Source organism: Moschus berezovskii, chromosome 15 (assembly GCF_049115385.1).
Source record: "Moschus berezovskii isolate FMDL1 chromosome 15, NW_MosBer_1.0, whole genome shotgun sequence".
NCBI classification, from domain to species: Eukaryota; Metazoa; Chordata; class Mammalia; order Artiodactyla; family Moschidae; genus Moschus; species Moschus berezovskii.
The window spans coordinates 22,913,006-23,050,278 of record NC_142474.1 but is presented as its reverse complement, the minus strand read 5'-3'; the positions used below and the strand labels follow the sequence as shown (position 1 = coordinate 23,050,278).

The 137,273-nt window shown below is 46.0% G+C and overlaps 5 protein-coding genes and 1 long non-coding RNA gene across 21 annotated transcripts; 2 read left to right on the top strand and 4 right to left on the bottom strand.

The window, feature by feature from the left end:
• Window positions 1-14,603: 14,603 nt before the first annotated feature.
• Window positions 14,604-68,625, top strand: TPX2 (TPX2 microtubule nucleation factor). Of its 8 annotated transcripts, none has more exons than XM_055435125.2 (18): window positions 14,604-14,714; window positions 18,310-18,423; window positions 27,303-27,419; window positions 32,514-32,633; window positions 42,088-42,214; window positions 46,162-46,290; window positions 47,297-47,410; window positions 49,245-49,366; window positions 50,607-50,758; window positions 52,171-52,342; window positions 54,172-54,310; window positions 54,916-55,132; window positions 61,216-61,311; window positions 62,943-63,119; window positions 63,718-63,864; window positions 65,343-65,454; window positions 66,050-66,237; window positions 68,117-68,625. In XM_055435125.2, the coding sequence occupies exons 3-18, from the start codon at window positions 27,314-27,316 to the stop codon at window positions 68,225-68,227; spliced, it is 2,229 nt and encodes a 742-aa protein (XP_055291100.2). In that variant the 5' UTR covers window positions 14,604-14,714; window positions 18,310-18,423; window positions 27,303-27,313; the 3' UTR covers window positions 68,228-68,625. The 8 variants fall into 8 exon arrangements, with proteins under 8 accessions (XP_055291100.2, XP_055291074.2, XP_088700005.1 ...); XM_055435099.2 differs by having other exon boundaries at window positions 27,242-27,419; XM_088843879.1 differs by having other exon boundaries at window positions 14,680-14,951.
• Window positions 68,626-84,912: 16,287 nt separating this feature from the next.
• MYLK2 (myosin light chain kinase 2) lies at window positions 84,913-100,104 on the top strand. The gene is made up of 13 exons (XM_055435146.2): window positions 84,913-85,067; window positions 85,165-85,264; window positions 85,748-86,249; window positions 87,617-87,918; window positions 89,699-89,804; window positions 90,368-90,461; window positions 92,525-92,634; window positions 92,728-92,869; window positions 96,635-96,705; window positions 96,808-96,936; window positions 97,285-97,437; window positions 97,584-97,716; window positions 99,146-100,104. Exons 2-13 carry the CDS (start codon window positions 85,213-85,215, stop codon window positions 99,224-99,226), a joined length of 1,875 nt encoding a protein of 624 aa, XP_055291121.2. The 5' UTR covers window positions 84,913-85,067; window positions 85,165-85,212; the 3' UTR covers window positions 99,227-100,104.
• On the bottom strand, window positions 92,806-107,644 carry LOC129562141 (uncharacterized). Of its 2 annotated transcripts, XR_008687117.2 has the most exons (4): window positions 107,514-107,644; window positions 106,948-107,079; window positions 93,303-93,382; window positions 92,806-92,993 (listed from the first exon to the last, which is right to left on the bottom strand). It is a non-coding gene; the product is annotated as an uncharacterized LOC129562141 (long non-coding RNA). The 2 variants fall into 2 exon arrangements; XR_016039131.1 differs by lacking the exon at window positions 93,303-93,382.
• Window positions 107,645-109,368: 1,724 nt separating this feature from the next.
• On the bottom strand, window positions 109,369-110,627 carry FOXS1 (forkhead box S1). Its single transcript, XM_055435250.2, has one exon. It carries the CDS (start codon window positions 110,625-110,627, stop codon window positions 109,635-109,637), a length of 993 nt encoding a protein of 330 aa, XP_055291225.1. The 3' UTR covers window positions 109,369-109,634.
• On the bottom strand, window positions 110,614-124,202 carry LOC129562164 (interferon regulatory factor 4). Of its 3 annotated transcripts, XM_088843870.1 has the most exons (9): window positions 123,781-124,202; window positions 116,911-117,100; window positions 116,515-116,615; window positions 115,586-115,682; window positions 115,403-115,468; window positions 114,261-114,632; window positions 113,691-113,809; window positions 113,395-113,448; window positions 110,614-110,743 (listed from the first exon to the last, which is right to left on the bottom strand). In XM_088843870.1, the coding sequence occupies exons 1-9, from the start codon at window positions 124,009-124,011 to the stop codon at window positions 110,714-110,716; spliced, it is 1,260 nt and encodes a 419-aa protein (XP_088699996.1). In that variant the 5' UTR covers window positions 124,012-124,202; the 3' UTR covers window positions 110,614-110,713. The 3 variants fall into 3 exon arrangements, with proteins under 3 accessions (XP_088699996.1, XP_088699997.1, XP_055291182.2); XM_088843871.1 differs by lacking the exon at window positions 113,395-113,448 and having other exon boundaries at window positions 110,714-110,743; XM_055435207.2 differs by lacking the exon at window positions 110,614-110,743 and having other exon boundaries at window positions 110,975-113,448; window positions 123,781-124,193.
• Window positions 124,203-127,096: 2,894 nt separating this feature from the next.
• On the bottom strand, window positions 127,097-136,668 carry DUSP15 (dual specificity phosphatase 15). 6 transcript variants are annotated; one of them, XM_088843873.1, is made up of 7 exons: window positions 136,101-136,323; window positions 135,367-135,400; window positions 134,652-134,710; window positions 133,694-133,776; window positions 130,303-130,377; window positions 129,039-129,210; window positions 127,589-128,011 (listed from the first exon to the last, which is right to left on the bottom strand). In XM_088843873.1, the coding sequence occupies exons 1-7, from the start codon at window positions 136,101-136,103 to the stop codon at window positions 127,739-127,741; spliced, it is 699 nt and encodes a 232-aa protein (XP_088699999.1). In that variant the 5' UTR covers window positions 136,104-136,323; the 3' UTR covers window positions 127,589-127,738. The 6 variants fall into 6 exon arrangements, with proteins under 6 accessions (XP_088700003.1, XP_088700001.1, XP_088700002.1 ...); XM_088843878.1 differs by lacking the exon at window positions 134,652-134,710 and adding an exon at window positions 131,354-131,403 and having other exon boundaries at window positions 136,090-136,244; XM_088843877.1 differs by lacking the exons at window positions 129,039-129,210; window positions 136,101-136,323 and adding an exon at window positions 136,499-136,668 and having other exon boundaries at window positions 127,097-128,011.
• Window positions 136,669-137,273: the final 605 nt, after the last annotated feature.

Genomic DNA, 137,273 nt, shown 5'->3' with positions numbered 1-137,273 from the left:
AGAGTAAAAACCAGCCTCCCTCCTTGAGTTATTGTGGTGATTTTAGAGTTGTTATTTGTGAAGTCCATAGTCTGTGCCGTGTAAATACATTCAGCAAATATTTATTGTTTGGGTTGCTGAAAATAGGAACAAGACAAGACATGACCCATGCTTTCATAGAAACTTAAACCCTTGAGATGGAGAGAGACTGTAAATAACTGAGAAAACGAACAAGGTAATTTCAAATAGTGACTGTGGCTCTGAAGAAAACAAATCAGGGTATTGTCGTAAAGAGAGTGAAGGAAGAGGTAGTCCGTTAAAATGGGTGCCCTCTCTGCCCAGTGAGGGAAACAGACATTTTTTTTTAAACTTTTTTTAATTGTTTGTGTAGGGTGCCAGAGATGGCCTCTTTGAAGAAATGACAATAGAACCCAAGACCAGAAGTGTAAGAATATGCCAACCCATTGAAAGAGAGTAGAGAACATCAACCTTAGCAGAGGAAATGGCTTGTACAGCGTGTCCCGAGGCAGGAAGCTTCTGGCATGTCCCAGAAACTGAAGAAGCACTGGGACAGGCAGGGCACATGTGGTGAGAGGAGGTTGAGAAGTCGACCGTGGGAATGAGCTGGAATTGATTCTAAACACTGAAAATTTTATTTTGTGGTTCAGTTCAGTCGCTCAGTCGTGTCCGACTCTTTGCGACCCCATGAATCACAGCACTCAGGCCTCCCTGTCCATCGCCAACTCCCGGAGTTCACTCAAACTCGAGTCGGTGATGCCATCGAGCCATCTCATTCTCTGTCGTCCCCTTCTCCTCCCGCTCCCAACCATTCCCAGCATCAGAGTCTTTTCCAGTGAGTCAACTCTTTATTTTGTGGTAATCTAGTTGATTAAAGATAGAATATTAAAAATATACCAAACAGCGTAGAAAGTCCTCTTCCCACTCCTGCTTTCTAATCCTTGGTTCCCCTCACAGAGATCATCACAATTAATTAATTAATTTTTCTGCTGACTGTGTGACATGTGCGATCTTAGTTCCCCAGCCAGGGGTTGAACCCATGCTCCGTGCAGTGGGAGCACGGAGTCTTAACCACTGGACCATCAGGCAAGTCTCAGAGATCATCACTCTTAAGCCTTTCTTCTGTAGTCTTTCAGAGATGGTCACTGTATTCACAAGCAAATGTATATGTAAAAATGTTTTACACAACTGGTAACTTGCTATAAATCCTTCTACATCTTGCTTTTTTTGCTGAGCTCTATGTTTTCAGTCTACCCTGATTTTTTGTTTTATTTTTAAAATATTTAAGTATAATTGATTTACCATGTTGTGTTAAATTCAGATGTACAGTAAAAAAAAAGTCAGTTATACATATATCCATTCTTTTTTGGATTCTTTTCCCATATAACTCTCCCTTAATTTTTTAAATTAACACACAACTTCATAAAAATATGGGCTTCCCTGGTGACTCAGATGGTAAAGAATCATTCTGCAATGCAGGAGATCCAGGTTCGATCACTGGCTAGGGAAGATTCCCTGGGGAAGGGAATGGCTACCAACTCCAATATTCTTGCCTGGAGAAGTCCATGGACAGTGGGCTACAGTCCATGGGGTCGTGAAGAGTCAGACACAACTGAGTGACTAACACTTTATAAAGATATGCCATAATTTACTTGCCCAATCCCCTATTTAGGGACAATTAGGTAGTTTCCAGTCTTATCTTATTATAAATAAAGTTATAACTTGTTCATTGGTTATTTTGCATATGTGGGAGTTTATCTGTTGAGTAAATTCCTGGAAGTGGAATTGCCGGTAACTGAGTATATGAATTTGTTTTTGTTTTGTTTTAATGGATATTGGCAACATGCTCTACTTAGCAGCTGCACCAGTTTGTCCCCACCATTAAAGCATGAGACTGATTATTGCCGCACATCCTGAGCTACACAGTGTGTTATCAAACGTTTTTATCTTCGCCAATCTGATAGGTAAAAACTGAGAGGCACTTTTGTTTTTCATTTCTTTTAAGAGTGAAGTTGAGCCATTTTTCATATTTATCTGAGTCTTTTGGGGGTGAGGTTTTGTTCTGACGAATTCTCTGTTCATTTTGTTCGCCCTTTCTGTTGAACTTTTTTCTCATTGATTTGTAGAATGTTTATCCTTTTTTTTCTCCCCTACATATAAGTTATCAATAGTTTCCCAACGTATTATTTACTACCATGGGAAAATATTTACTTTCTATATAATTAAATGTATGACTCTTTTCCTTTGTGGTTTCCAGGTTCTCTGTCATTCTTATGAAGACTTTTTCCAGTTTGATACTATAAAAATAATTCTCTATTTTCTTCTACTTGGTTTCATATTTTACATCTCAATCTTTGTTCCATCATAAATTCCCTTCAGTGTAAGATGTGAGGCAGGAATCCATAAATTTTTCCAAATAACTACCCAGTTACCCCAGTATCATTATCTTTTCCCAACTCACCTGAAATATCTCATTATCATAGTCTATAATCCCAAGTGTATTTGTGTCAATTTCTGAACCTTTTATTATGTTCCATGGAAAGGTTTTAAACTGACACAGGACATGATCTGATTTCCTTTATTAAAACCTGTGGTGTCACAATCATTTCAACGCGGAAACTTTTATTCTGAAGGTTTACTGTGGGCTTTGGGAGCCCAGCAGAGCGCAGAGTAGCTGAGGGGCATTTTAGGTGGAAGGCGCTGCCTGAGCAGAGGTGTGGAGTGTTAACAAGAGGGTCCAGATGTGTCTTAGAAATAAACCGAGATGGCTGAGAGGAAGTGGTGGCAAAGGAAACAATGCAAATGTGTTTCCGAGGGTGCTGGACACTAAATAGGCACTGGAGGAGCCAGCCATCCTTTTTGAACAGAAAGGACATGAAGAGATTTATATTTGGGGAAGATAAAGCATTTGGGGAAGGGAACTTCGCAAGATTTATTAAGATCCTTAAAAATGGTTCTGGAGGGACTTTGCTGGTGGTCCAGTAGTTAAGACTCCACACTTCCATTGTAGGGGGCGAGGGTTCAATACCTGGTCAGGGAACAAGGAACTAAGATCCCACATGCTGCATGACATGATCAAAAAAAAAAAAAAGACTCTGGAGAGATCATTGAAAAATAATCTTTGATTGGAATTGAATTTAAGAAAAAACATGAAGTGCAACCAAAGTTTATCCACGGAAATGTTTATACAAGATTATTTAAAACACAGGATAGAAAAAACTGAGAAGTTCAGTAAAAAGAGTGATGCTTTAAATAGATTAAGTTCACACCATACTTCATGATGTGGAAAAATATTCAAACCATAGAAGTTTGAAAAAAGGTTACAAAGCTATTCTGAGAATTATTCTAATTTATTTTAAAATGTACATTACATGCAACATATAGTGGAAAAGATTATAGCAGGATGCAAAAAGGTGGTTATTGCTACATAGTCAGATTATGGGTGACTTGATTTTCTTTTTTATACTTTTTGTATTTATTATCTAAACGAATATATTTTGTAAAATTAGAAATATTTGGAAATATTGTTTATAAAAACGTTTGCTGAGATTTAGATGATGAGATGCTTATGGTATAATGTTAAATGAAGATAAAGATACACAAAATTAGATTTGTGACATCTCAACTCTAAATACCATGCATAAGAAGAAAGGCTGGTAAGTCAATATGATAAAGACAAAAGAAAAATGGAGAAAGCCCTTGGCAGACGCTCAAGTGGCCAGTAAACCACAGAGACTGAGGTGGATGCTCAACCCCACTAGTTATCGGGGAAAATGCAGATGAAAACCTCAGTGAGGCACCATCTCACACCCATCAGACTGGCAAATCTGAAACTCCATCAGATTGGCAAAAGAGAAACCTGTCTTTTTTTGGTCAACGATTGTTCAGCAGTTAGTTCTTATTTTTGGTGTTTTCATGACAGTCAGTGAGCTCAAGTCCTTCTGCTCTGCCATCTTGTTTCCTCCCTCCAGATTATTTTAATGAACTTTGGTAAATATCTTGCCTTTGACTGACGTCTAGAGCTCCTTTCAATCGACTCTCAGAAAGCACACCATCAGTCCAGTGCAGGAACTGGAGGGAATGGTGCTGCCTGCTTGCCAGCATCTCTCTCACCTCAGCAGAGGAAAATTGGATAAAATCAAGTATGGTTCAAGAATATGGAACAGGGACTTCCCTGGTGGTCCAGTGGTAAAGAACCTGCCTGCCAATGCAGGGGACATCGGTTCGATCCCTGGCCTGGGAAGATTCCACATGCCATGGGGTAGCTATGCCCCGTGTGCCACAACTAATGAAGCCAGTGCACCTAGAACCTGTATTCTGCAATGAGAAGCCACCACAATGAGAAGCCCACGCACCTCTGCTAGAGATTAGCCCCTGCTCGCTGCAGCTAGAGAAAGTCTGCATAGCAACAAAGACCCAGCACAGTCAAAAATAAATAAGTAATCTAGAAAAAAAAAGAATACAGAATAACTTTGGGAAAAAAATTGAATGTTACAGAGTAGAATTGAAGATGCCCACAACCTATGGCCCAGCAATTCTATTTTTTTATATATGTTCTAAAATAACTCTTAACACATGTGTGACATGCAGGTATAAGGATGTTTCTAGCAGTACTACTTCTTATAGCAAAAATATGGAAACTATCCAGTTGTTCATTATAGCAGACAATTAACCAAATAGTAGTATGTTTATGGGCTTCCCAGGTGGCGCTAGTGGTAAAGAACCTGCCTGCCAGTGCAGGAGACATAAGAGATGCATAGCATATATAATTTTTGTAATTTAGAAAGTTTTTAAAAATAGAAAAAATCTCCAATATTAAAGTACCTTGACCTAGGCCAGGGTCCATTGCAAATGCACAGGATGGAATTTCAAGTGATTTCCCTTTTCCAACTTCAAGAAGAATACAAAAGTGAAAGTGAAGTGAAAGTCGCTCAGTTTTGTCCAACTCTGCGACCTCATGGACTGTCCAGGCCAGAATACTGGAGTGGGTAGCCTTTCCCTTCTTCAGGCGATCTTCTCAACCCAGGGATGGAACCCAGGTCTCCCACATCGCAGACAGATTCTTTACCAGCTGAGCCACAAGGGAAGTGAAGAATACAAAGGCACCACTCATTTTCCTCTGTCTATGAATTTGCCTATTCTGGAAATTTCATATGGATGGAATTATACAGTATTTTTCCTTTTGAGTCTGGCTTCTTTTATTTAGTATAATGTTTCTGGTTCATCTATTTTGTTGTATATATCAATATTTTATTCCTTTTATTAAAGAATATTATTCCACTGTATGGATTTACCATATTTTACTTATCCATTCATCGGTTGATGGATGCTTGGTTGTTTCCTATAGTTCACTGCTTTTAATTACTGTGTGCTAGTTGAATTTCTGTGTACCAAGGTGTCATCCCTTGTGGCTCAGACAGTAAATCCCCCTGCAATGCGGGAGATCCAGGTTTGATCTCTGGGTAGGGAAGATCCTCTGGAGAAGGGAATGGCTACCCACTCCCGTATTCTTGACTGGAAAATTCCATGGACAGAGGAGCCTGGTGGGCTACAGTCCATGGGATCGTACTCGACTGAGTGACTAACACACAAAGTGTCATCATGGATCACAGCCTTGTCATGGTGAAGGGGCTTGTGTAACTCGAAGTTATAATCCATGGTGTGCAGGGCCACCCAAGATGGGCTGACTCAATAGACATGAATTTGAGCAAACTCCAGGAGATAGTGGAGGAGAGAGGAGCCTGGGACTATAGTCCTTAGGGTTGAAGAGAGTCAGACACAACTTAGCAACTGAACAATAACAAGGAGGGGTCTGTAATTCTTCCTCCAGAATGGATTCACATCAGCCAGGAAGAGACCAGGACACCCACAGAGCTCCCCGTGTTTGGCTGGATGGGAACTGTAGAAGACAGATCCTTTTGATGACTGTCACCAGTGGCTTACACTTGCAAACTTCTCCAGGGGGTGTCACTGGGTGAGCACAACCACTTCGCCTAGAGGTCTCCGAGGGTTATGCCGCAACCTAGAACCAACGACTAGCTGTTGTCTATTCTCCATGAAGTAGGCAGTCTCCACTGAGCTGAAAGGCAGGTCCGGATTTCTGGCCTGGTGACCACTGGTTGGATGGTGGAGGCAGTGACAGACGTGGAATGAAGAAGATTTGGAAGGGGTAGGAGTAAAACATTGAATCTTTCCTTCTCACTTTTTTAATAGAGCTTGGCTTCCTCCACTTCTCCTTTGCAGACATCTTTCCTCTTCCATTATAAGAAATAATAAACTCAAAGCACACAAATATGAATAGTACATGGATATATTCTTTTTAAAAAGTTAAAGATAAATCTCCAATTATTGTTTCTATCCATGCATCCTGTTTAGTTCCTTCCTTCTGAAGTTCCCACTCTCTGAGTCTCAATTTCCTCAATATATAAAATGGAAATACAACATTACTTACATCACAGGGTTATTGTTAGGATGAAATGAGTTATGCACAAAGTACTTCAAAGAGTGCCTGGTATGTGGTAAGTACCAGGTAAGTGCTAGCTGTTATTACTTCTTCACACCTGTGGGAAAAGTGTTGCACTGTTTTGCATATTAAAAAAAATAATGATCAATTATACTTCAATAAAAAAAAATACTTAAGGTCCAGGAAAAAAAAAAACATAATGGTTTCATAATGAAAAATACAAACCCACAGTCAGCCTTTTGTGTTTTAACTCAATAATGTGCTTCAAAGATATCTCCCTATCAGTCCAGATCTATCAAATTCTTTTTGAACTGATGCTTAGTGTTCCATCCTATAGACAGTTTACTGAAATAGCTCCCCTACTAATGGACAGTTAGGTGATTTCCAATTTTTCACAACTACAATGCAACAGCCTACTAATTGATATCCCTATCTCCACTCTCGTTCCCCATCCCCTTGTTTTCAGCATAGCAGGCAGAGTTATCCCATTAGAAGTAGAGAGTAAATCAATGCTCAAAACCCTCCCGGGACTTCCACCTTATTCAGAGTAAAAATGAATTTCCTTACTAAGGCCCACTTGATCTGCATCCTGCCTGGGAATATCTCTGGCCTCATTTCCTGAAACTCCCCTCCTTTCTGTTTGATCCAGCCACCCTTTGTATGTGTTAGTCGCTTAATTGTGTCCGACTTTTTTCGACCCATGGACTGTAGCCTGCCAGGTTCCTCTGTCCATGGAATTCTCCAGGCAAGAATACTGGAGTGAATTGCCATTTCCTTCCCCACCAACCACCCTGACTTCATGCCTCTCTGCTCCTGCCTTTGCACTGGCTGTTCCTTCTGCCTAGAACACTCTTCCTTAAGATATCTGCATAATTTACTCCTCCTTCTTCAGGTCTTCATCCAAATGTCCCTGAACTACCCTGTTTATATTTACCCTTTTACATGGATAAGGCCAAAAGAGTCATGACTGAAACTGTGGATAGAATCAACCAGATGTATCTGTGTTTCTTTCAGGTCTAAAATTCTACTTTGGTGATTTCAGACCTTGATGTCTCCTATTCATAAATAATGGGAACTTGAGACGCATCATACCATATTAATGGATGCAGAAGGACTCTCTGGGGCCAGGCTTACCTCTTGTTAATTTGGGAGGACTTGGGAAGTTTTTGCACACAGCCTCCTGGCATTGGTTCATTCATTCACAGAGCACTTTCTGCCTACTAGGCCCTGAACACAGCACAGCTTTGATACCCCTTCTCTTCTAATATAAAACAAGCACATTTATCTTCCCTGCCCATGGCCCTGCATGTACCTGGAGGTCAGTGAACAGCCAAAGCCTAGGCAGGCCCTGTCCTCCCTTTGTCTCTGTCCAGCCCTCTGTTTCGCCTCCTCTTTTCATCCACTCTTAGGGGCCTGGTGAGCAGACAGCTTTGCATTTATCACCTATTATGAGATGAGAGTTGGACTGTGAAGAAAGCTGATCGCCAAAGAATTATTGATGCTTTTGAACTGTGGTGCTGGAGAAGACTCTTGAGAGTCCCTTGGACTGCAAGGAGATCCAACCAGTCCATTCTAAAGGAGATCAATCCTGGGTGTTCATTGGAAGGACTGATGCTAAAGCTGAAACTGCAATACTTTGGCCACCTCATGCGACGAGTTGACTCACTGGAAAAGACTCTGATGCTAGGAAGAATTGGGGGTGGGAGGAGACGGGGACGACAGAGAATGAGATGGCTGGACGGCATCACCGACTCGATGGACATGAGTTTGAATGAACTCCGGGAGTTGGTGATGGACAGGGAGGCCTGGCGTGCTGTGATTCATGGGGTCGCAAAGTTGGACACGACTGAGTGACTGAACTGAACTGAACTGATGAGATATCATTTACTTATTTATTTACCTTATTTAGTGTCTGTCTTCTCCACAAGTATGTTGGCTCCCTAAAGAGAGATTTTTGTCTGTCTTTTCACTACTGCATCCCCTCATTTACCACAGCGACTGACACATAGTAGGCGCTCAGTAAATGTTGCAGTAGCTGGGTCTTCATGTGAAAGTTGATAAGCGTCTGTTGGAACTAAATCTAGAAATAGAAGTTCTAGGTTGCAGGGCACACATGTTTGACATTTTAAATAGATGTTGCCAAGTTGCCCTTTAAATTGGAGCCAATTATACAGAGTGAAGTAAGCCAGAAAGAAGAACATCAATACTGTATATTAACGCATATATATGGAATTTAGAAAAATGGTAACCTGAACCCTGTATAAGAGACTGCAAAAGAGACATAGGCATTTAGAACAGTCTTTGGGACTCTGTGGGAGAGGGTGAAGGTGGAATGATTGGGGAGAATGGAATTGTAGCATGTATATTATCATAAGTGACCAGTCCAGGTTCGACGCATAAATTTTCCTCTGTTCATTTCTTTGCATTTGTGCTTTTTTAATAAAATTCTTTTTTAGAAATTAAAAAAAAAAAAATTAAAAAAAAAAATAGATGTTGCCAAGTTGCCCTTTAAAACAGCTGAACCAATCCATTTCCCATTTTCTGAGTTACCTTGTAAATTATTGATACCATCACACTTTTAATTTTGGTCAATCTGATGGGTGAAAGACAACACTTCTTTGTTTCATTAAACTTAAAATTAAATTTCAGCATAACTGCTGAGACCAAGCATCTTTTCACATCTCTAATGGCCAGTTTTGTTACTTCTACTAACCGCCTTCCTTCCCACGCCCACCCCGACTGAGCTTTTGTCCTTTTATCACTGATTCTTAGGAGGGGATTTTTTGGTTGTTGTTTGCATTTTGTTAGATGTGCTGGAAATATTTGATTTTGTTGTTTTTCTTTTTAAAAAATAATTTTATTATTTATTTATTTATGGCTGTGTTGGGTCTTCATTGCTACTCTCTAGTTGTGGTGGCTTCTCTTGTTGCAGAACAGGGGCTTTAGAGCTCACGAGCTTAGTGGGGTTTAGTTTCCTTGAGGCATGTGAGATCTTAGTTCCTGAACCAGGGCTTGAACCGGTGTCCCCGTACACTGGCAGGTGGATTCTTAACGACTGGACCAGAAGGGAAGTCCCTGTTAGTTTTTCTTTTGTCCAACAGAATTTTAAAGTTTTGATTTGGTCAGTCTTTTCCTTTATGTCTTAGTTTTTTTCTTTTATCTTACTTTAAAATTTCCTATATGATGTCACTTTTTTTAGCTGTAAAAATTTTAATTATTTTATATCTTTAGGGTTTTAATTCATCTGAAGTTTGTTTTTGTAAATAGTATTAGATAAAAATCTAACATAATATTTTCCCCAAATGAAAAGCAAATGTCCCAAATCCATTATTTGTTCCATCTGATTTGAAATTCTACTCAGCATTTACTAAATTCTGATATCCATGGGTCTGTGTCTGCACTCTTAAATTCTTCTACTGATCTTTTGTTGTGGTTAAAAAATTTTCTATGCCAGTATTCTACTTTAAAAAATTGTGGAAACTTTCAAATGCATATATGTTTGACTATGTATATGCGTGGGCTTCCCAGGTGGTGCTAGTGGTAAAGAACTCTCCCACCAATGCAGGAGACATAAGAGATGCAATTTTGATGCCTGGGTCAGGAAAATCCCCTGGAGGAGGGCATGGCAACCCACTCTAGTGTTCTTAACTTGGAAATTCCCATGGACAGAGGGGCCTGGTGGGCCATAGTTCATTGGGTCGTAAAGAATCAGGCACAAAGTGACTTAGCACGCATGCACACATGTATATATGTATCATGAACCTGTCAGTCGGGTTTTTAAAAAATGTTTTATTTATTTATTTGGCTGCACTAGGTCTTACTTGGGGCAAAGGGGATCTAGTTGTGGCATCTGGGATCTAGTTCCCTTACCAGGGATTGAACCAGGTCCCTGCATTGGGAGCATGGAGTCTTCAGCCACTGAACCACTAGGGAATACCTCCTGTTACTCAATTTTAACAAATAACAATTTGTGGCTAACCTAGTTTCAGCTATACTCCCATCTTCTCTTCTTGGCATACTCCAGATTATTTTGAAGCAAATTCTAGGGTTATTTCAACCTCACCATTTCTATATGTATCTCTAGAAATAAGGAATATTGAAAAACAAAAGCAAACCAAAAAAACTCTACTCTTGCTGTATTTTGCTTTGTTTTTTCTGTTTATTTTTTGACAAAACGAGATCTTTTGTCTTTTTGTTGTCCAGTTCTCCCAACTGGATTTTGCTGATTGTATCCCCATGGAATCAATTAATGATACTTTAAAAATTGTAATTTTGCAATATGTTAATATTTATGAGATCTGGTATGGCAATTCCCCCTATTATTTTTCAAAATTCAGATGCCAGTTCTTCTATTTTTTTCTTCCATGTGAATTTTAAAGTCAATTTGGCAAATTCCATGACAAATATGTATTGGATTTTCATTAGATTTGCATTTAACTTTCCATACGGAGAATTTACAGTATTCTCACCATTTATTAATAAGGTATATGAAAGCATGAATCACCCAGTCGTATCTGACTCTTTGTGAACCCATGGATTGTGGCCCACCAGGCTCCTTTGTCATGGAATTCTCCAGTCAAGAATACTGGAGTAGGCAGACATTCCCTTTTCCAGGGGATCTTTCCGACTCAGGGATCGAACCCAGGTCTCCTGTATTGCAGGCAGATTCTTTACAGCCTGAGTCACCAGGGACACCCAAACCTTATTTAATTATTTTTATAGTTATTCAACAAAGTTTCAGTTTTAAAATTTCCTGTAAAAGTTTTAGGCTTATTTGTTAAAACTTTTTTAGCTTTTTTTTATTATGAACACTGATCTTTTAAAAAAATTTTATGTATTTTTACAAAGCATAATTTACATATAGTAAAATACACAAATCTTAAAGGCACAACTTACCAAATTTTACCTATTATACATCAGTGTAATTATCAGATCCAGATATAGAACATCTATATCACTCCAGAAAGTTCCTCAGATTTGTGTCCTTTTAAACAAAAAGTTAGTTTATCCCCATTCCAAATGGCTGCTGCTGCTAAGTCACTTCAGTTGTGTCCGATTCTGTGAGACCCCATAGACGGAAGCCCACCAGGCTCTGCTGTCCCAGGGATTCTCCAGGCAAGAACACTGGAGTGGGTTGCCATTCCTTCTCCAATGCATTCCAAACTGAAGATTATACAAAATCCAATATATTAAAAAAAATATTTTAAAAAAATAAATTTCTCAGGTTGAGAAGAGGACCCCCACTCCCACCCGCCCCCTTCCCTACTTCTGCGGAACCCTGAGGGGTGTTGGAGGCCAAGTTTGACAATCCATTCTTCTCCACAACCCCCCCCCGCAACTGTGTGTACAGTGTTTATATTCACATGCATATTTTGAGGGTGCATGGAATTCTAGACCCAAGCTGTCCAATATGATATTTAAATGAAAATTAGTTAAATTTAAATAAAATTAAATGTTCCCTTCTGCAATTGCCTTTTCCATGTTTTGAATGTTCAATAGCCATGTGGAGTCACTGTGTTGGACCACACAGGGTAGAAAAGTTCCATTACCACAGAAAGTTCTATGGGGCGGCACTGATCCGGAGAGTTCATTAGCTTCTCAAAAGCATCCATGACCAGAAAATGTTGAGACACTAGGTCAAGTCATTGAAAATTTCCTTTAAGGAGCCAGAAATTTCTCTGGAGAGCCCAAAGCTCATCGTTGTGACAGAGGCTACGGTCTGCCATGAGTAATCTTTTTGCTCCAAAAATCCAACCCTAAAAGCCATTAAAATATATCCAGATTTTATGCTTTAGTGACCATCTCCTCCCTTTTTTCTTAGAGAGGGACAACTGAATTCTAATATTTGCCATGAGAAAGCTGCTCTTGGCGCCCCAGAGCCTCTATGCTCAGTGTGAGGCACAGTGTGAAGTGGGAAGGCATTGCAGTGACATTGTCTTTTGGTGTGTGGTCCGTTCTAGGTGGGCGAGGCGCTCCTGGAAAATGCACCGGGCTCTTGTTGCAGATGGAGAATATCCAGGCGGGCACAGACGACTTTAAGAAGTAACATGCTCCACCCTGCTTATTTAACTTATATGCAGAGTACATCATGAGGAACGTTGGGCTGGAAGAAGCCCAAGCTGGAATCAAGAATGCCGGGAGAAATATCAATAACCTCAGATATGCAGATTATACCACTCTCATGGCTGAAAGTGAAGAGGAACTCAAAAGCCTCTTGATGAAAGTGAAAGAGGAGAGTGAAAAAGTTGGCTTGAAGCTCAACATTCAGAAAACGAAGATCATGTCATCTGGTCCCATCACTTCATGGGAAATAGAAGGGGAAACAGTGGAAACAGTGTCAGACTTTATTTTTTTGGGCTCCAAAATCACTGCGGATGCTGACTGCAGCCATGAAATTAAAAGACGCTTACTCTTGGAAGGAAAGTTATGACCAACCTAGATAGCATATTAAAAAGCAGAGACATTACTTTGCCAACCAAGGTCCGTCTAGTCAAGAATATGGTTTTTCCAGTGGTCATGTATGGATGTGAGAGTTGGACTGTGAAGAAAGCTGATCGCCGAAGAATTGATGCTTTTGAACTGTGGTGCTGGAGAAGACTCTTGAGAGTCCCTTGGACTGCAAGGAGATCCAACCAGTCCATTCTAGAGGAGATCAGTCCTTGGGTGTTCATTGGAAGGACTGACGCTAAAGCGGAAACTGCTAAAGCGGAAACTGCTAAAGCGGAAACTGCTAAAGCGGAAACTGCAATACTTTGGCCACCTCATGTGACGAGTTGACTCACTGGAAAAGACTCTGATGCTGGCAAGGATTGGGGGCAGGAGGAGAAGGGGACGACGGAGAATGAGATAGCTGGATGGCGTCACCGACTCGGTGGACTTGAGTTTGAGTGAACTCCGGGAGTTGGTGATGGACAGGGAGGCCTGGCGTGCTGTGATTCATGGGGTCGCAGAGTAGGACAAGACTGAGCGACTGAACTGAACTGAACATGTTCCAACAGAGTGGACCATCCCTCCGCACCTGGGGTTCCTAGACCACTCGGGTAACGTGGCGCCAGAATTTGCAGCAGGCATCTCATCCTCACAGAATGCTGGGGGGAATAACAGGGGTCCTGGGAGAATCCAGAGCCAAGACCATCCGGCTCAAACCCTTCTTGTCCGCACAAATAGGTCCCGAGACCTGATATTTTGTCATTGTCACTTGGTTTAGAGCAGGGGTCTCAAAACTCAGTGGGCATCAGTATCAGCTGAGGGGCTAACAGAAAACACAGATTGCTGTGCCCACTCTCAGAGTTTCTGATTCAATAAGTCTCACGTGGGACCTAAAATTTACATCTCTAACAAGTTTCCAATTATACTGATCATCTGGTCCTTTGAGGACTACTGGTTTGGAGTAATGCTTCTCAATCCCGGCTGCATATGAGAATTGCCTGAGCACTTGAAAGTGCCAGTGCACAAGCCCCACAGACTAATTAAAACAAAATCCCGAGGAGGGTGTGTGTGGAGTGAACGTTGATCTTTTTGTTCTTGTTGCTGCTATTACCTCCTAAGTGATTATTGATGATAAACAGGACTAGATGTTCTTAATGCAAATCCCACCTTCTCCACTCAAAAAAATGTGATTTTAAACAAGTTTACTCAACTTGTCTAAGCCTTTGTTTTCTCTTAACATCCGGGCGTGGACTTGGATGAAGAGTCTGAGAGACTCCACAGTTGGCAAAGAAGCTAAGGGGCAGTCTATGTTGCATTGCAGGGTGAGTGCTAGGTCTCTTCAGTCGTGTCCCACTCTTTTGGACCTATTGACGTTAGCCCGCCAGGCTCCTCTGTCCATGGGATTCTCCAGCAAGAATACTGGAGTGGGTTGCCAAGCCCTACTCCAGAGGACCTTCCCAACCCAGAGATCGAACCCGTGTCTCAGGTCTCCCGCGCCGGCAGGCGAATTTTTAACCACCTATCCCAAATAGTTTGTAGCGGAGCATTCTGGGCTTTGTAGTAACTTCCTTCGTCGAGTTGTTGCAACTGGTTCTCGCAGTTACACTACATTTCCCAGAAGCCTTCGGGGCCGGTTGTTTTCTTGTCCCTCACCCTGACTTCCGGCGTCGCCTGGATTTCAGGGGCCAATCGGAAGGCTGGGACTGCCGGTTCCCGGCACGCTGATTGGTGCGTTTGTGCAGAGTCTGCGTTCAAATTTTTCAACGGTACTGAATGAGTCCCGCGGCGGATTTTCGCGGCGGTCGCTTGACAGCGCTCGGCTGAGGTGAGCAGTGAGGAGGGAAGAGGAGCAATTGGGGCGCCCGGCGGCCTTCACCCTAATTTCAAGTGACTGGAGGTTTCCGCGTGTGGAGGACGCAGCTCCTGGAACGTGTAGTGCGGGGGTGCCGCCCTGACCCGCGGAGGTGCCGCCCTGACCCGCGGAGCAGGAGCGGAGCTTCCGGCCTCCCTTCCCTTCGCGACAGGATTTCCCCGTGAAGTTCGGCGGGACCGGGTCTAGCAGGTTGTGTTTGCAGGTAGAGGCGGAGGCCAACGTGGGAAATAGAAGAAGAAATTAGGCCGAGGCTGTGGGCTAAGGGTAATGACAGTTATCCAGCACACAGGCAATAAGCGTTTACTGGACTCAACACTGTGTGTTTTCTCATTTAATTTTCTCCTCAAACCAGTGAAGTCGGTGCTAGTCTTAGCCCTCTTATAGGAGGGAAATGAAGCCTGTAAGCTAGATAAATTTCTAGAAATGGGTGATACAGTAGCCCACCCTCAAGACGTGTGGGGTTTGGTGGAGGAAAACAGGTGTGGCCACGAAACAACTGCATCTCATAACTACTTTGTAAAAGAGAAAGGTAAAGGAAGTGAGGACATAATTGAAGGCGTGAATTGACTTTGTGTTGGGGGATTTAAAATTCATTCGGTTTTATGAGCCCTCCCCCTTTGTGTGCATCACTGGGTATTATTGCGTTTCTAATTTCCTGCCCTAAGACACTTAACAGATTGGATTGGAAAGAAAAAGTGAACCAGATTATAATATTGTAGGATTGTTTTTCTCCCTGTTTTCTTCATTGCTGCTGCTGCTGCTAAGTCGCTTCAGTCGTGTCCGACTCTGTGCGATCCCATAGACGGCAGCCCAGCAAGCTCCTCTGTCCACGGGATTCTCCAGGCAAGAATACTGGAGTGGGTTGCAATTTCCTTCTCCGGTTTTCTTCATTGGTGGTTTCTTTTTCTCAAAATTTTCTAGTACTTAGGTACCAAGACCTTCCAATCAGTCCAGCTTAGGACAAGATAGCATCTGAGTGCTCTACAGATTTTGCTTTTTTTGTGTTGCGGCCTCAGTGCATCACACCCCCTGTCAGTTCAGTTTAGTTGCTCAGTCGTGTCCGACTCTCCGCGACCCCATGAATCACAGCACGGCAGGCCTCCCTGTCCATCACCAACTCCCGGAGTTCACTCAAACTCATGTCCACAGAGTCGGTGATGCCATCCAGCCATCTCATTCTCCTCCTCCTGCCCCCAACCTTTCCTAGCTTCAGAGTCTTTTCCAGTGAGTCAACTCGTCACATGAGGTGGCCAAAGTATTGCAGTTTCAGCTTTAGCACCCCCTGTCAAGCCACCCCTAAATCAAAACTTGAGTCCCTTTGGTTGGTTGTTTTGGTTTTGTACTCTGGGTGTGTCAATTCAGTATTAGGGTGTCACTCTTGGGATCAAAATTTTTGTGACTCCCAGCTCACTTAGCTAACGGATCTTTGAAGTTATACTCTGTGCTCAGATTGGTGTAAGATACTGTGTGTGTACAGTCAAAGGGTTTCTGGTATGCTTGAGGACAAAACTATCACATTGACAAGTGACAATTAGAACAAGACAAGATAGCATCTGCATATTCTAGTTTTTGTGTTGTAAGCATCTGGCAGTTTAGAGGTAAGGGAGATTGTTGAGGCTTAAAACAGACAAAGGTAGCTTTGTGAAGCAGAGGGGACACAAACTGCTCATAATAAAGAGAGTTTAGTTAGGAACCGGGGCGGTCTTGGTGCATGGAAAGCACCCATTTAGTATCTGTTGAACTGGAAAGGCAAGAAGGTGTTACCTTAAATTGACTACAAAATTTCAGGTATGAAAAACTGAGTATATTGAATTAGGTTGATAAATTTGTTTAAACCTTCAAGTCATTTAAATAAAATAGTTATTTTGGCCAGCCTTATGCTTAAGTATGTGCATTCTGACCTTAATAAAGTTACCTTATCCTGTAGCTGCAATTTGGCTCAGAGGTTAAAGCGTCTGCCTCCAATGCGGGAGACCCGGGTTCGATCCCTGGGTCGGGAAGATCCCCTGGAGAAGGAAACGGTAACTCACTCCAGTATTCTTGCCTGGAGAATCCCATGGACGGAGAAGCCTGGTAGGCTACAGTCCACGAGGTCACAAAGAGTCGGACACGACTGAGCGACGGAACGGAACGGAAGTGACAGGACTGATGCTAAAGCTGAAACTCCAATACTTTGGCCACCTCATGCGAAGAGTTGACTCACTGGAAAAGACTCTGATGCTGGGAGGGATTGGGGGCAGGAGGAGAAGGGGAGGACAGAGAATGAGATGGCTGGATGGCATCACCGACTCAATGGATGTGAGTTTGAGTGAACTCCGGGAGTTGGTGATGGACAGGGAGGCCTGGCGTGCTGTGATTCATGGGGTCGCAAAGTGTCGGACATGACTGAGCGACTGAACTGACTGACTGACTGAGGTGACAGGATTAGTGGAAGGGTCCTTTATTTCTTATATAGGCACCAGGAGAGGGTCAGAGTTCTCCCATATTTCCTATGTGTATTTTTTCTTTAGCTTTTCCCTAATTCTTTTGGAATTGTTGGGGAGGAAAAGAGGAGGAGAGTTTTGTGGGTTTTTTTTAGAAAGTTTTGAGTTGTTTTTTTGGTGTTCAGTTTGTGGCTGAATTGTGTCTTCATTGCGGCACATGTGCTCTTTGTTTTGCTGTGCTCAGACTTTCTCTAGTTGTGGTGTGCGGGTGTCTTCTCTTGCAGACCTCAAGGCATGCAGGCTTCAGTAGCTGTGACTTGTAGGCTTAGTTGCTCCATGGCATGTGGCATCCTAGGTCCTGGACCAGGGATTAAACCCATGTCCCCTGCATTGATAGGCAGATTTCCAACCTCTGGACCACCAGGGAAGTCCCCAGGAGGAAAGATTTAAATGTCCTTTGGCAAACTAATTTTCTTTGCCGTGGGTAAAGATAAGAAGCAGAATTTACTCCAGGGACATTGAACAACCCAATCAATTCTGTGAATAGATCTGTGTTTGAGACAGTTCATCTGCCAAGGAACTTTGTGAAAAAAGTATAGGTAACTGGAAGGGGTTCTGTTTTTGTTTGTTTGCATAAAGAAACTTGAATGGGGGAAATTAAAGATTAATGAGAAAGGTATAAAATTGTATGTAGGAGCAAACTTTAGAAATTTTTTTTATAAAATGCTGTTTCTACTTTTTTAAATTAAAAAAGGCAGTAAAATTTTTTTTCATATACAATGTGCCTGTTCTTTGTCCTGATATTTGAATAGGACACACACTAATGACCCCTTGATGTTAGTGTTCCTCAGTTGCAGGCTATGGAGAGGTTGCTTTGAAGTGGAAGTATGTAACAGCAAAAACACAGGGACATAGCACATATACCCTAAAAAACTTTAAGAACACTTTTACACTAATAAGTTTGGCGTTCAGGGGGCATCATTGCTATTTAGACCTTAGCTGTCAGAAGTACTCTGGTTTTAAGCATGGTTATCCTTGGTGTTTTATACCACCTTCTGTTCTCAGCTAACCTTTTTTGCTACAAAGAACTTGAACTTGTTTTTTCATCTTTCTGCTTCTTTCAGATTCTGGAAAAGAAGTATTTTCTGGACTTCAGAATTTCAGAAGAGAGGTGAAAGAGTATATTGCAACTTTGAATAATATCTGTAGTCAGGGGTACTGACCGGATTAAATCACAGGTAAGGCTGTGTTCACAGTATTACATTGAAAAATAAGGGGAACACTAATAGCTTAAAAATTATTTAAATAATTTTTGTTCATATTTATAACATAACATTTTGGAAGAAAATTTATTTAATATGGGAAAGAAAATAATGTCACCCACTATCCTGCTTCTCAGATAAGTTATGGCTAGCATTTTGGTAGATTTCTTTCTAATTTGAGGGTGGATAGGTAACGTATATTTGGTTTTAAGAAATCATGCACTCATAACTATCATTTTTTTCCACTTTATAATTAGGCTACAAAAATTTTGTCGTTTCATTAAAATTTTTGATAACATAATTTTAATGGCTAATATATTATTCCATTATATAGTTCTGCTGTAGTATTTTACGCAGTGGAATCACTGGTCAAAAAGAATGCACATTTTTAAGACTTTCATACGAAACAAAATTGCCTCATAGGAAAATTGTGCTGATTTACCTATCCACTGACAGTGAACATCACACAGGCACAATTTTATATTTCTAAAATATTTAATATTTAGATTCGCAAGGTACAAAAATCAAAGTGATATAAAAAAATTAGCATTCAGAATCTTCCAACCCTGTCACTGTCTGTCTCACCCCTTGCCACCTCATTGGTGATCATTTTTTGGGGTGTCTGCTTTCCAAACCGGACACCTTTTGAGGGTGTCATTCTCTATAAGACTGAGGGAGATTTGACTAGGATTGTAACCTCCTATAGCCCCACTGTCAGCCCTTACAAAGTCTCTTAGCTTCTTACTTTTAGAACATCGGAACACTTTGGTAAAGGTAAGAGTTGTTATTTGGTCTAGAGGTAAATGGCATCTTTGATTTCTATCCACGTTCTATTAGTCATGTAAGAGTGAATTATGGTTTATAGAGTTCTGTGGATGAATAAAAAAAGTGGAACTGAATTTGTAATCATTCAAAAATGAAATATGAAAGTTTGGAAGGAAAATGATAGAAAAGTGTGTTTGCTTGAGATTTTTGGACAGTGATGAATTAGAACAAATGTCCTTGTGTCCTGTGCTGACTTCTAAGTGCTTGGACAGTGAGAGATTGTCATTGGATTTTAAATTGACCCAATTTTGGAAGCTTCATAGATCTGTTTCTGTAAACAGATCTGATTTCAACATAGAAGTTAGCAAACAAATGTGGAAACACAAAGTCCATTAACTTCCTTCAGACTTGGTTTGTGACTTTGATTAACAATTAAAATTGCAGTCTGGATTATGTTGCCATTTGCTGTCTCTTGCTAATCCTATGTATAGGAAAAAAAGAATGTAGGTATTTTCTCCCTGGGTAAGATGAAAATAACTCAACTCTAACTTGTGGTAGTGTAACAAGATATCTTATCCCTTGTGGAAATAGGAGAGGGTGTCCCTGGGGAAATGGCACTGCCTGGGATGGGACCATTTTAACTTAACTCCGCTTCTAATGAGATCTTGACTTACTCTATTTATTCTATTGTATTACCATTTATTTAACTCATGATTTTCCTCCAATAGAACGAGGCAAGACAGTTCACAAGTGAACTGTGAAGTATTTGAGATCATCTATCACACCAAAGTCTTTGTTTTGCTCAGGAGCTGCTGGTCTGCTATTTCAGCCTTGCTTAGAATGCACCCTTTTCCAGCTTTCCTCCACCCTGCTCTGAACCTGCACCTATTGATTTATAGAGCTTGTCATGGCTGGTTATTTTTGGTTGGAGAGTGAAGAGAGACAGGGAGCCATGGAGGTTAATTTCAGTTGAATGTGGAAATATGTTACATTGCTTCTTTTACAATCTTTCTCAATTGCATGCTTCCCTGTATGTGTTTTCCTTTTCCATTTATTTCTTCTGCTAGAAAAAGTCAGTGTATCACTTCCACCAGCAAACCTTCTCTGACCCTCCTTCATCTACTACCCTTTTCTGCACTTCCACAGTTCTGTTTGTTTATCCCTCCTTACTGCAAACATCACCCTGTATCACAATTAACTGTGAGTTCCTTATGGGGAAGGATTATATGTATCTTTTCAGACTTTGTTTTTTGGAAAGAAGAATAAGCTATGTGATATGATGGATGGCACTCAATAGTTGGTTTTAAAAGGAACCTAACTAGCTCATAAGTTAGGAGAAGCCTTTCCTTCAGGTCTGTCATAGGATTATCTGTCAGGAAGAGCTATCTCTTCACACAGAATATTTAGTTTTGCAGGAGTCTGAAGCTGTGGTAGATTCAGGTAATTTTGAAATGTGAAGCTGATTCTCTTGCAGCAGCTTGATTTGTGTTGGGGAATGTCGTTGACGCATGTGCCTTTTTTTTTTTTTTTCAGTGAAACCTGTTGACAGAAATTCAATCTTGATTAAGGGGTGCAGGAAGGCATCCAATTCCACCCTGCTTGGGGCTCTCATTTAAACAGTTGGCTTTGGCCTGTTTCATTTCCCACAAGGCTTTTAGTTTTTGAAGGTTTCACATCCTAATATTATTTGTGGCAGAGGCGCTGTAATGAAGCTAGCAGTTGCCAGTAGTTACTTTTGGTTTTGTTCATTTACTTGTGTAGTCACTCTTTATTGAGGAGAGTCAGACTTCTCAATGGATACATATTTATTTGTTCCTTTTTTTTGGTAGTGGGCTAGAGGGGTGTACTAGACTTTTGATGGCTCAAAAGATTTTTTGAAAAAGAGATCATTTTAAAAATTAGTATTTTAGTTTAAAATTTTTAACTTACATAAAAATTAGGTATATTTAGGTTTGAGCCCCCTTTGCCTTTTAACCCCCACTGATCAAATGCAGTTCTAGACTTCAGAGCACATCCCTCCTTCTGATGCTTGAGTAGTCCCTTTTACTCTGAACTATCCACTGAGAAATTCAGACAAACTTCCATCTTGTTTATAGCAAAACTTTATATGCAAGAATGCAAACTTAGAAAAAGAGAAATTAAAGGGTGATGTTTTAATTTATGAGAAGATTCAGCTCCAAGCTTTCTTGGTATACTTAGAATAGGGTTTTTAATTTACCAGGGTGTTCTTTTTGCAAAACTTGTTAAAAATGCTTAATTTTTCTGTGAAGAAGTTTATTTTTGTATTTGTCTAACAGGCTTCTCATTTTTGAAGGAATATTGATTGGAAAACCCTGTATATTATAGTGACCTCAGATTTTGTAATCCTATAGACTGAGTCTTCTAACTCAGTACTGCTACCTGCCGGTTTGGGATCCTGGAGTAGCTTGGATCCTGGAGGAACTGAGTGAAGTCACTCAGTCGTGTCTGACTTTTTGTGATCCCGTGGACTGTAGCCTGCCAGGCTCCTCTGTCCATGGGATTTTCCAGGCAAGAATACTGAAGTGGGTTGCCATTTCCTTCTCCAGGTGGTCTTCCCGACCCAGAGATCGAACCTGGGTCTTCCGCATTGCAGGTGGGCTCTTTACTGTCTGAGCCACCGAGGAGTAGCTGAGTCAGTTCCTTATTTGTAAAACAGTGATGGTGATACCTACTCTCTGTTGTGTTCAGTTCAGTTCAGTTCTGTTCAGTCGCTCAGTCGTGTCCGACTCTTTGCGACCCCATGAGTCACAGCACGCCAGGCCTCGCTGTCCATCACCAACTCCTGGAGTTCACTCAAACTCATGTCCATCGAGTCAGTGATGCCATCCAGCCATCTCATTCTCTGTCGTCCCCTTCTCCTCCCACCCCCAATCCCTCCCAGCATCAGACTCTTTTTCCAGTGAGTCAACTCGTCGCATGAAGGGGCCAAAGTACTGGAGTTTCAGCTTTAGCATCAGTCTGTTTTGTTAATACAGTTTAAATGAGATAATTTATATGAAGTGCCTAGTAAAGTGCTTGTACTGCTGACTGTAGTACACAGTCAGTATTTGGAAGTTATTATCTAAATAGTATTGTCTCTCGCTCCTTGACATTTGATATTGATCTACATAAATATCTATTTTTAAGCAAATAGGAGAGGCAGTGGATAGTGTGGTGTATAAGGCCACTCCCTTTAGGACTTGTCTGAGTTCAAATCCTGGCTCTGCTACTTATGTGTATGACCATGAACAGATAGTAAATCTCTCTGTGCCTCAGTTTCCTCATCTGTGATATTAATAATAGTACCCACTTTATACAATTACTGTGAGAATTTAATGGAGTTATTACATGAAAACACTACACAATGTCTGCTTGTCATAATTACTCCATAATTAATAGTTATTACTATTTTTAACTTTGCTTTCAAAGTTTTTATTAGGTCAATACACAGGATTTATACAGAAACATTAACAAAATATTTATCATTTGGATATGTGAAGTTAGTAGCCAGTTTATAGACCATGTAAATGGGAAGCATTATTTCCAAAAATAAAAAAGTTTAACAGTTATTGCTGGATTATAAGAATATTTAATACAAATCCCAGAAAACCTAATGACTTCTGGACTGTCACCATAGATTTCGGGGGATAATAATACTGCTTAACTAGCTCTTTAAACTGAAAAGGTATGCATTGAATAATAGAATACAAAAGTTAATATAGTGAAAAGTTCCCCTGACCCAGACCTCCCAGCTTTCTTCCCAGTCCAAAATGCTGTTAACACTTTTATGTCTTCTGCAGTAGTCTGTGTAAGTATAAAGGTATTCATGAGTATACATTGCCTCTTTCCTCTTTAACCTGAATGAGAGCACACACTTATGCATTTTGCTTTTCTTATTTAATGGCTCTTGGAGCTCATTCTGTAGAAATCACATGTGTAGCATTATTTAATATAAAAGTTACTTAATATCTCAACATGTGGTTGTACCATAATTTATTCAACTAATCTATTGGTTAAATTTGCATATTCAGTTTTTTTGCTTTTTGAACAATGCTTTGTGAATATTCTTATATATGCATAGATACATGTTTATAAGATAAATTTCTACTTTTGGCAAGATCTATCAAAGAAAAATGTGAATTACTTTCCAAAGAGCCTAGCAGTGTAGCTCCATAATTTAAAAAGAAAAAAGGCTGTGAGGGGTTAAATTTGAATTCTTTCCAGGTGGTTTTCAGCAGCATGCTTTGGTGGAATCATGATTTTCAAGTGGGATTGCTGCATATTACAATTCTGCCTCTTCCCTCCCCCAGCTTTACTTGTCTTTGTAACATTCCTGCCTGGGAAGTCTTCCCAGTGACCTGGGTTAGGCATTAAGATCATGGGAATCCAAGATTTTCCCATGTCTTCTAGGATGTTTGTTCAAAGAATAGGAAAACTTCCTTCTTACAGCAGAGGAATTTTAGCCACTGTCAGTTAGTGGAGAATCTTCCAGTAGGATCCTTTGAATAGAAATATGGTCAAGGAGAGGAAAGGTATCAGTAGGTCAGAAGGCAGTGATAATATCATAGCACTCAAAATACCTTCTTACTTGTTTATGGGAAGTAGGTAAGCAGAAAGGTGGAGTGACTTCCCCATTGTTGTATACATCAAGTAATGCCAGGGAGAGGCCTAGAATTCTGTATTTCCATGTTGGGATTGCTTAGTAAGGACCTATATGAAAAGAATTTTATTGTCTGGAGGTAGGTGATTGCTGATATTTGATCATCACTGATCAGTAGCTCAGTGATATGTTACTCTTGGCCATTTACTCCTGTGTATATGATGACTGCTATAGCTCTAGCCATTACATCTGCATTCAAGGCAAGAAGCAAGGTGAAGGAAAAGGGGAGGAGCAAGGGCTGTAGTATATCTATATTAGGAAAGGATGAGTTTTCTTATGAATCCCTCAGCAGATTCCTACTTTGTTCTTATTGGCCAAACTGTCCCATGGCTACTACTCCAAGCTTGGAAACTTGGTGATCAAGGAGGTGATTTCTGTCTTAGAGCACTCTTTACCCTTTTGATGGTGTTCAATGAAAAATATTTAATCATAGCTTGACTTAAGCCATGTTAACCTCTAATTTTCTTTATGCTTCTGGTTCATACTATATGATTTAAATATTTATACTGTCTTATCTCTTAAGTCTGATTAATAGTCTTAAAATAAGTCTAGGCGTCCCTGGTTGCTCAAATGGTAAAGAATCTACCTGCAATGCAGGAGACCTGGGTTTGATTCCTGGGTTGGGAAGATTCCCTGGAGGAGGGCGTGGCAACCCACTCCAGTATTCTTGCCTGGAGAATCTCATGGACAGAGGAGCCTGACAGGCTACAATCCATGGGGTCGGAAAGAGTCTGACACGACTGAGTGACTAAGCACAGCACATCTTTTAAGTCTGATAGGCCTCCTGTCTAGGTTTTGAATTCCTTTGTGTCTGAGACTAAATCGTCTACTTTTTTATGAGACAGTGTCTCATCCTTGAATATTAGTGAGAAAGGAGCTCCAGTATTATCAAGCCCAGATTTATGGCCCCTAGCAAGTATGAGTGAACTGCTAACACATAGCTTACTGAGTTAAATTGAATAATGAAAGTAGAAATGGGGAAATATGAAAACTTAAGAATTGAGGATAATAAAGAATCTTCTATTCAGGGTAAAAGACTGCAAAGACTATCTCTACTTGGAAAGAAATACAATACTGTTTCCTATGCAAATATAGACCATAACTACTTTAACATGCTTCTCCAATTCATAGGGTGAGGGCAGATGACATAGAAAACATATTATACTAAAGTTAGGAGCCTCAGTTCTAGATCTGATTCTTCCTTTGTATAACTTTATGATATTGGGCAAGTCTTTTTCAATTTCCCTTACTTTCAGCTTCCTCTTCTAGGATGGGAATAATTGATGCTTTAGAGGATTGTTGAGGGTATTAAAATTGTATGTGTTTAGTATTGATATTTCATGGTGCTTGGCATGTGTAAGCACCTTTGGTACCTTGTTTTTACCATGATCATTAGTAGTAGTGTTGTATGATCCTAGAGGACCTCATTTTGCTTTATTTAATCTTTATCTATAAACTGAAAAATATAGGTGTTATTTAAAACTCCTCCCAACTCCAAAATGTCATATTTCTACACTAAGTACTTCAATTGGAGCATTGTTATAAAGGTACCTGTGGAGGTATAGCTTCAGTGAGTTCAAAGGGGAGACCATGGGAGGATGAGGTTCTCTGGTGCGTAGATTGATTTCACTATGTAAACCAAATAGAACAAATTCCTTTTGAATTACCGGAATCCACTGAGAGAAATTATCCAAGTCCACTGGCCAAACCACCGAGCAACAATGAGGTTGGGTGGACCTAATCTCATAATTTATCTCAGAGCATAGGTATAGTGGTATAATATAGAAAAAATGAGTACAGAGGGCTATTAGTACCTGGAAGAGAACTGGCACACCTCTCTGTAATGCAAGGGGATATTACTCTCCTGAGGAACGTTTTCACATTATGTGTCAATAGCCAGTGATTCTGTCTTTTAAGAATTTGTCTTCAGGGAAGAATTAGTATGTATACAGAAACTGAGCTTCATGGATATTCTTCTAGTAGTATCTTTAAAGTGAAAGTATTGGGACAGTCCTAATATAGGGGATAAGTAAATCATGGCACAGTCATTAGTTGCTGATATATCTATATTGACATGGAAGATGCTTGTGATATTTGAAGCAGTTTCAAAATGTTAATGATCCCATTTGAAAAAAAAAGTAAAAGTTAAGTGTGTGTATGTGTTGTGTGTGTAGAGAGAGAGTGAGAAATTGTGTGGGTGTGTGAAGTAGTATGGCATTGTGGATTTTTATGAAAGCTGTTTTTGTGATCTCATTTAACAAATGAGCATGTATTTATAAAGGCTTAAAGAAAGTCCTTAAATTAGCATATGTGTATGTAAGTCATTAACTGATGTCTACTTCTTTTCCTTGATACAGAATACTTTAAGTCCATGTCATTCCATAAGGAAGACAAATGATTCATTGGGTTTCATAGGGAAATTATTTGCCAAGTGAGTATAGCCTTTAGGCTATTACTTTCAGCTATTTTTTAACCACATTGGGTTGGAGTGTAGGGCTGACACTCCTACACAGGTTTAAACCTACACGGGTTTCTATAGGACAGAGGACACAGGACACATGACATTTCTTCTGTACAAAGTATGCAGAAGTAAGGATGGGCCCACATCTTTTTTTTTTTTTAACCTAATCTGCATGTCGTCCCTTTTATGTATTTTTAAAGGTATTTCTTTTTATGCTCAGGAGTAGTATTTTTTACAAAGGTATTTTTAAAGAAGAAACCTGTACTTGGCAAAACACTATTGAGATTTTTTTTACTATGTATGAGATACTGTTCTAAGCACCTTAATGGATGAGGTATACACAAGTGAGTAGAATTCATCCTTGTCTACAGGAACTTAGCGTTTACTAGGAGAGAGATCTGCATAGTTAACTAATATAAAATTGGATGGTATAAAAGCACAATGGCTTTGGAGGGGCAACAGTAATGAATGGTAGGTGAAAATTGGAAAAGATTTTAGAGATGATTGAATTGGACTTTGAATGATGAGTAAGATTTTGGTTGGTAGCTATGATGTGTTTCAGAAATTGGGTTATTTAGGGCAAAGAGAAAGTGCATTGGATGTGAATGAAACTGGAAATGAAAATACGGTAGATTGAGGAAAATAAGATAATGAATGTAAAAGACTTAGCACAGTACATGACAAATTGTGGGTATTCATTAAATTTGGCCTCTTTCTAATTCCAGTGTATTTACCTCAAGGAGTGTCAAGTTACTGAAAAAGTAAACTTCACTTTTAGTGTGATTTAAAAAGTAAGGCATATTGCCCAGGTTATTTTCAGAATTGCATATGTGATTGTAAAAGCAAAATAGGGAACCAGTACCTTAGATAAATGTGCAACCAGGTTTCTGAACCATTTATCTCCTTAGGAAGTGACCTGTTGAGAAAAGTGACACAAACGTTGGAAATAACCTACTGTTTTGCACCAAGGGTGGGACACAATGTCACAAGTCACAACCTCTTATGCCTATGATGCTCCAACTGACTTCATCAATTTTTCATCTTTGACTGATGAGGAGGATACACAACACATAGATTCCTGGTTTGGTAAGTGTCTGCTTTTCAGGTTGTTTTAAGGGTTAGTGACTTGCTTTGTGCTGAGCGCCTTTCAGAAGAATGGATTGTAGATAACTAAAATTCTTTTATGCACTCAGAGACTTGGTCATCATGATATGATAGAAATAGTTGAAATGTCCACTATTTTGGAAATGGGCTATCAGTAGAAAGCAAAGTTTTGCAGTTAAAATGATGAATATTTAAGCTTTATGAACATATGGTAAAATCCGGTTGAAAAAAGTTGAGTGAAATTCAACTACATGTCTGTAGTGAGGGCAGTCACATAAAAACTTGCTTTATTGTCACTGAGCATAGAGTATAATATTACAGCTGGAATGTTGACAATGATACACTCCACCAGTCTTACCCAGATTTCGCCAGTTTCTCTTGTACTTATTTTCATGTGTCTTAAGTTCTGTGTGATTTTATCACCTGCGTAGGTTCATTGATTTACTACCACAGTCAAGATATCAAACCATTCTAACATCATGAGGATCCTTGTATTCCCCTTTTAGAACTATACTCACCTCCCTCTTGCTACCTCTCCCCAGCTCATTTTTTTAAAATTTATTTTTTATTGAAGGATAATTGTTTTACAAAATTTTCCTGTTTTCTGTCAAATCTCAACATGAATCAGCCATAGGTATACATATGGCCCCTCCCTTTTGAAACTCCCTCCCATCTCCCTCCCCATCCCACCCCTCTAGTTTGATGCAGATCCCCTGTTTGAGTTTCCTGAGCCATACAACAAATTCCCATTGGCTATTGGCTATCTATTTTACATATGGTAATATAAGTTTCCATGTTACTTTTTCCATACATCTCACCCTCTCCTCCCCTCTCCCCATGTCCATAAGTCTATTCTCTGTGTTTGTTTCTCCATTGTTGCCCTGTAAATAAATTCATTACTATTTTTCTAGATTCCGTATATATGCTTTAGAATACAGTATTTATCTTTCTGACTCATTTCACTCTGTATAATAGATTCTAAGTTCATCCACCTCTTTAGAATTGACCCAAATGTGTTCCTTTTTATGGCTGAGTATTATTCCTTTGTGTATATGTTCCACAACTTCTTTATCCATTCATCTGTTGATGGACATCTACGTTAATCCCATGTTCTAGCTATTGTAAATAGTGCTGCACTGAACAAAGGGATACATGTGTCTCTTTCAATTTTGGTTTCCTCAGGGTATATCCCTAGGAGTGGGATTGCTGGTTCATATGGTAGTTTTATTTTTGTCTTTTAAGGAATCTCCATACTGTCTTCATAGTGGCTGTATCAATTTACATTCCCACCAGCAGTGCAATAGTGTTCCCTTTTCTCCACACCCTCTCCAGCATTTATTGTTTGTAGACTTTTTGATGAGGGCCATTCTGACTGGTGTGAGGTGATATCTCATTGTAGTTTTGATTTGCATTTCTCAAATAATGAGTGAAGATGGACATCTTTTCATGTGTTTGTTAGCTATCTGTATATCTTCTTTGGAGAAATGTCTGTTTAGGTCTTTTCCCCACTTTTTGATTGGGTTGTTTGCTTTTCTGTTATTGAATTACATGAACTGCATGATATTTTGGAAATTAATCCTTTGTCAGTTGTTTCATTTGCTGTTATTTTCTTCCATTCTGAGGTTGTCTTTTCACCTTGCTTATAGTTTCCTTTCCTGTGCAAAAGCTTTTAAGTTTAATCAGGTTCCTCTTGTTTACTTTTGTTTTTATTTCCATTACCCTAGTAGGTGGGTCATAGAGGATCTTGCTTTGTTTTATGTCGTCAAGTGTTTTACCTATGTTTTCCTCTCAGAGTTTTATAGTTTCTGGTCTTACATTTAGGACTTTAACCCATTTTGAGTTTATCTTTGTGTATGGTGTTAGGAAGTGTTCTAATTTTACTCTTTTACATGTACCTGTCTAGTTTTCCCAGCACCATTTATTGAAGAGGCTGTCTTTGCTCCATTGTATATTTTTGCCTCCTTTGTCAAAAATAAGGTACCCATAGATGCATGGGTTTATTTCTAGGCTTTCTATCTTGTTCCTCTAGTCTTTATTTCTTTTTGTACCATACTCTCTTGATGACTATAGCTTTGTAGTATAATCTGAAGTAAGGGAGGTTGATTTCTCCAGCTGCTTTGGTTATTAAAATTCAGGCTTCCAGGATTTATGGAACTAGCCCAAAGTCACAGTGAAAATGAAAGTGTTAGTCGCTACATCTTGTCCGACTCTTTGGGACCCCATGAATTGTAGCCCCTCGGATCCTCTGTCCATGGAATTCTCTAAGCAAGAATACTGGAGTGGGTTACTGTTTTTAAATGGAGGAATTATGCTACTCAGAACCCAGTCTCCAAATAGAGATAGGATTCTCTGATATTGGGTCAGGTGATATGACACAAACTTTGACATCATCAGTAAATAAGGATGTGGGTTTTTTTTTATTTTTTTATTGAAGGATAATTGCTTTACAGAATTTTGTTTTTTTCTGTCAAACTTCAATGTGAATCACCCATAGGTATACATATATCTTCTCCCTTTTGAACCTCCCTCCCATCTCCTTCCCCATCCTACCCCTCTAGGTTGATGCAGAGCCCCTGTTTGAGTTTCCTGAGCCATACAGCAAATTCCCTTTGACAATCTGTTTTACATATGGTAATGTAAGTTTCCCTGTTACTCTTTCCATACATCTCACCCTCTCCTCCCCTCTCCCCATGTCCATAAGTCTGTTCTCTGTTTTTATATTACTTTGGGATAGTATTTGAGACCATTGATATGTCACGCTAGTTATTGCTGGGTCTTCTTCATTTTTTTCTTTCTCATTAAGAGAAATCAGTGTGTGATGGGGTTACAAATGAGTCCACTGAAGCTGTACTTAACACTTATAGTGCAGTGTCCAAATGTAATAGCATATGCCATTCTCTTGGAAAAGGACTCTAATGAAATCCAGTGGGTCAGTTGGGTGTGTATAGGAGGAAGGGTGGATGAGAAAGCCAGCTGCCATACAGAAGGTCTTCTCCATGCCCTTGGTCCACTGAAACCCTGAGAAAATAGCTGGGCTGTCTCTCTTTTTCCAAGTTTTTTTCTTGAAAACAGGAAAGGAAATATTAGTATAACAATACTTTTAAATATACTTTGGAAGAAAAAATGGATCCCACTGTTTTTTCAAAATCATCTTAGTTCTAATGTTCAGTTCAGTTCAGTTGCTCAGTTGTGTCCAACTCTTTGTGACCCCATGGACTGCAGCACGCCAGGCCTCCCTGTCCATCGCCAACTCCCGGAGTTTACTCAAACTCATGTCCATTGAGTCAAGTGATACCGTCCAGCCATCACATCCTCTGTCGTCCCTTTCTCCCGCCTTCAGTCTTTCCCAGCATCAGGGTCTTTTCGAGTGAGTCAGTTCTTTGCATCAGGTGGCCAAAGTATTGGAGTTTCAGCTTCAGCATCAGTCCTTCCAGTGACTATTCAGGACTGATTTCCTTTTGGATGGACTGGTTGGATCTCCTTGCAGTCCACGGGACTCTCAAGAGTCTTCTCCAACACCACAGTTCAAAAGCATCAGTTCTTTGGCACTCAGCTTTCTTTATAGTCCGACTCTAGAGAATGAGATGGCTGGATGGCATCACCGACTCAATGGACATGAGTTTGAGTGAACTCCGGGAGTTGGTGATGGACAGGGAGGCCTGGCGTGCTGTGATTCATGGGGTCACAAAGAGTCGGACACGACTGAACGACTGAACTGAACTGAACTGAAAATCTATACATGAATACTGGAAAAACCATAGCTTTGACTAGATGGACCTCTCTTGACCAAGTAATGTCTCTGCTTTTTAATATGCTGTCTAGGTTGGTCATAGCTTTTCTTCCAAGGAGCAAGCATCTTTTAATTTCATGGCTGCAGTCACTATCTGCAGTGATTTTGGAGCCCAGGAAAATAAAGTCTGTCACTGTTTCCACTGTTTGCCCACCTATTTTCCATGAAGTGATGGGACCAGATGCCATGATCTTAGTTTTCTGAATGTTGAGTTTTAAGCCAACTTTTTCACTCTCCTCTTTCACTTTCATCAAGAGGCTCTTCACTTTCACAGAAGGTTCTTCACTTTCTGTGAACACTCTTCACAGAAAGTTCACTTTCTGCCATAAGGGAGGTGTTATCTGCATATCTGGGGTTGTTGATATTTCTCCTGGCAATCTTGATTCCAGCTTGTGCTTCTTCCAGCCCAGCATTTCTCATTATGTACTCTGCATATAAGTTAAATAAGCAGGGTGACAATATACAGCCTTGATGTACTCCTTTCCCTATTTGGAACCAGTCTGTTCCATGTCCAATTCTAACTGTTGCTTCCTGACCTGCATACAGATTTCTCAGGAGGCAGGTCAGGTGGTCTGGTATTCCTATCTCTTTCAGAATTTTCCAGGATTTGTTGTGGTCCACATAAGTTCTAATGTATTCCTTTATAATTTTCTTCCAGATAGTCACATCTTTTTACACAGTTGCAGTCAGAGTATACATTCACAGTGGAATTCAACACATTCCTAAAACTTCTATCAGTAGGCTGTTGATAGAACACACTTTTCACTGCTTGTACTGGCTTTGGTCATGGCAAAATCTAAGATATAATTCCCTGAGATAACCTAGCTCTATTCCTCTTGCACCCCACACTGTCTTAACTGAGGAAGAACCTCAACTCAATTAGACTACAAGATGTCCCTTGTAAGCCTTACCAATCTCACTGATTACAGTTTTCTTTAAAAGGAACATGATGTATTTAGGTAGTAGATAAGACCAGTTTATGATTATATGGTCCTAAATGTGTATCAAGCAAAGAAAAAGAGCTATTCACAATGCAGAGTCTGCACTTCTCCTTTTCTGTAATACTTTGTTCATTGTTACCAGTGTTTTAGTGATAGTTTTTGCAGTTGCTGTCTCTGTTATATAACCTGTACTTATTTTTTTTAATCACTGAAACTTTGCTGATACTTGCAAATGAGTTCGAAGTGTACCAGTAGGAGGCTTTAGGCCTCATTTTAAGTGTATGACAGTCTTTTGTTTGCTTTCTTGCTGGTTGTTTAGATGATCATGATTTTACCTTTTCGCAGATGAGAAGGCTAATTTGGAGAATAAGTTTCCTGGGAAGGATGGTACAGGAGGGCTTTTTCAGGGCAAAACTCCGCTGAGGAAGGCTAATCTTCATCAAGATGTCACACCTTTGAGGCCAGGTAAGAAAGAACATCTTAGAAAAAAGCTCCTTGGCAGAATGGTGGAGCAGTATATTAGGAACCTGAGGGACCTGGGGAAATTACCTAAATAATGTTTTTAATTGGTGAAATGGGCTAATTCATTTATTCATTTCATGATGAGTTGAAAACTAATGATGTGCTATGTTCTTTTCATTTTTCAAACTTTGAGAAATTAAGCTAACATAGAATTTTATTGCCAGATATATAACTATTTTCTTTTTTGACTAGATTTAATGTAACCTAACCCGAGTCTGACTGGGAAACAAAACAGCAGGAGAGAAGAATGTACTGCTTGATAATTATGTATGCAAGAATTCTTTGAGTCTTGTGTCTGATTTTAAAAGATGATTGACATTTAACTAATAGTTACTAAATATACAAAATACTGTCTGTTTGATTAGAATAAAAAGTATTCTTTTAAGAGGTCATAAATCCTCAAAAATGATTGTTTTGAAAGAGTAGCTGTATTCAGATATAATTCATATGTCATACAATTCACCTGCTTAAAGTGTACATTTCAGTCATGCTCATGGAGTAGTTGTGCAATCACCATAATCAGTTTAGGACATTTGAGAATTAATCTTTTGGGTTAATCTGAAACTCGCCCCAATCACAGCACTAACTAGAGGGCCATATCAGAAAGTTGCTGTATTTTCAGTGAACTTGTTTAGTTTGCAGAGTCTCAGTTGCTAAACACAGGTGATAATCTTACTGAATTTGAATTTGGGGTCTGGACAAGTATCCATCTTTCTTGTGTAAGAGGTTATAACCATGTATACATATTTCACTTGAGGTGCTTAGAAGTGTGGAAGATTTTTCTGTTGCTTTGATGGTTTTTGTGCTCTTGAATTGAAAGAGGATGTGATGGTACCTAGTTTGTCTGGACCACTTTCAGTTTAAAATTATTTGTCATCAGTGAGCCCCAGAGCAGGACACCTCTGCTTGGCCCATCATGTATCAAAAACCATGTGCACTCCTTCCACTTGTGCACACCCCTCGGCCACAGGGTTTTGTTCTTTCTTAGTACACATATTCTCACCTGTCTCATTAGTGCTATTCTACCCTTAATCTAACTGAAAAATTCTTACTCATCATTCAGTTTCCAGCTTAAATATCTTTTTTTTCTCTAATTGATTCCCCTTATTTGTGTTCACAAAGCACTTTTCAGAGCTCTGGTGTTTGGGGGTTTTTTTTGGCCTCACAGCATGTGTGATCTTAGTTCTCCAACCAGGGATCACACCCACGCCCCCTTGCAGTGGGAGCACAGTCTTCACTACTGGACTATCTGGGAAGTCCCGGACCTTTATTTTAATTTCAGCTTTTTATTGTGTTGCTAGTACAAAGAATTATGATTAATTTTTCTATATTGATCTTTTATCCTACAACCTTCTAAACTTACTTCTTAGTGTTAGTACCTTTTTTTGTAGATTTTATCAGATTTCTACATAAGTGATTATGTCATCTGCAAATAAGCCTTTTGTCTTTCTTGCACACTGCAGTGCCTAGAGCCTTTAATATGACGTTGAATAGGAGAGGAGAAGTACACATGCTTGTTTTATTTCTGATTTTAGGGGAAAGCATGCAGGCTTTCACCCTTAAGTATAATGTTAACTGTAGTCCTTTTTTTTTTGGAGGCCTCAATTCTTATTTTGAGTTCAATCCTGATGTAGTTTTTTCATAGATGTCCTTTGACCTTTGTCAGTCTGAGGAATTTCTCCTCTATTCCTATTTTGCTGATAATGTTTATAGTAATATATGCTAAATTTTCTTAGATGCTTTGTCTGCATATATTAGGATGTTTATATGGTTTCTTTTCCTTTTTAGTTTTTAAATTGCTTAGTTATGCTGCTTTTCCAATTTTAAGCCAATCTTTCTTTTCTGGAATGAACCCCAATTGGTCAGGATGGCATTTTTCTTTATATATTTTAGGTTTAGTTTGTTACATTATTTTGTTTAAAATTTTCTTCATCTGTGTACATGGGGAATAAACTGTAGTTTTCCTTTCTTGTGATACATTTGTTTGATTTTGATAGAGTAAATGTTGGCCTTACTATATAAATATCCCCTTTTCATATCTCTGGAAGAATTTGTGTAAAATTAATATTATAGAATTCACCATTGAAGCCATCTGGCTCTGCAGTTTTCTTTGCAGAGAGGTTTTTAACTAAAAATTCAATTTCTTTAGCAGATATAGATTATCTGTTTCTTCTTGAATGAGCTTTGGTAGTTTGTCTTTCAAGTAATTTATCAATGTCATTTAAGTTGTTTAATTTATAGGCAAAAAGTTGTCATAATGTTTCCTTATTATCCTTTTGATACTTATAAATTCTGTAGTGATATCACCTCTCTCATTCCTGATATTAGCAATTTGTGCCATCTCTATTTTTCTAATCAGTGTGGCTAAAGATTTAACAGTGTTTTTAATCTTCTCAAAGAACCAGCTTATCAGAGGTACCAATATAACACCTCTCAAGTATTCTTGCCTGGAGAATCCCAACGGACAGAGGAGCCTGGCAGGAGCCTACAATCCATAGGGTCGCAAAGAGTTGGACACGATATGCAGATGACACCACCCTTATGGCAGGAAGTGAAGAGGAACTAAAAAGCCTCTTGATGAAAGTGAAAGAGGAGAGTGAAAAAGTTGGCTTAAAGCTCAACATTCAGAAAACGAAGATCATGGCATCTGGTCCCATCACTTCATGGGAAATAGATGGGGAAACAGTTTCAGACTTTGTTTTTTTGGGCTCCAAAATTACTGCGAATGCTGCTTGCAGCCATGAAATTAAAAGACGCTTACTCCTTGGAAGGAAAGTTATGACCAACCTAAATAGCATATTAAAAAGCAGAGATATTACTTTGCCAACAAAGGTCCGTCTAGTCAAGGCTATGGTTTTTCCAGTGGTCATGTATGGATGTGAGAGTTGGACTGTGAAGAAAGCTGCGAGCCGAAGAATTGATGCTTTTGAACTGTAGTGTTGGAGAAGACCCTTGAGAGTCCCTTGGACTGCAGGGAGATCCAACCAGTCCATCCTAAAGGAGATCAGTCCTGGGTGTTCATTGGAAGGACTGATGCTGAGGCTGCAACTCCAATACTTTGGCCACCTCATGCGAAGAGTTGACTCACTGGAAAAGACCCTGATGCTGGGAGGAATTGAGGGGAGGAGGAGAAGGGGACGACAGAGGATGAGATGGCTGGATGGCATCACCGACTCTATGGACATGAGTTTGAGTGAACTCCGGGGGTTGGTGATGGACAGGGAAGCCTGGCCTGCTGTGATTCATGGGGTCACAAAGAGTCGGACACGGCTGAGCAACTGAACTGAACTGAAAGTGACTTAGCACATACACATATGCATGGCTATTATAGTCTTGCTGATTTTTCTGTCAACTTGTTCCATCAGAGAGAAGCTGTGAAATTTCAGACTATGATTGTGGATTGTTTATTTCTCCTTAAGTGTCTGGTATGAATACAGATGATACAGTATACCACTTGATTATGGTGTATGATCCCTTTTTGTTGAGAATTTTTGCACCTATGTTCATCAGTGACATTGACTTTTTTTGTAGTATCTTTGGTTTTGATATCAGGGTGATGCTGGCGTCATGAAATGAGTTTGGAAGAGTTCCTTTCTCTACAGGTTTTTGAAATAGCTTGAGAAGGATAGGTGTTAACTCTTCTAAATGTTTGGTAGAATTGACCTGTGAAGTCATCTGTTTCTGGATTTTCGTTTGTTGGGAGTTTTTTTAAATTAATGATTCAAATTCATTACTAGTAATTGGTTTCTTCATCTTTTCTATTACTTCCTGATTCAGTCTTAGAAGATTGTACATTTCTAGGAATTTTTCCGTTTCTTCTAGGTTGTCCATTTTATTGGCATATAGATGTTTGTAATAATCTCCTGTGATCCTTTGTATTTCTGTGGTGTTGCTTGCAACTTCTCCTTTTTTATTTCTGATTTTATTGAGTTGGCCTTTCTCTCTTCTTAATGAGTCTAGCTAAATGTTTATCAATTTTGTTTATCTTTTCAGAGGACCAACCCTTAGTTTCATTGATCTTTTCTGTTTTTCTTTTAGTCAGTATTTAATTTATTTCCATTTACTTACTTCTTTCTGTTCTGACCTTTATGATTTTTTTTTTTCATTCTACTAACTGGGTTTTGTTCTCTCTCTGGTTGATTTAGTTGTACGTTTAGGTTGATTGAGATTTTTCTTGTTTGCTAAGGTAAGCTTGTATTGCTGTAAACTTCCGTCTTAGAACCACTTTTGCTGCATCCCGTAGGTTTTGGACTGTTGTGTTTTTTCATTTGTCTTCAGGTATTTTTTTTTATTTGATTTCTTCAGTGATCCATTGGTTGTTTAGTAGTATATCAGTTAACCTCCATGTGTTTTTGTGTTTTTGCAGTTTTTTCCTTGTGGTTGGCTGCTAGTGTCATAGTGTTGTGGTCAGAAAAGATGCTTAATATGATTTCAGTTTTCTAAAATTTACAGAAGTTTGTATTGTGGCGTAGAATGTGATCTGTCCTGGAGAATGTTCCCTGTGCACTTGAAAATAATATGTGTTTTGCTGCTTTTGGATATCTGGTCTACTGTGTCCTGGGCCAGTGTTTCCTTACTGAGTTTTCTGTCTGGATAATCTGTCCATTGATATAAGTGGGGTGTTAAAGTTCTCTGTTGTGTTACTGTCAGTTTCTCCCTTTATGATTGTTAATATTTGTTTTATATGTTTAGGTGGTCCTATGTTGGGTGCATATATATTTACAATTGCTATATCTTCTTTTTGAATTGATTCCTTGATCATATGTAATATCCTTTGTCTCTTGCAACAGTCTTTGTTTTAAGTCCATTTTGTCTTATATAATTATTGCTACCCCTGCTTTCCTTTGATTTGTATTTGCATAGAATGGCTTTTACCATCCCCTCATTTCTGTCCGTGTGTGTCTTTAGATCTGAAGTCAATCTCTTGTAGGCAGCAAGTATGGGTCTTGTTTTGTATCCATTCAACTACTTGGTGTCTTTTGACTGAAGCATTTAATCCATTTGCATTTAGACTAATTACTGATATATATCTACTTATTGCCATTTTAATTGTTTGGGGGTTGTTTTTATATATCTGTTTTTGTTCCTTTGTTCTCTTCCCTTATGGTTTGATGACTATCTATATTGTTATATTTGTATTCCTTTCTCTTTTTTATGTATCTGTATATCTATTATAGATTTTTTTGGTTTGTGATTACCATGAGGTTTATATATATGTATATATATCTGTATCTCCATGATTATTTTATGTTGCTGATCTCATAATTTCAAATGAATTTCAATAGCCCTGAATTTGTACTCTCCTCTCCTTATGATTACTGTCTTTAACATATGCTTACTGAAAAGTCAGTGGATAGCCTTATGGGCAGGCTTCCCTGGTAGCTCAGCTAGTGAAGAATCCACATGCAATGCAGGAGACCCTGGTATGATTCTTGGGTTGGGAAGATCCCCTGGAGAAGGGATAGGCTACCCACTCCAGTATTCTTGGGTTTCCCTGGTGGCTCAGATGGTAAAGAATCCTCCTGCAATGCAGGAGACCAGGGTTCAATCCCTGGGTTGGGAAGATCCCCTGGAGAAGGGAATGGCTTCCCTCTCTAGTATTCTTGCCTGGAGAATTCCGTGGACAGAGAAGCCTGGCAGGCTACAGTCCATGGGATTGCAAAGAGTTGGACAAACTGAGCGACTCATACCTTTACTCTCATGATTATTATAAATGCATTTTTTTACAGGCAGCATATAGTTAGGTCTTTTTTAAATTGTAATCATCTGTGTCTTTTAATTGGGTAAGAGCCTCTATTGAAGCTTTGACATAGCATACTATTTTTTTTTTTTCTTCTTTTTCTCCCCTCGAGAAAAAAAGTTCTTTAGGAAATGAGCTAAATAATTGTTCTCTGGAATAAATATTGTGTGAAATGTGTTTTCTTGGCCTGACTTTTCTTCCCTGTCATCTGGTTGAAGTGTTCTTTAATCAAGGCTCAATTCATAAGCTGTACTATCAAATGCTATTTTTTCCATGAACGCTTTACTTGATTGTTTCTTTCTCATTATTCTCAGCATTTTTTTTCTGCTTCTGATTTATGATGTCCATAGTAACATCAGAATCAGTTCAGTTCAGTTCAGTTCAGTCGCTCAGTTGTGTCTGACTCTCTGCGACCCCATGAATCACAGCACGCCAGGCCTCCCTGTCCATCACCAACTCCCGGAGTACACTCAAACTCATGTCCACAGAGTCGGTGATGCCATCCAACCATCTCATTCTCCGTCGTCCCCTTCTCCTCCCGCCCCCAACCTTTCCCAGCATCAGAGTCTTTTCCAGTGAGTCAACTCGTCTCATAAGGTGGCCAAAGTATTGCAGTTTCAGCTTTAGCATCAGTCCCTCCAATGAACACCCAGGATTGATCTCCTTTAGAATGGACTGGTTGGATCTCCTTGTAGTCCAAGGGACTCTCAAGAGTCTTCTCCAACACCACAGTTCAAAAGCATCAATTCTTCGGCGATCAGCTTTCTTCACAGTCCAGCTCTCACATCCATACATGACCATGGGAAAAACCATTGCCTTGACTAGACGGACCTTTGTTGGCAAAGTAATGTCTCTGCTTTTTAATATACTATCAAGGTTGGTCATAACTTTCCTTCCAAGGAGCAAGCGTCTTTTAATTTCATGGCTGCAATCAGCATCTGCAGTGATTTTGGAGCCCAAAAAAATAAAGTCTGACACTGTTTCCACTGTTTCCCCCATCTATTTCCCATGAAGTGATGGGACCAGATGCCATGATCTTTGTTTTCTGAATGTTGAGCTTCAAGCCAACCTTTTCACTCTCCTCTTTCACTTTCATCAAGAGGCTTTTGAGTTCCTCTTCACTTTCTGCCATAAGGGTAGTGTCATCTGCATATCTGAGGTTATTGATATTTCTCCCAGCAATCTTGATTCCAGCTTGTGCTTCTTCCAGCCCAGCGTTCCTCATGATGTACTCTGCATATAAGTTAAATAAGCAAGGTGACAATATACAACCTTGACGTACACCTTTTCCTATTTGGAACCAGTCTGTTGTTCCATGTACAGTTCTGACTATTGCTTCCTGATCTGCATACAGGTTTCTCAAGAGGCAGGTCAGGTGGTCTGGGATTCCCATCTCTTTCAGAATGTTCCACAGTTTATTGTGATCGACACAGTCAAAGGCTTTGGCATAGTCAATGAAGCAGAAATAGATGTTTTTCTGAAACTCTCTTGCTTTCTCCATTATCCAGCGGATGTTGGCAATTTGATCTCTGGTGCCTCTGCCTTTTCTAAAACCTGCTTGAACATCTGGGAGTTCACGGTTTACATACTGCTGAGGCCTGGGTTGGAGAATTTTGAGCATGACCTTACTAGCGTGTGAGATGAGTGCAATTGTGCGGTAGTTTGAGCATTCTTTGGCATTGCCTTTCTTTGGGATTGGAATGAAGACTGACCTCTTCCAGTCCTGTGGCCACTGCTGAGTTTTCCAAATCTGCTGGCATATTGAGTGCAGCACTTTCACAGCATCATCTTTCAAGACTTGAAATAGCTCAACTGGAATTCCATCACCTCCACTAGCTTTGTTCGTAGTGATGCTTTCTAAGGCCCACTTGACTTCACATTCCAAGATGTCTGGCTCTAGGTCAGTGATCACGTTATCGTGACTATCTTGGTCATGAAGACCTTTTCTGTACAGTTCTTTTGTGTATTCCTGCCACCTCTTCTTAATATCTTCTGCTTCTGTTAGGTCCATACCATTTCTGTCCTTTATCGAGCCCATCTTTGCATGAAATGTTCCCTTGGAATCTCTAATTTTCTTGAAGAGGTCTCTTGTTTTTCCTATTCTGTTGTTTTCCTCTATTTCTTTGCATTGACAATATCTCCTTCCTCTTCCCACCCCATGCACAGTCCCTTTTCTTAGATGCTACATTTAAAAATTCTTACTGTTTTAAATTTAATTGGGGGTTGTATTTATAATGTCTGGTCATATGATTACTACAGAAATATTTACATTATTTTGATTATGTAAATATTACTCAATGCCAAGTCAGTTACTGTGATGCAGCCACAGTTCTTCTTGGTTCTTCTTGGTGTGGTTTGTCACAGTCCCTTGACGATCTTGACGATCTTGACATCAGGGTCAGGTAGATTCTTTAAACTTGATCAGTTACTTAAAATTTTGTCACATTTGAGCTTGCTGCATATTGAACATATTGCTGCATATCCTTGGAAGTTAAAGTGCTTTATTTGAAGGTGGCATTATTTTTCTTAGTTTCTTCTTAGTGTCCTGTTTCCTGGGTCTTATGTCCTCTTTCTTGTATTCTTTCATTTGTACTTCATTAGGCAGGGATACCAAAGAAGGCAATGGCAAGCCACTTCAGTTCTCTTGCCTAGAAAATCGCATGGACAGAGGAGCCTGGTGGGCTGAAGTCCATGGGGTCACTACTAGTCAGACACGACTGAGCGACTTCACTTTGATTTTTCACTTTCATGCACTGGAGAAGGAAATGGCAACCCACTCCAGTGTTCTTGCCTGGAGAATCCCAGAGGTGATGAAGCCTGGTTGGCTGCCGTCTATAGGGTCGCACAGAGTCAGACACGACTGAAGCGACTTAGCAGCAGTAGCAGGCAGGGATACATCCCCAGGGAACGTCCTAAGATAAGGTGCAGGAAGTGAACTTGGAGTTCTCATATGTTTGAAAATGTCATTGTTCCACCTTCGTGTACTATTGAAAGTTGGACTTAATATAGAATTGCAGTTTAAAAGATTTTTTTTCTTGATTTCTCTGAAGGCATTGTTCCATTATCTTTTATCTTCCTTTGTTGCTGATGAGGGATTCAGCTTATCCTGTTTTCCTTACTTAGGTGATTTCATTTTGTCACATAAGCTTTCAGAATTTTTATCTTTTTGAAATGTCATAAGAGGGACTTCCTTGTTGGTCTGATGGCTAAGACTCTGGTCTCAGTGCAGGATGCCCAGGTTTGATCCCTGGTCAGGGAACCAGATTCCACATGTTGCAACTAAGAGTTCATATGCCACAACTAAAGATCCCACATGCCACGACGAAGGTCAGCAATTCCACATGCTGCAACTAAGACTCAGTGCAACCAGATAAATAATAAAACAAAGTGTCATGAGGGGTTTGGGACACTTCTTTTCTGAGGTGCCTCAGCCTAGTAATTAGGCAGGGCCCTGGATATTTCATTTCTGCTTCAGCTAAAGTAGCTTTTATAAATTGGTCTTCTGCATAAGATTTCACTGAAACAAAAGGTTCCACTGCTTAGGAGGGATACACACACACACATATTTCAATCTAGAATTCTATATTAAGTCGTATGTATATATAGATATGTATTTCCTTGGGATTTGAGTGCAGACTAGTTTTTGTTCTCTTGCAGTTGATAATACTTACAACAAACAGGCAGAAAAAGAAAATCTGGTGGAAGAGTCCATTCCATCAAATGAATGTCCTTCTATGAAAGTCAAAGGAACCACATCAAGAAATAATCCAGCACAGCCTCAGAGGTAAGAGGTGTTCAAAAGTGGTGGTTATATTAATAATGTTCAGAGAAGGGTTGGTTATTTGTCCCATAGTACATTAGACTTTTCATGTTACCTTATTTAATCTTCATAACATTAATGAATTATAGGTAATATACTTATTTTATATAGATAAGGGCTCAGGGGTGCTAAAGTTGCTTGTCCAGGGCGGATTTATTTCAGAGACAGGATTCAAACTGTTTATAAGAAACAGCCAGAATTTTTCCAAAGTGACTGTACCATTTTACTTTTCCGTAAGCAGGATAGGATGAGAGTATCAGTTGCTCCGTATCTTGGCCAACACTTGGAATTATCAGTCTTATTACTGATATTTCATTGTGTTTATAATTTGCATTTTCTTGATGACTAATGATGTTGATCACATTTTCATGTGGTTTCTGACCATTCAGATGTCTACATATATAATTGCTAAAGACCCTGATGCTGGGAAGGATTGAGGGCAGAAGGAGAAGGGGACGACAGAGGATGGATGGTTGGATGGCATCACCGACTCAATGGACATGGGTTTGGGTGGACTCTGGGAGCTGGTGATGGACAGGGAGGCCTGGCATGCTGCGGCTCATGGGGTCGCAAAGAGTTGGACACGACTGAGCGACTGAACTGATAATTGCTTTTTAAATCTACCTTCTTGGAGTCTCCACTATGCCTGAAGATCTTAGTGGTCAGCCAAAACCAAGTAGAGTTTATACCAGGCTTATGTTTTCATTGTCTGTGTGGTTCTCTTAACTTCTGGAATTTTGCCTCTAAATTTCCAGCTGCTTTGCTTCAGACACCTCAAGCTATTAAGACTTGAGTCGTGTGCTGTCCTATTATATGCACACCGGGTAATGCACTGAATCAAAAAAGACCCAGCAAACTCACCAGTCTTACCTAGTGCACTTGTCTTTTAAGGATGGACACCTCACCAGTTTCTGCTTTCTTCACTGGGCATGTTTGGTCTCCCCTAAATACACATAGTTAGCAGATATAATAACAGGAAATTTGTGCAGAGTTTTGGCTCAGATTTTGAGTGACACCTTTTTTGTAGCTCTTTTTCTTCTAGGACTTTCCTCCTAGCTCCTGTACTGGCCTGAATTATGTCTTCTGTTACCTAAAGCCAGTGAGAGTAGAGTTTTATGCTGCTGGAGGCATGCCTGCAGGCAAAAAACTCGTAACTCTCAACCTTTGTAGTTACTATTCATGGATAAATATTCCTGTTTTCTGCCTGCTTTTGGTCACTTTCCAGTGTGCTCAAATAGTCATATTTTTGTATATTGTGTACATTTTGTAATAATATGCAAGAAGATTTGCATGATAAATGTACTCTACATTACTCCATATTTTTGTTTTTATGAGTCCCTTTAGAGATTAATATGAAAATACTTGCAGATGAAAGATACGAAATTTGGGATTTGCTTCAAAATCTAAGATGGGTAGATGAAAAGAAATTTGACAATGTGATTGGCTATAAGTTGGTAATTTTTTTTATATAAGTTGATAATTTTTAAAGCTGAATGATGAGTACCTATTGGTTCTTTATATTATTCTCCAGTTTTAGTATGTTTTAAATTCTCTGTGATAAAGAATTTTAAATTAGTTACTCTATGCACTCATAAAAATTTGAATATATACTAGTAAATCTTAAGAGAGTGTTGAGAAAAATTAAACAAGATCTGAATAAATGACAGGACATACTACATTCATGTTTTAATTATTTTGGCTATGTTGAGTCTTCTTTGCTGTGCGGGCTTTTCTCTGATTGCAGCAAGTAGAGGCTACTCTAGTTGTGGTGCAGGCTTCTCTTGTTGCAGACCGTCGGCTCTAAGCACGTGGGCTTCAGTGGTTGCAGCACGTGGACTTCAGTGGTTGCAGCACGTGGACTCAATAGTTGTGGTTCCTGGGCTCTAGAGCACAGGCTCAATAGTTGTGGCTCATGAGCCTATTGCCCTGCAGCATATGGAATCTTTCTAAGTCAGGAATCTTTTTGAATCCTTGTCTGCTGCATTGACAGGCAGATTCTTTACCACTGAGACACCAGAGAAGCCCCAGTGTTAATGCTTTGAGAGACTCAATACTATAAATATCAAGTCTCCTTACCTGACCTATAGATTCAGTGCGATCTCTACAGAAGTCCCAGAGGTTTTTATTTTGGACATTGATAAGTTGATGCTAAAAGTTACACAGAAATGCAAAGATCCAAGAGTAGTCAAAATACTTTTAAAGTATTTTGTAGATAGCAAGTCATATTATAAAGCTACAATAATTAATGCTTTGTATTAATTTGGGTATTGCCCAATGATGAGACCAATGGAATCATATAGAAGCTTACTCTCTCATATATGGACACGATATATACAAAAGTGGTACTGCATGCCTATGAGGAGAGGGTGATTTATTTTTCCCCCTTCAGTAAACAATGATTGGACAATGGATAGCCAAATAAAATGAGAGTTGTTACCTATTTCACTCCATATAGAACAGTCTAGGTGAATTATAGATCTAAATGTGAAAACACAGCTCAAGTAAGGAAATACAGGAGACATGACTTTGGAATAGGGAAAGATTTCTTAAATAGAATCCACACAGAAAAGCACTGACATGATTTTTGGGAAGATGTGCTTTTTGAACTTACTATCTAATCAAATGATACCATTTAAAGAGTGAGAAGCCCCACCCCCCACCCCCCAAAAAAGGAGTGAGAAGCCAACCGCTAGATTGGCGGGAGATATTTGTAACACTTAAAACCTACAACGGGCTCATATTCACAGTATATAAAGAATTCCTACTAATCAGAAAATGATTCACAATGTAGTAGAAAACAACCAAGAGACTTCACTTAATGAAAGATGATAATCAAATGGCCAATAAACATGTGAAAAGGTGCTCAGTCTCCCTGGAAAAAGCAAACTAAAACCACAGTGAGGTTCTATGATTAATACATACCAATTTGTATGACTGAAATTAAGTCATCCGACAATACTGTTTAGGAGAATGTAGAGCAATACAGACTCTTATAAATTTGCCAGTGTAAGCATAAATTGGTAAAAGCACTTTGGATAATAACTTTAGTTAATAAACCAATGTCCTGTGACCTAGCAATCTTACAACAACAATCTGTACATCAGGAGACATATACGAGAATCAACAGTTGACTGGATAAATAGTATGTTCCTATAATGAACGTTATAGAGCATTAAAAATTCATGAATTAGAACTCCATGAATAAATGTGATTAAATCTCACAAACATAACGTTGAGACAGAAAGCAAGACAGAAAAAAATGTATAAAGTTTTTGTTTTCTTTTCAAACCAACATACTGTGTTTATGGAATGCATATTTATATGGTAAAAAAGATAAAGCCAAAGTAATCATTACTGTGAAAGTTAAGATAGCACCTGCTGCCAGTGTTTTGTTTCTTAGGCTCGGTGGTGATTTCATGAGTCTTCACTTTGTGATCATTAACTTAACTTGGTTTTTGTGTTCTTTTTGTTATGTGTTACATATTTTAAGAAAAATAGGGGGTCACGACTAAAAGAAAGAGGAGAAAATAAACACTTTAGTAAATTTCCAGGAGACCTTCTTTCTAACTTCAAATCTGACTAGTTAGCTGTGTAGCAGGGTCAAGTCACCTCATCTTTTTTTTACTTTTACTCATACCTTCAAAAGGAAGGAGTTGTACCAGTGCCTTTTTACAAAATTAAATCAACTTTATTGAGGTTTGATTTACAAATACCAATGCACTTAAAGTACCAACATTTTATGGTGAATTTTCAAAAGCTGTCAATAAGACATTAGATTTTTAGAGTGGAAATAATACAATTTTTGTAGTTTGTACAAATAGCCTTTGTAGTTTGACATATTTTCACATTTCTGCAACATATCCAGTAGACGTATTCATTACAGATAAGTTTTGTCAATTCTTCTACCATAGAAGATCTCTCAGACTCTCTGCTCAGAAGAATTTGGAACAGAAAGAAAAGCATCATGTAAAAATGAAAGCCAAGAGATGTGCTACTCCTGTAATCATCAATGAATTTCCACCCTCCAAAAAAATGAAAGTGTAAGTAGCCACAGCTTCTGTCAGTTGGCATAGATTTTACCCCTGTTTGCTCCTATGGTAATAGCAAGCAGAATACATGGTGCTTGTTCTTATATTTGTCAGTTAGGAGTGCATTTTATTGAAGGTGATATGGTAGCCAATTTAATTAGAGAAGTTTAAAGAACAGTGATTTACTTGCTTCATAGAATTCTGAAAGTAGTTTGCTGTTAGCTTTGGTTCGATGACATTTCTGAGTCTTAGTGAGGCTTTTTCCCCCCATACTTGCTGCTCAAGATGGCTGCCCTGTGTTTCTTAACTTCTTCCTTGTGCTTGTTGCCTCATTATCACAAGATAGCTTCTCTATCTCTAGGTATCATATCCATGTTTGAGAGAAGGGTCTGGTGAAGAAAGAGGGTAGCATCCATAATAGGAAAGTCAAATATTTTCCAGTAATGCTTATGTTTATACATTAGCTGACTGAACTGTAAATTAGATCCCCTCTAGTTGCAGTAGAGATTGTTGAAGCAAGTACAATACTTTTACCTTCATATGTTGGCTGCCCCAAACAAAATTAGAATTCTGTTAATAAGAAGTGAAAGTGAAGTCACTCAGTTGTGTCCGACTCTTTACGACCCCATGGACTGTAGCCCACCAGGCTTCTCCGTCCATGGGATTTTCCAGGCAAGAATACTGGAGTGGGTTGCCATTTAAAGCAACATAAATTTTGGAAAGGAAATTGTCTTGCATTTGTTCATTTGATGATGAGCAGTTGGAATCTCTTCCCACCTTCCTGAACCATCACCAGACAACTCTTACCTGACTTCTGTTGGTATTCTGAAAGTTTGCTTGTTGTAGCTATTGGTATATATAAACTGATGATACTATTGGAAGAACCTTGGCTATTGAAGTATGGCTGTTGTCCTAAAGAAGGAGAAAACTTAAGCCATGTGTGGTAGATCTGGGGAGGAGATTGAGATATTTGTATGCAGTAGGGGATTGAGATATTTTTTGTCCTTTTCAACTCAAGTTCTCACAATAAAAAGAAGTTAGAAGAAGAGGAAGAAGGCAATGCTTGTCAAGATATTTCTGAAAAGAATGAATCTTCCCCAGAAAAAAACAAGGGCAGACATACTGCTGTAAGGTATGATACTTTCTGAATTTCAGCTTTAGAGTCAGAGTAAAATTACAAATGTGTACAACTACAGTCTGTTTGAAGCACATGGAGCCTGACAAACTCTAAAGGCTGTCACCATGGTAAGGTACATTGTTTATGTCCTAGTGGGTGCTTGAGTCTTATACACTGAAAAAAAATAAACTATTAAAACAAATGTAAAAGAAATATAAAAGAAAAATGTTAGTACAAGTTCTTGTTCAGTTGCTCAGTCATGTCTGACTCTTTGAGACCCCGGGAACTGCAGCTTGCCAGGCTTCCCTGTCCTTCAGAGTCTCCTGGAGCTTGCCCAAACTCATGTCTGTTGAATCGGTGATGCCGTCCAACCATCTCATCCTCTGTTGTGTCCTCCTCCTGCCGTCAGTCTTTCCCAGTGTCAGGGTCTTTCCTCTGAGTCCTCTCTTCACATCACGTGGCCAGTTACCTAAACTGAACAGTATTTACTTTGTCAAGCTCCACTCTGGACTTTACTCAAGTAAAATACCTGTTTTTATAGTCAGTATTTAAGCAGTGTTTGGATTCTGCTTTATTCACTCACTATGAAACTCTTATTTTCTGTTCTGCTACAAAATCTTCACATTTATCCTTCCTTTTGGTAGATGGTTAACATCTTCTTTATATTAATTATTTCCTGTTAAAAATGTTGTTTCAAATTTTTCACGGTTACAAGAAATCAGTGAACATCTTTATAGAGAGATTCTTTTCTTTGAGTAGTTTCCTCAAGATAAGGAAAGAGAAATTCCTTGGTCTATGAGTATGATCCTTTTTATGGCTATTGATATTTATTGTCAGTTTTATTTCTGAAATGAATTTGTGAATTTTTAGTGCCATAAACTTTGAATATTTTTATTTCCTTGTAGTCTCACCTGTATTGAATTTTTTACTTTAAAAATTGTGTCAAATTTAACTGATATAATGTTGATGGCATTAAATTATCTTAATTTATATTTGTTTGCTAACAGGATTGTATTACTGTTGCTGTAAACATCTTTTTCAAAGTTGTTTCCTTTTTATTTATCTGTAAGTGGTCATAGTGATGTTTCATTACTAAAAATGAACACTTTGTTTTTTTCTTAAGAATAGCTACTTTATTTTTTATTTATTTTTTTATTGGAGGCTAATTACTTTATAGTATTATATTGGTTGGTTTTGCCATACATTGACATGAATCCGCCCCGGGTATACATGTGTTCCCCTAAGAATAGCTACTTTAAATTGAACTTATGCTATGTCAATTATTTCAGAAACTGTCTGGTTTTTAATAGTCACAAGTATTCTGTGAAAACAAGTATTTGTATTACCCATTTACACTGGAGAACACTGGGGTTCATAGAGGTTAAATAGTTTTTTCAAGATCACGTAGGAAGGAAATGAAACAATAGGGTTGTGATTTGAACTCTGGTTGGCTTTATTCCTAAGGCTTTTCTCTTTATCATAGTATATATTTTATGTGTATTAACCTTTTGCTCTGTTTATTGAAAATATTACTTCTGATTTTTTAGTTTTTCTTGTGGCATGAAAGTTAATCATTATACAGTCAAATTTGTGGATATTTTGTAAAATCCTCTGTAGTCTGTTTTAAATTTTTTTCTGAAATTTTTTCAATATTTTGGAATAAATTTTGCATCTTTTTTTCATAGTGTTATCTAAGTTAGTATTGATTTCTTGGATAATACATTTTGGTTTTGATAGTTATTTTATCCCAGGTTAAAAATCTAATCTATATAATGCCTTTAGATTTTTTTTTACCATTGAATCTCTTTCTCCTCTCCTCTCTCATCTCCTTTACTTGTTTGCCCTTTAGGCAGAAGATTCTAAAAAGTACTGAGGAGCAAGAGTTGGAGAAGAGAGTGAAAATGCAGCAGGAAGTGGTAGAGATGCGGAAAAGGAATGAAGAATTCAAAAAGTTTGCTCTTGCAGGAGCAGGTCAGTTTGGTTCTGATTGAGTCTGATTTATGAGGTAGTGGTGATGGCACCCCACTCCAGTACTCTTGCCTGGAAAATTCCATGGACGGAGGAGCCTGGTGGGCTGCAGTCCATGGGGTTGCGAAGAGTCGGATACGACTGAGCGACTTCACTTTCACTTTTCACTTTCATACATTGGAGAAGGAAATGGCAACCCACTCCAGTGTTCTTGCTTGGAGAATCCCAGGGACGGGGGAGCCGCACAGAGTCAGACACAACTGAAGTGACTTAGCAGCAGCAGCAGCAGCTTCTCATAACCTCGGTAGAGTTTTTAAAGTCTCAAAAGCAAAAATGTCTTTCTTGGTCAGTAGTCAGCGTAAAAAGATGTGTTTATTTAGGATGCTGGACATGGGTACCATTCATATTCCAATGATCATTCCCTAGAATGTTTTATGTACATTGGTCCTTTCTTAGAGCATGTTGTCGTTCCTCTCCATCTCTCGCTGTAGAAGTCACACCAATCTTTCTTTTTTTTTTGACACCCATCTTTTGAGGTCTTTTCCATGAGTCCTTACCTCGTTTTCCTAAGTAGAATTAATCTCTCCCTCTTTTTTCCTCCTAATTCTTTTTCTTTGTATTAGAAAAAGAAGGAACTAGGATTAAGACAGAAGATACAGCAGTTGGACAGACCAATTTTTTTTTTTTCCTATTTTATCCTAGGCAGAGGAGAAGAAAGTTGAGTGAAATCTACTTGTAGCTGGGGAGGAAAGCGTGACTGAGGGAGCTGAAAGGATCAGAGTTCTTTTTTGCTTTAGCATAATTATATTGGTGAAGTCAAAGCTGTACAGCTCTGCTTACTGGGTTGAAAAGCATCTTTGGAGTTTGTGGGGTTTCCCTTTTAGAGTTGCTTAGTTAAGTGTGTTTCTAAAGTCATTTCATAGCTTTTCTTGTCAAAAGTATTCCAGTTTCTCTCTGTCTCCAGAGCTATGAACACACCTGGGAGATGAGGTTCTTCTCCCCACTGCTACCTTATTACAATTTGCATCTGACTGAAGGTCCTCAAACTCAATAGTACTAAATGAATAAGGCACATATGTTGGTGTCCTTGAGGACTGTTTCAAGTTGTGTTATATACAGAGAGTAAATAAAGTTAGATCCATGATAATAAAAATATCAAAAGGACTAAATAAAAAGGGACTTACTCTATGTATGTTCTGTATTCTTAGTGTTACCTGTATGTTTTACTGTTCTTTTTACTCAGGGCAACCTGTGAAGAAATCAGTGAGCCAGGTAACCAAATCAGTTGACTTCCACTTCCGCACAGATGAGCGGATCAAACAGCATCCTAAAAACCAGGAGGAGTATAAGGAAGTTAACTTTACATCGGAACTGCGAAAGCATCCTCCATCTCCTGTAAGTTGACTGACTAAATTAATATTCTTGTTAGTCATTCAGTGAAGATTCTGGTGTAGTATTTATGGTCACTGTTTATAGTAATGTAATTGAGAGAAGCATGTGTTTTTGAGTTACGATATATCTAAATCCTCACTTTGCCCCCTGTTAGCTGTGTAATCTTGAGTAAATCACTGTCTCTGGGAAGCATCTTATCAAATTGCTGTGAAAACTGAATTGAGAATGTACATAAAACACATAGAATTACATGTGGCAAATTGTAGGTACAGGCTTGTTACAGCTTGTGCTATTAAACATTTGTTTAAAAAAATCATGTGTCTGCAAAGTTTTGTGCAAAATATAATGGGTTGATGGGGAAAGTCAACTTGGGGCAGACCACTCAAATCCTATGCAGTTTGGTTACCAGAGCACTAACAAAAGCAGTAATAATCCTAAATAAAAAATCTAGCACTAAGAATTTCTACTTGCATTTGCAGTCATCATCATTTTTTTTTTAAGTAGATCGATCTCTTTTTAAAAAGTTAATTAATTCTTGGTTGCACTGGGTCTTTATCATTGTGTCTGGGCTTTATCTAGTTGCCGCAAGCAGGGGTTACCCTTTGTTGTGGTGCTTGAGCTGCTCGTTGCAGTGACTTGTCTTGTTGCAGAGCACAGGCTCTAGGCATATGGGCTTCAGTAGTTGCAGTACATGAGCTCAGTAGCTGGGGCTCTTGGGCCCTAGTGTGCACAGGTTTCAGTAGTTGTGGTTGCTCTGCAACGTGTGAAATCTTCCTGGACCAGGGATCAAACCCAGGTTCCCTGAATTGGCAGGAAGACTCTTATCTACTGTACCACCGGGGAAGTTCACCATCATTACTTGTTTAAGTCAGTCCTTTGCAGACTTAAATCCTGGAGTTTTGCTTATTCCTTTGAGATGTAGGTCCTTGAATTTTACTTCCAGTCAGAAACTAATTTTATAAAAATTAATGACCCAAGGAGTAGGCTTCTTCATTAGTCAGTTTTTGGGTAGGATATGAGAAGAGAATTTGATTCAGGTACCTGCCTTAGCTGATCCAGAAGCCCAGTTAAAATTTTTAAATGACTCGGGGTGGGATACCTATACAGCTTTTCTCCCCTTCTAATTCTAAGAAAACTTGCTCTTGATTGCTTGAAAACATGAACATGCTTGGAAAAATCACATTATGTACAGAATAGACAATTTGTTAAGTGCTGGATGCTTTCTTCCCCTTTTTAAAAGATGGGAGTATACAGATTATAACCTATGCTCAAGGACCAACAACTTAAAGAAGAATATTTATCTTGGCTTTCCATGGATTCTTTTCCTTTTGATCATCTGTGCTGAGTTTGAGGCTTGTGGTAGATCTGAGCTCTTCCATAACATTTCATTTAGGGAATGAATTCTTTCTTTTCAGGCCCGAGTGACTAAGGGATGCACCATTGTTATGCCTTTCAACCTGTCACAAGGAAAGAAAAGAACATTTGATGAGACAACTTCTACATATGTTCCCCTTGCACAGCAGGTCGAAGCATTCCATAAACGAACCCCTACCAGATACCACCTGAGGAACAGGAAGGATGATATTAGTAAGTTTCTTTCTAGTATCATACCTGGCCTCCCTTAGCTTGCATCTTAGGTATAAATTTGTCTTTAGTTGAAATCCTAGTTTTTGAACTAAAGCATGGCATATGTTGTATGCAGACAACAAATGTACCCATAGTTGGACATTTCTCAAACCACCTAGCTATCTGTCCCCTTAAACCCATCAGCCACCTTGATCCTCCTGGTCAGTAATTGGCTGAGGGGAATTAAGGTAACATGAGATGTCATGACACATCAAGGTTATCTTTGCCATGTGTCAAGGTGCACACTTACCTACAGAAAATGAAAGCTTTCTATTCACTTAATGTCATGTGCTTTTTGTTCATTGATTCAATAAATGTTGACTGCTACAAAGCAGACACTCTGTGTGATGTAGGCAGTATAGAAGTGAACAAAACAGACTTGGTGCTACTCAACATCAAGTTTGTAATTCAGTGAGAGAGATAAACAGGTCATCACAGATTATTGTGAGTGCTGTGAATGTGGAGGGAAATGTAAGAATCAAAGGAAGTGCGAGACAGGGAGAGCAGGTCTGTGTGCTGAGAAGTCCAGGCAGGGAAATACAGGAGAGAAAAGAGATAATCAATGGTTAAGACCCTGTGCAGGTAGGAGAGGGATACTTAGCTCGGGTGGGGTGATTGTTCTTTGAAAAGGAGAAGAGAGCAACGAGTGCAAATGTTGGTTAGTTTGTAGATTTGGTGGTAAACAGATGAAATCTAACAGTGTCTATCTTTATGAAAATAACTCCTAAAAGGAGTTTGAGGATTGGAGGTGTGGTATAAACTAGTTGTCTACAGTGTAGGGTAGTATTCTGGATAAACCAAAATCTGGTTGTTTGACTTTGAAGGTTTCTGAATTTTTCCTGCCTTTGCCTAGGCACTGTTTAGTGCTATTTTAGGTAGCCAGATGAGTTCGTTCCTTTAAGGACAGCATTTCCTAATGTTCTAGTAGCCATTTGTCAAATTTTATATCATGAAAATAACCTTTCTTATTCTAATGGAAATGTAAGTATTAAACATGACTTTCCAAATATATGTGACTCTTAGAGTCTGGTATTCTGCTCTTAGAATTTTGGTCCTAGCAAATAGAAAGAAAAATTATTTTCTGCAATTTTTATTTAAAATTTTGGACTACTATAGCTCAATAATAGTTATATGTATACTTGAAGGCTGGCTTATTTCTAAAATAAGTTGATTTGTTTTCCACCTCCAGTTGTTAGGTGGTAAGGTCTAAATTAGAAAATTCATTCTGGGTAATTATGAAACTTGACAAGGTTGCTTCTGGCCGGTCAGGTAAATAGTATTTTTTGTGAATGGTGATGGTGATCTTAATATTGATGCTTTGACATAGCTTTTTTTTTTTTACTTTTTCCGTTTGACTTTCTGTGGGAGATTGTCTTGATGTTTTGATATAGATGCTAATTTTAAGGAGTGCATAATACTGGAAATTATTACTTGGTCTTTAAAAATGCCTTATTTTAAATCTTATTTGTCAATAACATGCAAAACAGTTGGCACTGTCAGTAGAAGGGCAGTGCAGGCCTCTACAGTGATAAGAAATCCATCAGACACAAATGGATTTTAGATTCAGAAGATGACAGCAGAGTTTACCCACAGGCTACCTTTATCATCACCTCTCAATAAAGAGTAATAGGAGAGAAGGGACTGAATGTTTGTCAGACTGATGTGAGCTGAGCTGAGCTGAGTGTGAGGGGCCAGCCACTCTGGCTTAGCATCTCTGGGCTGCCTAGCTGAGTCAGCACCTACAGGTAAACAGGGTCTTAGCTAGGTGAATGTCTGATTTTGGTTTACAGTGCCATTACCCTCCAAATCTATGGTCAGAATATGCAGAGACCCACAGACTCCCGTGCTCCAAACCAAACATCGTACACGGCCTGTGACCTGCAAGAGTGCAGCAGATCTGGAGGCCGAGGAGCTTGAGAAGCAGCAACAGTAAGTTCCACTGGCGGTATTTGAGGAAGAGTTCCAGAAACCTGCCTGCTTCCTTTTCACTTCTGTAAGGGGTTCGGTTACTGTTTTTCTTGCCTTGGGAATTATGATAGGCGCTGCCTTGCCTCTGTGATGAAAGGATTGAAAGTGGGAATAGGGAGCTGTCCTGGAGTGTAAACTGGTAAAAAAAAATAATCAGAGGTTGGGGTGGGAGAATTTACGATTCCAATAAAGAGTGCCCATTGAGGTTTAGGTAAATCTCACCCTTTTATGGCTACCCAAGGGATTGTTACAACTGTTACCAGTAGAGAGAACTGGAATTTAATGTGAGTTAAGTCTGGGGGTTGTCTCCTGTGGCCTTCTTTTTTCAAAAGAAGTACAAGATAAATCCCAATCTTTAGAGTGGTGGGGTTGTTAGACTGTTTTGTTTTTTCTTTGCTCTCGAGGCAGGGATAATGGGTATGGAGAGAGTTGAATTTTTGTTGCACATGATAGATAATCTTAATGATTACTTTTTTTTTTCTGGTTTTGGCCTACTTTGTTGTTTAGTTTTTATTTTATTAAAAAAATTTTTTTTGTGGTTATCACTTAAACTCTTCACCTTACAGATACAAATTCAAAGCACAGGAACTTGATCCCAGAATTCTTGAAGGTGGGCCCATCTTGCCTAAGAAACCGCCTGTGAAGCCACCTACTCAGCCTGTTGGCTTTGATTTAGAAATTGAGAAAAGGATCCAGGAGCGGGAGTCAAAGAAGAAATTAGAAGAGGAACACTATGAATTTCATTCCAGGCCCTGCCCTACTAAGATCTTGGAAGATGTTGTGGTAAGAGTGGGGAAGCCCTGCGAGCTGGTAGAAGTGTCATGTTCACAACCACATATCCACCCAGTCACACATGTTTGGATACTGTGATCAGGACATCATATTCAGAGCTCTGGGTGAAAAAGAGACATGGCAGAGGTGGATTTTGCTCTTAGGAAACGTAAAGTCCAGTATGGGATCATAAAGTAGCCAATGGCAGAGGTGGGATATGAATATAGGTAATGTGGTTCAAAGGTCTATGCTCTTGTATTAAAATAGGAGGTACCTTTTAAAATGAAAGGTTCTTAGGAAAATGTGTAATTATTTTTTAAAAAGCTGTCTACATCCTTCCTAAATATCACCAGTATTACCTGAACTCCATTTTTAGAAACACTGATAGAGGAAATTGATTTGGTAGTTTGTTGTACTTTGGAAATGTTGTGGTGAAGTGGTAAGTAGGGAAGGGTGACTAAAGTTCATCAGGAGTTAGTTAAGTGAGATCATAGAGTAGTGTTGTACTGGGTAATGTGTTGTTGAGAGTTCTGGATAAACGGATCAGCAAAACACTAGGTGAGTAAGTAAGAAGCTACTGAACTGATATGGTATGCTGTAGGGTAGTCATTGCCAAATCAACTGGGTGTCAGAGTCCTCTGGGATTTTGTTACATAAACAGATTCCTGGGCCCCACCCCTGGAGTTTTGATTGTCAGGTGCAGCATAGATTAGAGCTCCCATTAAGACCTTAGTGTCTGACACATAGTAAGCAGTCGTGTTGTGAATAGTAATAACTGTTGCATGCTTACATTGTGCAGCGTTTTACGTAGATTATCTTATAGATTTCTCATAACAACTCTTAAGAAATAGGTTCTATTTTTATCCCTACTTTTTAGATTAGAAAGAGATGCTAAGAGGTGTCTAGTATGCAGAACCAGGATTTGAACCTGTCATCTCCTTAAACAGTTTTTCTCTACCTCACAATGCTGTTATCATTGTTTATTCTGGCAAGTGCATTTTTGAGTTTGTTTTCAGCACTTTCCCTTCTGAAATTCCCAGGGACTTCAACTTTTGGATTCTAGAGAAAACACAGCATAGAAGGAGTCATAGATATATTTATTCCTTCTACTCTCTTCATTTTTTAGAAAAGGGCTTTCTTTGAAGGAAGAACATGGCTTGCCCATAGGAACATTTTTAAAAGTGGATGGCAGAACTGAAGTTAGGTGTCTTAACTTTTAGTGCTGGACTCTTAAAGCAGAAGAACATGCCTCCAGAGCCTGAGTGCAGTTATCTGCCTGCTACTGTTGTCTCCATCTGTGTCCCCTTGATGCTGAAGCTCTCTTTCTTTGTGTCCTTACAGCGTTTCTTGTGCTCTTCCACTTGTTGATAGGTGGCAAGGAAACAACGGGGCTGATGAGAGATGGGCTCGGGTAGCAGTGGGCCTTGAGGCAGGGATGAGAAAAGGGCTCTTGGGGCCGAGGTGGAGTGATGAAAGCCTTGAGCTCCAGGTTGTGAAATGTGAACTTGGTGCCGACATGTAGTGGGGAGTTGGGGCTCCACAGAGGTGGATATGGTATCAGTGAGGCCAGTGAGTAATTTTAGCAGTGATATTTTAGGGACTTGGGGAGACCAGCAGGCTTTAAAAAATTTTTTTTCATAGTCCCTGAGATAACATTGCTTCATGGTAATTTCCTAATTACTCTGGGACAGGCCTGATAACTTGTCCCAGGACACTTGGGGGCATATCTGCCTTAAGGAGACATGCTCACCCCTTACATCCCATCCCGGGCTACTTTTCCTGAATGTGTCTTTTATCCATCCACGTTGCCCACTTACACCAACTTATCAGCTCTTTAGAAATACCCTCCCTCAGCTTCCTTTCAGAGCTTCCCCATTCCTTCAGCTACATATTCTGTTGGGTTTCTTCAGAGCACTTGTGAAAATCAAGAAATGCTTGGTTTATTACTTTTTCATTGTCTTTTCTTTCCTCCACTAGAATGTGAGCTCCCAGATAGCAAGGACCATGTCTATCTGTATTGTTCACTCCTGCTTCCCCAACATCTAAGCATAGCATAGGCACTGGGGTATTGGACAACTGTGTGAGAGACAATACAAGCTGAAATCCATCAGCCTGTGTTAGACACTGGGAATTCGAATGAAATCAGACACAGCTCTCATCCTCAAAGCTTTCACAGTCTGGAAGAGCAGATTGGCATATAGACAAATAAGGACAGTAATACTAATCAACGTATGTTCCCTGAACAATTACTACTTCTTGTAGGTGCTGTAGAGGAATGCAAATGGCAGTATCTCTACCCGCAAGGAGCTTATAACTAAAAACAATTTAAAACAGTAAAACAAGAAGGTTTCTCTGTTTCTAGAAACCCAGTTTCTTTATCTCTATTTCTGAATGAGCCCCCTATTGGCTTTGATTGCAGTGGAGATGGGGTATGGATAAATAGTTTCTGCAAAGTTAATTTTCATAAATCACCTTTCCTTCTCCCCCAAGTAATATGAGGATTGATCCTACTCATATAAATATCTCTTTCCCGGCTTACTTGTTAGAGATTTCTTTTAAAATGCACATCTCTCTGCTGGGAGGTTGCAGACAGAGGGGAAAAGTAGGAAATGAGGAATTATTCTAGAACTAAATGAGTTCTCAGATAGTTATTTCAATTATTTTTATGAAAAGAACAAAAAACCAAGGACACGTTATACAGATTGGAATGAAAGCTGGGCTAGAATAGACCTCTGACTTCTTGTTCAGTGTTCTTTCCATTTCCACCTGTCCTGGCTATGTTCAAGCTCCAGGCTGGTATCCACCTATCCAGGATGTAGAACAAGAGATTTTTGTTGTTTTCTGGTAAGCATTAGATGAAAACCCATGTCATAAACTTTCATCAGTCTCGTTATAAATTCTGTATTAAATTTTGCTTTATTAGTGATTCTGATTTTCTTTGGAAAGCGTGTGACAACTTTTCACAGCAGATCGAAGCTCCCCTTTACAGTAGTCACCTTGAGAGAGTATGTATTCTTTCCAAAGACTGATAGTGTACAAAGCATTTTGGAAAAGCTACTTGTCTTGGATGTTGTGGCAGTTTTTGGATCTCTTCAACAATACCAGGTCTTGATACTTTAAAGATTAATTAGCTTTTAGGAGTTGGTCCAAAGTCATTCAGAACTAAAACTTCAGAGTAGTCCAAAGTAATAGAGCTGGAAACAGTATTGCTTAACTAAAACTAAAGAGTGAGCAACTGCCTTGCATGGCCCTAAACTGGCTTTGAAGGCCACTCCAAGAAAGACATTCCAGACATGCTTGGAGCAGTTGTAGCATTGTTGGGATTAAGAAGTCTCCCAAGGTAAAAATTAGAGTCCAAGAGTCTTTAAGTCCAAGGTATAAATTCTGTTATTCATACTTACAGTATTCATTCAACAAACATTTACTGAATGCCTTATACTTGCCAAGATTTGTGTTAGGTATTAGGGATTGATGGAATAACAGTTCCTACTCTCAAAGCACTCATAGCAGGAGGAGATGAATATCTTCAGTCAACAAGGGCAATGAAGGTTTTTTTTTTTTTATAAATTTATTTATTGTTGCTGTGCACAGGCTTTCTCTAGTTGTTGTGAATGAGGGTTCTTCTCAAGCGGTGCACGGTCTCTGGGGAGCTCCAGTTCATCACTAGTTGTGGCCTATAGGCTTAGTTACCCAGTGGAGTGTGGGATCATCCCAGACCAGGGATCAAACCTGTGTCCCCTGCATTGGCAAGTGGATTCTCAACCACTGGATGACCAGGGAAGTCCTGCAATGAAGTTTTTGTATGTACCATAATAGACTATGTACAAGGAGAGAGGGGTCAGTAGGTTCAGGGAGTGATCTTCCCAGCAGCTGTAGCATTTCAGAGAGAGCATAGGCAAAGGTATTGAGATGAGAACCAGTGTTAAATTTTGGCAGTTGCCAGTAGTTCATTGTGGCTGGAAGGTGATGTCTAAAGAGGGACAGAAGACATGCCTGGAGAGTCAGGCAGGGTACCAAATTATGAAGCACCTTGTCCTTCATGTGAAGGAATATGTTACACTGTTCTAAGTAGACATTAGGAGTCATTAAAGAATTTTAAATCAGGAAGTAACATGATCAGATCTTTTGGCTATATAAGAAGATGGACTCGCAGAATGAGATGAGACGCTGAAAGCTGTTAGTGGGCTAGTGGAATGGTACAGGCAATAGATAGTGTGGCCTATGGCATAACAGTGAAGAGTTAGAGAAGTGGAATAGAGAGCTGATGGGGGAATCATATGGATGTGGGTGTAACAAATGAGTTACTGAGGATGTCTTTAAGATATTTTTTAAATTGATCTGGTCATACCCTTTATGCAGAACAACAGCCCTAGAGATTGCCAGATTCATGATAGAGGTAAACTCTAGCAGAATTAGAAAATACTTACAGAACAGCTTTCTAAAATATGTTAGTTTTGAATTACCTGCTTAGTATGATACATATAATTCAGTCAGAAAGGATTTGAAATGTTGGCAGTGTTTTGGAATCACAAAGCAGGAAAATCTTCGAAGGAGTTGAATGTGTAAGAATTAAGGAATATAGGGATTAAATGCCTCTTTTAATCTGCTCCCAAAGAGATGTGAGAGTTGATAGTTTGGTGTTCTTTTCGAATTTTATTTTCTATGCTTAGATTAATTATATATACATTTTGTTTTATTTTTAGTGTATGTGCAGGTATCTTTTAATTTGATTTATTAAAATTTTTTTGGAGTATAGTTGATTTACAGTGTGTTAGTTTCAGATTCTGTTATATACATACACATATAGTCATTTTTTTCAGATTCTTTTCCCATATAGGTTATTTTAGAATATCGAATAGAGTTCTCTGTGCTATATAGTAGGTCCTTGTTGATTTTTTCTTCTGTATATAGTAGTGTGTTTGTTAATCCCAAGCTCCTAATTTATCCCTGCCCACCCCCCATCCCCCTGCCCCTCTTTCCCCTTTGGTAACCATAAGTTTATTTTTGAGATCTGTGAGTCTGTTTCTGTTTGTGAATAAGTTCATTTATACTATTTAAAAAATTTTGATTCCACATATGACTGATATCATATATTTGTCTTTCTGCATGTACATTTTAAAAACACAAGATATTTTTGGTTTCAGCCACTTGTCCCTCCTCTCTCAATATTATGAATACTGTTGTATGTCAGTAATAAAGATCTATTTTATTCTTTTTGATGACTGTATAATATTCTATTGTGTGGATATGCACCACAGTTTAAGAAAGAATTTAACCAGTTTTTATTCTTTTTAAAAATTTGTATTGAAATATACCTAAAAACTAAACTAGAGATCAAATATTAGGGTATAATATTGGGTGAAAGAGTATGACCATTTAAAGATTTAATAGCTAATTCTTAAAGATTGTACCAGCTTGTGTCCTGTACCTCACCCAACTGTATGTGACTGCCCACTTCTCATCACATGCCAACCAAGATTGGTATTAATCAGTCTTTAAAGTTTATTACTCAGTCTTTTACGTGAAAAATGCCTGATTATAGTTTCTAAAATTCTTGAGATTAAATCTCTTGTGTATCTTTGTTAACTTCTTGCTCTTTGTCCAGTTATTTGGCAAAAGAAAATTAGACTTTGCCCAGTGCTTTTTTCCATTCACCTTTTGAGGGTAACATTTTAAAATATAAGTTCTTATTGTAGAGCTGTATGTGAAATTGGTTTAGGAGAATGGACCATATTCTGTCCCTAGTTAACATTTGGAAATCCTTTTTGATTTTGTTTTTAAGGAATTGGGTTATAAAAGGGAGAGAAGCAATAAAATATTGACAGTTTATTTTGTGGTGTTTTTCAAAAATACCAAAAAAGATTTTGATGGGTTTAATTTTTTTATTAAATATACAACTCAAACTGTTTTTTGCTGATCTTCTGTCATGTTAATCAACCTTTGGAGTACTAATACATACCAATGTTAGGTAGATAAATAACAACTAGCCTTTTTTGATTTCTGATACATGAACTTCTAAGAAAGGTATTAATTTCATCACATAACCTAGTTGAGATTGTTCTGGGATATCTAATTGAGTTGCTTACTCCCTTCAGGGTGTTCCTGAAAAGAAAGAGCTTCCAATCACTGTTCCAAAGTCACCAGCCTTTGCTCTGAAGAACAGAATCAGAATGCCCACCAAAGAAGATGAGGTGATTCCCTAGGATGGGATCTCTACTCCTTCCGCATAATCAATTTAAGCATTGTGTGCATGCTAAGTCACTTCAGTTGTGTCCGACTCTGTGATCCTATGGACTGTAACCCACTAGGCTCCTCTGTTCATGGGTTTCTCCAGGCAAGAATACTGGAGAGGGTTGCCATGCCCTTCTCCAAATCTAAGTTTTATTCTTTCTTAAACATAAAGGAATTCAAAGGCAGTCATTCTTGCCTGGAGTTATCTTAACAATGGGTATGAATGATTGATCATCTATTTTTGCTCTTCCAAGAACAAAGTAGTAAGTATATGAGGCTCTTTGCCAACAAAGGTTCGTCTAGTCAAAGTTGTGGTTTTTCCACTAGTCATTTATGGATGTGAGAGTTGAACCATAAAGAAAGCTGAGTGCTGAAGAATTGATGCTTTAGAATTATGGTGCTGGAGAAGACTCTTAAAAGCCCCTTAGACAGCAAGGAGTTCAAGCTAGTCTGTCCTAAAGGAAATCAACCCTGAATATTCATTGGAAGGACTGATGCTGAAGTGGAATCTCTGATACTCTGGCCATCTGATACAAAGAGCTGATACATTGGACAAGACCCTAATGCTGGGAGATGGAGGGCAGGAGGAGAAGGGGGAAACAGAGGATGATATGGTTGGATGGCATCACCAACTCAATGGACATGAATCTTAGCAAACTCTGGGGCACAGTGAAGGACAGGGAAGCCTGGTGTGCTGCAGTCCATGGGGTCTCAAAGAGTTGGACATGGCTTAGCAACTGAATGACAATGATTAGTCATTTTGGCTTTCAATGGTAACTGGTTGTAACAAGTTATGTTTGTTTCCATTGGATTGAAAAATCAGTCTTTTTTTAAGACTTATACTCTGTTTTGCCTGAGCTATTGTCATCATTCAGTGAAGGATTTTAAAAATTCACACTAAGTAGTTACATCTGCCCTGTCCTATCTCCATTGACCCAAGGGTTAAAGAGGTGACTATGTGGTGATGGTTCATGAAGTTGGAATATATAAACTGTCATTGATCAGGCTAGTTTCTTATTACATCTCCCTTTTTATCTATAAATATCCAGACTTAGGGTAATTTTATAGCATATCTCAAGCATAAACCTTTTTATAGATTCATTTGAAACTAGAATACACAGTAATCTTATGTTACCAGCTTGAACCCAGTCAACTTACTTGGTCCTATTCTGGGTTTGGCATCTGGAAATACTCCCAGTCACATGTTTTAGCGGAGTCTGGAGGCTAGGTCAAAGAAGAGGCCAAGGTATATGCTTGGTTAGTACTTTTCTTCTGTTCTTCATTTTACTCACACTGTTTGAGCTCTTTTAGTCTTTCCAACCTTCCTGTGAAAATTTTTAGATCCTTTAAAAGTAATTGTGTTAGTTTATCAAATGCTTTCACGTTGATCTCACCCCTGTGAGTTAATAAATGACTTAGTAGGTTGGTGAGTTGGTAGGTATCCCTCTTTGATAGAAAAGGAAGCTAAGACACCTGAGAGGTTGAGTGACTTGGCTTAATGACTTCTTTCATATATTGTCTTCTGACTTCACATTCAGAGGAGGCGAGAGAGTGAGAAGTCTTGTCTCTAAACTGCAATTTTTTCCCTTAGGAAGGGGAGGAGCCAGTAGTGATAAGAGCTCAACCTGTGCCATATTTTGGAATGCCTTTTAAGCCCCAGATCCCAGTGGGGAGAACTGTGGAAGTATGCCCTTTTTCTTTTGATTCCCGAGACAAAGAACGTCAGTTACAGAAAGAGAAGAAAATAAAAGAACTGCAGAAAGGAGAGGTAGGTGTTGCATTTCTATAAATAGCATAATATTAATACTAGTCTTTAATCCCTCAAAGGTAATCTTTTGTCTTGCACTTTTTAAAAAGTGTGTTTAGTAGGTTGCATCGGGTCTTAGTTGCGCCTTGCAGGATCTTCATCGCAGCACACGTAGTCTCTAGTTGTGGTTCACGGGCTCCAGAGGATGTGGGCTCTCTGGTTGCCCCATGACCTGTTAGTTCCCCATGTTTACTGCACTGGAAGGCAGTTCTTAACCACTGGACCACCAGGGAAGTTCCTTATGTTGTACTTTTAACTGTACTTTTAATAATCACTAACTTCCTTTGATCCCTCTAAGAACCTTAGGAAGTATAAATAGGGCAAGTAATTTAAATAACCATTCTGGAAGTTAGGTGACTTGCCCATGATCATGCTGGTAGTTATTGGCAAAGTTGGGAGGAAAACCTCGATTTCCTTTTGAGCCTATTAGTTTTCTGTACCGTGCTGGTTTGAAAACTTGCCTTTCGTATTTTTCAGATTCATCCAAATATTCTGGAGCAGCTGTGGCATTCTGAATAGAAAGGCCTTATCTTAAATCTTACATTTTCTTTTCTATTAGGTGCCGAAGTTCAAGGCACATCCTTTGCCTCACTTTGACACCATTAACCTGCCAGAAAAGAAGGTGAAGAATACCACCCAGGTTGAGCCATTCTCCTTGGAGACAGACAGAAGAGGTGCCCTGAAGGCACAGACTTGGAAGCATCAGGTGGGGATGGGGAGAGCAGCTAAAATGTGAATTGCTTGACTGTTGGTTTGTTACAATAGGTAGACCCGCTACACCAGGCTTCATCTGGGAACTAACATACCAGATTGTTTTAGGGACTCTCACTGTAGTCAGGGGTCAGAAAACTTTTTCTATAAAACACCATATATTAAGTATTATAGATTGTATAGGTTACATATGGTCTCTGTCACATGTTGTGTATTTCAACCCTTTAAAAATATAAAGACCATCTTTAGCCTAAGGGCTGTACAAAAAGACATTGCAAGCTGGATTTGGTCTGCAAGCTTAAATTTGTAAGTAATCATCTGGAGAATTGAGAGCTAATAGACTTTTTTTGTGACAGGTGATTCTTAAAGAGCTCATCTATTTCATCTATTAGACTTGTTCATTAAATATTCACTTTTTTCTGTTGGTGCTTTGATAAGAAACTATGTGGTAAGAATAGATTCTCAATAGAGTATGTTTTCTCAACATTCTGTGCTATTTGCTCTTTATAAATGATAGGTGATTTAAAACAGTTAATCAGTTGTTGGCTGGTTTAGTTGGGATCTAATTCTGCCTTGTCTGGAAAAAAATCTCCTGAATCCCTAAATTTGTCAGTATTGATATTATCTCTTATTTTGGAATCTGTCCAGAAGGGGCTCTGGCTTGATCTTTGTAGAAAGTCTCCCCTTTTGAAGCCCAAGAGATATGATTGATGAAGTTACTAAATCTAGGCCCCTTGTTGGCACTGTTCTCTAGGAGAACCTAGGGCTGTTGTTTGAAAATAATCATGACATAGAATGTGGGGGGTATTTTCTATAATAAAAAGATTTTTTAAGTTTTTCAGACGTATATAAAAGAAAGAATAGTATAATGAACTTCCATGAACCTGTCACCCTGTTTTCTAGTGTTCAAAACATGGAAAATCTTACTTCATCTAACTTTCTACCTACTCATCTCTATACTGGATATTTCTGCCTACACAAGATTATTTTGAAGCAAATCTTAGGTGCTACCTCATTTTATCCAAAAATACTTCAGTGTGTAACTTTAAAATATAAAGATTAAAAGAATTTCATAACTCCAATGCTATTATCACACTGAAAAAGACTAACAGTAATTTCTTAATAGTGACAAATAGCATTCCTGTATCCCCTATCTCTCATTTTTAAAACAGTTGAATTGTTCAAATCAGGATCGAGAAAATGTCCATATTTTATAGCTGTTTGATAAATCTCTAAATCCCTTTTCATCTATAGGCTGCTCTGTGTGCATTTTGTATGTTGAATAAATGGGATTATTTGTCCTATTTAGGTTTTACAATCTGGATTTTGATCATTGTGTTCCCATGGTATTGATTAATAATCACCTGCTGTCTTTATAGATGAAACAGTTCAGAAACATTAGAACTTGAGTAATTGAGGTGGTAGTTATGGAAAGTTGGTGGTTGCTTGTCTGACAGATTTTCTTTCTTACAGCTGGACGAAGAACTAAAACAGCAGAAAGAAGCAGCTTGCTTCAAGGCTCGTCCAAACACTGTCATCTCCCAAGAGCCCTTTGTTCCTAAGCGAGAGAAAAAATCTGTTATCGGTAGTTATTTTATGTGTTCTTGAGGGATTGGGGAAGAATTGTGAGACTTCCTAGGACTGAGTTGTGTCAGTACAATGCTGTGCCAACCAGAAGCATTTGCGTGCAGAGATCTGGCGTTTCTTCCTTAGATCTTTGTTGAATGTAGCAGAATAGTGCCTGGGTGGAGGCAGCTGGCATTTCAACAGTTTTACTTCCCAACCCAGAGAGTAGCAAATGAGGGAAGAGCCAGGACTTCTTTCTGGACTTCACCCTAAAGCTAGTCTTAGATAGAAAACATTTGATTCCTTTAAGAACTGAGCTGCATTTCTAGAAAAGTGGGATTCTTCTCCTAAATGTGTCTCTCAGTCACTATGTAGTTTTGAGCAAGCTACTATCTGTATGGGTCTTGCCTAATTAGATGATTTATAGGGGTCCTTACAACCCTGAAAATTTGAGGACTTTTTGTATGTGGTATACTTCACCTTTCTACCCCTTGGGCTTCCTTTGAGCTCCGCCTTTCTGTTGCCATGCATCTCTGTACACTTGCTGGGTCTATAGGGCTAGGATTCCGCAAGTCATGCTTGTGCACCAATATTCTCTCTGTTTCTGTACTCAGAGGGCCTTTCTGGTTCTCTAGTTCAGGAACCTTTTCAGCTGGCGACAGAGAAGAGAGCCAAGGAGCGGCAGGAGCTGGAGAAAAGAATGGCTGAGGTGGAGGCCCTGAAAGCCCAGCAACTAGAGGAAGCCAGGCAGCAGGAGGAAGAGCTTCAGAAGGAAGAGTTGGCCAGACTACGGAAAGAACTGGTAACTGGGCAGCCTAAGTGCTGACTAACCCATGATTGCATCTGTTTTGTTTATCTGTGCCTTGCCTTGTTCCAGAAGGGATCTAAGGTGGTCTCCAAGGACGCATCGAAGATGAGTGAAACCGAGAAGTCACACAAACCAAGGGTGGTGACAAAGTTGACAAGTGAACGAGGCTAAAGATGTGTATATTGTGATCCATGGTTCTCCTAGGTTTATAATTTTGGCCCTTTATGGGAACCAACCTATCAGTTGCAAAACTTATCATGGTCGAGAGATATAAACAAACGAGTTATTTTAAAAAATACATTTATCTTTGATCCTAGATTCAGTCAGAATTTCTTCCTAAAGAGAACTTCACATGCTATGCCAGTGCACAATAACACATTTGTAGGACTTTTAAAAAGAATTGTTTTCGGTTGTGCTGGATCTTCATTGCTATGTGCAGGCTTCTCATTATGGTGGCCTGTCTTGTTGCAGAGCATGGGCTCTAGGCCCATGGGCTTCAGTAGCTGCAGCACTTGGGCTCAGTAGTTGTGCTCCACGGCATGTGGAATCTTCCCAGACCAGGGATTGAACCTGTGTCCCCTGCATTAGCAGGGGGACTTCTATCCACTGTGCCACCAAGGAAGTCCCAGGACTCTTTAACTTATTTTTATTATTGCCTTAAGGCTTAAGGAATAATAAGGAAATCAGTGTGTTCTACAATTAGAATATATAGGTAAGGAAGGGCATGGGAATTGTGTGGCAACTGTATTTTAGTGCATATCAGTCCAGGTGACGTTCCATGCTATCACTAGATAATGATTTAAATTAAATATTAGTTATCCAAAAGGAAAGCTTAATTCACCTTAAGGACCCTTTCACTAAGACGGTAGCAAGCCACATGAACTGCATTAATGAGGAATATTTTAGATGGAACTTCAAATGCTAAGTGTAATAAAAGGACGACTGTGGAAATACATAAGTTATTGAGATTCTGTCTGAAATAGCTAAGCCAGCAGTTGATATAGCTGTTGGTAGAGGTGACAGTGCCAAGGAAGACTCTAGGGACAAACTATTAAAGGGAATAGTTTCTTGACAAACCAAGCTACCATTTGCTGATTAGATGAAAAAATACATATATATAATCCTCAGTCCAGATGCACTCAGAAAGCCAGCCTCAAGTGTTTCGACTTTTCTTCACCACTTGAGTCCTGCCTCTTGTGTTTATCCATATTGTAGAGCTCTTTAGTAATCTGGTTTGATTCAGGATTAAGAACAGATGGGACCATGCCTTCTCCCAGCAACACTTCCTAGTTTTTTGTTTGCTTGTTTGTTTGCTTTAAAGTCCATACTTATGGTGAATATTAAGACTCAGTAAGCTTAAGATTGTACTCTGGCAGATTCTTAAGGTGTAACTCCCCTATGCAATTGAGTACACCCCCATTATACCCCAGTACTGAACAGTCAGACTGGAGATAGGTGCACTCTGAGGAATCCAGCAAGACCAGAATAGAAATCTACTTGGGGGACGTCCCTGGTGGTCCAGTGCCCTCCAGTGCAGGGGGTGAGGGTTCAGTTCCTAGTTGGACAGCTAAGATCCAGCATGCCTCATGGCCAAAAAACCAGAGCATGAAAAACAGAAGCAACATTGTAACAAATTGAATAGACTTTAAAAATGGTCTACATTAAAAAAAAAATCTTTAAAGAATAGTAGAAATGAAATCTACTTGGGCTCCAGAGCTTTTAATGCTTTGCTGCTAGACTGTGTTGCCTTTTCCCCCTTTCTCTTAATTAGTGACTAGGATGTGCAATACTATACAAAAATGTTCTCAGGAAAAATGAAAACACCCAAGTTCTCTAACATCCTTATCAATGGTAATTACATTTTTCTCTGCAGGTGCACAAAGCAAATCCAATACGAAGATACCAGGGTGTGGAAGTCAAGTCCAGTGACCAGCCCCTGACCGTGCCTGTCTCACCCAAGTTCTCTACCCGATTCCACTGCTAAACTTGGCTTTGAGCTGCAGACACCATCTGGGAACCTGAGCTGCTTTTTCCATCAAACCAGGAGCCACCTTTGTCATAGGATCATAGAGAGAATCCATTTCTTCAGGCTTTTTCCTACCCATGCCTTACAGAGCATGCCTGACCATGCCTGACAAGTGTGGACTCCCGATTTCATTGAGAGTTGTTTTCCTATATTATTGTGGCTAATAATGAAACTCAACTCATGTATGTCTCAACCAGACTCCTTGGAACCATCAGTATGATGGTTGACCTTCAGTATGGACCTTAATTCTGACTAGAATTTAAGCCTCTGTATCAGCGCAGTGTAATTTCTATTGCCCTTATCCCATCTCTCTCTTTCTATTTTAATCATAAAATAAACATAGTTAAATACTGAGAGATTTAAGTCATGGATTAAATGGAACCATCAGATTCTTGTCAGATTCTTTGCTCTTCTCTTGCAAAATGAATTTAGAGTTAAGGAGCCCATCACTATGAGTGGGGAAGCCTCATGAACTGCCTGATGAGGAAGAGACTTGACTGACTAGAACCTCACAGTGGCCATCAGCCGGCTTCAGGCAGGTCTGCTGTTCAGGCAGATTCTTCCCTTGTTGGTGCCTGTGATAACGGAATGCTGAGCAGTACATGTGTTAAGTCTTCCAGTGACCTGGACTGGAATAAAAGTTTGTCTTTCCCCTCCCTCCCCCCAGCCCCGATTTTTTGTTATTTGATGTTTCTACGTCTGTTGAGCCCCTTTAGAGGTCACATCTTATTGGGGAAGTGGCTACTTTGAGAGGAGAGTCCAGGAGCTTTTAAAAGCATAGGCTTTGTCCTTAAAGGAAAGTGCTCTTTTCTGTCGTATGTTAGAATCCTTCCATTGTTTGTTAACTCCCTCCTAGGAATGACTCTGGAAACCTGTTATTCCTTCAAAACAGACTGTGCCTTCTTCTCCAAATGTGTTTTTTCTCATCTGGTAAACTCTTCCTTATGAAATCTTTTTTCCTTGACCATCTGGTCTCGTCCAATAAGGATGATAATTTCCTTCTTTTTGCCTCCCAGATGTTTCTTAATGTATATATCTCTAGTAGAACAGGTAAACCACTAAGTTACTTGTACTTGTTTACAAACTAGTAGAGATGTAGATAACTAAAATTATGTTATTCCTTGAAGATAAAAATTAGGGTAATCCTATCCGTGGTCCTTGTATTCTGTTGGCACAGAATTTGCTAGATTCTTGTGAAATAGTTTCTTTTCTTTTAGACTTGATATCATTTATGAACTTACTCTGTACCAGTCTTACTTCTGTGCCACGAGTTAAAGGTTGTATCCACACTCTGCCGAGACCAGTCAGTCCTAGGCAGTATATATGATATTGGGTCTATTTTATATTCCTTTTGTTTATTCATTCGGTGAGCATTATCTACAGTCCATTGCAGATTTAGTGATGGGCAGCAAAGCGATTTGCAGATCCCTTGGTCTCCTGAAGGCCCACAGACTGATACAAAGTACAGTTCTTTTGCTCATTTCCTAGAGATAGGTGGTGTATAGTTCCATAACAACTTGTGTAGTCATTTACGAAAGATTGATTTGGTGCTAGTTATATATATATTGGCATTGTTCTAGTCTCTGGGCATATAAGCAATGAACAGAAATAGAAGACCTTGACTTTATGGAGGTTACCTTTAGAAGGGAGACAGACAATAAACAAGTAACTGTCCTCTTCTGTCAGGTGATAAATGTTTCTCTTACTGACTACTGTGTGGAAAATAGACTGAGATGGGGATTTGGGGGGCGTGTGAGATTGGAAACAGGAAGGAGAGGAGATTCTTGCTGTTGTCCAGGTGAGAACTGGTAGTGGCTTGGGCTAGAGTGGTAGCAGTGGAGGTGATGAGAAATGGTTGGATTCTGAATGGATTTTGAAGCTGTAACTGACAAGACTTGCTGACTGATTGGACACAGAGAGGGAGAGAGGGTAGAGAAGGGCATTCAGGTATCAGCCTCAAACAGAGAGAGTTCTCCAGGTCTTGTGCTGTGAAAAATCCAGTTCTACTCCAGTCTTTGTATCTCTTGTGGATTCTCAGGGGGTGAGGAGGACTTTCATTTGTTTCTTGTCACCTCTCTGGTTTTTCTGCCCCTATTCATATGTTGATCCCCTCTCCGTGTTTGTCCTTTTCGACTTTTCTCCTTCCCGTGTATCAGCAGTTCTCTTAACAGTTCGCTATCATTCATATAGTACCACCTAAAATCATTTTTTCATACATTTTGTCCATTTATTGTTTCAGATAGAAGAATAAATCTGGCCCTCAAGTTGAGAATTGTAGAGTGTTATCAAGAATTGTGGACCTATGGGATTTTTCACCCCGTTTGCTCCAGCCTGGATTACCCTCTCTGGACATACCCACATCAGGGTGGTAATGTGTGACAGTCTCTTAGAGACAACAAGGAGGGATTATATTACTTCAGAGCAAATAGCTTTTCAAATTAAGATGCCCTTGCTTCCCAGAATTTCTGGATGGCTCTCTATCTACAGTCCGTCTAGAATCCTTTCTTTTGGACCACCTCACGTGACCTTCATTTCTCTAGTAAAGCCTCCCATTTTCTCTGGAAATCAAACTGCTTTTATTTTACAGAGAAATTCAGGTTCTATTTTATCCTTCAGGACTTGTCCAAGAGGGAGTTTCTCTTTTAATACTCAAGCTACCCTGGTATTTTCCTAAACAACTGGACCTCTAATAGGAATTTACTGAATTCTGCTGAGAAATCTGGTGGCCATACTTGGGTTGGTAATTTTGTAAAACTCCTAGCACATGTGTACATGCAAATTATTGGAATTCCCACACTTCCTGGGAAGGACTCTTGTTTTCAGTGTTGTTTTGCCTTGGTCATGGTTCCCCATTGCTAGTAGTTTTACGCTAATTAATACAAAATTATTGTTCACTCTTAATTTTGTCATTTTGTTCTTGTGTAATTGCTTTATTGCCATTTTGACTACTGTTCTTTCATTCCTTACCAGTTCTTTTCCACAGAATTTTGTCCTTGGAAAGTGGAGCTTAAGTGGTAGACAGGCTGCAGTGGCATTTTGCTCCAGCATTTAATGGAGATAAGTCTTGTACACAAATAGTTGTCATACAAGATAGGATGCGACTGCGTAACAGGAGACAGAAAAATTGCTGCAGGAATTTAGAAATTCTCGTTTGAGGTGAGATTGCTGTTCTTAAAGATGTCTCTTTTTAAGTAAAAATTATGAAAGTAGTACAGTCATCCCTCAGTATCCACAGGGATTGGTTCCAGGACCTGTGGATACCAAAATCCACAGATGCTCAAGTCTCATATGAAATGAGTGTAACCTGTGTACATCCTCCCATGTACTTGAAGTCATCTCTAGATCACTTACAGTACCTAATACAGTGTGAATGGTATGGAAAAAGTTGTCCCTGTACAGCAAATTCAAGTTTTGTTTTCTGGAACTTCTGGAAATTTTTTTTTTTTTAATTTTTTATCTGTGATTGGTTGAATCTGCAGATATGGAACCTGTAGATACAGAGGGCTGACTACTGCCTTTTGGAAACAAAATAGTACAAACTGTATAAAACATGAAAGTCTACCTTATTGTCCCTGCTCCCATTCCCCAAGAGTTAACCATTATTAACAGTTGTGTATTCTTCCAGAATGTTTTTTATATACACACAGAGTCACAGAGCATTTTTTTAATAAGATGATAGCATTATGCATTTGCCTTTAATTTATTCTTTGAAGGTTATATGTCACATTATTCAAAATTCGAAAGCTGCAAAGATGTTTAGTTGCCCATTCCAGGTACAGTTGGTGCTCCAGGTTTGTTTCCTTGCACAGATGGCTTCAGCATGCATGTATTCCTACCTGCTCTCTCTTATTTTTTCCACACATAGTGTCATAATGTACACTCTGCACCTTGCTCTTTTCATATGTATTTTGCACTGGATGATGTGACTCAGGTGCTACCTTGGGCATTGTGCTAGCTTTCTCTCTGGCGAAAGTATGAATCTTCTTAGGAGAATCTAGTGTGATGTGGAGGCAGACCTGGAGTGGGGTCTAGTTCTGTGTGATGTCCCTGACATGAGGTCAGGTCAGCAGCACCTGGCCTTTTAGCTCTTCTTGGCTTTACTGAAACCTTGAGGGCTCATTGGCCTGAGTATCTGGTTAAATCTGTGTATCCTCTCCGGTAAATCTTGATATGCTTCCTTTTCAGTTCCCTTCTGAATCTTGCCTGCTGGGGAAGTTCCTCATTGCTGAGAGTAGCAGTTAAAAAAGCTGTCAGCCACGTGGCTGGGCTCCTGTTTCTGCACAGGCAGGCTGAGTAACAACTTGGTGGTGTGGATCCAGGTAGAAACTGGCCAGCATTCTGAATCTGCCTTGCAGCCTGCTGGGATGCTGAGTTTAGACAACATATAAAGTTTCCTGGATACAGGACAAACCCAGGCCTATGGAAAGAGCAGGAAGGTTAAAGTGTGTGGTACTTTGAGCAGTGACAAAGGCGTAACCAGGGAGCTGACATGTTTGCTTCAATGCCAAGAATTCCAGGACAATTTGTAATTCAACCGAAGCCTGTGTAGTTGCTACAAAAAAGAAGCCTGGGGACATACCTTTTCCTTGTTTTTGTCTTCCTGCATACCCATTCGATTCTCTAGTGCTGTGGTGAAGAATGCTGACATCAAAAACAATGACTGATGCTGTTTGCTATTCTCTTTCTTGCAAGAGAATAAGAGGCAGGGCTCTGGTCACAACATGACTCTTTCATGCTGAAGGTATCGGCTTCTTGAAAGGGCTTGACAAATGCTAACATACTCCAGGAAAACATGGTTGGAGGGGCTTAGGAAAATCCTAGGTTTTATCAGGAATTATTATGCCAGATTAAGCATAGCCTGAGGGCATCAATTACCTTCTTTCTTTTTCTTAAAATTTCATTAAACAGAAGGGAAATAAAAATTTGGCCTTTCTGATCTGCCAAAACCCAAGTAGTTATGGGACTAGTATCCCAGAACCTCACAGGCAGGTGTGTGAATGGGTTAAGAATTGTTCATCAGCTTGTTTCAGCACCAGTAGTACTCTGGAGAAGGAAATGGCAACCCACTCCAGTATTTTTGCCTGGAGAATTCCATGGAGAGAGAAGCCTGGCAGGCTACAATCTAGGGGTCACACGAGTTGGACACGGCTAAGTGACTAAGCGCGCACACACAGTATTCTCAGGGCTTCTTTCAGGAGCCAAGGTAGGTGTTTTTCAGTGGGTCAAATATTATATAGTCAGTGGTTATAAATTGTTATTTGAAAAGCATTTTGGGGCAGTGTTATCAAGTTTGCTGGTAAGGAGTGATGAAAAGTCTGACCTGACAATGACATACTCCACTCACAGTGTTCCAGCATACTCTCTTACATACTCTTCGAATTTTCTCTATGCAAAAATCTCAGCTGGATTTTGCAGTGTTTTTGTTTTTAAAAAGATTTATTGTTAATTATATACAATTCAGAAAATACCTGGTAACGGCAGGAGAAAAAAATCTGTGGTCCCGTCACCCATGTTGAACATCGGTGTTTCTATGTATAATCTTCTCTTACAAAATTTTTTTCCTACCTTGTAGTGGTTTTCTGTTTATATGTATTTTTTGTATTCTGATTTTTTTTTCAGAGTGATAACTCAAATATTTTTCCTGTATTACTGCATACTCTATAAATACCAATTGTAATAGCAGCGTGCTGTTCCATTGTCTTGAGTTTACTTCTCCCCATTGAAAATGTTTGTAAAATATTTTTCTAGGCTATTTATAAGACAGATTTCTTTGTCCCCCTAATGTATTATATCTGTCTCTAAAATTTAAATGGCTGTTTCAAACCACTTAGTCAGTCTTTGTAATTAAAATGTTCAAAGGAAACGTAAGTCCCTCCCAAAAGCATAGTTAATGACATCATTCTGGCATACACATTTGCAAATTGGAAAGCTCCTTTTGGCTGACATGTCAGTGATACTGGCACTGGTGCCCAGTGAAAGTTTATTGGCCCTTAGCAAAGCCTTTCTCAAGAGAATTCTAGTTACGCTATTTTAAAGTTTTGGAACTCTGTGTCTTAAGACAGATTTACCCAGTAGATTATCTCAAAGCTGTTGAGATTTGTCTTAGGAGCGCCTTTGTCTTTCTTAACTAGCTGGGCTATGATGGTGTCTTTTGGGAAGAGTAGAGGCAGGGAATATAATCTCTCTTCTGGCACAGGCACACTGGGTGACCTTTAAAAAGGCACTCTGCTTTTCTGGACCTCAGTTTCCACATCACTTCAGTTTCCATATCGTCAAAGAGATTGAATTAGAAAGAAAAATAAGGTTCTTCCCAGCTTGAATATTTTCAGATTTTTTTCCCTAGGCAATTTGTTTTAATCACATTAGCCCAGCTTTCACATTTATATTTTTCTATAGTCAGCTGCTCAGTCACACTGCAAGAGGGCTTTTCTAGCGAGCTCCCTGCCCCTAGATTTCCATTTGAACTTCAGTGCAGTATGTTGGAGACCAGTGCACTAACTCGTTGAGGACTTTCCAAGGGTTGTTCTGGAAGCGGAAATCTAGCCCAGATCACTCCAGGGGACTAATCTCTGAATAATGTCCTCTGACACACACACATATTTTCTGATGTTTCTCTTGACCTTGGAACTGGTTAGAGACAGCACAGAATGCTCAATGAATTCTAACAGACTACAGCAAGGAAGTCCCTCCCATCCTTGGCTTTTCCAAGATGTAAGCTGCTTTAATTGTTAGAGGCAGTTGAAGTATATCACCTTGCCTTGCTGCTCTTCTATTTCTCTCTGCTGCAATTTGGTTTTTATAATGTTTGTGATCAAAGGTACCTTGGATGGATTTGAGTTAATTGTCACAGAGTTCTGGAGGAGTACAAAATTGTTTAGTGGAGTGAACCCTAGATTGGGGATTGGGAGAGCAGCTTCTGGTTTTGTGGCCTTGAGCATGTTATTTGCATTTTGTGGGTCTCAATTCTCCCATCTTAGAAGTTTAAAACAGCGTTTCTAGAAAGGACCTTTTCTCTGGCTCCATGAATGAGAATTTGCTCCTAGCTTGAAAATGACCAGAAAGCACTCTGGGCAGTCATGGTGACTGGCACATTGGGCACTTATTCATCCCTATGTTGGCCAGCGTGATTCAGTGTAACCTTGCTTAAGTTGTATATTCAGTATTAATTGTCAGTATGTGCCCCCAGAGGCCCCTACAGTTTACCCAAAGCTAGCAGCCTGACAGGACAGGGCCAGCAGCTACTCAGCCATAAGCAAGAGAGGCAAGGAAGTTAGTCGAGCTTGTAGAATCTCATTCTCACTGGTCTGGAGGTTGATGTCTACACTGTAGCCTCCTTGACTCTTATTTGCACATTAGCCATTTTCTCTCGTAATTTGTGACTACAATTATAGAAAAGTAATATGTGAAGCAGCATAGCAGGTGGGAGTTGGGAGGGGTTGTCAGTATCTTCCCACCTTCACTAAACAGCTTTTTGCTCATCTCCCTAGCTGTGCTGACCACAGGGGCTTAGTGTTTGTGTCTTCCTCACGCACATACCAAAACACTCCTACTCAGCGGCCCCAGGAAAACGGGTAGGAATTGGCAGGCTTGAAAGCTCAGCCACTAGAGTTGGGGACTTTTCTCTAGGGTGCTGGTCCTCAGGCTGGCCTGGAGACCAGCAGATCAGCATCACTGGTACTAGAAATGCAAATTCTCCAGCCCCCTGAATTAGACACTATGGACATGGAGCCCAGCACTGTGTTTTAACAAGCCCTGCGAAGAGCTGTGAGGTACCCCCAAGGGTGGGGACCACTGTGTCAGGAGATGTGGTCCTAGTGGACAACAGGACTGCCAACTCAGTGATCCTCATGAGTTAGGAAATCTGCAGCCATTCTCTCCTGTGACCCTCAGTATCCAGGCCAAACCTAGAGCCCATGTGGACAGCAGGAACATGCCTCCCCTCTGAGCTCCCTGGAGAGTCACATTTGTGCAGCCTGTTCATGTTACCCAGGAGAGCTGCTGAGTTTGAGTGTTTATCTCCTTAGCCAAGGCTCCATTACCGGAATAAAGATGGAAGTAAGAATGCTTTTCCATATGTCCTTCCAACAAGTCATAAGACAGATGAGGAAAACTGAGGCTGCGAGTTTAAGTTACTTTCCCAAAGTCACACTGCTGGTGAGTGGCAGCGTCAGAGTTTGGACCCAGGTCTGTGCCCTCAGGTGCCCTTTGCGCCACACCAGTTACATCCCATGAGAGGATGGATGGACATTTTTAGGAGCTCCTGGAGGACAGGGCCTAGCTCTTTTGGGACCCAAGTGACACTTGATCAAAGAGCCCCATGGGTGAAGAAGAGATTGTTTCTGTCACCCACCATGGCCAGCAACTAAGGACTTTGGAGCAAGCTTGTGGGCTGAAGCCCTCACTGAACTCTTGATGTTGCTTGTGGGAACCTCCTGCTGTGCTTCCCAGAGGCTGGGAGCAGGCAGGGTTCTCTCTCCTCAGTTTCACCCAGCAGGCGTCTCCTCGGACCAAGCCGGATGCTTGCGTTCCTGTCCGGGATGCGGTAGCTGCCGGTCAGTTAAGTCACAGGCCTCAGCAGACCTGAATGATAGCCAGTGTGGTCAAAGTGCCAAGTAAGTGCAGCCAGAAGGTGCTTTGTCCTGGCCCACTCCTCATCCTTTATTTGAAACACCCAGTACCGTCCCAGATGGGACCCTCTTCTCCCAGCAGCCTCTCAGAGCTCGTCACGCACCCTCTGGCTCATGTGGTAACCCAGTTCAGCAGACGGCCTGGAGAGTTATAAATAGCTCAGGGGTAGGCCAGGAAGCCAACCGGCGCACCAGGACAGAACATACATTCCCCGCTTTTGGAGCCATTTCCTGGGATCGTGCGCCAGGAATGACTCCAACTGCAGATAAACTTCAATTCCTCTCCTCTCCAGGGTCTGCACCCTGCCCTTGAGTCTTGCTTCTTTCTGTGTGTGTGTTTGTGCCCCCGCCCCCACAGGCCCTGCCTTTGGAAGGCAGTGCTTCCAAGTCTGCTCCTGGGACATTTCCTGTTCTTGGAACAGCTGCACCAGCCTGGGGTACCCTCCTGCTACATGATCCTATAGGGAGGTATCCAGTGGCCGTGGGCAGTTTTCAGATGACCTTGTTCCTCTGACGTCATTAGATGGCTATTTTTGGCTTTGCTGTTTGTGCTGTAGAGAAGCTGGGCTGGGATGGGCGAGAGGGAAAAAGCATGAAAGAGGGGCTGTTCTTGGTTTCTCATCGTCCCAGGGCCCTACCAGAGTCGGAGCATTTATACTTCAACATTCACAGAGCACCTACTGAATGTCAGGCCCCGCAGCCACCAAGTTGTGACATAAGGACTCTGCACTCGCCCGCAAATGCATTGTTCAGCAGGCGTTTACTTGGTGGTGTGGAACAGTGATGAGTGAGGGCTGTGAGCGGATGGTTTGGGTTTGAATTCCAGTCCCAGTGGAATCCCACATCTGAAACCTCGGGCAAGTCACTCCGCTGTGACTCAGTTTCCTCTTGGAAATAGGACTGATAACAGTATCTACCTCGTAACGTTACCATGAAACACTAACAAAGCTAGTGGAGGAGATGGAATTCCAGTTGAGCTATTTCAAGTCTTGAAAGATGATGCTGTGAAAGTGCTGCACTCAATATGCCAGCAGATTTGGAAAACTCAGCACTGGCCACAGGACTGGAAGAGGTCAGTCTTCATTCCAATCCCAAAGAAAGGCAATGCTAAAGAATGCTCAAACTACCGCACAATTGCACTCATCTCACATGCTAGTACAGTCATGCTCAAAATTCTCCAAGCCAGGCTTCAGCAGTATGTAAACCGTGAAGTCCCAGATGTTCAAGCAGGTTTTAGAAAAGGCAGAGGCACCAGAGATCAAATTGCCAACATCCGCTGGATCATGGAGAAAGCAAGAGAGTTCCAGAAAAACATCTATTTCTGCTTCATAGACTATGCCAAAGCCTTTGACTGTGTCGATCACAATAAACTGTGGAACATTCTAAAAGAGATGGGAATCCCAGACCACCTGACCTGCCTCTTGAGAAACCTATATGCAGGTCAGGAAGCAACAGTTAGAACTGGACATGGAACAACAGACTGGTTCCAAATAGGAAAAGGTGTACGTCAAGGTTGTATATTGTCACCCTGCTTATTTAACTTATATGCAGAATACATCAAGAGGAACTCTGGGCTGGAAGAATCACAAGCTGGAATCAAGATTGCTGGGAGAAATATCAATAACCTCAGATATGCAGATGACACTACCCTTATGGCAGAAAGTGAAGAGGAACTCAAAAGCCTCTTGATGAAAGTGAAAGAGGAGAGTGAAAAGGTTGGCTTGAAGCTCAATATTCAGAAAACAAAGATCATGGCATCTGGTCCCATCACTTCATGGGAAATAGATGGGGGAAACAGTGGAAACAGTGTCAGACTTTATTTTTTGGGGCTCCAAAATCACTGCAGATGCTGATTGCAGCCATGAAATTAAAAGACGCTTGCTCCTTGGAAGGAAAGTTATGACCAACCTTGATAGTATATTAAAAAGCAGAGACATTACTTTGCCAACCAAGGTCCGTCTAGTCAAGGCAATGGTTTTTCCCGTGGTCATGTATGGATGTGAGAGTTGGACTGTGAAGAAAGCTGATCGCCAAAGAATTGATGCTTTTGAACTGTGGTGTTGGAGAAGACTCTTGAGAGTCCCTTGTACTGCAAGGAGATCCAACCAGTCCATTCTAAAGGAGATCAATCCTGGGTGTTCATTGGAAGGACTGATGCTAAAGCTGAAACTGCAATACTTTGGCCACCTCATGCGACGAGTTGACTCACTGGAAAAGACTCTGATGCTGGGAAAGGTTGGGGGCGGGAGGAGAAGGGGACGACTGAGAATGAGATGGCTGGATGGCATCACCGACTCTGTGGACATGAGTTTGAGTGTACTCCGGGAGTTGGTGATGGACAGGGAGGCCTGGTGTGCTGTGATTCATGGGGTTGCGGAGAGTCGGACACGACTGAGTGACTGAACTGAACTGAACGTTACCATGAAGATTAGAGGAGTTCATATCTGCGTCTGGCACAGGGTAAATGCACAATAAATATTAGGGGCTATTATTATTAACAACAGAAGCACTCTTTGTACGGAGTCCTTGGGATATAAGGTTGACTGACATGGCCCTGGTCTGTTCTGAGCTGGCACCTGATCCCTAGAACCCCAGGTACTGGGGCAGTGCATGCAGTCAATACAAGTCAGAAGGGAACACCTGCCGTGTGCACTGCGAGACCCTAGCTTGTGGGAGCGCTCCAGGGAAACAGGTGAAGTTCTTGCCCTGGGAGAGCCTCAAAGCAGTGGTTTTTAACTCTGACAGCACATCGGAATCTTCTAGGCAGGTTTGAAAAATAACACTGAGTCCCACCTCCAAATGTGGTTTGAGCTCAAGAGGGGCTTTAGAAGTCATGAAAGTTCTCCAGACTTTCCCATGCACATCAGGGTTGAGAATACAGCCCAGGCTAGAAGGTTGTGTGTCCTGGGAGTACCCTGCCGACTACCTCAGGACTGCCTCAGAGTTGGCCCTCTGACTCGTGGGTTCTCAAATTTCGGGAGTGCATGAATGCCCCCTGAAATGCTGGTTATAAAGACAGATTCCTGGGGCCCCATTTGAAGGAGGCTTCATTTTAAACAAATTCTGGGGCCTAGGCACTGAGAACAGAGAAGGCAATGGCGAGCCACTCCAGTACTCTTGCCTAGAAAATCCCATGGATGGAGGAGCCTGGTAGGCTGCAGTCGGTGGGGTTGCTATGGGTCGGACACGACTGAGCGACTTCACTTTCACTTTTCACTTTCACACATCGGAGAAGGAAATGGCAACCCACTCCAGTGTTCTTGCCTGGAGAATCCCAGGGACGGGGGAGCCTGGTAGGCTTCCGTCTATGGGGTCACACAGAGTCGGACACGACTGAAGTGACGCAGCAGCAGCAGGCACTGAGAAAGCCTGCCACAGCCATACCTTCATCTGAGAAGTCCCAAAAACTTTACCTCTGAGACCCCACGGTGCTTCATATCTCATGTGTAGCTCTAACCATTTTCTGTCTTGAATTGTAGAAATCTGTATATTGATATCTTGAATTATTTATTGCCTAATGACAAATAGTCATTTCAAAAATGTCTGAAAATCCAAAGCATAAAAATAATCTCTCCTCCCACACCTGCATGTATATATGCGTATATGCATACATATCCCCCCAGACATTTTCTCTACAAATATTTTTAGCAACAAAAAGAACCCACTTCATGAAGAATTTTGCAGTCTTTGTTTTCCCCAAAAATGTATTATGTGGTGATTCAGGGGTTTTTCCTCACTTTCATTTCTGTGTCCCCAAAATGACCAGTTTAGTTCTTGCCACAGAGTAGAGCTTCCCTGGTAGCTCAGACGGTAAAGAATCTGCCTACAATGCAGGAGACCTGGATTCCATTTCTGGGTCAGGAAGATCCCCTGGAGGAGGGCATGACAACCCACTCCAGTATTCTTGCCCTGGAGTATCCTAGGACAAAGGAGCCTGCAGGGCTAAGGTCCATGGGGTCTCAAAGAGTCTGACAGGACTGAGTGACTAACACTCACAGCATAGAGCACTTAGTAATAATCTTGGCAATAAAAGTCTACAGTTCTGGGTTGAACAGGGAGTGTCATTTAAACTTCCAGAGAAATCTACATCTAGCTGGTCACACAGAATGTCCATAGATCTCTGCTTACCCTCCTTGGAGGAAAGGACTGGGTCTGCTGTAAGGACAGCAGCCTTACCAGGACTGTCCCAGGGGCTGAGAGGTACTGCCAAAGCCCCAGGCTTAGGGACCCAAGATGGGAGAGGGCAGAAGAAAACAGCCCTTAGTTGCTCCCATATCAGGACTGGAGGGAAAGTAGTGAGGAGAGTTGGCTGCGCTCTTTGGAGTCAGAAAGGTCGTTGCTCAACTCCCTGGATTTTCCATCACAGCCGAGCAGGCAGAGGGTCAGGCTGGGAAATGTCTCCTCTGAGCCGATCCTTTTAAAGCCTCTTGGCTAAATCTGTTTCCTCCAGGAGCCAGGGAAGCAGTGCCCAAGTGGAGTTAACCCCTCCACGCCCAAGGAATTCTCCCAGGGATGGTTGAGCCTGGGAGCCCAGACTTCTGGAATGCAGAGCCTTCCAGGGCAAGAGGCCTAAGAAGCCGTGAACTCTGGCTGGAGAAACCTTCTCTCTGGCCTTGTTAAATCCAACAGGCATAATTGCATCCTCCTGACCTTAATTCCCCTGGCGGGTTTAATTGGCCCTGGCATTGCCCCACTTCCTGTCCAGCCGCTGTAGAGGCGGGGGCGGGGGGCGGCGTGGCTGCACAGCTGGTGCAGGGTGGGAAAGCCCCTTCTTAAGGGTGGGCAGGGGCTCTGGCAGCCCCCAGGCAGGTGGAGTAGGTTTCCCCATGCCCCACCCCTGTGCCTCCCAGGGAGCAGCTGGCTAAGCTGAGCTCAGCCCCGGCGGGTGGACGGGCGAGCGAGCTGCAGGCAACCCTGTGGATCCAGAAGCAGGCCAGGCTCTCGTCTCAGTAGGAGCGAGTGTGGAGAACCCTGCAGGGACAGATGAGCCTCCACCTGGGGTGTCCATGTGATGGAGACCCCACAGTGCGGCAGGCACTGGGCCAACCACTCTGCATCCACATGCTCGCTAAATGCTCCCAGCCGTCCCTGGGAGAGAAGCAATGGGACAGAGTAGTTATGAGTTGGGCATTGTGTTAGGTGGTTCAAACCCAACTCTGCGACTTTGCCCTGTGACTCAGTTTTCCTGTCAAATCTGTGAAGTGGGGATGAAACAGCTGATGTTTATATAGCACTCAACTACCCATGCACTGTTCTAATGCTTTATGTACGGACTTCCCCTGTGATGAAGGGGCTTGTCCTATAAATGAAAGACAAGAGAAGGCATTTGCCCAAGATTTACAGTCATTAATCTGAGAGCGTCACTGCCCAACCTCCTCAGTCACTGCTCAGCAGGACTGTGGTAAGGATAGAATGAGGACAGGGCCTGGCCCACTTGGTAAGAGTTATTATTTGGGAATCATAACAGCAACAAATGTAGCAATGAAAGCCCCTTATGTTGTCCCAGCCTGGATTTTGGTCTCAAAAGGTGGCTGTGGATGTGAATCTGGGTGATTCGAAGTTATTCAATAGCTGTGTGACTCTAGGGACAAACCTCTTACCCTCTCTCAGCATCAGTTTCCGCATCATTAAGAGAGTCTAGCACTTGGCCCCTAGAGTCCCCTGTGAAGAACCAACAAACTGAGCAAAGCCCCTGGCAGAGCCCTTAGTGGCCCTTCATGGGCACTCACTCAATAAACGATCAGCACTGATAACCACAATAATAACGAGAAGACATCAGCAAGGGCCATCATGATAAAGTAATCCCACGAACATGGTCCAGAGCCTTGGACTCAGTTCCTCATCAGGCACTGATTGGCAGTGCACTTTGTGACAGGGACATGTGTGAGCATCATACAGCCCCTGCCCTCGAGGGGCTCTCGGACAGTGTCACTGGTGGGATCAGCCTGGAACTGAAGGAACCAGAGGAGGGAGTCCAACATTTCGAGCTAAACCAGAACATGATGTGGGGACAACCAAATAGAGGGCCAGGGGTCCATATTATAGACACAGACAAGGTTTCAACCTTCAGAATGTTAGGAGGCCCATAAAACTGGTACCCGGCAAGGAGCCAGGGTGAGACATAGTCTGGGAAACTTTAGGCAAGAAAGAGAACTCTGAGCCATAAAGAAGCACACTTCTGGCCCAGCTCCCTTCCTGGAAGAGTGACTTTTGGCAAGTTACTCTTTGGATTCTGCCATCTTCACCTAGAAGACAGGTTGAGATCCTTCACAGAGTTATTATCAAGGTGATGTTTTAAGACAGTATGGATAAAGCTAATAGGAGGCACTCAAAAAATGGGAGCTCCCATCTTTTCAGGGAGCCTGGGTTCAGATCCCAGCTTGGCCCCCTCCAAGCCCAATGGCTCCGGGTCAGCTGCTTAACTTCTCAGAGCTTCAATTCCACCATCTGTAATGGCACCTACCTCACTGGGTTGTTCCGAAGATCACATGAGGGAACCTACACAGGAGCACTTGGACCAAGGGCCAACGCACGTGGCGAGTACTGTATAGCTGCTAGTATTTTTGCTTCCTAGAAAAGGCAGGCTGTCAGCTAGGAAGGAGAGAAATGGAAGCGGGGAGGCCAGATCAGAAGAGGAGGACAGGCTGAATACAAGGCAGCAAGTTGGGGAAGGGGCTCCAACTCTGGTGTTTGTTAGCCTTGGACTGACAACCCCAACATTTTCTCACCTGAGAAAACATCATTCATTCTGAATAGTAATCTGTTCACATAATTTTAGGTTCAAATAAAAAAGTAGAAGAGTATGCAGTGACATCTTTCTCCCACCTCTGGCTCCCAGTTTCTTAGCCAGTCAAAGAAAACTTCATGCCTGTAAAGGGAAATTGTATATATTAGATATGTTATGTTCACTATTGTAAATTTTACCCCCTTTTGTGCAAATGATAGCACCCTCTACATGCTGTTCTGCACATTGCTTTTTGTCCCTCATTTTGTAGATTGCTTCCTGTCAGTTCATTCACAGCTTCTTCCATCTTTTTTACAGCTACACAATTTCCTATTGTCCAGACGGGCTGTATTCTCAAGCCATTTCCCCCTTCCCTGTCTCAGTGGAGGGCACGAGCTGCTTCCTCTATTTGATCATTGGAGGAGCTGGGCCCTGGAGTGGGGTTGGAGTGACTGGATGGGTCACACAGTCAGGACCTGAACCCAGTCCTGAATCTACTCCAGAACAATTTCCAACACACTCAGCTTGGGGCTAGTTCTCAAGGTGGCCTGCAGAGAAGCTCTGGGCACAACGCCTGGGTGATGGAAGGCCCTTTGGGTCATACCTCTCCGCATCCCATCTCTGCTTGAACACTTTGGGCTGGAGTGGCCCCTGGGTCACCACTGTGGTGGAGGGTCCTTGGAAAAGACTCTCCACCAGCCAGCCCCCTCACCATTTTCCAGTGGGCCATTGGAAAGGGCTGCATCAGCTGAGGGGAGCAAAAACACTGACTATCTCTCACAGCTGCTTGGGACAGCATGCATCTCCCCAGGAGCCCAGGAAAAAGACATTTTCAAAAGAAACGGCTTTCAGGCCCATAGGCAAGTTGAACAAGTGCCCCCGAGATCTTTTCTAACTCAAAGATGCTCCATGCTGGTCTGGAGGCCAGGCACAGGGCTTGTGGATACAGAGCTGGGCGCTGGGGTCAGGGTGACTATGCCTGGGCCTGTGTGGTTCCAACCAGGCTCCAGGGAACCCCAGGAGATGTTGGCAGAGCTGGAGCCTGGCCTGAGCATAGTCTTGCCCTTCAGCCCTGTCTGAGAGCTCCCTCATCTATCTTGTCCCAAGTGAGAGATACCAGGCAAGGTCTGGGAGAAGGCTGCTCCCCCAGGGCCCCAGGTGCCCCCTCCTGCTTTCTCTTCCTGCCTGTTCCAACACCACTCTTCCCCTGGTCGGTCCACGGGAAGAATGCCGTGTCCTCTGAATGGGGGCCAAGAGTGACAGGTGGTGGCAGTCCGAGTTGCATGGCCCCTGGTGTAAGAGATCCTCTCCCCCGTCCCCGCCTCCTCTGCCTGCACCCCTGCCTCCGCCTCTGCCCACCAGGCCCCGGCCCTTACAACTGCCCAGGACAGCTCCCGGGCAGCCGCTGCAAGACAGACGGACATCAGGTCGCCCCTCTCTGCTCCAGGTGCCTCTATCCCCTCCGCCGGCTGGCCCCCGCCTCCTCTCAGCCAGACAGGAGGAGGCATCCAGCAGCCCGACACACCTTTCTCTTCTTTCTGCAGCTGGAAAGACTCGAGTTAGACAAGCAGAAGCACACGCCTCCTTACCTCATGGCGACAGAAAACGGAGCAGTGGAGCTGGAAATCCCGAGCTCATCAACAGGTGCCAAGCAGGGGCCGGAGGTGGAGGGAGGAGCTTGGGAAGGGGTGTTTGAATCCAGAGCTGGGCTGGTGCTCTGGATTTGAAGTGGGAGTTCTGTGCCCAAGGCTTCTTTGTGTGGCACGTGGAGGACCCAAAAATCAGAATTATCTCTGGATAGGGTGGGACTGGGTCAAGGGCCCACAGGAAGCCTTCCCCAGAGAGGGGGAAAATGTGAAGTCCCCGTGGATGAGGCCTGAACACTCAGAGCAAGGGTTGGGGCGTGGGTTCAAGGCCCACCAGGGCCCAGAGCCTTGCACCTAGGGCCCCGAAGCCCAGACAGCTCATATTGGGATCCCATGGAATGGCCCCAGAAGTTCAGCGGGACAAGTGCTTATAAACTGTGGCCTGGGTGGGGACCTCGGCCCAGAACCTGTCCCTGGCCAGCCTGGCTGGGGAAGGGGGGTCTGAGGCTGGATCCTGACTGGTGTTTCACCTTCTTTGCAGATGTGGCACCAAAGGGTGCAGCAAGCGAAGGACCCCCAGCTGCAGAGAAAGACCCTGGGCCCCCAGATCCACAGAAGGATCCTGGGCCCCCAGATCCAGAGAAGGATGCTGGTCCCCCAAACCCAGAGAAAGAACTTGGTCCCCCAGACCCAAAGAAAGAAACTGATCCCCTCAACTCGACGAAAGAGACTGAAGCCCCGGCCCCAGAGAAAGGGGATGGGGCCTCGGCCCAACCCTCAACCAGCAGCCAGGGCCCTGAGGGAGAAGGAGGCCTGCAGGGAGAGCCTGCGGAGGGCTCTGCTGGGCAGCCGGCAGCCCTGCCCCAGGAGACAGCGACAGCCGAGGCCAGCGTCAAGAAGCCCGAGGTTGAGCAGGGGACCCCAGGCAGCCAGGACCCTGGAGAAGCCAAGGTGCATGAGAAGGTAGCAGAGGGCCGAGCAGCGAGCAAGAAGGGCTCGCCCCCCTTTCTGCACAGCCCCAGCTGCCCCGCCGCCATCTCAAGGTGAACGGCCCCTGCCTGGGCACGGGGAGGGGTCTGCGGTTCCTATCTGTCTCGGACACCGTCACCACATTCAGTGCTGGCTTGGGTAGTTCCCATGTTCAGCTCCTTCTGTCCTAGGCATCGGCCTGACCGCCTGGTCTTCCTGCAGAGATCAGAACTATGTGATAGTTCACAGAAGCCTGGAGTGTCAGGCAGCAGAGGACCTCAAAGACCCCTTCTCCAGGCATCTGGAGTCCAGAGTCCCCTTACCCCATGGACTTGGGTCTCACCAAGGGCGGGACTGAGATGTCAGGAGGAAAAGATAACTCATCTTCTTAATACAGTTATTGGTATAATATGGAAATATGACTAATAATCAGGCTGATAGATCATTACTAATACTCTTGAAGTGAAAAGTGAAGTGAAAGTGAAAGTCACTCAGTTGTGTCTGACTCTACAGCCCCATGGAATATACAACCCATGGAATTCTCCAGGCCAGAATACTGGAGTGGGTAGCCTTTCCCTACTCCATGGGATCTTTCCAAGCCAAGGATTGAACCCTGGTCTCCTGCATTGCAGACAGATTCTTTACCAACTGAGCCACAAGGGAAGCCCAAGAATACTGAAGTGGGTAGCCTTTCCCTTCTCCATGGGATCTTCCCAACCCAGGAATCAAACTGGGGTCTCCTGCATTGCAGGCAGATTCTTTACCAACTGAGCTATCAGGGAAGCCCACTATACTCTTAGAGCTATAATACAGCACCAGTCTCAAGGTGCAATCCATTAGCTTTACCTGAATGCCAATGATATAAGTGAGGTTATTAATGATATATTTATTGTAAACCACAATAATAACACTTACCATATCAGTTTGAACTATGTGGTAATATAAATTAGTATCATTAACACGTTATCAATTGTATCACCACAATTTTATGAATCAAGAGCTACATAGCCTCCCTAATTGTCGCCACCTAATGATTAACCAAATCAGCAATCCTATTAACAGTTGTTAATGATGTCTTAGTGCATTGATACTCAAAATAGCAACACAGACATGGGAATTCTCTGGTGATCCAGTGGTTAGGGCTCTGCACTTCCACTGCAGGGGGCATGGGTTGGTCGTTGGCATGGGTTGGAACTTAGATCCTGTGTGTCGCATGGCATAGCTGGGAAGAAACAACCACCACCACCACAGACATTTATGGTATTATTAACATCCCCGGATTTTATATGAAGTGAATTTGGATTCACCATCCCACATGTTTGGGGTGGGGGCAAGGCTGTATCAGCTCTAGATTGCAGACAAAGTTTTGGGAGGCCTGCCGGGGCAGGGGGTGGGGCTGTGGCTGCTAAGGGTGTCACCCTTCTGTGTTCTCACGTTTCAGCCTTGAGAAGCCACTGGCCAAGAAGCCCCTAGATGAAACATTAGAGCTCATCTTTGAAGGGGTGCCTGTGACCCCTGGCTCCACCGAAACTGAGCCAGCCAAGGTAGCAGAAGGAGAGAAGAGCCTCCCGGGAGGCAGCCAGAAGGAAGGAGAAGAGAAGGCTGCAGGCCAGGCTGGCCAGGATGGGGTGCAAGGGGACACCTCAAGGGGGATCGAATTCCAGGCCGCTCCCTCGGAGAGATCGGAGGTGGGGCCGGCCCTCAGTCCCACAGCCAGGGAGGAGGACTGCTTCCAGATTTTGGGTAGGCCGGGGCTTCCCTGGAGCCCAGGGAGGAGGGAAGGGGCTCCCTGTGTCTCCCCCGTCTCCTTGCTTAGAGCACTAAACCCTCCTGAGCCACCTCACCCAGGGTGATTCATCAAAGTGTCATCCAACCCCAGGAAGTCTGAGTTCCTAGTCCCCTTCAAGAGACGGAGAAATGGGGACTCAGAAAAGGGAGCACCCCAAACCCACAGCTAGAACAGGATATGAACCTGATTCTAGAGCTCTCTTGTTTATTTTCTTCCACATTGGCTAAAATGGAGTTAAAAAAAAAAATCAGACATGTTGGAGCACCACCAGTTCTCTGGACGGTGGGGTTTGAAGTTACTCTGTAAAAGGGCTCAATTGCCAGGCTTTAAACTGCATCCTGGACGGGTAGGGAGGGTCATGGGAGCCACAGAGGGTTGTGAACTGAGGAGCACAGGTGTGTGTGTGGCGGGGGGAGGGAGGCGGTGACCAAGGAAGCTGGGCACATGAGATGGGCAGGACCGGAGTGGCCTCAAGTGCTGATGGTTTATTCAGAGAGCAGAAGGGAGCCATTGAGCATGAGCAAGCTTGGCCAGTAGGTGAATAGGGAAAAGGCCCGGGCAAGGGTGCAGCAGGCCTGGGGGGTGGGGTGAGATGGGGTCAGGAGAGCCCAGAGTGTCCTGACAACCCCCCTCCTCCAGGCCGAGGTGCCCTGGGAGACCTGCCAGTCTGCCTGGTGAGCGGCATAGTGCCACCCAGACAGGGTGGGAGGGCCTGGCGGCTGGGCGGCAGCCAGGAGCCCTGCCTCCTCCCCTGAGCAGCGGCACAGACCTCCAGGGCCCACTCGTCCCAGCAGTCACAACCTCGAGGCGGACCTGAACAATCTCCAAGGGCCGTCTGATTTATAACCAGCCGGCTTCCCTTCGGCCTCTTGCTATTTATAAAGAGGTTTCCATTCCCGGTGACTCAGCCTGTCGGCGTCCAGGGCCTGCTGTTCCCCGTATTGTCACTAAGTGGCAGCAGGTCCCTACCAAACAGCTCCATCCCTGGCTCCTCGCCGCCCACCCCTGCCCCTGGGCCAGGGCCAGGGGATACCCATTCCACAGGTGGTGAGAGTTTGTGGTGTTTTTAGAGGGGGTGGTAGGCAGGTCCCATCCTCGACTCCTTCAGACACAGTAGCGCCTATCTGGCCTGGCGCTCCACCATTATAGTTGAAAGTGAAAGTTAGTAGCTCAGTCCTGCCCAACTCTTCAACCCCGTGGACCGCAGCCCATCAGGCTCCTCTGTCCATGGAACTCTCCAGGCCAGAATACTGGAGTGCATTGCCATTCCCTTCTCCAAGGGGTCTTTCTGACCCAGAAATTGAACCCTGGTCTCCTGCATTGCAGACAGATTCTTTGAGCCACCAGGGAGCTCACAGTTGCGAATCCCCCACCCCCACCCCCGCCCCACTCCGCCCTTTTTTAAATGGAAATGCAAAAACTTTGGGATAGAGTCTTCATACCTTATAATGTGGGAGGGTCTGAGGAGTCCAATCAGCCGTCCCCAGTGCTGTGCCCTGAGAAGCTGAGCCCCCCTCTGACAGAGGCAGAGGCCTCCCAAAGGAGGATGAGTGTTGTTGGCAGAGCTGACATTGGAAACTGAGCCCCTAACCTCTATCCTGGAGCCAACTGACCCCCAGGTATCACTTGGTGAACACCCCTGGATGGGGTCCAGGCCAGGCAGAAGGGCATGGTGCCAGGGTGAGTCCTTAGCAGTCCCAGCACTGACCAAAATGGCTCTGCTCTGCTCCACAGATGACTGCCCGCCGCCTCCAGCCCCCTTCCCGCACCGCATTGTGGAGCTGAGGCCCGGGAACATCAACAGTCAATTCAACCTGAACTCCAAGGAGGCACTGGGCGGGTGAGAGCTGGGGCCCCGAGCCCCTGGCCCACGGGTGGGAGAGCGTGAAGTCCGCAGGCCTTACATCTGCCCCATGGGAGCCCCAGACATTCCGATCAGACATGAGCCCCATGGTCACGACTGCTTCCATGTGGTCTCACTTGTCTGTGTGCAGGCTGTCACACGGCTGGTGTGTCAGTCACTCACACAAACACACCATTGGTCGTTAGGTGTTTCCCATAGGAAGCATGTAATACTGTCCTGTCTGTCTCAGTTTGGAGTACCACACTGACCCCTTCAGGGTGATCCTCTGTTTTGTTAGAAGTCCTGAAGTTCCCTCTCCCGGGGCCTGGTGGCCATCTCTTGCCTGCCTGTGAGGTGCCCACAGGGGCTGTCCTTTGATGAGCCTACCCTTCCTAAGCCTGTGGTTTGTGCAGGTCAGCCGTGGTCTCCGCAGTAGACCTCACATTTGGGGAGGGTATTGGAGCTGGCCAGGATTCCCCCATCTCACAGGGAACAGAGCACAGGTCCCCCTCCCACTTGGCCTTTGGAACTCCCTTACTCTCAGCCTCTTCCCTCTCCAGCGGCAAGTTTGGAGCTGTCTGCACCTGCACAGAGAAGGCCACAGGCCTCAAGCTGGCAGCCAAGGTCATCAAGAAACAGACACCCAAAGACAAGGTAGTGTGGTCGGGCTGTGGGGAGGGGGAGGGGATGCTTGGAGCGGGTGCCTCTCACCTCCTACCACCCACACGTCTGCACCAGGGGCCGGGGGTACAAAGCTTGATGCTCCAAAGACATCACACAGATCGACAGATAGACAGGCGGACAGTCCTGCCATAGGGGCCTGATGCCCCTGACCATAAACTTCACCCCTCAGTTGGTGAATTTAGCTTGGGGACTTCCCCTCCAAGCCCTCTGGTTCAAGTCAGTAAGTGCTGATAAGCACAGGCTCTGGGCCAGATGCTATGCTGTGCACTGGAGGTCCCCGAGGGAAGCCAGGTGGTCCCTGCCCCCCGAGAACAGCAAGGGAAACAGGCCTCAACACCAGCCCGGGCCTGGTTCAGAGCAGTGTTCGTTCAAGGAGTGAATGAATGAGGTATAGATTCGTGTGGAGCGAGGGAGTCGGGTGTGTGAGGAGGTGATGGCAACCTAGCAACCCGGCATGGTGAGAGCTGCATAACTCAGGAGAGCTAGGGCGTGAGGGTGGGGAGAGGGATTGTCACAGTGGGGTCTCCTGACTCACCCACAGGTCAGCAAAGAGTCTCCTGAATGAAGCCTTTGAAGAAGGAGGAGCTATTTTCCAGTGGGAAAGGCAGGGGAGAGATTTTCAGACAGAGGGGACTGTAGATAGAAAGGCCTGAGGATCAGAAATGGCAGGTGGGAACCCTTGAGCCGAGGTCAAGGCCAGGGGAGCAGAGACAGCATGGGCAGAGGCCTGGAGCCCAGAGGGAGCAGGAGAAGCAGCTCCGGAGGAGTGCTGGGAAATCGGAAAGATTTTCTACGTGACTCTTTCTCTGTTGCTTCCACTTAATGGGGCTTGGGTACCAGGCCTGTATCATGGACCTGCCTCAGTGGAGATGCTCAAATGTGATGTGTAAATTAATTGGAGTCAGCTATTGATTGATTAATTATTGGGTACTTTTTCTGTGCTGTGCACTGTGCCAGGTGCTAGGGAAATGGCATCAAACAAGGCCTAACATGCTAGAGAGGAGGAACAGACAACTAAAACCAAACCAAAACATAAAAAGTGTGGTGTCTGGAGCCGAGACAGTGTTAAGAAGACAAGTAAAGCCAGGAAGTAATAGGGTGTGTGGAGCCGCTCAGATAGGATCAGGTGACATTAGGCTTCTCTGAGGAAGTGGAAGGTGAGGTATTCCAAGGAATGGAATAATGGAAAATGGAACAGTCCAGGCAGTGATCCAGTGCTCTTGGGGGGACAGGTCTAGGGAGAGACCTGATCTGTAGCATTTGACAATTTCCTTGGTGTAAATATTCCTACCATGGTTGGTTTCAAGCTATGGATGTGACCACCAGCTGGCAGACTTTCTGAAAATGACAAATAATGGCAGCTGAAACTAGGAAGGCAGTGATGGGGGAGCTGAGAAGTGATTGGATTTGTACTCTACTTTGGAGGTGGAGTCAAAGGATTTATTGACAGGTTGGATGAGGGGGTGTAAGGAAGCAAGAATAAGAGAGAACCCCTGGAAAGCTCCTAGCTTTCTGTCCTGCACACTGGGGTTAAAAATGACAGCCTTTTGCTGATGGACATGCTGCGGGCAACTCAACTGTGGGGAAAGGGCAGTATCAAGGGTTTAATTTTGGACATGAGAGATTTGAGCTGCCTATTAGGCATCCAAGGGGGTGGGACTGGCATCTGGAGTTCAAAGGAGCACTTGGGGGTGGAGATATGTATTTGGGAATCAGTCACATCTGGATGAAATTTCCAGTCATGGGACTTGAGAATGCCCTGGGAGAGAGTGTAGAGCAGGGAGGGCTGAGCGGGAAGGATGGGGCCCAGGATTCAGCCAGCAGGAGGAAAAAAACCAGCAAAGCAAAGGAAAGCTGTCCCAGCAGAAATGACTGTGTGGTAAGGACAGGCTGGAGGGTCAGGAGAGAGATGGGAGGCGAGGAGACCAGCGAGGAGGGGGAGGGCAGCAGTCCAGGCTAGGCCCGCCCCGAAGAGGGTGGAGGGCGGGGAGTCATGATGCTCCGATGGTACCCCTGATGCTCCTGGTCCCCAGGAAATGGTGTTGCTGGAGATTGAGGTTATGAACCAGCTGAACCACCGCAACCTGATCCAGCTCTACGCGGCCATCGAGACCCCACATGAGATCGTCCTCTTCATGGAGTAGTGAGTGTCAGCATCAGAGTGGGGGCCTGGGGTGGGGGGGGGCGGTGGGCAGCAGGCCCAGAGGCAAGCCTGTAGAGGGGTCTGTGCACACAGCATCGAGGGCGGCGAGCTCTTCGAGAGGATTGTGGACGAGGACTACCAGCTGACTGAGGTGGACACCATGGTGTTTGTCAGGCAGATCTGCGATGGCATCCTCTTCATGCACAAGATGAGAGTTCTGCATCTGGACCTCAAGGTACTAGGGGTGGGCGGCCTCCCGGAGGGGTCAGGGTGGCATCGGACCACCTGAGGTCACTGCTGCAGCCAACCATCCCTCCATCCCCCATGACTCCGACTCCTCCTCCATCCAGTCCTTCTAGCTGTAAGAGTCAAAACAGGGGACACATTAGAGAGCAGGAATGACTTGGTCCCAGCCCTATCCTAGTCTGGAGTTGTTGTAGTACTTGTTGAAAGGGTCTCTTGCAGTCCTGTGAGCCCCACATATAACACTAACTGATCAGTGTTGTAGGAGCACCTGCCTCTGTGTAGGCCCCTGATAGGCACCGCTAATGTTTGTTCACTTATTCCACAAATACATGTTGAGGGCCCACTAGATGCCAGGCAGTGTTGGTGGTGGAGACCCAGTGGTGAACAAAATAGATAAAAACGCCTGCCCTCATGGAACTTACGTTCTAGAAGGGGAATCAGGAACACGCATCAGTAAGTATAGTGCTGGGCTTCCCTGGTGGCTCAGCGGTGAAGAATCTGCCTGCCAAACAGGAGATTCAGGTTCAGTCCCTGGGTTGGGAAGATCCCCTGGAGAAGGGAATGGCACCCCACTCCAGTATTCTTGCCTGGAGAATCCCATTGTCAGAGGAGCCTGGCATATTACAGGCCACGGGGTCGCCAAAGAGTGTGGGACACGACTTAGCAACTAAAACAAGAACAAAAGTGCAGTGTCAGTGCAGCAGTATACACGGGGCTGCTGCTGCTAAGTCACTTCAGTCGTGTCCAACTCTGTGCGACCCCATAGACAGCAGCCCACCAGGCTCCCCTGTCCCTGGGATTCTCCAGGCAAGAACACTGGAGTGGGTTGCCATTTCCTTCTCCAATGTGTGAAAGTGAAAGTGAAGTCGCTCAGTCGTGTCCGACCCTTAGCAACCCCATGGACTGCAGCCTACCAGGCTCCTCCATCCATGGGATTTTCTAGGCAAGAGTACTGGAGTGGCGTGCCATTGCCTTCTCCGATACACGAGGCAGGCGCTAACAAAAATGTGTGCTGAGAGAACATTTATGTTCTTGCTCGAGACCTTGCACATAGCAGGTGAGGGAGAACAAATACTGGGTTGGCAAAAAAGTGCGTTTGGGTTTTTCCCTAAGATTTTATGAATCCCTCCAAGTCTGATCAGCTGGCAGTGGCCGTGGTGTGGAGTGGGCAGGAGCCCCCTGAGTGCCAGGTAGCCCCATCCTTATGGCAGGCATTAGTGTTTGTGGAATCAGTGGGAAGGCTAGTGGAGAAGGTGCAATCTGAACATTGAGGCGGGTGAACGCCTGTCAGCAAAGTGGACAGTACTTTCATTCATTCATTTGGTAAATACATACTGAGCACCTGCTTCTGTGCCTTTGTGCGCTGTGCAAAGTGCGGGGCATGGTTGTTACCCTCTGGATGGTGAGGACATGACCCTATCCCCTGGAGCCTGTGGGGTCAGTGGTAGAATCAGATGTAATAACTCAATGAATAGATCATTTTATTTTTTTGTTAATTTTTTAAAATTTTTGACTGTCACTCAACCTGCAGGGTCTTGGATCCCCCACCAGGGATCAAACCCATGCCCCCTGCAGCGGAAGCGCCAAGTCTTAACCATAGGACTGCCAGGGAAGTCCCTTAGATCAATTTAAACCACTAAAAGCATTATGAAAAAGTGCGTGAGTGTGACAGGGAGACATACAAGGTGGAACGGAAGAAGCAGGTAAAGGCAGGAGCATTCAAGGTCCAATACAGGAGACGCCACTGGTGCTATTGTGGACTAACCTCTCCTCTGTGCTTACTAGGGGTCAGAGGCACTCACGGTGTGTTTAGAGTGTGTGGCAGCCCTTTGGGTCAGGCGTGCTGTTATCATTCCCACTGACAAGTAGGGAGTGAGGAGGGTAAGGGAATGGGTTTCAAAGGGGCCATTCTGACAGCAGGGAATTTAGGAGGCGGAGAAGGCAATGGCAAGCCACTCCAGTACTCTTGCCTAGAAAATCCCATGGACAGAGGAACCTGGTAGGCTGCAGTCCATGGGGTCGCTACTAGTCGGACACGACTGAGCGACTTCACTTTCACACATTGGAGAAGGAGATGGCAACCCACTCCTGTGTTCTTGCCTGGAGAATCCCAGCAATGGGGGAGCCTGGTGGGCTGCCATCTGTGGGGTCGCACAGAGTCAGACACGACTGAAGCGACTTAGCAGCAGCAGCAGCATAAGCCAGGAGAGATGATGGGGCTGGAACCCATAGCAGTGGGGGAGGAATGGGAAGTGGTCAGATGACGGACACATCCTGAAAATAGAGTCAGCCGGATTTCTGACGGTTTGGATGTGGAATGGAAAGTGTGCAGGTGCCTCCTGAGTCTCTGGGCAGAACTCAAGCCTGCATGAGGGCATTGGAGGCTGCCCTTCTCCGGTAAAAGCCATTTTCCTTGGGGTAGAACAGGGTCCCTGATTAAAATGCAGTGTCCTGGGAAGAAGTTCAACTTAAACCTCTGTGTCCTAAAGGTGATTTTTTTCAGGATAGCAATAAGTTTTTCATCAATAAAGGGTTTCATGGTCGAGTAGGCTAGGTGAACCACAGCCTGAAGCCCCTCCCCAGGGTCCCAGCTGCAGGGCTTTTCAGGAAGTCCCCTGTCCTCATCCTCCAAAAGGAGATCTGGATCTGTCTGGTTTCCCCTGGCAATTGTGTCCTTGGAGGCTTTTTTAATAATATTTTTTCTCTTTTTTGAAATTTGTTTTTGGCTGTGCTGGGTCTTCATTGCTGTGTTTGGACTTTCTCTAGTTGCGGTGATCAGGGGTCACTATCTAGTTACGGTGTGAGGGCTTCTCATTGCAGTGGCTTTTCTTGTAGAACACAGGCTCTAGGTGCATGGGTTTTAGTAGTTGCGGCTCTTGGGCTCCAGAACAGGGGCTCATTAATTGAGACACATGGGCTCAGTTGCTCCGAGGTGCGTGGGATCGTCCAGGACTAGAGGTTAAACCAGTGTCCCTTGCATTGCAAGGACCACTGGACCACCAGGGAAGCCCTCCTTGGGGCCTTTTTCCGTCCTTCCCGTGTTTCAGTGGAGCCCTGTTGGGCTGTTGAAGTCACTAGCATCCTGCTCTGAGCGCAGCAGTGTGAAAGGACCTTCAGAAAGCATCCTGTTTGGGGCCTCAGATCAGATTCCACAAAACCCAGATGAAGAACAGAACCCTGTTCTTCAGAACCCAGCTGGGTCAGGAGATGGAGGCCCTGGGGAAACTGGAGGACTCCCACCCATATCAGCGGTCAGCACCAAGTCCCTCCAAGCCGTGTGTGGCCATATGGCCAGGGCTTCCAGTGTTTCAGGTGGTGCTGAAAATCAGGGTTCTTGTGCAAAATCTGCCTTTTAGCCATCATTATGACTTACAACATTTCTGTCCCACAACCTCAGATGAGTCCTGTGTCCTTGTGTTACCTGAGGAGGAGATGGAGGCCCAGCGCGGGAGGGCTTAGCCCTTCAGTGACCTCACGTGCTCACCCATGCTTGGGGTGCCGGATTCCAGGAGTCTTGGCTGAGCACCTACTGGGCGCTTTGTTAGACGCTGAGGGTGGGAAGCAAGGAGCCCTCTCAGGCCTCCAGATCCCCCTCTGTGTCTGGAACAGGCAGATCTGAGGGTCTCTGATGGGGGGCTATCCACTCTGGCAGCCTGGGCCTCTGGTCCAGGGAGCCTGGGACTTGGATGGACTGGGATGGGGAGGGAGGGTGAGCTGGGTCAGAGGTCAATCCAGGTCACCCCCTTCTCCTCAGCCAGAGAACATCCTGTGTGTCAACACCACGGGCCATTTGGTGAAGATCATTGACTTCGGCCTGGCACGGAGGTACCACCTTGGGTGGGCGGGGTGGGTGGGGCCAGGGGAAGGTGGGAAGGTGTCTGGGAACGGGCTGGGAGTTGTGCTCTGAGCTCTTGGCCTGACCTCCAGGTATAACCCCAACGAGAAGCTGAAGGTGAATTTTGGGACCCCGGAGTTCCTGTCCCCTGAGGTGGTGAATTACGACCAAATCTCCGATAAGACAGACATGTGGAGCCTGGGGGTCATCACCTATATGCTGTGAGTGTTGATGGGGTTGGGGCACATGGGTGGGCAGCTGAGGCCAAGATCACTTCCACCTCCCCACTCCCTCAGTTGGGGTTTGCTGGGCATTGGGGGTGCACTCATCATTCCTCTTCTTCACGGTAACCTTGGGAAGCTGGGGTGATTATGGCCATTTTACAGATGAGAAGAGTGAGGCTCAGAGAGGGGAAGTGACTTGCCCAAGGTCACCCAGCCAGATTCAAACCCAGGTCTGTCCCACTTGAGAGGCTGGAGGTCTTTTCAGCTCACAGTGCTGCTTCTCAAGATCTGTCGCATCCCCGACCCAATCTGACCTCCCTGCCTCCTGCCATCGCCTCCCTCCAGGCTGAGTGGTCTCTCCCCCTTCCTGGGAGACGATGATACAGAGACCCTGAACAATGTTCTATCAAGCAACTGGTACTTTGACGAGGAAACCTTTGAGGCCGTGTCAGACGAGGCCAAAGACTTCGTCTCCAATCTCATCGTCAAGGACCAGCGGTGAGGCTCACCCCCCAGGACATGAACCCCATGTGTGCAAAGTCCAGTGCGTGTGTGTGCCGCTTGGGAACTGGGCTGGGAGGTCGGCGGGAGTGGTGCCTCCCAGGCCTGCCGCCTCCTCTCACCATGCCACCCCCTCTCCACAGGGCCCGGATGAGCGCTGCCCAGTGCCTCGCCCACCCCTGGCTCAACAACCTGGCAGAGAAGGCCAAGCGCTGTAACCGCCGCCTCAAGTCCCAGATCTTGCTTAAGAAATACCTCATGAAGAGGCGCTGGAAGGTACCGCTGGACTGCGGCGGGGAGGAGAGAGGGCTATGGGGTGGGAAGGGTGCTGGCCCCACTAGCCCCGTCTTGGCCGGTTCTGTCTGGAAAACAGAATTGACTTTTCTCTCTTTGTCCTGGGCTGGCTCCTGCCCTGGGCGGTGGCCCTCCACTCACCCCCTCCACCCTGGGGAGGGGCATCCTTTTATGGTTTGGGCTCAGGAAAAGGTCTCTGACCCCATCTCAGGCTTCTTCCCTTCATTTCACAAATATTTCTTGACCATCTACCACCTCGGGGCACTGGGGACACGGCAATGGACAAAGAGAGTAGGATTTCAGTCTTCCTGAACTTACTTTTGTTAGAGGGTGGGGAGTTATTAAAAGGAATTAAGGAAGGGCTCTTTTGGCTCAGACAAAGAATCTGCCCGTAGTGCAGAAGACCCAGGTTCGATCCCTGAGTCGGGAAGATCCCCTGGAGAAGGGAATGGCAACCCACTCCAGTAATCGTGCCTGGAGAATTCCATGGACAGAGGAGCCGGGTGGGCTGCAGTCCTTGGGGTCACAAAGAGTCAGACACGACTGAGCGACTAACAGTTACACTTACTAGAAAAAGATAAGAATGGTCAGGAGTGCTGGGGAGCGGCTGTGCTTCCAAATAAGGTGGCCAGGGAGAACACACTGAGAAGGAGCCTGTGAACAAAAACCTGAAGGAGATGAGGGCTGAGGCAGGCTGGTATGGAGGGGGAGTGTCCCCAGGCAGTGGGAACAGCTGGCGCAAAGGCCCTGAGGCAGAAGAATGGTTGTGGAATGTGAGGAACACGTAGGAGGCCAGTTCCTCTGAGTGGAATAAGCAAGCAGAGTCGGACACGACTGAAGCGACTTAGCAGCAGCAGCAGTAGGAGAGGTGTCCGAGAGGATGGGGAGGCAGGGCGTGGAGGGACTCAGCCACGGTGAGGGGCTTTTTCTTGGAATGAAATAGGAACCAGTGGACTGCTTCCCAGGTGGGTAGCGCTAGTGGGAAAGAACCTGCCTACCAACGCAGGAGACATAAGAGATGCGGGTTCGATCCCTGGATCAGGAAGATCCCCTGGAGGAGGGCATGAAAACCCACTCCAGTATTCTCGCTTGGAGAATTCCATGGACAGAGGAGGCTGGCGGGCTACAGCCATGGAGTAACACAAAGTCGGACACGACTGAGCGACTTAGCATGCACACACACACAGCCATGAGCGGAGCGGTACTCAGGTTTGCTGACGGGTCTGTTGAGTGAGACAGGGCATCCTGGAGGCTGTGGTGTCACGGCGCCTCCTGTGGCCATTTTGGGCACTGCAGCCTCCCTGGCCAGGGGCCCTCCTGGGACGAAGGGGACCTTGGGAGACACACAGCCTGTCCTACAGCTTTCCCCCTGCTGCGCTGCTGACTGGGACCCCTCTCCCTCATCCCTCAGAAAAACTTCATTGCTGTCAGCGCTGCCAACCGCTTCAAGAAGATCAGCAGCTCGGGGGCACTCATGGCTCTGGGGGTCTGAGCCCCGGGGAGCAGCTGAGGCCTGGACGCAGCCGTGCAGTGGCCAGGGCTGAGGCCACACAGCCCAGAAGGCTGGAGCAGACGGGCCAGATCGCCGGGCCAGGCTGGCCAGGACAAGGCTGCGCCAGGCTGGGAGGCTCGGGGCTCCCACGCCCCCGCGCAGTGACTGCTTCCCCGACGTGAGCCGTCTCAGATGTGGCCTGACTCCATCCTGCTAGCGCCTCCCCAGACAGGGCTCTGGCCCCCAGCACAGCCTGGACGCCACGGGCCCTGTTGTTCCTGCCTGGCTCCCCTTCTCAGAACTGCTGCTCTGGTGACCCCTGCTTGGCCTCACCTGGGGCATCCCTGGCCTGGGCTTGCTCCTAGCTAGAGTGGGAGGGCTGGGGGTCCTGGCATGTGGGGCTTCTGCAGTTGTGGGTGGGAGGCCTCGGTGGGCCAGGACGGCAGACGGCCGATTTCTAAGGCGCAGCTGCCCGGGGAGACAGAGCAGGCTTTGTGAAGGAGGGCCTCCGTGTCCCTACCCGCCTGTCTCCCCACTCCCAACAGATAAGGCTTAGCACACACCATCTGGTGCAGGGCCCGGCCCCCGCCCACCTTCGTTGCGACCACCAACACACAGGAACTCTGTGTGAGAGAGAAGACGCCCAGCCCAGGCCTGGGTGGAGGGGGAGGGGAGAGGCCTGGGGGACAGGGGAGACCACCCCTGAGCTTGCCTGAAGGCCAAGCCAGCCTAACCCAGCCACTCCGGCCCCCATTCCAGGGGTCACCCACGGCTTCGGAGGATGGTGTCGGCAGGCCCGAGGAGTGGGAAGGCTGTCGGGCAGCCCCCAACCTGCTCTCAGCTTGTGCCATGTAAATAAATGTACAGGTTGGAAGTGGCCCCTTCCCTCTGTGTGTGTGCCCCTGGGTGAGGTCACAGCTGGCCACCGTTCATGGAGCACTGCCATGGGCCAGTCACTGTAGCAATACTTTGAGTATGGTGTGGTGGTTACTAATGCAGCCTCAGGAGCCAGACTACCCAGTGCTTGATCTGGGCAAGTGGCTGCCCACTTTGTACCTTAGTGTGTTCATCTGTGAGAGGTCACAGTACCAGCCAACATTTATGGGAGACTACTCGGAGAAGGCAATGGCAAGCCACTCCAGTACTCTTGCCTAGAAAATCCCATGGATGGAGCAGCCTCGTAGGCTGAAGTCCGTGGGGTCGCTAAGGGTCAGACACGACTGAGCGACTTCATTTTCACTTTTCACTTTCACACATTGGAGAAGGAAATGGCAACCCACTCCAGAGTTCTTGCCTGGAGAGTCCCGGGGACGGGGGAGCCTGGTGGGCTTCCGTCTATGGGGTCACACAGAGTCGGACACGACTGAAGTGACTTAGCAGCAACTGTGCGGACACGACTGAGCGACTGAACTGAACTGAACTGAACTGTGTGTCTGGGCTTCCCAGGTAGCTAAGCTGGTAAAGAATCCACCTGCAATGCAGGAGACCCCAGTTCGATTCCTGGGTCGGGAAGATCCCCTGGAGAAGGGATAGGCTATCCACTCCAGTATTCTTGGGCTTCCCTGGTGGCTCAGACAGCAAAGAATCGGCGTGTAATACAGGAGACCTGGGTTCGATCCCCGGGTCAGGAAGATTCCCTGGAGGAGAGCATGACAACCCACTCCAATATTCTTGCCTGGAGAATCCCCATGGACAGAGGAGCCTGGTGGGTTACAGTCTGTGGGGTCACAAAGAGTCAGACATGACTAAGCACAGCACAGCACTGTGTCTGGCTCTATTAAGCACTTGTATGCCTGTTAACTCATTTATGAGGTTACGAGGTATATATTATTCATATTATACAGAGGGGGATACTGAGGCTTAGAGAGAAGAAGGAACTTGAAGGCTTTTCAACAAGTCAGAAGCTGGGGCTTGAAATGGACTATTCCACCTCCCACAGCAAGGCTCTGCCCATAAGTCCTCCCTGCTTCTCACCAGAACAATGTGTAGGCAGATAGCAGAGTCTCCAAGTGGAGCCAGGAGTTCGGGCCTGCAGCGATGGGGGTCCCCTGGGAGGCCTAGGGAGAGAGCCATTCTCCAGTCTCACCCACAGGCCTCAGCCCTCCTCTCCCCAGGCCTCTGCTGGAGGGAGCAGCCTGGAGGGCAAGAGAGCTTAATGCTAATAGAGCACAGCCTTTGTGGCTGTGAGCACAATTGAGTCGATTGAGGCCTAAGAGGGGCTTCAGCAGGAATGGCAGCAACAGCAGCTCCCATGCACTGAGCTCCGAGGGGGCATGGCCCAGATCCTGCTGTGTGTTCAAGTGGCTCTGGTCCCAGCAACCCCGCGTGGTGGGCAGCTGTATTACCTTCATTTCTCTTGACGGAGCAGCCAAGCCAAGGGAGATGATGCCACTTGCTCAGAGTCACATGGCTAGCCCAAGGCAGAGCCAGGGTTTGTACCCAGACAGTCTGGGACCAGAGCCCCCACTCTGAACCGCTGCACTATCTGCCTCTGTGAAATCTTGGATGGAGACCTTGACCGCTCAGCCTTCCAGCCCCTGCTTCCATGATCGCTGGCCAGGAGGGCAAGGCCAGGTCCTCACCCCACCCTGCCCTGTTCCAGCAGATGGGTGTGGAGTTCCCCTGCCACAGGTGCCACGTGGGACAGGATAAGGGGGCTCTGGGCTCTGAGCCTGCTGTGGGGGTGCCCAGGGGAGCCTGTTTTAGGCTCTTGGTGGGACATGTGTTATGGGCAGGGACCCTAGGGCCATGGATCCCTTGCCTGCCTGTCTGCCCGCCACCTGCTAGCTGGGCCAGGCCTGTGGTTTCCTCCGCGTTCTCTCAGCCGTGCTGGCCCCCACCCAGGCTGAGCCTCGGCCACACAGCGTGATGATGAGGAATGAGTCACCGCCATAGTGGAGGGGTAAGGAAATGAGGTCCAGCCAGGGCCGGGATCCAGCTGGGGAACCCAAGGCCAAAATGAGCAGGCTGCTCAGCGGGGACAGGAGAAGCTGGGACTAGAACCCAGGACCCCAACTCCCAGCACAGGCCTCATTTCCCCCTCTATGAAACAAAGGACAAAGGTTCAGAGGACATCCTCAGCACCACTGTCCTCTGCCACCCCAAGGGCCATTGTGACAATCGGGAGATGGGGCAGGGGGCTCAGTCACCATATTTCACAGCTGAGGAAACAGGTTCAGAGAGGGAAACTGATCTGCCTGAGGCCACACAGCAAATGAACGTTTCCTGGGAAGGAAGCCCACCCAGAGCCACGGAACAGGGCTGATCATTGCCTCTTCTGTCCGTCCCTTTTCCCTCCAGGGAGCAACCTCACAATCCTTTTCATTCATCAGATGCCTCCTTTGGTCCTGGTCCCTGGAGATAAAGGAAACAATGGGGGTTCAGAGAGATTTTGCTCCCCCAGGGCCGCAGAGCACACCCAGGAGAAGGTTGGGGTGGCAGTCTTTGGTGTGGGACTGAATCTCTGCCTGTCTGAGCCTGGGATCCAGCCCTGTGACTTTTACTAGCGCTCCCCTCCCCAGAAGCCTTGGAGCTGCCCTGATGGAGGGAGTGGAGCCAGAGCCAGGCCCAAAGCTCAGGGCTGGGGCTGGGGTTCTGCAAGTCCCAGGCAGCAGACCCTGCCCCTTGCTTGGCATGCCCTGCCCACCCCAGTGCCTGGGTTGTGGGCTCCCCCTGCACAGTACCCATCATGATGCTGATGCTGTAACCTTCTCTGCAGGGAGCTCTGTTGTCCCATGGGGCCAGGGCCACCAGCTGCTCCTGCACACCATCATAGGCAAACCCCTCCCCCTTCCGTGGGCTCTGAAGGGTTAACACCCTCAACAAGACAGCTCCTCGACTGGTCCCAGCTCTCTGGTCTCAGAGAGCAGAGCAGAAAGCAGTGTTCTCCAAGACTATTTCCTGCCTCTGGGCCTTGGCCAGACCCACAGTGACCACCCCCATGGGTCTGAGGCCACATCTGGTTTGGATTACTCCAGGGCTGGTGACGCTGCCTTTTCCTGTCGGCATCCAGTGGCCTTGAATTCCACCAGCCACCTTGGACCCAGCAGGGCAGCTGTGGGAAAAGATTCAGCCAGTGACAGGGCCGCCCCGAGGGTGTGAAGCGGCCAGGGCTGTCCTGAGGGATGTGCCCACCTGGACCAAGCATCCGTTCATGCAGCTGCCCACACACTTGTTCCTTCCTTCACTCTGGTGGGTGTTCTTTACTGAGCACCAGGCACCACACCAAGTGATTCCCATGTGTGCACTCATTCACCCCACCCTGTGAGTGTGTATTTCAGCAGTTCGGGGCTGAGGAAACCAAGGCACAAGGAGCTGACGGACAAGTGCATGGATTCCCAGTCAGTACATAGTAGGGTGAGGATGCAAAGCAGGCGGCCTGTCTTCAGACACATCCTATCACTTCACTGCTATTTCTTGAGACCCGTTTCCAGGCCTGGCCTTAAGCCAGAGCCTGGAGATGAATTAGTCATGGCCTCGGTCTTTGGGGAGTTCACAGTCTCTGGAACCCCTGGGCTGGGAGGTTGGGGATTGTAGTGACGCTAGAAGGGCATGGAAGAAGGCACTTGCTTCTATTCTCTCCTCTCCAGTGGGAGTGACAGCCAAGCTGAGAGCAAACAAGGAGCAGGCCTTTTCCAGATAGAGTGAGGCGGGTTGTTCCAGGCAGCTCCAAAGACTTGCAACTGAGAACAAGCTAGTCTTGAAGCATCCCAGGGGGCTTCTGCAGATGAGGAAGCAAGAAAAAAGTCTGGAGAAGTTGGCAGGAGCCTCAAATGCCAGGCTGAACCCTAGCCATAGGGAACCATGGAAGGGTTTCACATGAAAAAGGGACATGATCAGACCTGTGATCATGATCGCTGCAGTCCGGGACATCACTGAGTGGCAGAGAGAGACTGGAGGCAGGGAGAGGCCAGAGGGAGGCTGGGGCATGACTGCTTGAGGGGTCTGTAAGGACTGTGGGGACAGGAAGAGGGAGGTGGGGACAGGAAGAGGGAGCTGCAGACCTTAAACACCGCCAGGGAGACCAAATGATGACAGACTGGATGCAGGTCAGGCAGAATGGGGTTCACATGGACCTGTGCACCCTCTCTGAGCCTCAGTTTCCTGTCTGTAAAATGGGATGATAGTACCTGCCTCCCAGGGTCAAAGCAAAAGTGACCTGAGAAGTACAGATCAAACACCTGGCCAGGCTGCTGAGTTTACGTGTGTCCCACAACTCTCTCCACTCCCTACTCTGTTCCAGACAATATTTCAGGTGTAGAGGACAAGCAGCCAATAGACAAAAACTCCTGGCCTCATGGAACTTCCTTCTTGGGAGACAGACACTGGGCTGCAGTAACAAACTTAGAATGAGTTGGTGGGGTGGATGGGGGACAGGGTGGTCAGGGAGTGAGTCCTGTGGGTGTTCCTGGAAGACTGGTCCAGGCAGAAGGACAAGCAAGTGCAAAGCCTGTTTGGAGTGAGGGTGGGAGAGAGTGCAAGAGGAACCAAAGCCAAATCATACAGGCCTTTGAGAACTTGGCCTCTGGCTCTGGCCAGGAGCCCCTGGAGGATTCTCTGAGATTTAATCCATGGCAAATGGATTTATCCGTTTATCCCCTCAGCACACCTTTATTGAGGGCCTGTTACATGCCAGTCAGTGGGCTGGAGAAGTGGTAAAGTGGATAAGGCAGACCCAACCCCTGGCCCCAGAGGCTTACGACACTAAGGCAGAGATGTAAGAAAAAGCGAATACACACAGAGATGCATAGTTCCTCATTACAATAGGTGCCAGGTGGAGGAAACACATGGGATGCAGGGATGGGAAAAAAATCTAGAGACACCCATTCAAATCAAGGGGTGAGGGGAGGCTTCTCCCAGGAAGTGATATTCAGCCTGGGCTCTGGATGCTAAGAAGTCAGCCATGGGGAGTGAGCTTTTCAGGCGGAGGGAACAGCGAGTGCAAAGGCTTAGCGGAGTCAGCTGCCTTAACTCACTCGGGAGAGTCAGTCTCCTCTTGGTCTCCCAGAGAGATCAGGGCACCCTGAGGACTGCGGTCTGGAGGAGGCAGCCTTTCCAGGGGCCAAAGGCAGGGTTCTGGCTGGCTGTGGGACTACATGAGCCTCTGGTCTGTTTTTAGCCCAGAACCACTTCCTCTAGCCCCACCAGCTACCTCCCTGAGTCACCACCCAGTTACCAGCAGGGCAGGAACGGGGGATTAGGCACCTCAGGGTCTGGACCTTCAGGGACAGTTTTGCCAATGAAAGGGGCGGAGAGGACTGGGCTGAGGGTACAAGGCCTTCCAGCGGGGCTCTTCCATGTTCTGGTAGTTGACGTACCATGTAATATTAGTTTCAGGTGTCCAATTTCATTCATGTTGACTGAACTGTACACATATTGTGCAAGATGAGATTTTCCCATATGCCAGTCCTTGAGAATTGAAATCTTGCTCCATTTTACAGATGAAGAAACTAGTACTCGGAAAGGTGAATCTACTTGTTCAAGGTCACACAGCAAGGAAGTGAAGACGCCAGGAATTGAAGCCAAAGTTTCATCTCATAACAATCTCTCCTCTCCCTACACCCCCCACCCACCTCCACAGTAGCTAGAGCCTCCCCTGGGGGGTAAACCAGGTTAAGAAACAAGCCCCCAGGACCCACGTATTTATTTTGCTTAAACACATACATTGCTGTTTCCATGGGCCAGACCCTGTTCAAAGCACTTTGCAAATATTAATTCATGTAATCCTAGCAACAATCCCATGGATGTAGGCACTGTTAGTAAATTCACATTTTTCAGATGAGGGAAACCCAGAGAGGGGAAGCAACTTGCTCAAGATCACACAGCTGGGAAGGGACAACTGGGACCTGAAGCCAGACAGCTGGGGTCCAGAGCCCTTGCTCTTACTGCCTCTGGCAGCCTGGCCTCTTAGGAGTGATGGGAGGGGATGTTTAGGCCAAGGCTTGGATTCCTGGGTTTGAACCCTCCCAGTAGGCGGACATGCCAGGCTAGCCGACATAGCCTCCGCCGACATAGCCTCCCCCGTCCTCCTCATCAATGTGGTGGCCCCAGAGGGCCCACGCTCTAAGGGAGAAGGTCTCCCCACGCTGGCCCAGGCGCTGTCTGGGGTGTGGGAAGGAGCCTGGAACTCTGGGCGGTGGAATGCTGTAAACCAGGGAAGGAAGCGGGTGGGCGGGGAGGCGAGGGGGAGATAAGATGTGGAGGGTGGAGAAGCAGCTGAGGAAGGCCCAGCCCTGTGGGTGGGGGCAGCCTCCCTGGAGGCAGAGAGAGCAGAGACCAAAGGACCAGCAGGTGAAGAACTTCCTGACAGCCCTTCAGAGTTGCCAAACTTGGGTGGGAAGAGGCCAGCTCTGAAGGCACCCCACGTGATACACACTGCTTGATGTGGAGGGGAGTCAGAAATGGGGCGGGAGACACACTTTCAGCCTCTGATAGTCCAAGAATCTGAGTCGCCGTGATTAAAGACTCTGGAATATTCTAAAGTACCACTGGTTCTACCGTTTTAGATTTGATTTAGCCTGACTCTTCAAGGCCACTCAGCACCCTTTTGCACTCTGACCTGCTGAGGAGAAGGAGTGGAGGTTGGGAGCCCCTCCTGGAGACAGACCAGCTTCCAGTGTGGAGAATCAGAAGGAGAGGCTCCTGTCCCCCTAAGAGCTATACAGTTAAGGCAGCAGAGAGGTACTCCTGCCCTGCTGTGTGGCCTTGGGCACGTCACTTACCTTCTCTGGCTTGGTCTGTCCATCTGTGCCAAGGTGCTTTCTCTGGGTCGGCCCAGCTTAGGCATTCCAAGTCTCTGCTGAGCACGGTCCTTCCCGTCAGGTGGGAGTGGCCAGGCAGGAGCCAGAGGGTGTCTGTTGGTCACGGAAAGTATGTGAGGGCAGGAGGCCCAGTGGGTGGGGTCCCTGGGCTGGGCAGCAGGCAGGCAGAGGGCAACGTGAGACCATGGTGTCTGGTCTTCCTGGTCCAGCGCCTCTGGGAGGGGATCCCTTCCAGTCTGTCCCCCAGGTCAGCCCCATCCTGGGATCTGGGTTCAAAGAGTCAGGCTGTGCCTTCCTGACTGCAACCCCCTCATCGGGCAAAAGGAATGAAATCAGGGCCCAGAGAGATGGGCGCCAGTCCAGGCTCACACGGCAAGTCCAAGCAGGCTCTGAGCTCAGGGTCCTGCTTAGGCACTGGGGCTGAGGGGCCCATCTTCACTTCTAGACTCTTTGAGGGGACCTGAGAGGGACATGGAGGGGGCTTGCCCAGCTCTGGGTGTGGCTGACCCCTTTGCCTGTTCCCTTACCGCAAGTCGGGGGCAGGGGGTGCAGTTTCTTCTCCCCAAGCCCCCACCCCAGTTAGATGCTAAACCTCCTCCAGGGGTGGGTGGAGCAGGATGCCGAGGCTTGGGCTCTCCTCCCGTTGGGCCGGCCTCCCCATCCTCCAACTAGCTCCAGGACACAGGCTGGGAAGGGACTGGGGTCACCAGGTCTCCACAGGAATGCACCACAGGGAACAGCACCCGGCAGCGGCCTCTTTCTCTGATCCAGCTGAGATAGGACCCCGGGCCCCTGAATCTGTCCCTGTTTGTCTCTGAGCATCTCTCTGCCTCCTCTCTCTCACACACATACCCTGAGTGGTACTGACCCACACAGGCACACCCTGCGGTATGAGCCTCTCCTCGCCGTGCCCTGCACTCGTGGGGCTCCATCCTGTCCCCTTTCAGCCACACGGCCACCCGAATGGGACAGGACATCCCCCCACTGCTCCATGGGTTCCAGGCTGGGGCCCGGCACGCACGGTGGGGAGGGTCCCATACTGGCCAGGCATTTTTCCACCCCCTTCTGGCCGCACTGAGCCCCCCACCCTGCAGGTCCCCCCTCCACCCCAGCTCTGGAGTCTGTGGGAACCAGACAGCTGGGGCCGTCCAGCCGGGCTCGCTTCCTCCCAGGCCTCAGGGGACTGGCTGAGGGAGGAGGGAGCAGCAGAGACTGAAGCCAGCGTGGCTGCCTGCCTGAGAAGGGGGTTTCTGGAGGGAACTGGGCTGCCTGCCTGATGAAGGGGTCTCTAGCCTCCTGGGTATCATCCTGTGGGACCCAAGAGCCTCCAGCAAAGAATCCTTGGCTCCTGTCTTCTCTCCCTACACCCGTGATCCACACAGGGGACTGAGGTCCCGGAAGAAAGCCATCTGCTTCAGCAAGCCTGGTGTTGGAGGGAACAGTGAGGTTTCAAGTCCCTAAGTCTGTTCCTCTGACGGGGGCCACGGAAATACCCACTTCTCCTGCTTCCACCCAAGGGGGCAACTGAAGAAGGTCAAAGGTCAGGGCTTAGTCTCTTCTGAGCTGTACCCTGGATAGCCATCCCCTCCCACCAAGAGGGAAATGTTTTCTTAAAGAGACACCAGGAGACTTCAGAGAGCTGTTGGCTCAGGGAGGTCTCCCAGTCACGTGGGAAATCCAGACAAGGGAAGTGTGCCTGCCTTTTGAGCCTTGGGCTCCATGTCTGTGTTAGGGGTGAGGGGTGGCTTTTTAGCCCTGGCACACCAGGCTTCAAAAAATGCCCCCCTCCCTCTGAGGGGGTCACCCTGTGTGCCACCCTGCAGCCTCAAACTGCAAGGTAGGATTGGTTGGGGGGTGGGGGTGGGTAGAGCCACACAGACCTGGTTTTGATTTCTTCTCTGCCACTCATTTGCCATTTGGAGCCAGAGCTAGTGAGCCCTGAATTCTTTGAGCCTCAGTTTCCACCACTGTAAAATGGGGATAACATTCTGTACCACACAGATATATACATATGAGAAGACATATATGAGCCCAGGACAGGATAAATACCACAGATGGTCACAGGCATTGTGGCTGCTCATCATGAGGGAGCCGAGTCACAGACTTTGGGGCTGGAGGATCAGCCCCTCAGTGCTGCCCAGCCCCAACCCTGCTGGGCATCTCTCCCGATTGCATCCCTCCTCTCTCTCTCTCTCTCCCACTCCCTGCTCACCTTTCCTCTGCCTTCCTGGGAACCCCCCTGAGAAAGTCCCCAGCAGTAGAAAGCCTCATGTGGGACATTTCTATCCGGGGTCCCCTGTCCCTGCCATTCAACCCCACAACCACAGCCACTCCACATGGAACCAGGCGTCCTGGTATTCAGCTGCCAACCATCCAGCAAACTGACCCTCATCATCACACTGGCTTTATTGGCCCTGAGAGCCACAGAGTAAATCCCCAGGGGCCCTGCTTCCCCTCACCCCCAAGTCTGTCCAGAGGCCCTAGGGCTGGCTGAGTGTTCACCGCTGCAATCTTGGCTTCCTGTCCCAGCTGTCATGGGCTTGCCAGGCCTGCGTCCTTTGAGAGCTCCCCAGATCCCAGAGTCAGGCTCAACCTGGAGGGCGTAGTTGGCAGGGGCTATGCAGGGACGGCCTGAGGCCGGCAGGCCTTCACTCAAAGAAGAACATTCCTGGCGTCCGGTATAGGCAGGGGGTCAGCCCCAATGGGTAGCTGGAGCTTCCCTGGACAGGGAAGCTGCCTGCAACCCAGGGTTCCTTGGGGTCAGCTGGCAGGGGCAGCGGGGCCCGGAGGGAGGCTGGAGGGGTGGGTGGTGCAGGGGAGGGGGCTGCTGAGGCCAAGAGGTGCTCGAGTCCCGGGTCAGTCCCCATGCAGAAATTCAGCGCCTGCAGCCGGCACTGGTAGCTGCTCCCGATGGTGGCCTCGGGGGTCAAGACGGGTGCAGGGGCCTTGCTAAACCCCTCAGCCTCAGAGAAGCTCGTGGGAAAGCCAAATGCAGGGCACGAGGAAGACGAAGTGGCCACAGGGAGCTCCCCTGGGACTGCAGCCTTGGGCGTGGGCATTTCCTTGGCCTCTGAGGGTGTCTGAGGCCTGGCATCGGTGGTGGCCGGGCACATGCTGGCTGGCAAGGCCCCCACCAGACCCCCATAGCTTAGGCCCTTGGGTTCCAGTGGCTCCGGCGGGAACGGGCACTGTCTGCTAGCTGCGACGTCGGGGGCTCCTGGATCCTGGCTGGTGGCTCGGAGGGGTCCACGGCGCACTTTGGTGGGGCCCTTGGCACCCTCGGCTCCTGCCCGTCGGGTGAAGCGCCGGCGGCGGCGCAGAAAGCTGCCATGCTCGAACATGTCATGGCAGTCAGGGTCCAGCGTCCAGTAGCTGCCCTTGCCTGGCTTGCGGTCATCGCGGGGCACCTTGACAAAGCACTCGTTGAGTGACAGGTTGTGGCGGATACTGTTCTGCCACCCCGGCCGGTTGTGGCGGTAGAAGGCGAAGCGGCCCATGATGTAGCGGTAGATGCCGCTGAGTGTGGCCCGCTGCCCTGGAGAGTTCTGGATGGCCATGGCGATCAGGGCGATGTAGCTGTAAGGAGGCTTGGTTGGCTCGGCCGCAGGGGCCAGGGGCCCGGGTGGGGGCGGCTGCTGCATGCTGGCCGGACTGGCCGGGCTGCCGGAACCGCAGAGGCCAGGCACGATGTCCAGGGCTGGTGTCCGGCACAGCCTGCCCAGGCTGGTTAAAAGGCCCACTGGCCCAGCCTCCCAGCCTGGAAAGGCAAAAAGGGGTGGGCCCGCCAGGCTGCCCTCCCTTCCTCCCTCGCTCCCCTCCCCCCAGGCCCAAGAGGGGCGGGCAGGAGAGGCCAGGATTGGGAAGCCGTGAGCAGCTGCCCAGGGTGAAGAGACACGGGAGGGAAGGGACTGAGACCCTCAGCCCACGTGTGCTGGTGGTGGTGGTTGAGGACCGACGGGATGTGAAACTGGGCAAGGTAGACACAGAAACAAAAAGAGATCAAGGCAGAGGTATAGAGAGAGAATGGAGAAAGGCGGGACGGGGACAGAGAGAGGTGGGGACATTATAAGAGGGAGACAGGAACACGCAGGGGAGAGAGGCAGAGACAAGAGGCAGCAATTAGACAGGAAGAGACACAGAGGCAGCCCCATACAGGCGTGCATGTGCAGAGGACACGAAAAGAATCACTGGACAAGAGAAAGAGAGAAATCCACAAAGATAGGAAGAGGGACACACACGCACACTCTCAGGAGACAGCAGAGGTAGAATCTGTGAGCTCAAGCGCAAGGAGCTTTGTGAGAAGAGCCGCAGGGGCCTCTTGAATCCCCACCTCTGGTTTCCTCTTTCTCCTCTCTTCCTCCTCCCAGGCCTGTGATTCTCCTTCTCCTCCCAGAAGTGCAGAGCACTCGGGGTCACACTGTTCCCTGCCCTTCTAGCACTGGGGTCTGCAAGAGGTGGGGCACCTAGGGTGGTTAGGAGAGCCAGCCCAAACCCGGCTTGCTGGGCGCTGGCGCCCTCTAGTGACTAGTATGGGGAGGACAGACCTCAGGCCAGAGACATTCCCCCTTCCAGGAGGCTCTCAACCAATTCTCTGGCTGAGCCTCAGTTTCCCATCTTTAAAATGGAGCTGATGACTCTGCAGTTGTCCAGGCTGTGGTAAAGCTTACACAGAATCCAGTACCCTTTTAGAGCCTGGCACCAAGTAAGGGTTTGGGCATGACAAGGACCGTCACCTTGAGCTGAGTTTCTCTGATAGCTGCAGCCTTAGGCTGGGGGTACAGCGAAGCCCAGGACAGTCAAGGCTTCTGAAGGATGAAGCAACCTCTACCGTGCTCTCCCAACCCCAAGCAACCAAGCCAGCCGGCACCTCCTGTGCACCATTGACATGCCAGGCCGGCTCCCCTCCCCTGTCGACAGTTACTTCTCAGACCAACTCCACTCCAGAGGCCCTGAGAGGTTCTTTTGAGTAGATGAGGAATCTGAGGCTCAGAGAAGTTAAGTGACCTGCCTGAGGTGGCACAGCTGGTGAGAGACCAAAGCTGTGATTTCAACTCAGAAGTCTGGAACTCCTTAATACTACTCCTTCTGTGAGGGGCAGGGGTAGAGGACAGTTACCGGGCCACCACTGGAAAACAGGTGTGTGACCCCCAAGAGAATAGGGACCATGGTTTGCTCTATCCCCAGTGTCCAGCATTTGCCTGAAACAGAGTAGGTGCTCAATAGACATTTGTTGAATGAATTTTAAAAATAGTGATTTGACTGACTTCTGTCCTTTGTGGAGTCATTCATACAGTTTCTCCTCTGTAAAAGTGGCTTATTTATGTATCACTGAAAGATTTATTACATTGCCATCTGTAAGAGAACTCCTATAAATAAAGTCAGGAATCAGAAAAGGTAAAAGGCCTGATATCTGGGGTAGAAAACAGTGACTTTACTGACAAGGCAAGGTCACTGCCTTCATGGTAGAGGGGGTTCCCTCCCCATTCTCAAGGACTCCCTACAACTCACATTTTGCAAAAATTCGTGGGGCTTGGGGATGGGCTAGACTCCTGGCTCCCACTTAGGTTCCTATCCTAGGCCTGCCTCAGTTTCTCCAAAGTCAGTATCTACAGCTGGTGGTTCAGTGGTTAGCATTCAAAGCCCCAGGTTCAGGTCAAGTCCTCTGTTTTGGGAGCCCCGACCCTCACTACTTCTTACCCCCTCCAAAGAAGAGAGACTTGTGGCAGGTGGAAGGAGGGTCTGGAAACTCAGAACCCCTCAGAAGTGGGACAGTTCTGTTACTGGTTGGGCTTCAGTCTAAACCATACCGAGGGTCTAATTATTAGTAAACTCAGCCACCAGCCCCCCTTTTTTATTGGCCAGGCTGTTGGGCTTGCAGGATCATAGTTTCCCAACAAGGGATCCCTCCAACCTGGGCCCCCAGCAGTGGAAGTGCAGAGTCCTAACCACTGGAGCACCAGGGAACTCCCAGTAAACTCAGCTTTAAGCAAACTTTATAACAGATCAACTGCAGTTTGAGTCTGCTTTAGGTAAACCAGTGTAGGCATGTCCGACTCTTAACAAAAAGATGAAACCTTGTTTCTGTCCTAATTGTTATTTCTGGAGCCTCAAGGTTGAGTTTGATTTCCAAGCCTGATGCCTCAGGTCCAGCTGTCTATCTCTACACCTGGTTACCAGGCTCCAGCTTGGTGGCTGATTGGCTGAAGGCTGTGACTGGCTTCCACTGTCCCAACCTACCTTAAATCCCCTGGCTCAGTTGCGGCAGGACTAGGGTGGGATCTATACCCTGTGGGGAGTTGCTTTAGTGGGTATGGCAGGAGGAAGAAGCTGCTTAGGGCTGACTCAGCTGTGTCAGCAGGTGATTGATGCTGTTGGGGATGCTAGGCTGGGAACCTCCCACCCGGGCACCTGGCCGTGGATCTTTGAGTACAGGAGGAGCTCCCTGGCGAAGACTGGCTCCACCTGTGGGGGGCGGGGGGTGGGTAGTGAGGTGGAGGAATGAGTCAACCCTCTCTTTACCCACCCAGTTTGTTGGGGGGTGGGGAGTGACAACCCATCTCCACGTGCATTTTCACACAGGAGGTCTTCCAGATCAGAGGTCATATGCAGGTCAGGGGCAGAGCTGGGACTGGAGGGAGCAGTGAGAGGCTATTTAGAGGGGCTGGGTGGGGGGTGGTTCTCTGCTGGAGTGGAAAGTGACTCACATGGGCCATAATGAGCCGCTCCTCGGGCTGGTCCGGGGGCCCCGGGTACTCCTCGCCAAAGCACAGCCGGATCTGGTATTCGGGCTCTGGGCGACCATCCTGTAGGTGGGCTCGCAGTTCTACGGGCACCGAGATGGTGGGGTCTGGGGTGGGGGGATCCCATCTGATGCCCACCTTGTGCTCATATCCCCTGACCATGTCCTGTAAATCCACATCCCCCGTGTGCCCAGGCCCACTTCCACATCCCTATGCCGGTCTCATGTCTCACTGCTAATTCTCAGGCCTTGTGCTTCATTATCATGCCCACTGCCACTCACCTATGCCTATCTTGTTGCCCAGTGCCCCAATGCCCACCTTATGCTTAATGCCCTAAGACAACACGTGCCCAAGTCCTAGACTTCAGTCCCACACCCAGCGCCCCAAGCCTGCCACATGCCTACACCTCCACGTCCTACAGGCCCATGTCCGTATTTGTTCCCACTCTCGGTGTTTCTGTGTCATGTCCTTTGTTTCCAGGCCCATCCCAGGCCCAGAATTCTCAAACCCATGGCGCGGCTGTCGCGCTCTTACCCGCGAGGAAGCGGCGCGTGTCGAGCAGCTGGCAGGTGCGCTCGCGCTCCAGTTTGTTGGGCCGCGCGCGGTGCGGGGCAAGCGGGCCGCGCCAGTACACTCGGCCCTGGCATAGGCGCTTGGCGAAGACGCCCTCGGGCGCCACCCACAGCAGCACGCCGCGCTCCAGGTGGGGCAGCAGGCGCCGCAGCACGTGGGCGCCGGCCGGCGGCTCGGGGAAACGAACCTGCGCGACCCTCGGCGGCGGCCCCAGCAGTCGCTCGGCGGCCGTGGCGGCCGCGCGCGGGCTCAGGCTGCAGCCCTCGGCCGCCAGCGCGGTGGCTTCGCGCACCAGCTCCGCGCGGTAGAAGAGCCGCACGTGCAGCCAGCCATCTGCGGGAAAGGGAGCCGGCGTGCCCGGCGTTGGCGGCGCCGCTCCCCCTCCATCCACACAACCGGGCAGGGGACCCAGCGGTCCTCCCGGCCCCCACCTCAGGAATTTTTGACACTCTCCCGTTAAGTGATAATAATTCTAGCAGTGGTGGTGGTGGTGGTAGTATACAATTGCAGCTTCCAGTATAACTACTTTCAACGGATACATACTTCTAACTACCAGGATGGAACTGGTAGTTGAGCTTCAAAATCAAGAGTTTGGAGCCATCGGTACAATGGGGGCATGACACTGCTGCCCTCCTAGCCCCAGTTTCTGGAGTTCTAGGAGCTTCTTCCCAGCAAGGATTTTAGTGCTGGAAGAAATAATAATAATACCAACAACAACAAAACAGCAGCCTCCAGTTAGCAGTATGCTCAGTGGTTAGGACTGTGGGCTCTGTAGCCAGGCCCTTGGATTCTAATCTCTCACTGCCACTTAGGAACTGTGGCCTCTTAGTAACCTTCCCAAGGTTACTGTGTGGCCTTGGGCAGGGTTCTGCATCTGGCTTCTGCATCTGTAAAATGGGAGGAATGGCATTATCTATCTCACAGGGCTGTGGGGAGACTTAGAAGGATCCCTGGCATAAGCTAAGCCCTCAACAAGTGTTCACTCCTGTTATCTGGAGACTGCATGGGTGCTTTGGGTAGGAGACAGAGGCTATTTGGCCTCAATCCTGGGCCCTCCCCAGTTCTGCACAGTGGTCAGAGGAGAGGGCCTTCTAGTTCCTTACCAGGGTTGCTGAAATCCTCAGAGGGCAAAAGGTTCCAGGGATGAGCGGGATTCTGTGCCTGGTAGCCTAGGGAAGGAGAGGAAGCAATAAGGCATCTTCTCACCCTGGGTGCCTTTACCCCTATGAAGGTCACAGAAGAGGCCAGGGAGGGGGCAGGGTTGGGTGAGGAGACCCAGTCCTTACTGTGGTCAGCCAAAGGGCTTGGGAGCAGGAAGTCCTGCTGGGCTAGCCTGGAGGGCTGCTCCTTGTCTTTATCCTCTGTAACTAATCCGGATACATCCTGAGCATTGGGAGGAAGGGTGGTGAGGGTAGGAGATGAGACCTGTGGGCCCCAGGAGTTCCCAAAGAGTCTGCACAGGGGCAGATGGAGGTCTGGGCAGAATGGAGGGCAGCTGGGGTTAACAGGGGCTTTGAGGTTTCAGAGCTCAAGACTCTTTTTCCCCACGGAGGTAAAGAGAGTGTTGACGGGGTTTTTGGAGATGATGGGGTCAGAGATGAAATTCATTGTGGCAGGGAGAGAAGTGCTAGGAGTGAATGAGGAGATGGAGTGACAGAGATGGGGGGACAGAGAGATGGATGGAAGGGGGCACCGGGGACAGTGGAATGAAACAGGCTAACAGGGTGATGGGGACGGAGCAATGGACCGTGGGTGAAGGAGGAGACGTGTCGGGGTGGAATGTGAGTGATGCAGACAGTGATGGAGACAGAGATGATGGGAGATGATAGAGAGCTAGAGCTGATGAAGGGGAAGGGAATGCAGTGATGGAACTGGATTTGTGGCATGCGTGGGGCCACACTGATAGCCCCAGTGATAACAGCGGGCAGGGGCGAAGGGGGAGAAAATAGGATTGATGTGCATGAGGGATGGAGGTGAAGGTGATGGAGACAATGGGACAGAGATGGTGGAGTTAAGGAGAATAGAATGAAGGAGCTGAATGTGATGGCAGAGATGGGAGTAGAGGTGGGAAGCAGAGCTGATAGAGGGATGGGGACAGTGGTGGCCAAGACCGGATGGAGAGGATGAGGTGACGCCCTGGAGACTGTAGAAGGGGTGGTATGGGTGCAAGGGGACTGGGCTGGCAAAGCTGCAGGGGCCAGAAGGACACGCTGACCTGCTCGTCTGTCCTGCAGGCTGGCTCTGTCACTCCTCCAGGGGGCTTCTGCTGGCTCTGAAGAATGCCCTCCTCTTTACCGGGAGCACAAGCCCTGGGAACTGGATGGAGCAAGAAACAGTCTGTGGTTTCCTGGGCCCCAAGGTGAACCCCTTCAACCTTGTCTGAGATGATCCCAGCTCACTGCATGATCTCAGGCAAGGTCCACCTTTCTCTGGGCCTCAGTTTCCTCTTTTTGGAATGGGGAGATAAACTGTAAGCATCCTTCTATGTTTACCAGCCCATGATTTTAAGCTCAGTAATTTCATTCTTTCCCATTTTACAGATGGGCAAAGTGGAGTCCTTATTGCCTAGAGAGCCATTCTAAGCTTCTACCTCCAGGGGACAGTATGGTACCTGGGTCGTGGGCACCATCAGACAGGAGCCTGTAGACCTTGTAGGGGTTGGAGCTGTCCAGCTGGCTGCGCTCACGTACTTCAGAGAAGTCGGCACTCTTGTTGAGGGCACAGCGGAGCCGTGTCTTCCAGGTAGAGGGATCCTCCTTGTCAATGCCCTCTAAGTACTTGCCCTTGTATATGGCCCAGGCCTGGGGATAAGCAGGGGAATTGGGGAGGAATGACCTGGGAGACAGGGCTGGTGCCATGCAAAGGGATGAGGACTGCCTTGGCTCCCACCCTTCTCTCTTTCTCTGCCCCTAGGCTCCTCTGTTCCTCCCTCCCTCCATCCAACACTTATGTCTTGAGCTCCTGCTCCTTGAGCAAGCTCAAGTTATAGACTGTGAAGGGGGAGCAAGACAGACATCCCTGTTCTCAAGGAATGCAAGTCTAATGGGAGAAGTCAGCTGCAAACAGCTGAAAAGAAATAATTATATTCCAAATTATGGATTGTGAGAAATAAAAAAATAAATAATACAATGGGACAGAAAATGATGGCAGTGACCTGCTACCTGGGGAGTCATAAATTGAATCTGCTTCTACTATACCATACAAAGTAGACTCCAGATGACTAAAAAAAGCAAAAGTAAGGTGAAACCATAAACCTAATAGGAAATAATGTAGGAAGAAATCTTCTAGGCGGCAGATAATGTTTCTTAAACAAAAATTTGAGGGCATGAACCATAAAGCAAAAAATTTGCAAAGTCTGAAATCAGCAAGGGGCTAAGACCTAGAACATATGGGAACTCCTGCAAATCAAGAAGAAATAGAGAACAACCCTGAAAGAAAAAAAAAAATCTTATCAAAGGACAACAATGGGTGGTTTACAGAAGAGGAAACCAGAAGCCCACGAGCATAGGAGAAGATGTTGTGACTCATGAGCGCCAGAGAAGTGCAGAAGAAAGTATGAGACATCACCTGTAAGCTTACAAAATTTAGCCAGTTGGCTAAGCCAGGAGTTGGCTGGGATGTGGACACTGTCAGTGGAAAGGGGGCAGAGTTTCTGGAGGGCACTCAGGCATGCCTAGTCCAGTTAAGCATAAGCATAGCCTGTGACCAGGAATTCCAGTTCCCAAGGAATTCTCACAGAAGCTCACGAGGGGACCAGATTCACTGCAGAGCTATTTGTGGTCCAGAAAGCAAATTTGGGTCCATCCCTGGGAAAGTAGATGGGTGTGTGTGTGTGTGTAACAGATACCCACTACAGAGTCCGCACAGCATCTAGAAACAGATGGACAGAGAACAAGAATAGATCTTCAGAGCTGACCCTGAGGGAAATAAAAGTAAGATACAGAATGAACCTACAACACAAGATGATGTACATGAGAACACACACAAAACAGCAACGCCCACTTTGCAAGAACACATATAAACCACAGGCACTCATTAAACGCATTAGAATGACTGTATGGTTGTTGCTTGCTGTTCAGTGGCTCAGTCGTGTCTGACTCTTGCGACCCCGTGCACTGTAGCCCGCCAGGCTCCTCTGTCTATGAGGCTCCTCAGGCAAGAATACTGGAGTGGGTTGCCATTTCCTTCTCCAGAGGATCTTCCTGACTCAGGGACTGAACCTCTGTCTCCTACTTGGCACTTGGGAAGCCCGACTGTTATGGTAGAGGGACTAAATAAATTAAAAATATGAGGGACTGCTTTAGAGAGGGTTATCAGAAAAGGCCTCTTGGAGGAAGTGGCATTTGGGCTGAAGCCTGGTTGAAAAGAAGGAAGGAGTCTGACAAAGAACTGGGGGAAGGCTGTTTTAGGTAGAAAGAACAGCAAGGGCAAAGGTCATGGGGGTGAGATAGATTTCAAGGAAGGCCAGTGTGGAGCAGAGTAGTCAAAGGGGAAGACAAGAGATGTCTTGCTTGAATTGATCACATTCAGGAATCAGTGGTGGATGGGGGTGGGGGTGATTTAACTGATAAATCGCACTCAGTCATTGCCCTTGGAGATCCCAGGCTTAGTGGGACACCAGACAAAAGCCACATTTCCCATGTTGGTGTCTCTTGCCAGTGGTGAGAGGCTTGATTTTTAAGGCTTGATTTTGCTGTCTGTAAACTGTGCTAATAATACCTAACCTCAAGTGGCTGTGGCAGGTGTAAGATGAGTGGTCTGTGTAAGATGCTTAGCATAGCACCTGGCACACAGTCCACGCTTGTTTACTGCAGAACTTGTTCATTATATTCATGACGCCCTAACTCAAAGGGAACCTGGGCTCAAGGATCAGGGTGCTTTCACCAAGCTGAGAGAGGGATCTTTGGGAACACTGCTGTGCCCCCGAAGCACAGAGAGTGGTACTTGGCACACAAGAGATGCTCAGTAAATATTTCTGGGATGGACTGAATTTGGCCTTACAGGATGAGTAGGAAATTGCCAGGTGAAGTGATATTCCTGGCGGGGTAGCAGCTTGAGCAAAAGCGTGGCATGAAGCAGGCATGGGACAGTGAGCAGCCTGGGACGAGCTGATATGTGCCTGTGAGGGTGTGGATATAGTTGATTCTCACTACTCATAGTAGTTGTATTTCATAAAATTTACAGAAACACTGAGTAAGGGAACACTGAACTATCGCTCCTAAAGGAAATACAAGGCTAGGTCCTTGTCAGCCTCTGCTACATCAACTGGTCAATACATCCTGTTTATCAACTAGTCAATACATAACCTTGTTTTATGTGTGTTTCTGTTGAAGGACACCTTATTGAATATAAACTGCTGATTCATTAACAGGGAACTTATGGCCAATAACACTATAAATCACATCTGAAAGGAACTTACCTTATACAGGTATTTTCTGCAAAAGTCACATCACAGCCTTCCTGTGCTTAGGAGCCCTAACAAAGCTTCAGCACTGTGTGGGCTTGGGGGCCATTTTAAACAGTGAAATCACCAACAGAAAGCACAAAAAGTATCAAAAATGTGGCACTAAAGATTGTTTGTGAAAGGACACCTGTGAAAGGATAGTTCAGTTCAGTTCAGTTGCTCAGTCGTCTCCGACTCTTTGCGACCCCATGAATCGCAGCACACCAGGCCTCCCTGTCCATCACCAACTCCCGGAGTTCACTCAAACTTATGTCCATCAAGTCGGTGATGCCATCCAGTCATCCAGAGACATCATTCTCTGTCGTCCCCTTCTCCTCCCGCCCCCAATCAAGAGCTGAAACTAGAGTTGTCACCTTGTTCAGCCTCTGCTGGAAATGTGCATATTGGTGACCCAGGTTTTTTTTTTTTTTTCCATTCTGTGAATGACTGCAAAAGTGCCTTGAATATCAGTTGGGGGATTATACATAATTTCAGCAAGTAAGAGAATCTGTCAATCTGTGAAGAATGAGGATCTACTGCATGTGTTGGAAAGGGAAAGAGGAAGTAAGGAAGAAGACAGACTGAAGCTGGATTATGAAGGCCAAGTTTTATCCTGTGGGCTTTGAGGTACCGGGAGGGCGTGGAGCCAGGGGATCACATGTGTGTGTCACAAGTGGGTTTAAGGATGGGTCAAAGCACCCCCAAAGAGGGACAGGGAGGGCCAGCCCCCGGAAACTCCCACTTCTGAACAGCACATAGTCTTAAGGGACAGGACAGGTAACCACCTGTTTGACACTTAATGAGTTCCTTCTGTGGGCCAGGCACTGTGCTCGGGGTTACCACCCATGGGCAGCTGGAGGAGGCAGAGTCATACAGTTCAGTTCAGTTCAGTCACTCAGTCGTGTCCGACTCTCCGCAACCCCATGAATCACAGCACGCCAGGCCTCCCTGTCCATCACCAACTCCCAGAGTTCACTCAAACTCATGTCCACAGAGTCGGTGATGCCATCCAGCCATCTCAATCTCGGTCATCCCCTTCTCCTCCTGCCCTCAACCTTTCCCAGCATCAGAGTCCTTTCCAGTGAGTCAACTCATCACATGAGGTGGCCAAAGTATTGCAGTTTCAGCTTTAGCATCAGTCCTTCCAATGAACACCCAGGATTGATCTCCTTTACAATGGACTGGTTGGATCTCCTTGCAGTACAAGGGACTCTCTAGAGTCTTCTCCAGCATCACAGTTCAAAAGCATCAGTTCTTCAGCGATCAGCTTTCTTCACAGTCCAACTCTCACATCCATACATGACCATGGGAAAAACCATAGCCTTGACTAGACGGACTTTTGTTGGCAAAGTAATGTCTCTGCTTTTTAATATACTATCAAGGTTGGTCATAACTTTCTTTCCAAGGAGTAAGCGTCTTTTAATTTCATGGCTGCAATCAGCATCTGCAGTGATTTTGGAACAGATGTTCAAGCAGGTTTTAGAAAAGGCAGAGGCACCAGAGATCAAATTGCCAACATCCGCTGGATCATGGAGAAAGCAAGAGAGTTCCAGAAAAATATCTACTTCTGCTTCATTGACTATGCCAAAGCCTTTGAGGAACACAATAAACTGTGGAAAATTCTGAAAGAGATGGGAATACCAGACCACCTGACCTGCCTCTTGAGAAACCTGTATGCAGGTCAGGAAGCAACAGTCAGAACTGGACATGGAAAAACAGACTGGTTTCAAATAGGAAAAGGTGTACGTCAAGGTTGTATATTGTCACCTTGCTTATTTAACTTATATGCAGAGTACATCATGAGGAACGCTGGGCTGGAAGAAGCACAAGCTGGAATCAAGATTGCTGGGAGAAATATCAAGAACCTCAGATATGCAGATGACACTACCCTTATGGCAGAAAGTGAAGAGGAACTCAAAAGCCTCTTGATGAAAGTGAAAGAGGAGAGTGAAAAGGTTGGCTTGAAGCTCAACATTCAGAAAACAAAGATCATGGCATCTGGTCCCATCACTTCATGGGAAATAGATGGAAAAACAGTGGAAACAGTGTCAGAGTCATATAAGGCACTTATAATTCGTAGGGCAAGTTGTTCAATGGAGGAAGCAGAAGGAATCAGGGCCGACTTGAAGAAGCACTGAGAGCCTTCCTCAATGCTTTAAACAAATGATTGCATCAGGGGAGGCTTGTCTTCAGCAGGGGATGTTTACGCTGAGCACGATGGGAGTTGGCCGGCAAAGGTGGAGAGGGTGTCCCAGCAGGGGGAACGGAATGTACAAAGGTCTCCCTGTGAGAGACACAGGAACCATTTGGAAAGTGAAAGAACTATCTGGCTGGGTCTGAAGTTGGGGAGGCAGTGGGGAGAGATGGACAGAGGCCAGAGAGGAGCAGTTTGTGCAAGGCTTTGAGGTCCTGGTAAGGAGTTGGGACTTAATTACAGGAGTAACAGGGAGCCATGGAAGGAATCTAAGGAGGGGAGTGCAGAGGCAAGATTTACATTTAGAGTGATCCCTCTGGAGGACAGAGGGGAGAGCCAAGGGACGGGAGAGCAAGGTACTCAGTTGTCCTGGTGAGAGATGGTGGAAATGGATCCAAGCAGATGGCTGAAAGAGCAGTTCTGCAGGCAGAGCCAAACACCTTGGTAATGGGTTAGGATGAGACTGGAAGAGAGGGGAGCAGCCAGGGTTCAGGTGCCTGGCTCTGCGGTCTGGGTGGCGGGTGAGGCCATCTCCCATTTCGAAAAACAATTTTGCAGCGGGGAGCTGACAAGCATGGTACCGAGGAGGTGCTGCGTTTGAGAGGTCTGGGAGTGCTAGACTAGCAGGCGTGGGGCTTGGAGGGGAGGCTGGGAAACACTGGGCTCCACGCTGAGGCTGTGTAAGGAGAGCGGGACATGAGGAGGGAGGCCCAGGAGGGAGTGCTGAGAACACCGAAAAGAGGAGGAGAGGGGATGGAGGCTGAGAAGCAGGGGCCCGGAAGGCAGGAGGACAACAGGCCAGGGTTGGAATGGAGTGGGCACACAGAAATTCTGGGAACTAAGTGAGATTGTTTGAAGGAGGAGGAGGGGACCACTAGATGTAGACCAACTGAGGCGGGGGAGGGGGTGTCTAAGAAGATGATAGCGATGGCATTCTTAGAGACGATTAGAGACTTCAGCGGGAGAAAGAGAAGCCAGATTGTGGGGAGAGGAGGAGCTGAGGGGCTATGAGTGAGGGAGTTGATGACCAGAAGGCCCTTTCTAGATGCTTTATACCCTGTGAAAGTAGAGGGGAGACCAGAGAAGCAGGAGCTGGAGGCAGCTGTGGTGTTTGGGTTGGTGGCAGTGGTCTGGGATGTGGCTGATTGCTTATTGCTCATGGAAGAGATCCAAGTTAAAACCTTGATGGGAAAGAGTTTGGAGGAAGTTAATGGTGACTGAAGAAAAACAGGGCATTCCTGGAGGAGGTTCCTGAGAAGGGCTGGGGCTGGGAAGCACAGAAAATGTCCTGAAGTTGCTGGGGTTAACACTTTAAGGGTGGGAAGTGGAGGGAATTTCCATCCGTGGCAGTGGTATTTAATTTCCCCAGAAAGAGGGCGAAATACCCTAGGGGGTGAGGATGGTGCAAGTCATGCAGCCCTTGGCTAATTCTCTTTAAGAGGGTGGGCTTCCCAGGTGGTGCTAGTGGTAAAGAACCCTCCTGTCAATGCAGGAGACATAAGAAACTCCTGCATTCATCCCTGGGTCTGGGAAGATCCCCTGGAGGAGGGCATGGAAACCCACTCCAGTATTCTTGCCTGGAAAATCCCATGGACAGAGGAGCCTGGGGGGCTACAGTACATGGGGTGAGGAAGAGTTGGACACAACTGAAGCGACTTAGCAGGCACTCACGGGAGGGTCTCCCATATGTAGAGAACATTATCATCAACCTAGAGACAGCCGAGGTTAAGGGCTGAGCGAGTGGCCCGAGGTGACAGCGCATCAGGTCGCTCTAGACGCTGGGCCCGTGTGCGTACAGAGCCCTCCGGGACCCAAACGTGGGACCCCCGCTCCCACTCCCTTACCCTGAAGAGCGCAGCGTCCTGCCGCACCTGGTAACCCTGCTTGGCTGCGTGCTTCCAGGGGATGCGGAAGAGAGTCTTGCCTTTGTCCTCCCAGCGCAGCCCCGCATAGCGCCCGCTCTCGATCTGCGCCACCAGCCATTCTCGGAGGCGCAGGGGACCCCCGGCCCCCGCCATGGGTCGCCTGCTGTCGGAGACCTTCCCTTCGTCCCTCCGCCAGGGGTCGCCGGCCATAGGGGAACGCAGTGCCCCGGGGACCAGGGCTGGGGTGCGCGGGTGACCGAACCCCAGGGCGACAGGGGATCGCGCGCCGGGGCCACCTGGGCCGCGCGGAGGCGGCGAAAGCGAAAGTCTGGGTAGGAAGTTTCGCTTTCCTTTCTGCTCCCTGGAGGCCCTTTCGCCCCACCCTGTGTCGCCTGGCCTGGAGGGCATCAGTCCTCACACAGCGGGCAGCCTGAAGTACCTGGGAAGCCAAGCCCCACTGGAGAGTAGAGGGTGGAGCAGCCCCGGGTTCTACCCGTCCCTGGAGCTGGACGGGGCGAGGGGGCGGGTAGGGGCGCGGCGGGCACCCAGGGTGTCCCTTGCGCCATCCCTGCACCTGTTTTCCTTTCTTCCCAGCCTCCGGGAAACTTAGTCTCCTTCCAGGACTGAAGGGTTGGGAAAAGCATAGTGCCTACCAAACTAACTCCTGGCAGAACTGCGAGGCAGAGACTGGTTTAAAATGCACACTTCCAGCCTCCAGTCTAGACCTGCAGAATCAGATTTTTTGAGCAAGAAGTCAGGGAATGTGCATTTTAAACAAGTCCCCCATGGGATTCTGATCCAGGTGATCCATGAGCCACCCTTGGAGAAATATTTCCTTAAATACTGGCAGTCCCCTTCTTCTGACCACTCCCCTAGGTGCTTGGTCGGGCTTTCCTGCAGTGTCTCAATTGCTCACATGTCTCAACAGCATGTGAGATGAGTAAAATTACTGATTTTGTCATTAGAAGACTGAGGTCACCCAGTTAGTGCCTCAGGGAGCCAGTATCTGAATCCGGGACTCTCTGCCCCCAGAGTCCAGGAGCCAAAACGGTGTCCCACACTGCCTCCCAACAGCTGCACCTGGAGTTTATAGATTCCTGGTGGGGTCTGTGATACCAACCCCTACCCCACCCCTCTGCCAGAAGTATATGCAATTTTTTCACCTCTACGTATTTTTTCTGGGTGGCGCTAGTGGTAAAGAATTCACCTGCCAATGCAGGAGACATAAGAGACAAGGGTTCAATCCCTGGGTCGGGAAGATCCCCTGGAGACGGGCACAACAACCCACTCCAGTATTCTTGCTTGGAGAATCCCATGGACAGAGCAGCTTGGCAGGCTATAGCCCACAGTGTCGCGAAGAGTCAGACATGACTGAAGTGACTTAGCATGCATGTATCTTTCATTAAACTGTCAAAGGGGGATTGTGATATGAAAAAGGTCAAGGAGCTCAGACTGCTCCATGCTGTGTACCTGGGGAACCTGAGGCTCTGAGAGGGAGACCCTGCAGCCAGTACTGAATGAGATGCGGGCCAGCACTGACCAGAGGCTGAGCACTGTCCCTTGTGTGTACCTGTCAGGGAGCTTTCTTCATGCTCCCAGCTCTCTGTCCTCATACGGCAGCAGCCACCCAGTTCTGACCCTTCTACAGTCACAGCCAGGATTCAAACTCAGAACTGCAGGGCTCCAAAGGGGCACAGAGAATTTCAGATGGTTAAATACAAGAGTAATACTTCCATCTAAACAGGAGTCTTGATTGTGTCAGGCGATCTCTTCATTTTTTTCAGGGCAGGGGGCAGAGTCATAGTAATGAGGAGGATGGGGTCCACAGCCTGACTGCCTGGATTCCAATCCCAGCACCACCACCCCCCCCACTTGCTAGCTGACTGTCTTGGGCACCAAGATGGTCAGTTTCTTCATCTGTTAAATAGCAAAGCCTACTTCATAGGGCCACTTGCAGATTCCATGAGATGCAGGTCCGGTGTCCAGCACATTGCCTGACCCACAGAGAGTGGTCAATAAATGAGTGATAACATTATTGCGGTTGTTGAGCCAGAGTGTGGTGAAGGTAATGATGAGGGGGGTAGGGAGCATCATGAAGCACCTGGAATATCCTATCAAGGGGTTTTGTTTTCTCCTAGAGATAATGTGTGTGCTCAGTCATTTCAGTTGTGTCCGACTCTTTGTGACCCCAAGGACTGCAGCCCACCAGGTTCTTCCTAGCAAGGATATTGGGGTTGCCATGCCATTCTCCAGGGGATGTTCCCAACCCAGAGGTCCAACCTGCATCTCCACCTCTGAGCCACCAGGGAAGCCCAGAGGGCGATAGGAGCTTTTAAATAGGGAGCGACACCAACAGAAACACAAAGATGTTTTAAACCCAGTGGGTGGTGGCACCACTAACCAGCCAGGAGGACCACAGGCTCCCTGCACTCTGGTGAGTCCTACCACCCTGCTCTCCACACACCATCCTACCTCAGGCCTCTTCAGCTACTGTACCCTCTGCTTGAAATGCTTCCACTCACACAGCAAAGCAGTTCCCTCCCTCACTACCAAAGGTAGTTTTTCTTTGGTTTATCTGTTTATCCAGGGACTTTCCCAAGTCAGCAACATGAGTGCAGGGGCTCGCTCACAGCTGTGTCTTCAGTGCCCAGCTCATGGCCTGGCACACAGTAGGTACTCAATGAACTTTTGTTGCATGAATGCCAAGGAGGAGGTTGGGCAGCAGGTTATTTCACCCATCTCCCACCCCCAATCCTGGAATCTGGGCCTCCCCCGTCACCCCCAGGTCTTGATGCATCAGAAGAACCCCTGTACAGGTGATTATTCGATTACAGAAATTTCAGATCCCTCTTAACTCTAAGTTGATTTTAGTTTAGGAAAAATAAGCTCAGGTGACCACTGTTCATCCTCAGTCAGTCTGCTGCTTTTTGGGGCGGCCGTGAGGCCCTCCCTTCTCAGGGCTCCCTTGGCCTTTAAATTCTAAGTGGGAAGGGTCATTCCCACTTGCCAGGGGAGGGTCCTCCTGGCCAGTAACCTTCGAGACCAGAAGGAGCTGCTTTGTAACAACCGTCATGGAACACAGACTGTCTAGGGTCACATCCAGCTTCCCCTACTCTGGCTGTGTGTCCTTGGACAAAGCTGCCCGACTTCTCTGAACTTGTTTCCTCCCCAAGGATTAAGTGAACTCATTCAAGTAAAAAATCAGGCATGAGGGAGGTACTACTCTATACCTTTACTAGCTAGGATTTGTGGATAGGGAAAGGAAGGGAGCTGGGGAGGAAGTGGTGGGGTTCAGGCAGGACAGGGGCTCAGCCAGGGGGCATGGGGTTCAAAGAGAAAGAGGAGTTGGGGGCCTTTTCAGGAGACCAGGGCTCCAGGGAGAGACAGCTGTGAGGATAAAGGAAGTGGAATTCAGCCCAGCACACTGCAGTGCTGGGAAGATGGCAGGCTCCTCAAGCCGTAGGGGATGCAAACTTCCTCCCATTCTTGTTTCCTGCAGGCGCCAGGAACAGCCTCCCCCCGCCCCCGCTTAGCTCAATGACTGAATGACTGGGAGACGAGATCGGACCGGCAGCTTCTGTGTCTCTTTAATATCCTCCAGGCCCATCCAACCCCCCTCCCCGACTCGCACTCCCGCCGCCTTCAGTGGGGCGGGGCGGGGCGGGGGGAGGCGCGGGTGCACCCTCCCCCAGCCCGAGGACTAAGGCACCAGGTGGCTGCAGCAGGCCGGCCCAGACACAGAGCCACACACACGGATGGAGGACGCGCGGACTGCGGACGCAGACGAGCCAGGCGGGCGGAGGGGCCGGGGCAGGGATCAGGCCGCCGCGGGGCTCCCATGGGCGCTGGGCCCCTCCTGAAGGCCGTGAGAGGCCCGGACGATCCCAGAAGGAGGACCAGTCGGGAGGACGAGGGGCGCACGGCGGGGGCGGGATCCTCACTTGCTGCCTTTGCGGGACAGACACCGCGGGAGGCAGGAGAAAGTCTGCTTGACGCGCGCCAGCAGCGGCAGCGGCCGGTGGGCCTCCCGGGGCGAGCGCGGCACCAGGCGCTGCAGGGTCCCCTCCGAGGCCGTGGAGCTGGGCGCCGGGGACGCGGCCGCGCTCGCCGAGCCCTGCCGGCAGCGCTTGCACAGCGGCAGCAGCGCGCGCACCTCCTCCTCGTCGCGGAAAGGGCTCTCGCCGAAGCGTTCCTCCAGCTGCCGGCGAAGCTGGGGCGGGAAGAGGGGCGGGGTGGGTGCCCGGCCCCGGGTCCCCTCTCCATCCTCAGGGCTTCCGCTCTTCTACTAGCCCCCCACACCCCGCTAAGCCCCTCCCCTTCCTCAGCATCCTCTTAGCTTCCCTTGGGGTCTTCATCCCCCTCACTGAGCCCCCTCTCCCTCTCCTTCCCCTTTGACACTCCAACTTCCAGACCTACTGAAGTGACCCCTCCACCTGCACAGTGGGGACCACACTAAGCCCTCCCCAGCCTGCACAACAACTTGGCTCAGGCAGGCCCTCCTCCTCGCCTATCTCTTTCCTAATACAGCCTTGCAGACAAGTCTTGGAACCAGCCTGGCTTCCTACACTAGCTGCTTCTCTCTCTCAGCTTCTCATCTCATGTTCCGGGGAGCGGGGAGGTTTGGCTCAGTCCCTGACATCTCCACGTGCCATCTGCCCAGTGGGCACAGAAGAAGGAATTGCTTTGGCCTCCTCAGGGACCCAGGGGTGAAGTAGGGACTGGACAGGTCTCTCCAAAGGAGCCAGAGGCTCAAATGCCTTCAGGTTCCAGGCAGGCGGAGTGGGCATTGCTGGCACCTGGCCAAATTGAAGGGTCCATAATCTGGCCCGCGGGTATACACATCCTAACTTAAAAAGGAGAAGAAAACCTCTGGCTGTCCAAACAAAAATACACCTAGGGGCTAAGTTAGCTCAAGAGCCACAAGTTCAAGACCTCAGAAAAATCTTCTGCCCGGTCTGAAGCACAGGCAAAATTCTTTCCAGTCAGTGCTCAGCTCAAGTAAGAAGTCTTGCACCCCTGCCCCAGTCCCTGCCCCTGTTGCTGTTTAGTTGCTCAGTCATGTCCAACTCTTTGCAACCTCATGTGTAGCCCGCCAGGCTCCTCTGTCCATAGGGGTTCCCAGGCAGGAATACTGGAGTGGGTTGCCATATCCTCCTCCAGGGTATATTCCCAGCCCAGGGATTGAACCTGCGTCCCCTGCATTGGCGGATTCTTTAGCACTGAGCCGCAGCCCCTACCTTCCGGGAACTGCCCCAGCCAAACTCCTCAAGCTGCTGCCTAAAGCCTGGGTTGGGGTTGGCAATGGGCCGGGTGGCCTTGATGGCGTCAAGCACGTCCCTCCAGCTTAGCCCCGTCACAGTCATCACATACGCCGTCACGATGGTGGTGCTTCGGGAGATGCCTGCAAAGCTGGGACACCACACCCCCAAGACTTCAGGTTAGGCCCAGTTTCCTCTGTGCACCCCAGGGACCGATCCACACTCAGCTCTCCTACCTCTGCCTCCTGAGCTCCCACTACAAGGAACCTGCCAAAACCTGTCTTCTCACATCCAAGCCTTTGCCTTTGCTGTACCCTCTGCCTGGCATTCATCCACAACAAAGGCCTGAGTGAAACATCATTTACTCAATCATTCAACACAAGTTTCCTGATAATCTGTGATTTTTCAGGTACTGGGGATATAGTTGGAAATAAAAGAGACATGGTCTCTGCCAGCCTGGGGCTTATAAGATGGTTGGGAGAGACAGACACTAACCAGGAAGACAATTTCAGGTGCTGATAACTGCTTTGAAGATGAGTCCAGGGGCTAGGAGATGGTATAGGAAGAGGTATTCATCTAGTGGAAGGGATGTGGAGGATTAGGGAAGGGGTTCCCAAAGAAGTGACAACAAGCTGAATTCTGAAAGATGGGTAAGGATTGTTAAGAATATTCCGGCAGTGTACAAAGACCATGTGAGTGGGATCCGGATGGACTTGAAGAACGGAGAGATGACCAGTGAAGCTGAAGCAAGGAAAGGAGAAAGGGGGAGAGACAGGCTAGAAGAGGTGTCCCTATGGCTCAGGCAGAGCTTCCCTGAAGCAAACGTGGTGAGAAGTCATGGGATGAATGACATCAAAAGTGCCAGGGAGTCCTGGGAAAACTCAAAGGTCCCATCTCCCAGACTGGGGCTCCTCACTGCCCTATACTATAGCCTCCAAGGCTGGAGGGGAGGAGAAGGAGCCAGAACTACTGGAGGATGCTGAACTACCTGCATGACTTCACCTATTCCTCCCAATAGCCCATAAGGTCAACAGTCTGTTTCCCATTTTACAGATGAGAAAATTGAGTCTCAGGGAGAAACAGCTATCTGGCCACAGCTGGGGAGAGCATCGTCCATCAGGCTGTCAGATGAATGGTGGACTGTCAGGTATGGTGACAGGCTGCACTCCCCGCAGGATGAGGGTGTGTTCAGGATGGAGGACACTCACTCACTTCCCCTCCCCCCACACCCCTCCTAACTCACCAGTGTACAAGGCAGTTTCCCCCATTGAGGCGGCAACAGTGGATGAAGTTGATACATTCCTTGAAGTGCTTTTTGCTAGAGAAGAAAGCAAGAAGGTACTGAGTGCTGGGGCGGGGGGGGCACAGGTCTCCAAGAAGCTGTCCCCACCCTCCCATTTCTGTGATGGCAAGAGACAGACAAAGAGCCCTGGGTCCTCAGGTCAGCTGGCACGTGAGGTGACTAGGGGCCGATGCAGCAGTACATGTGGAGAAGTGTGTGTGCGATAATGGTGCCATTGCAGGCGGTGAGAGAGGCCTTGGATGAAATCCCACCACAGCGGCAGGAGCACCTCCTCAACGGGTCCTGTGGACCCTGTTTTCATGGAGGATTCATCTTGCTCTTTCAAGGAAATGGGCGGGAGGAGTCCCACCCCTCTGGGGTCTACAATCAGAGCACCTGGGGACAATAACAGTCAGCAGTGGGGTTGGGAGCAGGATTCCCAAGGGGCGGGAGTGTCTGTCTGGGTCCCCCGCAGGCTGGGGGCCCCTACTACTAATAACACAAACAATCTTTGCTTTTTGAGCCCCCGTTACGTGCCAGGCCCTGTCCTAGAGCCTCAACCTGTACCATCTGATCCTTGAAAGTCTCCTTGATGATGACAGACCCCCACCCCCCACACACCCATTTTTCTCTCTCAGAGAGGGGAAGTGATTTGTCCAAGGTCACACAGCAAGTAAATGGCAAAGCCTGGCCTGAACCCAGATTCACAACTCCAAGACCAGGAACAGGCTGAGCCTGACCCTTTCAAACCCATGAGGGCATCTGAGCCTGATGGACAGGGTGCTTTCTCCATTCATAGCTGAGGACACTGAGCTCTTCTGAAGGCTTGGCCAGCGGTATAGGCAAGGACGTGGCTGAGAGTCAAAGCAGTCTGGGAGACCACCTGTGCTGGGGTCCCCAGGACAGCTCTGGGGCCTTAGTTCTCTGTCTTCTCTCAGGCCACCTCCCACCCTCCCTCCTCCCACCACAGGAGGCAGCTGTCCTGTTTGTCAGCCCATCCAGAGGAACTTACATGGGTACCTCAGGGGCGTCGGCCACTGAGATGCGAAGGTAGGTTATGTCCTGCAAGTACAAAACACACATGGGCAGTGGGCAGCCCCTGCCTGCACCCCCTGACCCCAGCCTGAGCATCCCAAGCACCTCGCAACCCTAGGCCAGTTCCTGCCCCTCTCTGGGCCTCTTTTATCTCTGCCCAGAGGATAGACACCTTCTCTGAGAGCCTCTCAGGTCTGACCACTTATGGTTCCTGAACCTTCTGAGAAGATAGTATCCTAACCCCATGGGTGGCTTGGGCACCTGCCAAAAATGGGCCCAGGGACCTTTTATTTAACAGCTGGGAAAGGGTCACTTAAAGTGACTCCCCTCCATGTGAGAATTACAAAATTACACAGTAAGAAGGGCAAAGTAGATTTTATTATCTTGAAAAGAAACAAAAACTATGAAGATAAGCTTTTAGTTCATGAACTGTGTTTATAAACTCTGTGCATGCTAAGTCGCTTTAGTTCTGTCCATGGGATTCTCCAGGCAAGAATACTGGAGTGGTTTGCCATGCCCTCCTTCAGGACATCTTCCCAATTCTGTACTAATTATTAAAATAATCAAGGTATGTAAAAGTAAAGTAAAGTCACTCAGTCGTGTCCAACTCTTTGGAACCCCCAGGCTTCTCCGTCTATGGGATTCTCCAGGCAAGAATACTGGAGTGGGTTACCATTTCCTTCTCCAGGGGATCTTCCCGACTCAGGGATCGAACCCAGGTCTCCTGCATTGGAGGCAGACGCTTTTAACCTCTGAGCCACCAGGGAAGCCCAATCAAGGTATGAATTGTTAGTAATTTCTCCAACAAACGTGCTCTGACATCATACCCAACCTTCACACACGACCTTAAAGATAAGTTCTGCCCACATTTCAAGAGGCACTTTTCTCAAGGACCTCTCTTCGTCCTTTGATATTCAAATGGCTCTTTTCCAGGGCCTGGCCCATCTCCAGTCAGTGACTAAGGGACCCCCTGGCCAGGTCCTCATCTGTTAGTGGCTTGTGTGAAATTCCAGCCCTTCTCTATAACTCATCCTCCCCAAGGTCACTAGAGCCTGCATCTTTTGCAAGGTTTGCAATTTCAGTTTGCAACACAATCGGCCTTGAATTTCCTGGGCATTATCAAACCCTGACTGGTAAATTCTGTGATGGATGGAGAGGGAGATGCTGGTGAGGAGAGGGGAGGGCTGTGGAAGCAAGGACTCATTTAGCCAGCTATCATTTCATTAGTAAATATAGTCATGCCTAGACAGCTTCCCCAGGCACTCTAGTGACTGCATTCTCCAAATACTCCGAAACAAGCCTCTCCTATAAAGTAAAAGCAGACTCCACTGACCTGGAAATTTCTTCTTCAAATGACACTGAGAACCAAGGATTATCAGAGGTTGCTCTTAAAGACCATCAAATCTGACACAAGGGAAAACTAAGGCCCAGAGAGGGGGAGGACCCTGCCCAAGGTCACAGAGCAAATCTGTGACAGAAGCTGGTCTGGATCTCAGATCTCTAGGGCCCCTTTCCACCCAATGTTCTTTCCCTTCAGTGAGTGACCCAGACCCTAACAGATAAGAAGGGGCTCTGTTTATAGGTTGAGAATATGATTAACTTTGTTATTATATCAGCTATAATTTATTGAGTACTTATTATGTGGCTCTCAACAAGTCAGTGGGGTAGGAACTGTTATAAAATTCCCCTTTTTCAGACAACTGAGGTCTGGAGAGTTGAAGTCCTGGGCCCAAGGTTCCAGAGAGAATGTGGTAAAGATATGAATTCAGACCTCTGGACTCTAGCACATGTGGTCTGGATTTCCTCCTTTCCTACTCTAGGTCATAACCCTCACCTTGTTTTTTCCAGGACTTGATAATACCAGCACCAACCCTCCCAGAGGAAGCCAGTGTGCAAAACATCTTCACCATCTCGCAGCTCCCTGGGAACAGACAGGGCTGAGGGATCAGAGGCCCAGATGGGTAAAATCTTAGCCCCAGGTCACAAGTGAGACGCAGAGCCCAGAATCATCTATTCAGTTGGACAATGGGAAGCCCCTGTGAGGACTTAACTCCTTAGCCAAGGAGCTAAGCTTCCTGGATGTGTGACCTTAGGCAGGTTACTTTACCTCTCTGGTCCTCAGTTGCCAAAGAGGGAGCAAGTAGGGATGCTAATGGAAAACAGACCAGTTTTTAACCAAATGAGTTAGCATGGCTCAGGAAGGCCCATGTGCCAGAATAGGACCCGGCACATAGTTGGTACTTGATAAATGGGTGCTGTGGAGGTGTAAAGCACCCCTCCCCTCCATGCACAGCCCTGGGGTGGGGGTAAGGCATACCTGCAACAGAGGCTGGGGTGACTCGTGGATGGAGATGATGTGTGTGATCTTATTCCGGCCGAGCTGATCTGTGTCTTTGGCATCTGAAAGAAACAGGATGTCTGAGCCAATGTGGCAGGTGTGATTTATATATTCCTGACGGTCAAGTGAGGCAGGCGCTCACCGCCCTGCTCTCCTCCTGGTCCCTCCCTCTCCACCTTTGCCCATCCTCCCCAGCACCCTGCTCCTTCGCCACCTCTTGCCCCCAGCATGACAGGTCCCGCCATACCCCTAGGCTTCAGTCTTACCACAGGGGTACCCACAGGTAACAGCCCAGCACCTCCTCAACCTTGCCGCCCCCCCGCCCCCCGTTCTTCCCATCACAAACACCCTTTCCTGGCATATTCTTGACCAGGCAATTCTACTTTTAGGAATCTTGACTACAGAAGAATGAACTCACACGGAAAACTGTGTGGGAGAAGACCATGTTCTCTCCTTATGACCGTGAACACATCAGAAATAGTTAAAAATGGGAACAACCCAAAAAGGGACTGGATAAATAATGGTATATTCATATTTGAATACTCTGCGGCCACTAAAAGGATCTCTATGTGCTGACCTGCAAGGAAGTCCACAATATATTATTAAATGTGAAACACAGGCTACAGAATAGCATGCAGAACAGACTTCCATTTTTTGTTTTAAATAGTGTATCTGTATCTATAAAGTTAAATGAAACATGACCCAGGGAGATGCCCCTCACAGCTCTCAGTGACCATCACTAGGGGCTGGATTCCCAGCATATGAAGATCTTTTATCATCAAAGAAAATAACGCTCTACCTCTGCTCCATGCCCACTTCATCATCCACCACACTGACTGTTTCCTATGTGCACCCTTGGCTGAGCATGGCACTGTGGGGTCAAGTTCATGACCCCTGCCCTCATGGGCCACTTAAAGAGAATTCAGACCTTACTTACCAAATATTCAGAAGTCGACATGGTGTGAACAGCTGAGGAAGCTCCCAGGGAGGAAGGGACTAGGGTTTAGGAGAGAGGGAGCCCCTAAGCCCAGGGAGGACAGGAGTGGGTGGAGAAAGCTCTACCCCAGGCAGATGTCCCTCCCTCCCTGAAGCTTTCTCTGACTCCACCAATGGAAGTGACTTCTGCCTCGGGTCTCACAGGCTCCAGACCAGCCTGTGTCTTAGCACAGGTCTGGGACAGGCAGAGTGCCATGGCCTTGGGTCAGAGTGGGCAGTGCTCACCAGTGAAGTTTCTGAGGTAGAGTCCAGTCTCTAGAGACCTCTCCTCTGAGGAGGAGGTTGTGCAGGGAAGTGTTCCCAGCTTCCCAGCTAGAAGCAACACCTCCAAACAGACCTCAACCCAGAACCTCAAGACTGGAAAAACCCTTAAGAGGCGGGGGTAGGCCTTGTGCTGAGGCAGATGCTGAGGCTCCCAGCAGGTGCAGGCTTGCCGTGAGTCCAGTGTTCTGAGCCCTTTGCACTGGGGCCGCTCCCCCACCCTCGTCCCTCTTAGACCTCATGGGTTCTTCCCTGCTCCCAGCCTGGCATCACTTCCCTGCCCCCAGTCCCATTCCTGAGCATGTCCAGGGTGCGTGGGCCAGAGCATGAATGGTGGACACAGGCCTGGGACAGGGAGCGTGCCAGGGCCTTGGGACAGAGTGGGCTGTGCTCACCAATGAAGTTTCCGAGGTAGAGTCCAGGAAGTACCTACAAGAGAGACAGGCAGGGGGTCAACCGGGTAGGGGTGCATGACAGCTCCCCTTAGACTCGTGAACAGTGTCTGACCCTCAGGACTCAAGGAGCAGAGTCCTCTCTCGTGGGCCTGGACTCTCTGTGAGAGGGGTCTAGGGAGGGTGGCCGAGGCACCAAGGGAGGCCAGCTTGGGTAGCTGGAGAGGAAAAAGGAGCGGGGCACAAAGACCTCGGGAAAGAGAGTGGGAGAAGCACAGCGGAGGGGCGAATGGGGAGGTAGACTTGGCAGGTAGCAGGCAGGTGGTGCAGAATTCTGACAGGGAGGCGTGGGAAGTACCGATAGGTCAGGGTCAGGCAGAGGCATGGGGGTGTGGGGGTCGGGGTGGGGGAGGATGGAGGAACAGCGCTAGAGAGTCCAGGGGGACAGAGACAAAGCAGAGAGAGACACATGGAGACAGAGAAAGGGACTCAGGGAGAGAGCGAGCCTCGGGTTGACGGAGAGCCACAGAAAGACACAGCAAGAAATACAGAGTCACAGGGACACGGAGAGACAGTCAGAGAGGTACAGCCCCAGAGAGGCAGACATTGAAGTCCCGGGGAGACGAGAAGCACACACACTCACAGCCAGAGCCAGGAGGTCAGAGGCCGGCGCCCGGCCGGGGCTGGGGGCGGCCAGGGGCGGGCTGCGCCATCTCGGCCCCCTACCTTGGTCATACCATTCCCCATGATCCCGGGCACGGGGTTCCGGGAGCACCCCCAGCTCGCCACCCGCTGAACGCAAGGGCAACAGCTGCCCTGACGGCCCGGGCCCGGCGCCTGCAGCCTGGCGGGGATCGGGGGGCCCGGCGTCCGCAGCTCGGCCCAGCTCTGCCCAGCCGCCGCCGCCGCCGCCCGCCGCCCCCCCGGCCAGGGAGGGAAATGCTGGAGCCGCCGCCGCCGCCACAGGCTCCTCCCACCCCCCCGGTCATGTGGGCCGCCCCCCCACCCGTGGGTCGCGGCGGGGGGCTGGACAAAGCCCCAGTGTGCCGGGCCCGGGGCCCGCGGGACAACGACAGCTTGTTGGGGCCGCGCGGGGCCTCCACCTCCGGAGGTGGGGGTGGGGCGCTCCCCCCACCTGGCACCGTCAGGCTCGGGGAGGGGAGGGCGGCGGACGGGGGCGGAGAGAGCCCCCCGGCCGCGGGGCCCGGAGACTCGGATCCCAGTTCCGGCTCGGCCCGGCCCTCCCTGTGGGGCCCTGGGGCAAAACGCCGGGCTTCTTCGGCCTCGTCGGTTTTCTGGTAGAAACGTGACGGGGGCTGGATTTGCATCGCTAGGGGTCCTCTGATCTTCAGATTCTGTGTGAGGCGAGAAAAGTGGGTAATTCCTTCCCTTTGTACACCCTCCTGCCCCGCCCCCACGCAGGCCTCCTACCCGCCAGTCATCCTCCCGGTCTCTGCAGCTGGTCTTCCTCCCATCCTCCACTCCATCCATTCACTGGTCCGTCTGTCCATTCATCCAGTCATCCTCCTGTCTCTTCCTGTCATACACTCTGGCCTCTGAGGAGGGTGCCATCCGGGTCAGCTTTCCTGGGACCAGGCATAACTCTACTTAAGAGGTCCCATAAATCAGAGGTAATGTGAGGAGAGGGAGATGGGTGAGGGTTATGGTCACCTGGGTCCTTTGAAGTAAAGGAGACTGCAACAGGATGTAGTTAGAGGCAGGAGTCTGGAAAGGTGGGTATGGAGACCAAGGTTCCAGGCCCTATGCATTCACCTATGACCTGTGCAGTGACCCTGGGCAAATCCCCTTGGGCTCCCAGCTACTAACTGTATGTCTCAGATACTATTAGGACCAAAGCTGGAGAATGCGAAATAATTGAGAGCACACACCTCCTAGGGGACTGAAATAGT

What these genes read in the sequence shown, in the direction of transcription:
- TPX2 (XM_055435125.2), top strand. Translation starts at nt 27,314, where the DNA reads ATGTCACAAGTCACAACCTCTTATGCCTATGATGCTCCAACTGACTTC. An exon ending in TGTCACACCTTTGAGGCCAG is followed by an intron (nt 32,634 to 42,087) that starts GTAAGAAAGAAC and finishes GTTCTCTTGCAG; the next exon opens with TTGATAATACTTACAACAAA. An exon ending in TGCCCACCAAAGAAGATGAG is followed by an intron (nt 61,312 to 62,942) that starts GTGATTCCCTAG and finishes TTTTTCCCTTAG; the next exon opens with GAAGGGGAGGAGCCAGTAGT.
- MYLK2 (XM_055435146.2), top strand. Translation starts at nt 85,213, where the DNA reads ATGGCGACAGAAAACGGAGCAGTGGAGCTGGAAATCCCGAGCTCATCA. An exon ending in TGCCCCGCCGCCATCTCAAG is followed by an intron (nt 86,250 to 87,616) that starts GTGAACGGCCCC and finishes CTCACGTTTCAG; the next exon opens with CCTTGAGAAGCCACTGGCCA. An exon ending in AACAGACACCCAAAGACAAG is followed by an intron (nt 90,462 to 92,524) that starts GTAGTGTGGTCG and finishes CCTGGTCCCCAG; the next exon opens with GAAATGGTGTTGCTGGAGAT.
- FOXS1 (XM_055435250.2), bottom strand. Translation starts at nt 110,627, where the DNA reads ATGCAGCAGCCGCCCCCACCCGGGCCCCTGGCCCCTGCGGCCGAGCCA.
- LOC129562164 (XM_055435207.2), bottom strand. Translation starts at nt 124,011, where the DNA reads ATGGCCGGCGACCCCTGGCGGAGGGACGAAGGGAAGGTCTCCGACAGC. An exon ending in TGATGGTGCCCACGACCCAG is followed by an intron (nt 116,616 to 116,910) that starts GTACCATACTGT and finishes TGCTCCATCCAG; the next exon opens with TTCCCAGGGCTTGTGCTCCC. An exon ending in CACGCGCCGCTTCCTCGCGG is followed by an intron (nt 113,810 to 114,260) that starts GTAAGAGCGCGA and finishes CGGTGCCCGTAG; the next exon opens with AACTGCGAGCCCACCTACAG.
- DUSP15 (XM_088843874.1), bottom strand. Translation starts at nt 136,110, where the DNA reads ATGGGGAATGGTATGACCAAGGTAGGGGGCCGAGATGGCGCAGCCCGC. An exon ending in CTACCTCGGAAACTTCATTG is followed by an intron (nt 133,777 to 135,366) that starts GTGAGCACAGCC and finishes TGTTTCTTTCAG; the next exon opens with ATGCCAAAGACACAGATCAG. An exon ending in CACCCCAGCCTCTGTTGCAG is followed by an intron (nt 130,378 to 133,693) that starts GTATGCCTTACC and finishes TTTCTTCTCTAG; the next exon opens with CAAAAAGCACTTCAAGGAAT.